Here is a 144,179-nt window from a genome sequence, read left to right on the forward strand (position 1 = left end):
GCAAACTCCACCTACCCGACTATTCAGACGTGTTCCTGTTCCAGCAGTAAAACTTTCTCCTTCAGGGTGAAACATCTGACCTGCAGAAAAAACGTTCCCCCTCAATATATTTTTTTCTGCCAATTACCTTTTGACACCAACACACCTTTATACCATGGATAAATAAATGTACGTTCTGCTCCGACAATCATCATGTATTTATTTTCCTCACGCTATGAAATGTGTATTATGTCTGTTTACCTCTGTTGTTCCCATATATATAATTGACAATAAGTTAATTAGGAGGCGGAGAATGATCTATTCTGATATCAAACGAAGGAGGTGCACTAACTGCTCATAATCTCTCCACATCATTTAACAAAAGATACTTTGCATAAAAAATAATGTGCATGATTATGTTGTGTTTTTTTGTTTTGTTTTTTTAAGGTTGAATGAGTCCAGTAAACAGAAAGCCTTGTTCACAAACGCGATCGGCGTTTGAGAGGAATCATATTTGGAATATATGCTGATGAGAACATCCATAATGTAATATGGAAATGATTTAGAGCTCATTAACGTTCTTGAAAGCAAAATGCATCTTAAAGCCAACGCCTCTGACATACGCACAGCAGGTCCTCACGTCTTGTTTTCAGGATCCAGCTATGATCGTAATACCTGATGATGGTTTTCACCCTCATAAAGGTTCACCGTCAAATTAATTTACCTCCTGATCTCAGACAAATCCAGCCAGTGAACCCGAAGGATTTACTTTACTGTGTCAGTCAGGATGTGGCCTTTAACACAAGATAGCATTTCTTTTCTCCCCTTTCTCTCTGTTGTTTTCAAAGAATAAGATCAAAGTTTGTTTGGTTTTGTGTTTTTTTCAGTCTAAAAAAGAACCTTAACCTCAGCCTGCCTTTTTATTTTTAGGCTCATGTGTGCCAGGTGTTATCGAGCCGTGAAAGGCTAATTTTATCTCACTGGAATTAAAGATAAATGGCCGTATGTTGTTTATGAAATGGTGGGAATCAGGCGCCGTGCCGCCGTGTTATCAGGTGACCAGAGGAACACGGCTGTCTGTGTGTTATCTAATAATATCACCTGCACTACCTGATTAAAATGTTCTCTTTTATTTGGAATGAAGACGAAGGGCACATCTGAAGCTCATCCAAAGAAGCAGTGACAATTTGGCTCTTTATTTTTAGAATTAACTTTGCAAATGACTTTTCATGAAAAATGCATTTTTTGAGTTTCCTTTTCGAGTTCTCAGGGAGAATGGAGATTCAGGTGAATCAAACGCACTTTTGTTCAGGGTCTTTAGTCATTTTGGTCCAGTTTTACAGACTTGTAAAATAATTCAATAATAACGATTACATTTAAACTTTGAAGCTTTTCTTTGGTGTGGCACACGTTTCTGTTTTCTCAAAATCAGCCAACTGAAGTGTAAAAATTACTCCAGTCTCAACATAAAATCAATTTTGATAAGACCTTCTGGTGCAAAATGAAGCGAACAAACTCCTGTTTTATTTTAAAAGTTTAAACTGAAGGACTACCTTCTGTACCTTCAATACTCTGAAGTCTTGATGCACTGACTCCTCAGTAATCCCATTACATTTTTTGTGTTTTAATACTGTACATAAATCACTGAAACAGTTCCAGTAGCTGCCAACATCAGTCACTGTTATAATCTCACTCTGCCTCGGCAGTCAGATCAATAAAGTCGGTCTTCATCTCCTCCTCAGCGCAAGGTCAAAGGTCAGGGTGTGTCAGCCAGCGGCTGGAAGCTTTTCAGGATAAACTGAGAACACAAAGGCTTCAGTATGACAAATTCCCTCCATTCAAAGCCAGTTTGTTCTTTAGTGATTCATTCTTGACATCCGCAGTGTAAGAAATATAAATCATGCATGGAAATGCTGTCTTTGCCGTCTGAGCTCCTCTGCTGTTTGTGCAGAGGAAAGACCGAATGATGATTATCAGAAAAGATACTCCCGACTGTTGTCTCAGTGTGTTCCTGTAACTGTCCACATTTGTGTCTCCAGGGCGTACCAGCTTTAATCAGAGCTGTGGGTGGAGGACGTCACAGCAGGGGTCAAACAACGCCCAGAACGTCAAGGAATCCATCCACATGTAACGATCAGGGAGCGATTTAAGACAAAAATATCAACCTAGACGTTGATTCTCTGTATGTGTGCTGTGAAATCCTCTTCACAGACCTCAGCAAGCAGGAAGCACACAGGACTGAGATACCATCCAGAGGATGAGAGCGGTACTGCAGGAGGAGAAAGCGGGGATGAGGGAGGCGGAATTTCTCTTTCTCTCGTTCATCTGCTGGAAAGCTCCCTGAATCACAGCAGTGGTCACCAGATGGTGCTGCAAAGGCAGGTTTGATCCATGTGTTGCTCGTCCAGGCAGGAGGGCTGAAGGAATGAGGAGGTAGAGGAGGTACAGGGTGCGCTGGCTCGCTCGCGCGTCAACCTAATCATCATAACTCTGGTGTCGGGCGCGTGGACAACCGACTGATGACGGCTGTAAATCCAGCTTGAGAGAAAAAGGGGCCATTATATATGCTGTGGAGGAGAGTGATGCTTTGCACTTTGGAAATTAGAGAGGTCTGAGCGTGGGAGAGGGGTGTGATCCTTATTTCTTAACGGCAATGCCACATCCTCCGAGCACACAACTCATGTTGTCATGTGCACCTCGTGCAGGAATGGAAAAGTTTATTAGGATTTTCAGCAGTTATTTATTTCAAGCTTTTGTGTGCATTCTACTTCCTGTTGAGGCCTCTGGAGGCTCAAGGATGACGAACAAGTTCAGTGTTTTGGCAAAAGACCTTATTACAGCGATCAGGCTTTTGTACTGTAAGTGTGCAGAGATGTATGTGTGTGTGTGTATGTATACTGTGTATCTGACTGTTTTTTTATATTTATTATATTTTACACAGTAGATTGCATTTGCATTTGGTCAGTAGTTGTCTGTAAGTTAACAATTATTATCATTATTATTATTATTATTATTATTATTATTATTATTATTATTATTATTATTATTATTATTATTATCATTGCTACATAAGCATTTGATAACGGGTCAGACTAGACAAGTTTGTCCTTCCTTTTTTGGGCTTCATTCAAAAAGCTCATTTAGAATCTTCATTGTCTCCATTGAAGTAAAATGCTTCTGGAAAGAAATACTCTGAACAAGTGACAATTCTCCCCTCTTGTCTTTATTCATATTTTTTAACTAAAGTAGCCTAAAGTAATCTGATATATTACATTCATTTTGTTACTGATTCCATTTTTCAACAAGTAGCTCGTGCAGCCAGATTTCTTGTGATGTTTTCAAACGTTTTCTTTCATTTTTTTTTTCCATATGCTTGTCAGCTTGAAAGGCTGAACTGGAGCCTCTTGGGTAACAGTTTTGGGTCAGGGACCTCATGTTTGACACCCCTGTTGTAGCTGCTTCCTCCTGCTGTGCGGCCTGAACGTGCACAGTCCAGACGCTGCTTGTTTTAAAGCGTAGAACTCAGGATGGGACTCGCCGTCCACGGCCAGTCTTCACAGATCTGATCCTTTGCCACTCGATTTCATGCACTACAAAGTTGCTGTGTCAAATGTTCATTTCATTGTGGACAGTTGGTGTAAATAATGTTATGATATAATGAGATGCCAAACAGCAGGGGAGCTCAGGACACTTTCCAGAAGCCCAGAGGTTGGCACGGGGATGGTGCGGTGGGCAGGAGAAGCGGAGCAGCAGATGGAGCGTCCCGTTCGCAGTTGTCCTGTTAGCCAGGGCCAGCTGCCTCTCTCTGGGTCTCTCTCTGGGCCCCTCTCATGTCCCCCGAGTCACCGCAGCAAACCTATTTTCCATTTCTCACGGTTTTCCTTCGTGTTCGTGGGATGCGGACATGATCAAAGCTGCACAAAAGAATCACATAAGCTTCTGGATCACATGCTCTGTGATCTTTACGGCTGATTTAATGCGTGCTTAAGGTGTGTAGTTGCGGCAAATACCAGAACACCGTGTGGTTTACACTGCAAGTGCATAGAAAGCAAGTTTAACCGGATAACAACTCGGAAGCATCATCTGCGTACAGATGCAAATGTTTATTTTCTCTTGACAGAGTTAAATGAAGAAAGCAGAGGACTGAGAGCTTAAAATGATATAGTTTTATTTTAGAGTTACAAAGACACAAATTTGCATAATTATGACTGATTAATATGACAGAATGTTCTATACGGAACATGTTTGACATTTGCATGTCCATATATAATTCAAGGCAAGTTTATTTATATTTTGCCATTTGAGGAAATCCACGGGGCTTTACAAGGAAACAACAGAAACACATTGAACCAAAACAAATTATACATGCAATCTACATCTATTTTTTATTAGAAAGATGGACAAACTGTTTTAAGGCCTGATTCAAATTACATTTAAATATTATGTTTAGTCCCATCTGCTGAAGAAGTTGCTTCTGTCTCTGTGATATTTTATCCCCACAATGTTGAAAAAAATCACATCCTGGAAATACAAAAAGTGTTTCCAACACAGTGATCCATCCATCTTCTGTGCAGCGACATCCAGTTCAGGGTCGCGGAGTGCAGGAGCTGATCGCAGCTGGCGATGGGCGAAGACAGGGTACATCCTGGACGGGCCGAAAGTCCTTCACAGGACACACACAGAGAGACAGATGATCACATTCATAGTTTTAAAGATACCAATTAGCCTCCCGTGCATTTCCCTGCACTATGAGGGGAAACTGGCTCAGAAAGAGAATAGTTGTCCGAGTTGTTCCATTAAGTTTATTGGACTTATTGGAAGATTCATAGATCATCAGTCCTGAGTGACGATTATTTTTAGCGCAGGATTCATGGAGATTCATTTGCATGAACTTGGGGATTTAAGGTTGATTTATTTTTGGTGAAAAGGGTGAAAGGTGAAACAGCTTCAAATCTTAAATCATGCTCAGTTCCCTTAATGAAGAAATTCGGTTTATTTTTGGTTTCGTGAGAATCAGAAACCAATTTTCTTTTAAGAGTTATAATCCTGTGTGCTGTTTATTAATTGTATACAGTATTAGCAGCGTTTGAACCATTTCAGAACGTAGATGAGGCATCATTTTACACATTAGTTGTCCCCAAAAAATATGCAAGTATAAACTCTACCATCAAACAAAAATCACAAAGACACATAAAATGTCTTTCTATTGTACTAAAGTTTCTCTTCATTTTATTTAGCACTCATGTTTTTAGTTTCACATCTGCAAGAATCACCACACCTCACTTTGTCTGTTTGTCTTTAGTTATTCCTTTCTTAGAATTAAATATTCAATTACATCTGAAGTTACTAGATGTTTTTGAAATATTTATTTTCTTCATTTTTGTTTAAAATGTCGACACACAACCAAAAAATACTGACAGTTTACATTGTCCTTCGTCACCTCACCCTCATGATGATGATAATAATTAATGTCCCTGATGTGATATTCTGTAGCTTTAATAATGACGGATGGTAATGATGGTATTCTCTTCAATCTATTACTCACTCTGCCGCTCCATTTGAAGGAAGCCTGGTCGCATGGTGGCCTCACATCATTTCATTCACCAATCAAAGACACTCACAGATAATAGAAAAACTCACATGTACCTCAATAACCCCCCCCCCCCCAAACACCACCACCACCACCACCACCCACAACCTTTCTTCTTCACTCATCTTTTTTTTTTTTTAATGGCTCTTTGTTCTCTGCCCATGTCTATTTTTATCCCAGCGTTCACGGGAGGAGTCAGAGAAATGACGAGGCTTGGGAGACTTGCTCATCTCCATGGCAACTATATTGCAAGCCATCATTGTCTAACGTCGCCTTTTCCCCTTCCGCGTTGTCTCCCTCTGTTGCGCTCGTCCCCTCATCAGATTCGTGCAGGTCTGTGTTTCAGAGCGTTTGCTGTGTGGAAGTCTTCCACCCCCCCCCTCCTTCTCCCTCTCCTGTCCATGCTTCCTCTCCTGGATCCTCATCTCTCCATGGTGTCCACCTCTCGACAGCCCCCTCCCCCCAAGGAGCGGATTGAGCTGTCTGTTCCTCTCTGAACCAATGGGCGTGCTGTTGTAGAGTAATTCGGATCTAACCCACGCCTCGCTCGCGAGGAGCGATGCCGTTCGTCTTGCCACCACTGTGAGGCCCACTTTCATGAGACCGAAAATCTCTGTGGGCTTTGTTTGGTTCGTGGGGGTTTCCCCATTTTTTTTTTCTTCCCCCCCTTTACCCCATTTCACTGGATGCTGCCTGAGAAATTTGAATTTACTGACATCTTCCTTCGTCAATAACTGCAGTATGGCACCCTCTTTTGAAACTCGGGCTGTACTACTGGCTTATGATTTGACTTCAATCACATTTATAAGCTTTTCACCCACAGAGACGCTCTGCTCCTGTTTTTTTTTTTTTTTTTCCACGATTCTCACCTCACAGCATTTCAAATCCTTGCATATGTTTCCAAAATTAACCCACATAAACAAACCAGCATCCATCGTGAATTTCCCAGCTATTAGTCATCTTCTCATCTTTTTTTTTTTTTTTTTTTTTTTTAACCATTGTTACTCAGTGTCTCTTTGCAAGAAAAGGAAAAAAAAAAAACACAGGAGTTGCGTTCAGCTCCACATGCGGGATTCCTCCTGGTCACGTGGGCCAGCCAGTGCAAACATATGCTGTCAGCGGAGGCTTCTGTGTTCAGAGGCTTTAGGTGCAGAAAAACACATACAGAGAGAAGTGGAGACAGTCATAGGAGCTATAATGGTACCAACATGAAAGAACGGGGGGAGTGGTTGGGGGGGGTTCTGAGGAGGCACTCCAATGAAACACAAGCTTGAGACAGAAATACACCACAGAGGCAAACAGCAGACGGATGCACACCCTCATCTTTAATACAGCCTGCACGCCGGTAAAGAATAGAAAAAAATATGCTCCCACCCTGACTCAGAATGCCAGGTGAGATAATGAAGGTAATTATGTGTTGCCTTTTGTGCCAGTCCACGAGCGCCGACAGATGCCAGCAGCCCCGAGGAACTAAGTGCTCACCCGCGGTCCTCCAGATTGCCCCCGAAATGACGCCCTTTTCCGCGGCCCGCCCGCTCCCCCCGAGGCAACAGTCGCCAGCCAGCGAGGGAGCAGGTGGACCCAGCGGGGCCAGGTGGGGGCTTCACCTGTCACGCTTCCAGGGCCGTGCCACACATGCCAGCACAAACGGGAAGACGCAAACGCTCCAACCCTGCGATGTTTCAGGCAGGTTTCACGACGCAAAACACACGGAACCAGCGGCACCCACACACGAAGACACACAGGCGTGTATAAATAGACATATTCACATGTGATCATAGAGCAATATATAACACAGACTATAGGTGCTGGATTAAAGGCTCTTTTCCATAGCTGTTTTTTTCATCCTCAGACTTTGAGGTTAGCTCAGCTGAACTTATTTTGATTTCTAATTTTATTTCATTGCACTGCATTTCAAGTGATAAAACCCAGTATTTTCAATTTCTAGTTCAGTATTTTGCCTTTATTTGTTGTTGCTGTCATGAAAATTAGAAATCCACGTCAGATCAAAAGGCATTTGCTGCATAGAGACTTTTAGTTTCAGATATTTCTTTCCAAGGGACTGAGATTCTTCCTGAGCCCTTCCTGAGAAACTTGAAGTCCTGGCATCATTTCACCAATCAGAATGATAAAGTAGAGAAAAGTATTGAGTATAAATGCACAAAGACAAATAAGCAAGGTCAGGGCGCAATGAATGCAATGGAAGTTACTGCAAACATGCAGGAGATCCAGCATTCTGCTGTCGTTGCTTTATGGCATTGTAAAGAGGTTCAACACTGGAAAGGAGATGAGCTATTCCAGCAAAGCAGATCCAGAACAGCAGAAATACTCAGCTCTTCCATTTGATCAGGACGCACTGCAGTTAAAACTGACAAATAGAAAAAAAAATATGGCAGACAGGTGCAGTTTTTTTTTTAATGCAGTGAATAACATTCAATATGACAAGTTCAGTCAAATATGTTCAGCGCTCCGGACTCTGCCAAAGTCCCAGAATCTTTTGAAAGCACCTGACCAGATATTCTCAGGGTGCAAAAAACATTAGACTTGCAGGTATAATGAGTGTTTCCAGGGTCTTGTCTTGATGATTGGAAACTTTGTGGATTTTGGTTTCAGATATTGTTTAGAAAATAGTCACACAGAAACACTGAAAATGCTTTACTTTGCATTTCAGGCAATTAGCTGGTACTCGTAAAAAAAAAAATAAATAAAAAAAAAACTCTCTTATGGATGAAAGTTAGCGACTCTACCGCCGTTTGAAGTGACCACTGAAAAAGCAGATGATACGGGTCATCTTTACGTTTCTCCTCTCAACTTATCTCACAATTATATAGAAATTTGTAGGAGACCAAGATTTCTTTTGCAAACCCTGACACCTGTTGAAGGTTTAAGTAAAGAGCAAGTAATGGATTGTACCACAAAAATGGCAAAACTTTTATCACATCAAATGAAGCATTCTCACGAGACTTTTTATGCTAGGAAAATTTAGCATGAAGTACTTTACATGCCAAAAACAGCCTTTATCATCCTCCAGCAAACCGTCCCTCAAGTAATGATAACAGGAAATAAATGAAAGCTAACAGTTTAAATTAATCATGTTAAACAGAGAAAAACTGTTTTAGTAACAGTATTGAAAACTTGTTTGATTTGTTGAGCAAGCTTTGTTATTCAGTGACTTTTAAACAAGTATAAAATTTAAAAAAATAATTGATATGTATGCACAAACTAGAGACAAACAACAAAAAAAGAACATAAAATCTGAGTGTATCCTGGTCAGAAAATGAGAAAGAAAAAAAATACACTTTAAAAAAATTCTACTCTTCTTCATTTCTTGACTAATTTATAGGCACAATATAACTGCTGACCTCTAACCCCTCTGCCAGCTCCCCAGAGTGCTGTAATGAGACCGCCCACCAATGAGTCAATTTATAAAAGAGGAATTTACTAAAGGATATTAATAAAGTATGATTATTTTAAATATATATCATAATAGAATCCATTGCAATTATCCTATACATGTTACATACATATGTATGTATATTTGAAAACACACACACACACACACACACACACACACACACACACACACACACACACACGAAAGGTACCAGATGAGTATGATTTAATTGTAGTGTTATATTAAATAAAACACACACACTGTAGTTGAATTGGTAATTTGTGATTTATCTTTGGACGTATCCATCAAAGCATCTCACCACTGGCAGAAGCAGAGTGGACCTCATGAACAACAGGAGGATTATAAAGTGGGAGAAGAGGTTGCGTGTGACCTTTGACATGAGGGGGGGGGGGGGGTCCAGTCTGACAGTCCAACACAGTATCTGAGGCCGCAGCCCCCCGACTCTGAAATATAGCCCGATCAATACGGACTATGAGTTGCAGTGTGACGAGTGGTCTATCGATACCCGGGGGGCAGATGGAGGTGAATTCATAAATCAATCCCGTCTCTTGTGCAGGAGCACAGACACCTCAGTACTTTACTCTTTTGTTTTCAATCCCTCTCTGAGCATAAGTGATCTTGAAAGTTTCTAATATGAACAGTTTTATTCACGGCTGTATTTCCGTAGCACCGGTTCATTTAAATAGATACACTTTTTAATTTTGCCTCTCTGCACATGCAGCCTTTTTTTTTTTTTTTTTTTTTTAAGAATTAAATGAGAATTGCTGAATGACGAAAACCCCACTTTAGAATGTGAGATTTTCATGCAGACTGACAAACAGATTGATTATTTCGAACAGAGAAACGACATTGATGGAATATGCCACGATATTAAACTACTGGTCCAATGAGCAGTACTTGATGTGGCGGCGCTGACAGCTGAAGTCAATTCCAGATGCCATTAAAATTATATGTTTTCTTCTTTCTTATTCCACAGCCTTGCTTGCCATCCCTCAGCGGTAAAGGCATGATAAATGTGCAGGGAGACAGTCGCACGCCACTTCTGGGCTGACAGTGTGGGCCGAATGATGTAGTAGCATCTAATTCCCTTTACCAGAAGAGAAACCAATAGCTTTTCTGAACCACTACAGACTAACCACGGGATGTCAGGGGTTACTTATTGGAATTGCATCCAGCGATCTATCAGTGTAGCCATCTATCTGGCTCTGAAATTCCTTCCTCGCTTTAAAAGCTCATTCTCTGTAAAAAAAAAAAGAAGGGCGGTGGACATATGTTGACATACGTAGACAGTGTTATACTTCACTTTAGCTTTCTGCTGCGGCTGTGTACATCCCATGTTACCAAAAAGGGAAATATCTGCACCGGGGCGCCGGGGTCTAACCTCTGGTTCCACTGTTACCCTCAGTTGGGAAATCAATGAAGCGCGTGTGCAGAGGGTCTCCCTTAGGACTGTTCACATCTGCACAAATCATCACTGTTTTGTCACCAACATTTTTTCTCAGCTCTGTCAGATGAGATCCGAACGGCACAAATGCGCCACGTTTTCTGCACCTACACTGGATCTTCACACACAAATAACCACGGGGATACCCAGGGGACAGGTACTGCTGGCCACGCTCAACGCATCTGAAAAATACTTCCACAAATGAGAGAAATGGGAAACAAAACTCCGTAAATACATTGTTTTGATGCGAAGTGTCCTCTTCTTCAACATGCTTAGTGTCACGGGTAAAGCATAAATTTCACCGAATGCATCAAACTGTTTTTGCGAAGGAGTTTCCAAAACATGTTGAATTGTTGAGGGATTTCCGTTTTTCAAGGCTTTGCAGACATGCACTGGAAAAATGTGCATGACTTTATCTTTTGTGAAATAGCCTCATAGTCAGAAATTTGTCTGTGCACGAAAGCGAAACTTGTCCAAAACAAAAATGAAAAAAACGGTGCGTTTCTACTTGAACTGTCGTCGAGTAAAAAAGGCCTCAAATCCTTCTCATTCTGTGAAATACAGAGAGTATATGAGATGAGCCCGCAACACGTTAGTCTGGTCCTTGTCCAAGTTAAGATCCTCACTAAGCTGCTTCTGCACTTTTTATGTAAGCTCCAAGTGAAAAAAAATTCCCAATGTAATCTATTTAATCTTGAGAAAATTTTGCAAATTATTTCTGCCAGATTCTGACACTATTTTTGCCTGGAGTTTGTAGAATGATCATGACACTTTCTTGCAACTTGCACAGTTGACTAATGCGGTCCTCAAACGCGTATCAAATAAACTGTAACTGGTATCAAAGATAACGAGATTTTATGTCTTTAAAAGGAAATGCATGCAGGGGTAATCACACCCGTCAGAAACACTTGATAATGATAAAACAAAATGTGATTTAGTCTTCAAATTTAAAATAATACAAAAATACGTAATATTAATTAATATTAATTTATTGGATTTTTTTTTAAAAATTGCAAATGGTTTTAATGGGAAGCATCAGTATTTTTTGTCAATCTGCTCATCAACTTATAGACTCTCTGCGATTTTAAATGAAAATTGTAGCTTACTTGCATATTTATGTCTCTAACCAGTCACAAGTTGTCACAATCCAGCGAAATTGGATCGCAGAATGAAATTATTAGATTCTCTTACCCCCCTCGCTCATGCTGCATATGCATTTTCTTTCCAGGCCCTTTAGTTTGCTCTGCTCGTGTCTTTGCTTGATACTGTACAGTATATGACTTTCTCCCCTCGGGTCTGTTAGACATGCAGAATACTGAGCTGTGCACATTTAGGTTGACAGATTAGTTTACATTTGGTTTGACACCACAAGAGAAGGGCTCGGCTTGCCTGCAGTGCAATGGCCGCTCCGTTCTGGGTTGGTTCAGTGTGAAAAGCATGGCCTGGCAGCAGAAATACGGAGGTCCAAACCCTGACCCTGTAGGACCTGCCTGTGAGTTCACAGCCCCCCTTTGCCTTTGGAAGAGGAGGTGAATCATCTATATGGGAATGTGTACGTATACCAAGCAAAGCAGAAAGAAGCCCTGGGGAAGATTGTGTTTCTAAATTAGCGGCCAGTGAAGGCCGCATTACGGAAGAATGCATAATCAGGCTTCAAGTGCGCTTAATTCAGCAGTGACCATCTCAGAGAGAGAGAGAGAGAGAGAGAAAGAGGGGAGGGGGAGAGAAAACAAGTCACTCAGTCATGTGGTTATTGTAATATTGACTGTGATTATAATATATGCATCATCTGCTCAATTATAGAATAAACCACTTAATAGCTGGCTGAGTCAGATGCTTGCTGTGTGAATTGATGATTTTAATCATTTTATAAATTTCGCTCTCGTTTTAAAAGAGATCTGTCATTTTTTCAGTTTTCAGACTATTGTGAACAGACGTATCGGACTAATATGTGCCGCTTATACCTGATTAATTTGTTCCCATCTACGTGGAACCACCTCTCTGAAAGAGAAGCGCAGCTGCTTTGAGATGGCTCAGGTCCCTTAGCTGGACACACACACACATAAACACACACACACGCACACGCACACATCCTTTCCCCTGGTGTGGGCTCCGCAGCTGTTCCTGTTGGGAGTGTGTGATTTGGATCACCAGGGCCAGAACAAAGTCGACACAAATGTATGAAAAGTAGGTGCCACTCGGAGGATTTGGTATGAATGAAGATGATATTCCAGACACACAAGAACACGCTGTTGGATTTGTACCTCTACACCGATGCTTTGGGGAAACGTCTTTCAAGCCACTGAGTGAGATGTGCCTGAGCGCAGCAGTAAACCTGGAGCTGCTCCAGCAGAGGTCCCTGGTGGTGTCGGAGTCGGGCTGTGCTCGGATGCTCCCCGCTGTGAATCTGAAACTCTGCATTTCTAAAACATCCCATCTCAGCTGACCCACGCTGGATAAGTGAGAGTAAACGAAGTAACTGTCTCTAATAGTAATGCTCAGTTGAGCACTGAGATGGGAACTCATGTTAAAGAGGCTTAGTAAAACTAGGGGTTGCTTACAGAGAGCATAAGGACATCAGATAAAAGATGGTAGGAATCCCAGAAGAAAGCTTTCCAGCCTTTTTCTTTGGTAGAATTATGTGATAAATGTGGCAATGCTCTCTGTCTTTAAATGGAAAACTACTATAGCAATCGCCAAGTACCATCCGCCAAATTATCTAATTGTCATTTATGGTTGTGGATTGCTTTAGAGAATTAAACCAAGCTTGACGACTTGGTGCTGAATTGTGTCAGTTTCACTTTTGATGAGGTAAAATGCTTGACTTGTTTGTAAGATGTGTTTTTCTTCACTTTTCTCATGTAGTAGCTTCGATCACTGGTAATTATGCTGGTTATGACACAAAAATAGAAAAATTGGGATTCGAGAATGAATTTCTTGAGACTAGCAACAGCAGTATGTAACAGAGCTTTGATCAAATCAATTAAAAAGCAGCAATCATGCCACGCCAGAACAACAAAATACAATTGATTGGATTAAGACTGGATAAAATAACTTCACCCAAAGTCATATATGTAATTGTGGAGTGCTTTACATATTTTTGCTGATTCTTTTTGCTTGCTTTCTATCATGAAACCAAGGTGACAGATAGGGCAGATAGAGCTCAACAAAAATTGTACGGATATGATTTTTCCTCGTGTCTGATGTGTTTCTATCTGAGCTTTTGAGGAAGAGTTTTTTTGCTGTTTCGAGACAGAAAGATTTTACATGTACTGAAGCAGACATGATGTACGCAGACATGCCCAAACAGAGAGCATATTGCAAGACTTTATTCCAAACTTTGCCAGACTTGCACAAAAAAACAAAAACCTTTGAAACTAAAGAACTGAGAGAAGAATCCATATCGCAGAAAGGAGCTCAGACCTACAACACCAACTTGATTGGTGTGTGAAGATGCATGAGATGAAACAAGTGCTATAGCATATTTCATGAGAGTTTTTTTGTGCTTAAACATGTAGCGTGTATCTGATTTGCGGCACAGATTTAAAAATTAACTAAAGGTAAATCTAATTATTTTAACTGGTAACAAAACTAAAAAGAATGACTAAATTAAAACAAATTATTCAGAAAAGATTTAAAATGTTTTGCCACTATGCAGACGACTCTCTGCTGTATCTTTCGTCATGTCATCTCCTTATTTTCATGGGAAACCCCCCTGGTAGACCCCTCATCATTCACCAAACCCCTGGTAAATTAGTTAACTGAGGGTGACAGAGTAAAATTTTTTGCAATATTTTTGTCACAGTTCATGTAAATATTGTAATTTCTGTCTTGTTCGGCAATATTTTTTTTCATATTTACTTTCATTAAAGTCATTTAATATCGGTGCATTTGCATCAATTTAGCAGCTGTTTGTTTCTACATAGATTTAAATTATATTTCAAATTTGCCAAGAATAACAGGAATGAAATGCATTACTAAGATTTGTATAGTAAAACTACATTTAAATGTCTCCACTGGAGGCGCATTGGCCGGAGAACTGACTAATGAAAACTGCACTGACTTGTTGAGTAATGGGAAGCAGCTGAATACTTTGTTTTTATGTAATAACAAACTACATATTTTTTTTAATCTAAGCTTTGCTAAAACAAATTATTGTAGGATTAGTTTATACCACAGTTAATACTAGTTTTTTTTTGAGTTTTTGAATAAAAAACACATCTAACATGTATTGATCTCACACAGATCAATGTGTCTAATAAATCATTATCAGAACAAGTGGTGCTGATTCTGTAAATTTTGGAAAAGTTGAATGAAATATTTCTAATCTTAGCTTGTAAAACTGTTACATTGAAAATGAAATGAACAGATGGGACTGCAGATTTTAAAGAGCTTTCCATTACAAAGTGTTTTAAATTACTCCACAGTTGGAAACAATGTCTTTGAAGTTCATTGTGAAATCTGTTTGGAGGGATAACATCTACGAAGAAATGACACTCTGTTCATTATTTAAGCAGACAAAGAGGGAGAGAGCAGAGGGCAGAAGAAATCTATGAATAAGTGTCAACAAGCAAATTGAAATTGCAATATGCCACTGTGACTATGTGTACGTTGTTGTCACACGTGGATGCTCTTGGCATTGTTCGCATGGTGGCAAATGAGCGGACGAAGCTGCCCTCGCTTGTTTCGGTGCACTCTCTGTCATTAGCTCATGCCAGGATAGATTTACTGGTGGGTCTGGATACTTGGATTGTGATTTGATGGGCCAGATGACACGCTTTAGTGGTTTGGCTGGTATAGTGATCTGAATCATATGGATGCCGGCCAGACAGTCACACTGCTCATCGGGCTTGCTTGAGTAATGCGAAGGTGGAGGCACTGAGTGGGAAAAGACATTTGAACCGTCTTTTTATACATATATTTTTATCCTTAAATTCAACCATTTCAACAGTTGACAATGTAAACAGTAAACACCCAGATACCTGAAATGAGAAGAAAATAGCCTTTTTATTTTAAAACTTCATCTGAAAATGCATTTATGTATTTGACCATTAGGATTAACAGTGCATTTGAACTAGGTGCAGACCATGTCCCGGAGAATAAATGATCAGGAGAATTTGCCAACAGCTACCAGACCACTGAGGAAATTCAGATTTCCTACCTCATCCTGCCAGAATCCCAGTTAGGGAGGACATCTGGTAATAAATATTTATTTCTGGGGCAACAGACAGTGTTTCCAGTAACATGCTATCAAATGATTTGTTCCTATTACACTCTAAATTTGGCGGTAACGTGATAGTAATTGATTACTTTGACGACATTTCTTTCAGTATGCCATTGGTCATTGCCTTGAAGATGAAAACAGTAAAGCTCAGACCCCGTTAGCACAGCAATGTTTCAAGTGAAATTGCATATTTTTTGCACTTTTGTTTCAGAAAAGTTTTGCGTTTGAACGGCAATGTTTTGAAAACAATGTCGTTTTCATTTTGGACCAGTAGTTGGTGCTGTTCTCGGTTTTTTTCATTGAAACCACACAGAAAAACAGTAATAGTGCTGAGTACACTGACGACAAAGTTGGATTGCTGTTACGGTGACTCTCAAGTGGGAGTCATGACTCTCTGGAGGCCGCCATTGTTGTTGTCCATTTATTTGCTCATGTGCACCTTGAAAGTTGTACAGTCCACAAGCACTGTTGTCTTGTAAACAGACATACAAAACACAATTAAAGTTTTGTGTTTTCACTTGAAAATGTTGTGTCAACAGAGCCTTAGTTTAGCATTCGCTGTAGTTTTAATGGTTACTTATCATTAAACTACAAATACTGAAAGAGTGCTTGTATTTTGTATTTGGAGTCATCACTTACACCTTAGCTTACCTGTGTAAGACCTGCTGCATCACTGACTTATTTTGTTTCAAAACTCGTGGCATCTTGATTTTAGAGCATCCTCTGTCAGTTGATATAGGTCCGAGGTAACTACTAACTACAGTAGCATTGCCTCAGTGGCTTGTTTCAAAACAGGAGCGCACAACGACACATGCTTTCTCATTCACGCTGTTAAATCTATCACAGATTTATATACACAACAGCCTGTGGTGGCCAGGTCATAAGCCTCTTCTTGTGGACAATAGTGAGGGTCTTCTAGATAATTCATCTGAAGTGAAACCGGCGTCTCCTGGCCGAAGCTATTCCCTGCTCATCCATGAATGCGCCATGTGGAGAAGGAAGCATCTTCAAGGTTATACCTCACATCAAAAGACTGAGGCTCTCCCTCTCTGTTTTGTATTTAAATATGAAGTTTCAGAGATCCACACACAATATTCTTTGGCAGTGAACGTTTTATTGATGCAGCACCAGTAGTGTATCTTTAACAGAGCCCTTCCTCCTGGATGGGGGTTTTCCTCTTCGAAAGTGACACATGTGATATTCCTGCTGCTGATGGAATCACAAGACAGAGATGCAGCAGATTGCGGTGCTTCACTACACCGTGTTCAGTGTTGGCATCCAGAGTGACTATTTCTTTTCAACACGGTTTATTAAGATCCCATTGGGACAAAGGTCTATTCTGATTCCTCGTATCCCTCATGATACATTTGAATTTGTTAATGAATGTCCGTGTTTCTAGTTTGAGACTTCTTCGAAAAGGATTTCATCAGAGTCTGAGAAGGAATATTAATTCCAAATCTGAACAAACCTGAAGTGGATAAAGCAGCATTTCACAACAGTGTGTCTGATAGAGATTGAACATTTCACAGTTAATTGCCAATAGCGTAATTTTGGCCATACTGTAATTTAGATGAATTAATACCAATAATAAATCATGTATTAACAGTGTAAGAAGGAATTTCAGCCAGTCAGCCAAATACAGAGGTGTGGAACTAATTTACACAAAGGGCCACATCGAAAATTAACTCCACTATTGAAGGCCAAGACATAAGTTGACTTCAGATTTGTTCAAAAAGAACTATTGCTAGATGAAAACGAAGTGTGCTTTTTTTCTTTCTTTTTCTTTTCTTTTTTTACACCTTTTTACATCAGCTGCTGTTGGTCTATGTCACTCTTTTTTCAGTTTTTCCCAGTCTTTGTCTGGAACGCATGATTTTTTTCAAAAGTTCTTACTACTTTTCAGTAAATGAGTAATTAGGAACAATATTTTTTAATTAACCGCCTTTTTCCCATTGTGAAAGATCAGTTTTCTTGAGGTAACATTTTGCTAGCTTTGCAACTAATAATGTAAATACGGCCAATGACATGAGAAATGTCACAATTTTACATGTAATAAAGCTAGTAATAACTAGCCGGCATTGCGTGCATCATTCACTGTAATTTTCATTTGATTTGGAATTTCCCAGTGTTCCCTGAGGGCCGGTCAAGCAGTCACATATGGCTCTCGGGCTTCATGATCTGGTCTGTCATGATACCATTTTGATATAATGCAACGAGTTATTACACTGTTGTCTGATTAGTGCAACGTTGAAACAGCATTAAAATTATTTTGTATCGTGAGGTGGTAGGACATGATGAGGGGATGAGTAAGATGTGTGAGAGGAGCCTCATTCTGGACCTTTCTATCACAAATTTACTCTCCCAGATTTGATACACATGCATTCAAAATGAGAAGAACGCATTTGTCTGATGAGTTCATTCAGGCTGATTATCCGGCTAAAAGCCGGCTTTTCAAATCAATTTTACAACTTACTGACTAGACCATTTAATGACTGAACAACCTATTGATCCAGTAGCAATCTGGTAACTAGTCATTCTTTGAGGTCAGAGGGTTAGGCAGCACAAATCCAATAAGTATGACAAACTCTCCTACAGTCGTGTGATTTCATTTAACGATCTTTGCAGCTCTTACTGTAAGCACCTGGTGAAAAAAGGTTCATATGATCAGGTTCATTTTACAGTGTTGTTTTGTGCGTGTGTCTCAGAGTCTCGGGCTCTGCCGCCGCGAAAGCATGTTTGTTGTAGTCAGGTTGGCAGAGATGCAAAGCAAGGAAAAGCCCAGAGGCTGCTCCAGTGAGGAACACATGCAGAGGCTGTCAGTGTGTGGACCGCGACAGCTGAGGACAGTCAAGTCCCTTTTTGATAGTGGTTCATTTAACAGTCAACCTGGACAGGCGGCCCCCGGGCTGTCATATTTATTTTGGACTTTTTCCACCGCTTGGCTGGATGGTCTCCTCGACTCCACTGCACTCCACAAGACAGGGCGGTAGTGGTTATTGTGGTATTTATGCCAGAGCCATCTGTCACTGTGGCTCACCGCTGGTTGTTAGCAGTCCCAAATCTATTAAAAATAGTAGAAGCATTAAGAAAGTTCTGGGTTTGAATAACCTTTCAGAGTTCGGTGTCGCTCTCCTGTGGCTGACCTTTGCTACGGGTCATGAAAAAATGAAATCCAGATTGCTATGCACATTGTTCCTTCTTGCTCTTTAGTGTGTGGGTACAGTAATAAAACTGTCCAGCTGAGTAGCCGAGGAGTTTCAAAGCAATTCCTCAGAAGCGTGTGCTCGCCTGCTACCGGGCGGTTGGCCTTTAGGGTGGAAAACACTGAGCCTGCGTGGTGGCTGCAAAGGACCTAGACCCCTCATCTCATCAGAATCTCAGCCAAGGAAGATTTAAGTGCATTCCTGGGAGTACCCAAGGATGGGTTTCGCTTCCTGGCAGAGATGAGATGGCTTGAAAAATTGTAATGTAGAAAGGGAAATGCTGGCATCTTCCATCTGTGGAGGCGCAGCGATGGAACAGCCAATCATGAGACTTGAAAGAGCACTTCGGATCGATACAGGGAATCACAGGAGGAGGCTTCTTCTGCACAAAACCTTGAAGCACCACTTGAGCTGCGCTCCCCTCGACGGGAAGGTACAGCTTGCTGCAGCTCTGAAGCGTGTGCTTCTTGACAGAAACTGGTAGGTGTGTCGACTGAAGTGGACGTGTTGACAGGAATGCGCATGTTGACGGATTAGCTGCGATTGGCTGCTTGGGTTTGGGCGAAGGTTTGAAGGTCAGGAAGCAGCTGTGACTGAAGACATGCCCCGGACGCGGGCACGTGCTGCACGTTACGAACGCCGCAGAGAGAAACACAAGTCCCGGAGTTTTCATTCATTAAAGTTATAGAATGAATGTCACAACTCCGAAAACTGGACAGTCGAGTTCAGTGTTTCCCAAACTTTTGGATTTTTGATTGCTTATAACATCTTTAGTTCTTCGTTTATAAATAAGTGTAGTGTATTTTTTCAGTTTTACAGGACATACTGTACATCTTATGAATAAGGAAAAAAACTGTTGTACACGAGGCAGATTTTCAAGGAATCATTTGCATCGCATGAGATGATAGAAGAGTGGACGAGAATGCACAGCTGTGTTCCCTGAATTAGCATTAAATAGAGCAGATTTATAAAGTCGCTTCTGCTCACAGAAGTGACCTGAAGATCTCCTTACAGTAAATGCACTGACTTCCTCAGTCCGGCCCACATTTAAAAACAAAAGGACAGCACTTTTTCCTCCAGATGCAACATAAAACTGAGCGGACAGCTTTTATACCTCCTGAAATATAACCCCTCACCTCCAGCCACACATCATTTTACTTTATCTCAGCCACCAGTTTATTTGCTTTCTCTGACTTTTCTTTTTGTTACGCTTTTTTTTTTTTTTTTAAATGTTGTTTTGTAAGTGTGAGAAAATAAAAATGTAGAATATTTCTTCTCTGCATGCAGATATTTATTGTAAAAGCTGTGTGGTCATAACACAGAGGTTCAAGGTGAGCTTCCTACTGGAGCGGATTCAAAGGCGAATATCAGGCTAAATAATGTGTGCCATAAATTACTGCTCCACATTACTGTAAAGGGGTAATAAGTAAGATTTTACTGCCCCCATCGCAGAAAATGACCATAATATATCTGGGGTTGGCTGATAGAATTATTGATCAATTCCAGCGAATCAACACAACTCACCACATGCAGAGATTTCCTCCCGCTTTTTGGAAATGAAGCTTTTTCTTCATTGGAACTTCAACACATTGGATTTCTTCTGCGCACTTCTATTTTTACCTGTTTGAAGCTTGAAGGCGTAAACCAGAAATGGCACCTTGTGATTTAACAGCTGTACAGTACGTTTCTCCCACTGTATGTTTTAGGTGTTTTCATGAGCGTCTGAAATAATTTCCTTTCCCTTCTGTAGAAAGACAGAGAAGTCACAGTATACGCTACAATATTCTCACATCCTGAAGCATCTTCTTTCCTGTGGGTATTTGACATATAAGCCACTAAAAGCTTAATCACAGCAATTGTTTCATGAGCGAACATGGCAAGTTTGGTAAGTGATCTTCATTTTTGATGAAGATGAATAAATAGAGTCTCTGATTGTTGCCACAGCGCTTGCATTTTAATCGAGAACATACATGTTTTATGCCTATTTTAAAAAGTTAAACACATTTCAGCAGAGAGAACAGTGTTCTCCGTGCGTCGGGCGTCTGTGCTGGGTGGGAGATTTGCTCAGGTTGTGGATCGGAAAACAACGCTCAAATCGTCAAATGGCTGCCGAGGCAAAATGTCTTTTTAATGTTTAAATTCACATTGTGATCATGTCTCAGCATGTGTGGAATAAGTAACGTTTCTTTATTCATGTGCTTTCGCCTGACATAACATACGTGTTAAATGAGGGCGATGTTAGCGTTTCATGACGAAATGTTAGGTTGTGTGTTTCTTCCTTTCAAACATTCTCGAGGCGGTTAATGCAGTTTAAATGATATGGCTGTGTTATCAGTGCTTAGATACTGTATGGACATATGCGACTATGTTTAAAAGTCATGATTTTTAGTCACTGTGATTATGTTCAGTAGATTTCTATTAGTCCTTTAAGCTTTAAACAATTTTTTTTTTTTAAGAAAACAAATTTCATATAAAATCAGCATCTAAATTGTTTTTATTTAACTGGGAAGGATTTCTCTGTGTGTTAGAGTTTGTAAACCACTGCATCCTTGAACATTTTGCACATCTTCTTATTTGTCCTGTTATATAAAGATAACTGCAGTTTCAAAAGTTGAATATTTAACAAATGAGACGTTATGGGAAAATTTATGAGTTTCAGAAATGTTACCCAGATAATATAATGCTTGGATACTTACTGGAATTATTAGAACTTAACCAAAATATCCACACAGTTATCTACACAGCCACAATTTACAATCCTTTAGTTCATCATAAAACCTTTAGTTCACACTGTAAACTTTTTCTCCTCAAAGTTTATTTTTCATGAAGGAAAGAATGAACTCACTGTCTCTTTTGAGTAAGTTTTATTCCCTCACAGATTTTAAACTGACAAGGCCTGAGAATACACCTTGACTGCTTGTCACTGGTGTGTAATGTCTGGCTATAAAAAAATGAAAGTGTCCATCCATGGCTCATTTAGCAAATAAGATAATATCTCTTCATGTACCTTCCTGACAAAGTCACACAGCCTCCCACTAATTTGCTTTATGACTTACTTCTCTGCGTCCGCGTGATAAGCTATGATACTCACCTAATCTTGTAACTTCTGGCAGCTGTGAGCTATCTCATCAATTACAAAATTCCCGAAGGAGGATCGGATCCCAAAAGGAATCACTGAAAAATTATTATCCAATTATGATCTGCTTACATCTGTGTAATCATACTTGACCACACTTCGTCCTGCGAGTGTAACGGGGGGGATTGCTGAAGTCCATCCTATTTTTAATTAACCTGGATTAATGTGGCTCAAAAAACTTAGCGGAATGGAGCCGTGAGAGTCGGCCGGGGCTCAGAAGATGAATCCCCAGGTGAGCGCTGACCTGTGTGACATTTCCCGCCTAATTATAGCTGGGGTTTGTCGATTTCCAAAAATAGCCGCGCTTCATTTTTGTTAAGCGAATGCGAACGAGCGCCATGATTGTGTCCATCTGCGCCCATTTGAATGCATTTCCACACTGGAACAAATGAAGGGGCCAACAGACGACCGCACTCATGTCGGATTTTGGGTGGTCTGACTTCTTTAAAAGTCTCCTACTGGAACATGGCTAAACGCCGACGAGTTCATCTAGAAAAGAGCTCAAAAATATCTGTTCCAACAGTATAGCCCAGAGGTCTGCAACTTTTAAAGGGTTGACTTTGGAACTTTCCACCAAAAAAACATGTCGTCTAGCAGAAAGAACAAAGCACACTAAAATAATGTATTTTAAAATCCAGGAAAGCGTGAAAGTCGCACAATATCTTTAAAATTACAGCATGGTTAATCTCATGTGATGTATAATTTCAGCTGATGTCAGTTTTTCACAGATGTGTCTTGACTGATCAGATATCAGTGATCATGTTTCACATGTGTGCTCACCAGATCACGGTTACATTCATTTTCTATACCCACAAATGTTTATTATAGCGAGCACATGTACAAGCCTCTATGTATAAGCCTGCAGCTGGCTCTCTTGGTACAGTTATGGTTATTCACAACGTTTCATGCTATATCGACAATTATGTTACAAGGAGCTCTAAAAACCTTTTTTTTCTTTTTTTTAATGAGACAAATCTGGGTTTTTATTGCCTGGTCGTAACAGATCTGCTTTAAATTTTGGCATCGGCATCCCTGCAGGCTGCAGCGAAGTCCTCACTCTCCCAGCACGCGTTGTTCTGGAGTCCCGCCCCTTTGTACAAAGTGCAGGACGGAAGGTGTTGGTCTGAGGTGTGAGATTGTAATAACATGCATACGAAAGACTGCAAAGTCCAACAGTTATTGGACCACCGGTCAAATGCATCCACAATTAGCTCTTTGTACTATCTATGTGAATTGGAAAAAAGCAGGAAAATCAGGAAAATCGTAACAAGCACACACACAGACCTGCTAAAACAACAGTTCATTATAAGGTGGAGCCTGAAAAAACATCTCCTTTGATTTAATTATCTTGAATAAATGTTTCCCTTCTTCTCGTGCTCTGTTGAATTATAACTCTGTAGTTATCCAGGTGAACTGTTCAAACACTGCATAGCTGCAGCTATGAAACAGATGGCAAATGATGTAAAGGACCGTATGATGCTGCTGGAACTTTAATAAAAAATTCAGCTAAAAACAGAAATAGCCTCCCACTCATATTCTTCTTAGCCCCATAAATGATTTTCCCCCACTCACTTCCTTACAGGAGTGCTACCTTTCATGGTGGGGCTGCTTTTAACGTGAAGCATGAAGAATGTTGTTTTTGCCATGTGATATAACCCTAACCCAGAAAAAGACGACACACTCCGCATCCAGCGTAATGGACAGCGCACATGCTTGATGGAATGTGGTTCATTTCCTGGGAGAGTTCCCTGCTCCTGTTTCTGATTGGAGGAGAACAAAACAACACAACAGGAGCGCAGCAGGACCTTCTCGTCCGGCCTGGCTGAGCCGTTAATTTTCTTCCTCGCTGTTTATTCATATTTTCCACTCGTTTGTTTGTTAGCTTGCTGACACACTCCGTGCCCCGTGCTCGCTGCTCCCACCCTGCCCTGCACTGCCATGCCAGCACCTCTCTCTAAGGACTTAAAAGCTTTTCAATGCATCTCAAAATATTTATGAATCTAAACACTTAGTTATTTTGCGCCGAGTGTCGGCGCTGAATGCTGCAGAAACCAACCTATAGAGTCGTATTTGCAGACTCAAGCATAAAAGTCCATTTGGACAGAAAACTATTGACTCGCTATTGGGAGGATGGCTAATGGCACTAAAAGAGCGTGTTTTTGTGTGCTCTGGATGGATAGATGAGGTTTTCCCACCAGCACACAGTGTGCCTTGCCACCTATTTTCAAAAACATGGGCAGGACTCGTAGAATCTTGAGGGACAAATCATTATTGCATGTACATGTGCACAATGTGTGTGTGTGTTGTTGTTGTTTTTTTTTTTTTTGTGCGCATGTGTGATTTTGATCGATTTCCAGTCTATTCCTTCTTTTTCAGGCACATTGCCTAAGGTCTGTTTCATATTGTAAATTAATTATTCTCCTGCTGAAATTGTTTGTGTGTGTATATATGTGCATGTGTGTGTGTGTGTGTGTTCTGCTATTGCACAGGAAATGACAGAGCAGAGTATTATTTTCCCATCTTCCACATCCAGACCTCATATTTTTGAATGCATTAACTCCATGGCTACTGCAAACGCATCTCCAATGTCAATCACATTTCTTTGAATTTGAAAGAGGGAGAGAAGGAGGGAGGCGAGGGGGCAAGGTGGCTACTCCTCACTCTTTGTGGCTCCGTGCTTGTTTAAGAGGGGAAACACAAAAAAAGAAAGAAAGAAAATCTTAAACGCAGCTATGTGCGCTGGAAAGCCTTTGCTCGCTGAATTTTAAAATACCTTTGGCACCATTGTTTTTTTTTTTTTTTTTTTCCCCTCCTGTGTGTATACAAGCTCCAAGCAGTCACGCAGCTGTTTCCATGGCAATATCTATCTGTGTGAGGAATTCATTAACCCTTTCTCGTAGGAGTTCCGTGTTGAAAATCCCACGTAGAATACAGATAGGAAAAGAGGAAGGGATGCTACCGTGCTATTTTTGACAAAACGCTACTATTTATGAGGCGCTCCACATATCGGGGCTGTATTGTGGAGAATCCGTGTTTGTTTTGGCGTTGACGTCCATTGTTTCATCAGGACAGCTGTGGAGCGTTTTGCGCCGGGCTCTGACATTTGAAATTTTTAAGAGAAAAAGCTGGAGTGGGGATACTTCGAATGCAAATGAGGCTGTTGCATGAGGTGCCCATTTTGGCTGGAGGAATAACAGAGCGGCCACACGATGCCCCCCCACTGTCCTCGCAGCTCTGAGCACACCCACTCAGGGAGGAATAGTAAGGCTGTATTTGATAAAAGATAAATCAATGCCTCGCTGGAATCAGTCTTGCTGAAAGACGGTGTAATATAAAAGATACATAGAGCATAAAGGCGAAGAGGAATATGTGGCGTACACATGCAAACAGCATGTACCTACTCACACATGCAAAGACAAACAAGCACGGTTACATACACTCTCTCTCTCAGGAGATACAAGGAGATAATGCTTGTTACCGACTAAAGACTCGACTGGACGACACGTGCATTGCAGATGTGCTGTTTGGATATTGATAAGCCATCGAGAAGATTAACCCAACGACACACCTTTAGTCACCCTTTATTATTAATTTCCATTGTATCAATGAAAGGCCACAAAAGCTGCAAGTCAGTATTCACCTCCCCAGATGTTCCCCTATAAGAAATGTAGCAGGAGCTGTGAGTCGGGCACATGGCTTACACATTCATATTAGCGTTAGTCCTCCATCAATAGCTATTTAGCATCAAGCGTTGTGTCTCACCCATGCTAATTTTGGAGCTGGCGAACCATGTGACTAAGATGTGCGCTCCACCGGTGTCGAGGACAGATGAGCATTTCAGGTCAGTTAGTCTGCGCGATGCCCGTGGGGTGGCGAGCCTTTAGTTTTCTCACGTCGAAGAATGAACAGGTAGGCTGTGTGATTAAGCTGCCGGCTCCCAATATACTCCGTGTTACATGAAACTGCTCAGAGAATTCATTTGCGAGGGGGAGGGGGGGTGACACGTCTAACCTTTGCTGGGTCTGATTAGTATTATTCCACCCTCCGTGAGGTTAAGCACCTCACGTCTCGAGTTTTGATCTCCTTAAAACACATTTCTCGCCGACTTCCTCCAAGCGCCGCCGTGGCTTTGTTGTTTATGGTCAATCAGGGCATGTTCATTAATTTCCAATTATGCGAGTACATTGGTATGAGTTAATTTAACATCAGGATGGAACAATGGTGCAAGAAAACAAGTGCACAAGCTGAATGCCTTGTCTTTTTTGGTATCCTGGATGTCATTCATTCCAGGTCATGAGTCACAAAAAAGGATTTCCATCTGCCCTCCTGTACTTTAAACTGTATGTGATCACCGGAGGATATTATTCATGTGCTGCATCATTCAGGTTTACATGATTTGCCGTCTTTCCCGTGTGCCATCCACGGTTCGAGTGTAAACAGCTCCTCACAAATATTAGGAACATTGTGGTGCAGTTCAGCCTCAATGAGCAACACACTGCACTTTGATTGGGCTTGCTGCGGTAGCATAGCAACAATTGCCTGGTAGCCCGTTTCAAGGTAGTGCTTCAGAGCCGTGCGCTGTGCGTTTTCAAAGCCTCCGATCTCATCACTGCGGTCAATGAGTGGCGTGATGTACATTGAAGTCGAAGCTTCGTTTTCTCAAAGCTTTAAAGGCGCTCTGTGGGGACGAGCTTTGACTCACCGGTGTAATCAAGGTGAAAGAAAAAAAAAAAATCATAGAAAAGTCATGCAGTGCAAGATAAACACACTGTACAGAACCTGGCGCTGTGCTCGCACAGACCACATGCTTGACTCAGACTCTACAGGGCTTTGGAAGGGTCGTCTGTGTCAGTCCTAATTAGGTCATGAGTCAGGAGGTCAGCTAAGCTCCACTTGCCTCTGAGTATCTCCTGTGTTAAGAGACCTGAAATCACCTGTGGATCTCTGACTTCCGCATCCTCTGCAGCACCCTGCCTCGCTTCTGTTGCTTTTATCAGCCCTGGTGAGGTGAGATCAGCTGCTAATCCATCATGCAGTACAGGTAAAATGCATGTCTTCAAGTTCAGGCTTGAATCAGGTCAATACCGCAGTCGCTCTCTGCTGGTTCAGTCGCCATCCGCAACAAGGACAAGAGCAGGAAATCTCTTTATTTAAAGAAGATAAGAACAGCCTGTGTTTGGAACAAGTGACCAAACATGAACCTGAACTGTCATTTCACCTCAGAAGTGAACTCTATTTTTAATTAAAGTGAGCTCCTTCGTGAGAAACCTTGATTGTGTTCTCTAATCAGAGGGAACACACAAAATCCCAGAACACATAAATATTAAATAAACTCCCATTAAGTCACCCCATTCCTCTTAAACACACATATTCACTCGTGCCACACTTGTAGGGCCGGAGCATGTCGAAACACGTAAGTTGCATGCTGTTCGTTGTGTGCTGCTCAGAGCTGATTGGGGTGTTCGACAGATATGAACAGCGAGAGGAAGAGCAAGTGACTGGAAGGCACCAATGCATTAACCATGTGATACTATTTATATCAGAGGAGCAAGGGTGACCCAGTAACTCACATGTGTTATGCAACATATGAATGAAGAGAAGAAATAACAGTATGGCGCACGCACAGTTCCGGGACCTGGATCTCCTTGACGTAGATGCCAATTGAAGCTAATTGCAGTAATCAGAGAACGTGAAGCTGGTCGTGGAGGCGGGCGCACTGCGCATGCCCAGAAATGGAAGCCATACGTCCCGCATGCTGTCACACAGCCTCCAAATCCACATTACAGTCTCCACATACCGCCACCGCTCTGCTGTGGGTCACCGTCGCAGCATCTGGAAGATGGACCATCCCTCAAGGAATACTTATAGGAGCAAGACCTGGTTTCCAGCAGCAGCTATCCAGCACTCAATTACAGTTGCCTTGCTATCTATGCATGAGCAGACTGATTAAAAACTCCAATTCATCAAGTCACAGTTTGTTCTCAGATTGCCTGGTGAATAATTTGCATTTAAATCACTAAATTGTATTTTAAATTTTGACTTAGTTGAATATATGCCACAGATTATTAGACAAAGGCCCAGCGGATGAGTAGATTTAAAACGCTGAGACAAATTCATTGTTTTCCTACATTTTGGAGCAGAGTGAAGAAAGCTGAAATGGAAGGCATTGAGTTTAATATTTTAATGCAGATTTTCTTTTTCTATAGCTTAAACATTACAGGACACTTTAAGTGGTTTGCAAACTTATGGAAAGTGTAACACAAATTCAGATTCAAACATTATTTTTGCTTTCTTATCAACACAAATAAATTACATATAGTCCAACTTTATGATATTGAATGTATTTGAAATACATCGATTGTAATCGAATAAATAAATAATACAATTCATATCAACAACAATTCAATTCAATTCAGCTTTATTCATATAGTGCCAAATACAACACCGTCATTTCTGAGCTCTTTTACAGATGTGAACAGGCAAAAGCGACTGTTTAGGAAGAAAACTTTGCAGAACCAAAAAATGTTTCTTAAAAATCTCAATGTTTCTACGACTTTACAAGCCCCGTCTTGCAGCTTTTTACTTGCTGTAATTTTCTATCACATGCTGTTTGCTGCCGCATTGACCAGTGCTCACTTGAATTTTTTTTTTTTCTGCAAGGAAGTCAACCATATTTTAGTTTAGGGGCCAATACTACCCAAATGTCCACTTTAGTGGGCCATACCAGTGACTTAGTGCCAAAATAACTGTTAATTTTAAACTTTGAAGATTTTCTTTGTTGTGGCACAGAGTATACATGATGGAAATATCTTCTTTTTTTTTTTTTTTTTTGCATAAACCAAACAATTACTACCAAAAATGACTACAGTCATAACATGAGGACAATTTTAATGAAAGCCTCTGGTGCAAAATATTGAAATGTTGAAAAAAACTTCCCCTACAGCTCTTTTATTATGTACTGTATGTTTTTACAAACTCGCCCTCACAGCATGGCTTTGAGGCTCGTTTGAAAGCAATGAGGTGGCTTTATTTCATGGCAGCATCACTGATATTTCAGTGTTTTTGCACTCATGGCATTAAAATGCATTTATACCGAATATTAATAATAACTTGATTTTAAACAGCAGCCGGAAAAATTTGAGAGTCTGGGGGAAGCTTTTTCCCAGTATGATTCTTTCCCCTTTTTCAGTCATCGGTAACTACAGGAGCAGCAATTATACAAAGACTTAACAAGTATTTCATAGTATTTAACCAGCAGGCGAAGAAGTTAAGAATTTTATTGTCTGTGGATCCCAGATACTGTAAAAAAAATATTGTTTAATGTCAAAAACATGGAAAAGTTGAAATCCATAAACCCAAAATTACAACTCTGTCCCAGATAAAATATGAAGTCCCATGAATGATAAGGACTGCAGACAAAGAGAAAAATAACAACAATGAAATAAACCAATTACCATAATATTTTTTAAAACCATTTCTTGTATGGGCTATATGCACAGCTCCATTACTTCCTGAAGTTCAGACAGCACCTTTATTTCCTGTGTTTCATGATAGAATGAACTAATTAAAGCAGGTGTGTCTGACCTCAGTAAATGGCCAGACACACCTGGATTAATCAGTTCATCCTATCATGAAAGACAGGAGATAAAGGTGCTGTCTGAACTTCCGGGAGTAATGGAGCTGTGCATATAGCCCATTGAGTTACAGTCAGTGACTTTCTCCCATGTTTATTCCATCAGAAAGTTGAAAACACTGAAAACCTACACCATAGTTTTTGTTTGTTTTTACAGTAGTTACAGTATAAATATCTGGAGCTAATGCCTTTTTTTCGTGAGCATGTTTACTACTATAACTTATTGTATTATTAGAGGTTCCTGCCCTCAAAGCCTTAAAATGTCCCACAATCCTTTGCTTCCTCAAATGACCGCCTGTTCCATTCTCCTCTGAGGTAGAGTTTTGATGTCAACAACTTTGGCAAATAGTTTGATGTCAGAAATGTAATGTGATTTGGTTATTTTTTTTTAATTTAAAGCAGCAGCAGAAGAGGAAAAGGCAGGTTAGCTCGAGCTGTGGCAGAAGAAACCTTTGCACTCCAGCTGTAGCGGAGCCAGAGTGGGGGCAAGGGGGCAGTCGCCCCAGGGCCCACAAGGTCATAGGGCCCCGTTTCATGTGATGTGTTCACATTTACTCGTAAATAAATTATTATAATAAAATGTGCAGTGTGTGCTAGAAGGTATACGCATATGAGTGTGGGCTCCAATTTGCCAATTCTTACATTACGACTGTCCATGAATGCATCAGAGCTGTGAGCCAGCGCTGATTGGCTGTGCGGCATGAGCGAGTTTTTTCTTTTGCACTTGATCTGAACTCTTTGGAGGGAAGTGAAACAGTATGCTAAACACTATGCTAGCCGCTAGCGGTACTACCCAAAACCTAACATCGGAGCCATTGGTGAGTCAGTGAAACCTTCAGAAATATTATCTTTATCAGAATGCCGTGGTCTTAAACACCTGCCTATTTGAATGTGCCTTGTGTTGCTTTCAACTATAAGAGACCGCCCAGTCTATTGTTTTTTTTTTTTTTTTATGTATTATACATGAATTCCAAAAGATATAGATAGCTGTGTCTATATCTATCTGAATAGATTGTGTAATTTTAGACCAGCTGTGTTCATTTTATGTTCAAGCTGTATCAAAGATGGTACAGATTTAGCCAGTAAGTTTTTAATCTGCATTTTCAGCACCATGGACAGCGGACGCTCTGAGTGACACCTGTCAGGCTGCATTTGTGAGTGTGTGTGCGTGCCTCTGTGTATTTGTTCTTCAGAACAAGTTTGTCAACTGGTTTGTGACTCTGTTCTCCTTTCTGAGGCATATAGGTTTGCTTGGCTCAATAAAAGTGAGCATTAGTGTGTTGTTTGACGGTAGCATGAGGTATTGTTTGAATGGTAAATTACTATCATAAGGGCCCGTCGAGAATGCTCCGCCCCCTCTGTACTGAGACCCACGCTCCGCCTCTGCACTCCAGTCAAAAACTGTTTATCAGACATCGAAAAATATCCAGCAACCTGTCCAGGCATGGTGCATCTGCATTTGCCCATAACTGAACTGGGATTGGCTCCGGTACAGGATTAAGTGGTAAATAAGATGAATGGATGGATGGATGGATTAAAAATATGAGCATAATAGTTTTCATCTTTTTCGAGAAGATACTTCACTGATAAGGTTCATCTAAGAAATCAAATATCAGAAAGGGGATACACATGTTTTTTTTTCTTTCAGTTTTATATTATTCTACAAGGTTTGTAGTTATAAAACACAATTTGAAAAAAAAAAGTGAGCTACTTCGACACTGGAGTGGCCCTCCAATGCCCCCATTTGACTCCACCGGCTTCAATGCATTGAAATAATTTCCCTAAGAGGCTCAATAAAGAAACTTCACTTCAAGTACCCTGGATCCAAACTACACGGTGTGCTGATGTGATCTCTGTCCATCAGTCTTCTGTGCTCCAGCTAACAATAGGTGAAGGTAGGGTACATCTGGACAGGCCGCCAGTCCAGCACAGGACAAACACAGTGAGACAGACAGCTACATTCACACCTCCATGCAGTTTAAACTGTTGCAGGAGGAAATCCTCACACGGAGAGAGCAAATCCCACACAGAAAAGACCTCGAACCCACAACATTGCTATTATGAGGATACCACTATGTGGCATACGGATGCACATATTACAAAGTTTAAGTTATAGAAACCAGTTCCAGTAAAGCAAAAACACACTTTTTTTTTAGTCTGACATTTAAGTGAGTTTGACGTACAGTATAATCACCGTAAAATCACTCTTAATAGCTGCTTTTCACCACTTCACATCCTCCTTATTCACTGCTGTGACACGAGTGAGGAGCGGCTGTCCTCAGCATGCAAGCAGAGGATATTCTAAAAGCAACAGATGTCTTTGGGGTATTAACATGTTTTGAAATGTGGAAAAGCTATAGGGCTGATTGACTCGCTTATTTGTCACAGCGCTTGTGGCCCTGACAATGATGAGGATGATGATGAAGAGGAGGACAATGATGATAAAGCAAAAGTGGAGTGGAACCCCCCCCCCCCCTCCACCCCTCCCCTCATCCACACCCTGACATGCCACATTTCTCGTCCATGCATTATTGTAAAATGCCCCCTCCACCCCCTCACTCCCCTCCCCCTCCTCCTCCTCCTCCTCCTCCTCCTCTTCCTCCTCACTGTAGCAGGAATGGCTCGGTGATACATCAGTGCGCTTTTGTCCCACTGACACCGGCGCAGCGGCGACAGCTCCGGCTCTGCTCCTTTAAATGAGCCTTTGCGCATAAAGCCTTCGAACCAGCGCCACAACTGCATCAGTGCTGGCTGGGGTTGCTTAGCAACTGGACAGCACAGAGATCCCTGAAGAAAACCTCCTCCTCTGTATGAAACACGAGTCTGTGTTTGCGAGAGAGAGAGAGAGAGAGAGAGAGAGAGAGAGAGAAAGAGAGAGAGAGAGAGAGAGAGAGAGAGAGAGAGAGAGAGAGAGAGAGTGTGTGTGTGTGTCTGTGTGTGTTGGCAGTTTCCAGTGAGGGTGTTTGTGTTTCCAAAAAGGAAGAGAGTCGTGGCCCGAGACATGCAATTAAATAAATACAACATCAATAAACAATATTCCAATTCGAATGTTCGAATGTTCGAGCGCATGGATGTGCGCGCCAGGACGCATGGCTCTGTGGATGCCTGCCTCTCTCTCTCTCTCTCTCTCTCTCTCTCTCTCGCTCTCTCTCTCTCTCGCTCTCTCTCTGCGTGTGAGAGTTTTTAAAAAAATGTGCCAAAGTGGAGGAAAAGCATGAAAACGCACCGGCACACACTGGCAGCACCCTAATGTGTTTCACAGAGGATAAACAGAAAATTCAGCGCAGGAATTCACCTTAGGTGTCCCCCCTTCTTCTACTTACACCCTCCATTTCTCCCCTCCTCCACCGGGGCATTATTTTAATTTCTACTAAAACGTCGAAAGAAAAAAAAAGAAGAAGAAGAAGAAGAGGGGACGAGAACCCCTCTCCTTCTCCTCCTCTTCCTCCTCCTCCTGTCGTCCTCCTCCTCTTCCTCCTCTCATCATGCCTCTTTGGACAGCGGTTCAGTGTTTCCAGGAGAAGGCGACCCGGACCACATTAACGTGTTGAAACGCCATTAAACGCCGGGCAGCGGAGGGAAGTGGACTTTTTTTTCACCCCCAAAGAGGTTCGCGTCTCTTGACATGTAATCCGACGCTGTGATACATGCATTGGCGTATCGGGGGGCCATCCATATTTCTCGGCATCTAATTTTTTTTTTTTTTTTCCACCAGAGGAGTGATATAGCCTGCTCTGACGTCTGCATCAGATATTACCCAGTGCTTTTTCAATGTGCATTTTCCCCTCAGTGACTTTGCGCTGATCTACATCATCATCAGCGGCAGCAACAGCAACAACAGGGGGTGAAAAAAAAAAAAAAAACGGAAAAGGGGGAATGAAGATTTCATTTTTCTTTTTGTTGAACCCACCGCTCCCAAATATCTGTGAGCAGCAGCAGCAGCATCACGTTGTGGAATAGTCTGGCGCCGGAGCATCGCTGGAACCATGCCTCTTCTGCAGATTTGGACTGGGAAATTTCATCCACCGATTTGATCCATCAAGAGGCTGCTGCTCAGTCATTCATGCCCGCGTCTGTTTTCTGAAGGGAACAAAACTTATCATCACTTTTGAAAGTATTGCGTGCGGGGTTTTTTTTTTCGTTTGCCTTTTTTCTTTCTTTCTTTCTTTTTTTGTTTGTTTGTTTGTTTGTTTGTTTATTTATTTTTACATTTTTAATTTGTGGAGCAAGATGTCTGATCTTGTGGTGTTGGTCGAGGGGCTATGTGACCTGCACGGATTTCCATAGCTGGGGAAAACAGCAGGGGCCAATTACCAGATTTTTTTTTATTTTTTATTTTTTTTTTCTAAAGAAAGAAAATCCAGAAGCCTTTATTAATGATGACATCGCATGCGTAGATGTAGTCTTGTTAATTCCACATTTTTTAAACAAGGCAGTTATTTATTTATTTTTTTGATTGCCCAGTTTTTACTTTGTGCGTTTTTTTTTTTCTGGAGGACCACTGGACTGGTTGGATTATAGATACTTTAAATAAGGATTTGTGGAGATGTTGGGTCGTCAAGAAGAAAAAATATGTGGAATTTTCTCTGCTCTGGCGGCTTTGTCCTTCGTATGCTTTGTTCAAAGGTAAGAAACACGTCGCGTTGAGAAATACATAAAATAAATAAATAACAGCCACTGCAACAGACGTGATCGCAGCTCAATAAAAGCTGGGATGTGGCAAATCGCATTACCGGGGAGCCCGGGCCTGCTTATTAGGGGCATTGCTGGCGATATATGCTCTATTAGACGCCGTTGTGGGCGCGCGCGAGCGTAAAAACATGCGCGTGCGCGCCATCAAGCCCATTGTGAGACGTAACCTACTCCCGATGTCAGAAAATGGGGAAACACATACGTGTGTATGTGCGTGCGCGCGTGAGACGGACGGATGGATGGATGGATGGATGGATGGATGGACAGGGGCGACTCTTGTTGCCATCCTGCCTCCAGCCGGCTACAGTTGGCTCCAGCCATGATCAGATCAATCAGCCCTTCATGCATCCATCACAGCTGTGGCCAAAAAAAAGTACTTATTTTTCAAGTGATGCTGCCACTCAAACAGCAATCCCTGCACATCCTGATTCAATCAGAAATATTCAACCAACCCCAGCAGGGGTTTTTTTTTTTTTCTGTCCAGACAGGAGGCAGGGTTTAAGTGTTAATAAATAAACTCCTGTCAAGCCCTTTTAATCTCTACAGCATACATTACTGCACAAGCTTTTTTGAACATCAGCACAGTCTGAAAATCCTGATAACTTCCTCCATTGTTTCAATGTTAAAGGAAGTGATAGAATCCCCTGTGGCCTCCTCCTGTTTCGTCTCTGCAGCAGCAGCAGCAGCCTACAGCTTCATTTCTAAGGTTTTGGGGCTCGCAGAGAACTGTGGTACTTTTGATTTTGTTATGAAAAGGGGGCGTTTAATCTCCAGGCGTTATTCAGATGGCCTGGTAATGATGCTCTCAGGTGTCAGCCCCACAAGTCCTGCGACTGGCCAGCTTGATGAACAGCTGCACTACCTATGAGCTAATTGAACAGTGCTTCCCCGACTGAGCCCAGGGCTAGAGCTCCTACCAAGGGAGCAATTCTAACCCACTTCTCCACCCCCCTCACCTCCTCCGCCTCTTCTTTCCTCTCTACACTCGTTCCTGCACCCTCCGCCGTAACGAGGAACCTCAGCTGGAGAGCCGTTCCCGGGCAGGTGATGCAGGTCATGGCACCGATGTTATAGGTGTCAGTCAAGAGCGGAGCAGAGAACACGCTCCTCCTGGGGACCGTCTGTCTCCAGGCTCACACCGACCAGGCCCGAGCCTCTGACGACGAGAGGCTGGGCTATAACCCTGCTCTTATTTAAATAAACTGGGGAAATGAAAAAGAGCCGAGCTTCTCGGCAGACCAGAGAAACTCAGATTTTGCCACTTTTAATGGCGTTGTCTCAAAGGACTGACATCGATAAAAAAGAAACTTGACAGGTGGATCATCCGCACACCTTCTTCACTGATGAGATGAAGATGCTGTAGGTGGGGCAATCAAGGGGAAACGCAGCTCATCTCAAAGCCTTCTCCCTGATAACATCGTGAAGGAGGCACCTGAACACAAACACACAACGCCATCATCAAGTTTTAGCTATGATTGTATTCCTACTGTCAAGAATTCATGAACAAAAATGATCAAGCTATGGCTGTCTGACGCTAACTTTGAAGGAAATAGGATGCATATTTGTGCAACCTAAGCACCCCCCCCCCACCACCACCACCAAACGATCCTCATGTTGACCCCCCCCCCCCCCCCCCATTCAAAAGTGGCACTTATCCCATTAATGCTGAGAACATACGTGCAGTCATAACTTTCAGGCTTGTTTGTACAGTAGGTGTGCTGTGGGGACACAAAATGTCTGTGACAAATGTATCAGACAGTGCTGTTTTTCTTTTGTGTGTGTGTGTGTGTGTGTGTGTGTGTGTGTGTGTGTGTGTGTATGAGTGTGTATGTGGTTTAAAAATGGCTCTCACGCTTTGTGGTTTCTGCCCTCAGCTCCACCACTGGAAGCACCGGAATGTCTGTGGCCAAGACCACTGTGGACAAGTTGCTGAAGGGATATGACATCCGTTTAAGGCCTGATTTTGGAGGTATGTGCTGTGGTTCCATCTGCCCCCCCCCCCCTTTTTTTTTTGTTTGTTTGTTTGAGGGTGCTTGCACCCTGCCGTCGGGGGCATTTACGAGTAGAGGTTTTGGACACTATGTTATTTACGAGTCATCCCCTCTGAAATCTGTCGAAGAGTTGGCCTGTGGCAAAAATATAGGAGAGAGCTTTGAAGTGACAGCTCTCATGTCATTACTATGCATCTGTTCACATATCGAAGATGGCTGCTACTCAATAAGTAGGACACACATGGCAAAAAGCATTCAAACCCTACGTTTTTTCAAATGTAGTAAAGAGAATGTATTCCTTTTTCATCATTTTCTGATTTCCGATGGTTTATGGCCTCCCTGTATTACAGTGCCTCATACATTTGCCCCATTAACTTTTATTGGAAATTGTACACCTGCTCATTAGAACAATGTGTATTTTGATAATTAGAGAACAAGTCATTTGTGTATGCCATTTGGGTTGATTGTTTTACGGAAGCTATTTAACCACAACAGACGTAAGAAGTGTAAAAATAGTCATTTGCTTCGACTTAGCTGCTTTATTCCCATTGATTTAACTATCTGCTTTCGACGGTTCGATGTAATATGAAAAACAGTCTGTAGATGCATCACGCAAGACATGAAGGAAAAAAAAAAAAACAAGGCTGCAGTTTGATTGCTTTGACATTAAAACATCAGGTCTGTTTTACACAAGGCCTCTAACTAATGACGTCATAACTCAAAGCTGACTGACAGCCAGGCTGAAGGCTCTATTTCACTACAGTACCCGGGATTGTGCACCTTTTCAGCGCCAGATTTATTGTTTCCGAGCTAAAGCCTTCCGCAGCTACTTGTTACTGTCTGGAAAACAAAGGCCAAAGACGGCACTCGGGGTGTTTTAACGGGGTGTCATATTAATATAACAAGAGCGAATGACACAACAGAACGCCTGTCATCAATTAGTTCTGAGAGCGCTGCATGGTTAAAATAATGGATGGTCGCCTGCATGCAGTTGCTTCAAGTCGTGCATCCAGTGTGCGATATCTGAGAAAACCAGAGGGGGAGAAACTGATGACCACGGAGGAGGTTTGAAGGTTTTCCCTCAACATGCCTTTTTTTTTGTAGTTTTTGAGAATAGAATAGACTTAGAATAGACTTTATTAACAGCGGAGAAATTTACAAAAGTGAAGCGATCACAAGTAATATAATTAGTGTAAATGTAACAAAAAAAAATCACTGTAAATATAGAAGAAGTCCCAGTAAAAACTTAAAGTTCAACAGCTGCAACAGCATACTTTATTTTAAAAAAACAGTCCAGCATTCATTAAAAAAAGACTACTAAGGGCCTAATTGACTAGGATCCTGTATAAAACTTGATGAAATGCATAGCCATTGAAATAGATTGTGCATTCAGTTTGCAGAGGTGATGAACTAAGAATAACATCATGAGTGAAATCATGCAGAAACGGAGATATTCAAATGAGGGTTTTGCATGCATTAGACCCTGTTTACATGAACTGAAAAAGGTATTGTTTCTGTCTTCATTTGCATTCGACATTTAGTAATTGAATGGAGCACTGAGACCCTGCCAGCACTGATTAAAATGTGATGCAACATGTCCTTCGAGGAAGTTGTCCAATATATTGGCATGTGATTGCAGATAGATCTGAATTTGATCCTCCCAAAAAATGACAATATCGAAGATGATTGGTCACAAAGTCAGTTTGAGGTGCAGCATATAAAATATCTCATACTAAAGTCCACAAATAAAAGGAAATGGATCACTATGAGGCGCTGCGCTAAAAGAAAGAAAACGCTGGTTGCGTCTTTCAGAAAGGTCGACTGATTTTCAGTGGGGTCAAATCATCTATATTTTTAAGTAAATCAACCACTAAAACACTAGACTACACGTACAGTTCGTCAAAGTCAGTTCAGTTCATGGAAATGATCATTTTTAACGATTTATAGGCAGAGACGATGTAGCTCCACTACAAAAAATGCAAATATGCTGTGTAACTAGGTTATGTTTACGACAGCTTGACTTGTATTGATTGGCTGATGTGTGAACTGCGCACACCCCGAATCGCTGTGGCAGCTTGTTTTTTTGTCTGTAATGCTAAAATATGTCCAGAACACAGTGTATTTGTCGGCTGAATCTTCAAAAAGCACGTACATTTACTGTTTTTTTCTGGCTTTATTTGGCTGACTTGCTTCCTTTCCAACACATGCTATCTAAATTGTGCTTATTAAGAGTACAGTATATTGTTTGCTAGTATCCTTTTTCAAGACGCTGCAGGCTGCAGCATGTCAGTCCTGAGACTACGCCACGCTTGACGGGAATGAGAGCAAGCAGTGAAAAACATATAGCAGGTGCGCCTCCTCACATAACCTTCCACTGGTGGGGTGCTCTGCCAAAAGCAGATGCTCTGATGAAGGTTTATGTGCCAAGATACGTTAGCCTGATGTTAGCCATTGTAAAAATATGTTATAGTTGAGGTTAAATCTCCGTTCTGTGTTTTGGAGCGCTGCCATTCCAGAGTCGCTTTGTAGACTCAGTGAAAGGGAATGACAGCAAGCAGCAAAGAAGTGCCATTTTCACTCGGTCTCCGACTGTCGAAACAAGGATATAATGTTCAGCAGTAACAGTAGCTTTGGATATTCTCGGGTGAATTCGCTTTTTCCTTTTTTTTGCCGCCAGTTTCAGTCAGGGAATCATCGGCCAGCAAAGAACAAGCCCTTTTTAAAAAATATTGAATATCACTGGAACGTCTCTGTTACATATTCACACATTCCTCTGCCCCATTTATGTGGCTCCATCGCTCTGTAGTTGGTGCCTGCACATGCCAAGTCATTGTGTTTCCTCTCTGGTGTTTCAATTAGTGGTTTTGTAACTGTTGGCAACCATTTCAACTGATCTGAAATAGTTTTTTTTTTTCAATTCATCTTTTTTCACCCCCTCCTCACCTGCAGCAGTGAACGAGCTCAATGGTTCCACAAAAGCTGGCTTGAGTTTTCTAACGTGACTATCATTAAAATGAAATTCATTTTCTCAAACCACCTTATCCAATTTAGGGTCATTCAAGGCAGCACATTTGCACATACAGGCAGTCTAAAGTGACCAGTTTTACCAGTACTCTGAGAAAACATGCAAACACAACACAAATTGACTTCAAGCTTTGGGTCGAACCAGAGATATTCTCAAAGTAAGGTGGCAGTGCTGACCACCACACCACAGTGCTGTGAGCCACCATCTGATCCATGCACAGAGGGGAACGTATATGTGGTGCATAAATGTTGTACATGGGGTGATGTAGCAGTATCACATTAATGAAACCATTATAGGTTAAATATGAGGAAATTAAAGATTGTTCTGGCTCTACATGAGATGAGCTGGGAACGGTTGTTGTCCTGCAGCCTGTGAACGTGCTACAGAGTGAGTATCCCAGGCAGGCACAGAGTCGCTGTGCTTTCCCCCTCCGGCCGGGGAGCTGTAGTCCATCACGTCTTGATATTTCCAACATCAGTCAGCTACTTCTGCCGTGACACAACTGCTGACGACCTTCAGCTCTGCGAGATTCAACAAAGAGAGTTTTAATTTGGCACAATGCAGGACACTGACTGTGGCTCCTAACAGCCTGGCCAACACCCATATTTGAAAAAAGAAAGTAGCCCAAAGGTGCATGCTGATGGAAAAAGCTTGTGGTCTAAGTGGCCAGAAAGAGTTTGCCAAGAGTGAAGCTGGACGGTTCCACTGATGTGAGGCGGCTTGCGTGTCCAGATGAAAAGCCTCACTCTGCAGTCGTCCCGGTCAGACACCCGACTCCTTTCCTCACTGATCTTTGAGCCAAACATGTTTCACTGGACGTCTTCTGAAATGGTCAGAGTACCCAAACAGCAGCCTTATCATCGTCAACCAGGAATTTTAAAGAGGAACTCAATAGTAATTTGCATGTTTTATTGAAAAAGATTTCTTTTAACTCAAGCACTAATTGTCAGAGACGTACGCATCTCGTCTCTGTGAAAAAAGGCCTTTGCTTGTACCATCGAAACAAACTGCCCATGGTTATAAAGCTGAATCATAGACTTTCACATCATCTCAATGATGCATTACGTAGGTTCCAACTCAACAAAGTAAAGCAGAATATTGCAGGCTTGGTTAAAAGGAAACTGTCTTCTCCCACGTTATCACCATTTTTTTTTTTTTTTTTTTGGTTCATCTTTTAATCACATTTACAGACGTCATCATTCAACTTCTATATGACATTAGGCTACACTGTGCTTATATTGTTAGGGAGTAATGAGATATGAGAGTGTAAAATTAAAACTGATGCGTCACGCTACTAAAATTACTACCGTTTAATCCAATACCTGCAATGAAAACCAGACTTCAAGAGGACAAAGGATTTGCTTGTTTGCAATTCACTCCACCTTTTTTGTCAGTGAAGTTTCTGTTTTCAGGGGGTTTTTTTTGTCGGAAGTTGAATATTTCATTCAGGGCATTAACAGAAAAACAAACAAAAAAAAGACTTAAGTAAATATCAAAAGTGCATTCCTGATCATGCCACCAGCGTCCTTATCGCTACAGTGTTGATGAGGTTTTCGTTTCTCCTTTTTAATACTGCGTTGTAATGAAATAAGGATGAAATTCATTCTGTTTCTCTCTCACAGTCAAACTCTTGCTTACAGTACAACTTTTATGCCAGCCTAGTTTGTTTATTCAATTGAATCGCCCATCCATCCATCCATCCATCCATCCACCATCCATCCATCCATCCAACACATGCATATAATGACCCTTTAGAAACACCAATTCACCTGATATAAATTCCATTGGAAAGTTAGAGGAACCTTGAGCACAGCCAAGCAGGCGCAGGGACAACATGCATAATCAGCTGACAACTGACTATCAAAGCTTTTATCCTTTTTGCTCTAGTATTTGTTGTGATGACAATATGCACGTCTCATTTATTAGGTATAACGGCAGGATCCTGAAATGTATTGTTCTCAGTACCGTCATCAGGCTCTTGGTTGTGTTGGTCGTGTCATCTGGTTCGGCAGATGATCCAAGTGAACGTGTGAGGATTGTTTTTGGATGAATGGAACGATGGAAATCACTGCAATATGGCCCAGTTAGAGAGTGTCAGGAAATCTGTGGAGGAAGCAAATAGAGAAGACAAAATGTAGAAAACGGAACTCGGTATTCTGTCTACAATGCAACAACAGGCCAGGGTTTGGAGTCCCCCGGGTACCTATAAAGGTTGCTGCTGTTGTTTGAAGAAAGGAAGGCTTTAATATGGAGTGATGTGACTTTTGTGTTGTGTTTGATGGCATGCTTTGAGACAGGCTGGCATGAAGGTTTAATGACAATGCTGTGCCTTCTGTTGGGAAGTCCCCACTCTGACCTTCAAAGAAGTGCTCCAGATTTCCAAGGGACTGACCAAGGACTGCAAAACATGCAGACATACAGATCTTCAAAGGAATTTTGGTCAACTATGAATAGTCTGACTCATCAAATCTGTAGCTCATTGACTATGTTTAAAATCATTTAAAATGGGACTGAAAGACCAATCCATGCTGGTTTCTTAGCCTCTCTCGGTACTGTGGTGCTATAATCAGTCCAAAGACTAAAAACAGATGAATTGTCATCCTCAAATTGACCATCGATGTGAAAAGCTGTCTGGTTATGTTGGACTGTTGACATGTCCGGAGCACAGCCTGCTCCAGTCCCCCTGTTCCCTACCCTGGATGAAGCAATTCAAGATGCATGTGAGCATAGTTCCTTAGTTCTGTACACCTCATGTTTACACAGATGTCCTCGATGGCAGAATAGCCAACAGCACAAATGGAAAAAAGATGGAATATTTGCACTGATTAATTGGGTTAATGCAACCATCCTGGAGTTTCAATCAGTTGGCAAAAAAATGAAAGGCTGCTTCGCCGACAGGCTGTCGTATCAAAGAAACTTTCCCACTGATTTGCACACAGGTAAAATCACCTGCTGAGGAAAACAGACTGTTGGCTCTCTCTGACACACGATTGGCTGCTTTCTGCTTTCGCGTTTGTGGCAGTCGGCCCCTTTTCCCAGTGAACAATAGACACTCCGCTGCAAGGTATTTCTCGTGAGCCGGTGCACCTTTACAACAGTCTGATTGCGAGGGGTGCAATAGCAGAGCCAACATGGATCAGGTGTTGGAGAGTCTTTCAAGATAAAGGGCAACACCTGAGAAGTGTGACAGGGGGAAAACACAATCATGGCAATGGGCTTGGACACACTGGAATATCACTCCCGCAAATCGATCAAAAGGAAGTCATCAAAGGAAGCTCCGGTTCCAAGACTGTACGATGCGGTCATGTTTGTGTAGGTGATAGTTGATCATGGGGAACTGCCGCCTCTTCAAAAATGTGAAGTAGAAATAAAGCCATGCTCCAAATGCATTCAAAGAACTACTAGTTGTGCATTCAAATCCAACATTTGATTATTCTATAACTGCATGCAGACATCATGATAACGGAGTGATGCCTCTTCCTGTGGCGTCACTGCAGCACTTTAGTATTGCAGAAAAATCCACTGGTCATAGTCTCTTTGGGTTATATCATCTACTATAAAATATTTCAGGAGTTTGACAGTCACAACAATTATTCGTACAGGATTACAGAGCACAGTTGCACCAGTACATTATGTACAGGGTTAGTGAAGGCGCTGGGAATGCAGTAAGCTGCTGTACGCTCAGTGTTTGTGCCCCTCGGCCGGTGTTTTTGAAAAGTTGTATGTGAGCTTGCGCAGCAGGTTAGACTCTGCATAGAGGATCACTTTTCTCTACACTTGTATGCTTAATGTTGATACAAACATCGTCAGAAAGCTGGATGCACCCCGTGGTGAACAGAAATACTTCTACCTCACACGTGAGAGAACACAAATTGTGGAGGGAACACAGAAGAATCGTCCGAATGCTTCTTGATCTGAAAATCATTTATCCGTCAGACGGGACTTGGCTGTTGGGCCCTGCACAAATAAAAGGGACAGGAGAACAAAGCGATATCCTGTCCGCAGCGTTCAGCAAATCAAAGAGTGGCTTCATTGCCTTACATGCCCGGGAGGGCCCCAAGTGTCCATTCATTAGGCAAATGTTCCTCATCTGTACCTGGAATTGTGGGTGATTGCTCAAAGTGAATTGAAGGCCCCATCACAGTGAGTTTTATAGTCCATAGCCTGCATGACACTGTGGTGACAGACAATGGGATAACATTCAACTGTGACCTTTATAATAAGAACAGGATGGCAATATGTTATGTGGGCACTGCTCCAATTCACCTTGCTCCTAATGGTTTAGAAGAATAAGCAGTTCAGGCAGTGATGGGAGGGGGACGTTGCTCATGACAATGATTGAGAGTCTCACGTGTTCACAACACGTCATGCAACAGATAATAACCCCAGACACCGATGCAAGCACAGTTGTGATGGTGAGCAAGAGGTATTTTAAATTCAGCAGCATTTTCTTTCTTTGAGGGAAGAAAAAAAACAGAGGCTGACATCTTTCCAAAGCTCGGAGAAGCACCAGTAGCAACATAAACGCTGGTACCAACAGGATAACTCGCACCGTCAGAGTAAGTACAGGGGGACTGAAGATCTACATCATGGATGATGACTGAATTTATCCCTCAAATGTAATTATGTAGCTCAAAATGCCCTTCGATTACCATGAATATCGGTAACACTGCAATTTCTGGTAGTTTCTGCTACGTTAGTCACTGATATTATTAATGCAACTGAATGAACATTTTGCCCCAGCTTCTGGAAAAAGAAAAAGCAGACAATCGTCACAAACATAACATCTTGGTATTGTGTACTCATGCTGCTAGAAGCATGTTCCTGCATCAAAACATTATTTCTGCGTCGAGCTGTCTGCCACTTCCATTGAATCTGGACCACCAGCCCGGCCTAGATGACGCAGGCCACCTTAATATCCCTTTGAAACACTCGGCGGGATTTCTCTGACACGTGGCCTCGACATTCTGTATGATGAAGTGGTTTTCATGAAAGTGATGACCCATAAAATGTATGTGAATACATTTATTAAGTGGAGCAATGAAATTCACAACCTAGCTAAATCAGATTTATAAGAGGCCTGTTTAATTATTAACCACACTCTTCGTACATTTACAAATATCTTGATAGCTTGTGATTGCCACGATATTTGAATACTTTAAACTTCTCGTTGCATAAATCAGATTGTACTGAACACAAACAGCACAGAAAGAGAAATGAATGGATGAGCGTGCAGTTTAACATTCGACCCGCCGGATGACAATGTTTACTGGAAATTTACAATAAGAGTAACTTCTGTCCACTCTGAGTCACACACAGACGTTTTCGTGAAAGTAGAGGACGTGACATAACGCTGACATCAAGAACTGAGCGGGAAATGAGAACAATGATCTGGTTGAGAGATTAGTAATCCGGCTACCTTAAAGTATTAGTGTCAAAGCTATACCATGGTTGTTCATTTGTGAAAGCTCACAGGCCATAGGCTGAAGAAATCTATGTCCTGAGAAGCTCTAGTCAAAATTGGAACAGGGTCATATCCACTAAATATTTGTTCAGACATAACGACCGCAGACAATGTGGAAGGTGGTCTAAAAAGGGACACACTGAGAATCTGACAGACAAGGAAAATATCACACACTGTCCGTTTAGCATGTTTACCATCTTAAATATGGAACATGAGGCATGTCTCAGTGATCACACAAAAAACTGGGATAAACATTTACTGTTACAGCGATTTACAGCATGTAATTTAATATTTTACATTTAAAAATCATCCATACCAACACATAACACACAGACACAATTTTTAAATGAGGAAACTTGGACAGTCGTTGGTTGAAATCATTGAGGTTTGGTGAAGGGAGGGCGCTGATCTGATGGCGCGCCTTTTTGGAGTCATGTTGAATTTTTTTGGCCATCCACACGCAGACTGGCTCAAAACTCCTGCGACACCGACTCGCTGTCCCAGGCTCGACATGGATGAAGACCATCGAAAACAAAGGAGCATCCAGTCAGTTGGGAGAGACGAGAGGAAGCAGCTTGGCTCTCACCTCTTCACATATTTACCCTTCTGGAGGACATATTTCAGATCAAGCTGTCATCATCACGGGAACGGGTTTTTACGGTCTCGGCTGCCACAATTAACAAAGCATGACGGGTGACATATCACAAATGCCATGAACATGCCATCTCTCTGGCCGAGCCCCTAACAAGTGCTGAGACATTTCTGCACTAAAAGATAAAACCCGAGGAGTTGAAACTGCAAATTCTATAGATAAACATGTAGCTGGATTCCTGAGTTTTCATTCATCGTGGATTGTGCGCTTGGCACAGGGCATTGCAGAGCGTGTGTTTGCATATGAGCGCAGATCACAAAGAGCACTGAGTGAAGCTGAAAACCCACCCACTAAATATAGTTGACAAATTACCAGGGGGTATTCTGAGGCAAGCATTTTTGAAATGGTGACTTTGGTATGAGCTTGTAATCACACAGAGAGAGGGTGTTTTTTCTTTCTTTATTTATTTTTTAAAGGGCTGGCCTTACGCAGACAACAGCATGTGAGACGAAATAACAGACATGAACGAAATATTATAATATACGTGCATTTTCAGGGACAGAGAGCCCCCTCATCACAGAGCCTGAACAACAACAAGGCCTTCATCATTGCCATACTGCTTCTAAGAGCATTTCCATAACAGATGATCAAATCTCAAATATCTGGTAAGAGTTAATGTGGTTTTGCAACTATAGTATAATTTGGGTTTTATTCCATTGTAAATGACTAGAGTCATGAAATACGTGTAATTTTAATTTTAAACAGTTTACCCTTTTTTTCTGTTTATGATTAAAAATCATGTTTTGACTGCAATATAATATAATATAATATAATATAATATAATATAATTTGAAGCCCAAGAGAATTTCCGATGGTTTTACATTTGCTGCACACAAAAATCATCTTGTCTGTGTAAAGTACACACCACGGTGTTTAATGTGATTCCATGAAAGCACAAGTTGCAGTACATGCAACTTTAAATGGGAAATCACTAAAGAGACAGTCTGATCCCTTTTCACTGATTAAAGCAACATTTATCTTTTACTTTAATATCCTGGATGCATCTGTTTGCTGTAGCCGTTATCTAATGAGTTGTACGAAGCACTTTCCTTTATTATTTTCATGTTAATTTACTAAATCAGGATGCTGCACACAACAGATGATGTGTAGAAAGTATGTTTATTGAAAGTTGGACAATTTATTCAAGTGTGGGAGATAAAAGCTGGCAGACATCTTTAGAAGGATCACTAACAGGAATCTTAATCATTAGAAATCTGTATAATTAAGCCACACAGCGGCCCTAAACAGGAGGCGCTCTGTTTGCCTTGTATGTGCTGTTAGCGTCTCGCTGTAGTTTCTGAGACTGTTTCATAATATTCAGCTTCTTTCTGGTGGTTGTTGATTATGTCAGCACTTACATTGTCCTCCCTTATACTGAACATGGAAAATAATTTAGATTATCAGCACAAACACAGCTCCGTGATGCTTTCTTAAACCACACTCTCCTTTTTTTTTTTTTTTATTTTGTCCTTGTCGGCTGTAATAAACACCGGTACCGGCTGGGCGTGTTAAAAAAAAAAAAAAACGAAAAGGTATTTTGTCACTTTGTGCAGCAGAGAGAAAATGGATATTAACCAGCATACGGTAGATGTGCATAAACATGGTGACAAAGAAAGTGGAGAGCCTGTAAATGTCTAGCAGGAGGCGCAGCGCTGGGGTAATTTATGGAGGGCCGTCCGCGGCTGTAGATGGCCCCCTGCAGATTTTAGAAAGCCACATGACTAATGTAAGTTGCATTGTTGAACATTTTCGGGGGAGCTTCAAATAGACTTCAAGTGGAAAATGTTTTTTCTGTTAATGAAAGTATATTTGTGTACCTTTTAGGAGGAGAGGACGGAAAAGGACACGTCCTGTCCGTGGACCGTAGTGTCACAGTAACATTAAGCTCCACCGAGAATAAAACAGAAAAAGCATTAAAGAGGTGACTGGGAGAGTCCCCCGGGGGCTCTCTGGGTCGGGGAGCATTTTCTGTTTCGCGGTGGTTATCAGCACCATGAAATGAAATTACTTTGGTTGAGAAACCTCATAGAATCTCTCCCCCACAAAGTCCTATGCATTGTTGGTTTAATGTTACTTTATTGTAGATGAAAACATCAAACGTCAGCATAAGTTCCATTCCGGGATAACTTCTTTAGATTGATTATTGTGTCCTTCAGACTTTTCTGGTTGCACTGTTTTTGCTTTTGCTGAGCTCTCAGGACCTTACATCAGCTTTTTGATATAACTCTATTACTTATGCTATGCTAACGTTAGCACAATACTTCTGAATCTTTTTTCCTTGGAGCCCCAGATCAGATTGCTTTTTGAAAAAGCTGTGGATCCTGTCACTGATCTCTCCTTTTCAGAATATTACAGTCAGGACAGGTAGTGGTGGACACTCTCACTGTCACCGCCTTCTTCGCCACCGTCTTTGACACATGCAAATCTAATTTCGACAGAACAAAAGCCAGGAGTCTACTTTACGATCTCTGGCACACCCCCATCAGAGTCCGAAACCCCAGCGTGAGAACTGCTACACCAAAAAGGCTTCAGGATTATTATGAAAGACCGGAGTTGCCTCGTTCTCTCTGACCCTTAGTTTGATAAAGCAGGTGTGATAGAGGAATGGATGGAGTTGAACCACCCGCAGTGAAAATCAACCCAGAAACAGCATTGCCTCTTCAACATGCTGGAGGTGGGTGATCGACCCAAGTCAGGATACCTTGGCCTCCCCACCACCCCCAAAGCCCGGCCGCAGTGATGGGTCCTGGTCGCCCTACTACCTGCCTCGTACACAGTCCAGATGTCATAGGTGTGCTGGGCAGGACCTACTGGTAAAAGCCCCCAATGGCAACCCAATACCAGCTGGAGAGAGTTTAGATCTTGATAAAGGAAGGTAAGGGAGACAGCTTCTTTACTCTCATGTGTGAGTAAAACCCAAGGTTTTTACAGATTATACTTTATTGGGAAATTATTTCGTTAGATTTTTTGGAAGATTTTCATAATTTAGCATATATTCTGAAATAAACTGTCCAAACTTCATAAGTTTGATCAAGTGAGATGAGTCAAAGTAAGTCAAAGTCAAAGACACTGTATATGTAACCTTAATATGAGACATTTTTATGAGGGCTGTGAGCTTTGGGTTTCTCTTCCATTCAAACACAGCTGTCTTTGAAAGCTGAAGAAGTAGTAGGTTGGATATTTATCATCAGCTTACATTTCACAGTTTAACAATCCAAACCAATGATAATCGCCGATCGGTGCCAGGACCACGGGGATGCGAGGACCCGACTCTTGTCTGCACGGCGGCTTTGCGGCACCTGATGTCTGGCTATAGGCGGTGTTCATCGACTCTCTAATGCAGCCTGGTGCCAGTTCAGCCTGTGGCCATGCCGTCAGAGTACACTCACCTGTCCCCGTCTGCCGTATGCAGCCGGCCTTTTACAGATCTCATTGACCCAAATGAGCCCCAGCTGCAGCTTGATCTTGTTTGCGATGGAAAAAGCCATAAATGCAGCCATGAAATGGAAGATCAGTTGCAGCAACACCGGTGAGCAGGATAGACACTTAATCGACCGAATGTGAAAGGGAATGCCAGGACATGTGAGTAACGGCAGGAGATGCGCCGCACTTTATATTCAGTTTGTAATGCACTATACAATCATGTGGGTGTAATTGATCTGAGGCTATCCTTTGTGTCCTATGAGATAAGAGACTAAACGCTGTTCACATATGTGCGCCATTTACAGAAATCGCTTCCCACGCCATTATTTCACCCTCTGTGAACATGACCGCTGATTGATGTGCGCAGGACATCACTAGCAACCTGCACCTTGGCAGCTGCAGCCATTAAATGATATATGGCAGCAGTTCTATCAAGGCCAGCGGACACTTTTGCAATACTGAGAACAATCTCTTAGTCTGTGTGCCGCCACGTGTCAAACGGCAGGCTGCTTTGCATACGGGCTGATAGCAGAGGCCATCGTAATTCAGTCTCAAAGTAATGCCTATTCAGCGCAAAACAGGAGTGTGTTGTCAGATCCCCAGGATGGATGCTGGGGCATGTACAAGTGATATCTATCCTGATGAAGAGAGAATGCCCAGTGATTTATTACAGAAGAAACATGGGGGAAACGCTCGGGCTGGGCGCTTTTTCCTTTTCCCTCCGCTTAGATTTCCTATTTGAATTAAATGAGGTGTGTATGTAGGCAGGCGGAGGGGGGCAAGGGTGGTGAGAGATAGCATGCAGGAGAAAGGACATACTTCATCTTCCCATTCAAAGTGTTGTTTTCAGCAACTTTGAAATGAAGGAGAAAAATGCTGATAGAATTGCACCAGAATGTATTGCAGTGGCCTGCAAAGTACAAAAAAAAAAAAAAAAAAAAAATCCTAGGTCAGGCATTGGTGAGGCATCCTGCACGCAGCGCATTTTTTCCAACCCTCTCTGTTTTTTAGATTCTCCTGTTAAGGTCCCCAGTGAGTCACTTTTTGAACCTGCGGTGATTGATGGGAGATGTGTCCTTGACAAGGCCAGGATATGCTGGCCAAGGGCAAGATGCAGCTTTCCAATTGTTTCACATAGATAAACAAGGGGCGGGGGGGGGGGGGGGGGGGGGGGGGGGGGGGGGAATGTCATTTACAGCATCTGGAGATAGATGTTGTCAGCCTCACTACCAGGAAGCACGCTTAAAAGCCCATCTCATTATTGAACTACAACAGCCAGCCATACGAAGCCGGTTTCAGCATTAAAATGATGTTTGCTTCCATGGAGGGGGGCAGAAAAGAAGGGAGTCTGTGTGATTGTAATAATAGTATGAGACCAACTTTATAAAGGCTGGTTTTTATTGTAAAACAAACTGAGATTCTGATCATTAAGGCCAGGCGACACAGTGGGGACGAAAGAAAAAGGAATGGCAGCATGACATGTATCAATGGAAATTGATATTCAGTATGAAGGAATTTTTCATTTACCTACCTACATTTACCTACTTTCTTACCACACCTGGAAGTGTGTAGGAATCAAAGTGGCAGATGTTCAGGAATACAAGTAGCCACTTTTATGCAAGTATTAAATTAAATTAAAGAAGTTTGCTCACTTTAAATAAAATAAATCAGATAAACACTTTAATTTCTCCTAATTTTTGTGATTTGACTTTTGGTTTTAGCAATATGTACGTTGCTATTGTTGTAATCTTGATTGCAATGATTAGAAAAGTGTTTGAGAACTGAACGCTTGACCCTCACAGTATAACAATTTTTGCATCTTCTTTTGAAGTACAACTCACAATTATTGATCTATTAACCGAAATACGTTTTGGTAGCACTTTATTCATGAAGCACATGTTGTACCTTCTACACACCTTTGAGGCGACAGATCGGATCTTCAGTCTTGTCATTAATGGTGAGATGAGCAGTTGACACAACTCGCAGCTTTCACCATGAGCTCTCAATTAGCCACGAACTGACGTTAAATCTGTTTCTGCCAGTCACCAGATTGATGGCGGGTTTGTCAAACTGCGAGAGTTTATTGCAAGTTAATGCCAGACTTCCTCGTGTCTTTCACATTGTTAGATTATTAAACGGCTGTTGGGATCCAAAGGCAGGAAAACCCCATTTTGTGCCAGATGAATGGTTTTGATTTGACGTATCTGCTAAGTCTTTATATGTAGGTTGCAGCTGTTGAGACTGCTAGTTGAAGATGTGTGTTTTGATAAAATAGCCTCTCAAAAACTACAAGTAAAAAGAAAAAAAAAATCTACCTGACCCTCAGATTTTCTCCTCCTGTTGCGACTCCCCACTGAAGCTCTTCTGCACCCTCCTGGGTAGATACTTTTGAGTGTTACCACCCCCATGTAAATGTTAAGAAAGCCTGTATTTATAACTTGTGATTGTTACTCCAGCAGAGTGAGGATACTGTGACTTGAATCCATTTTACAGCATATTACAATGACTAGCTGGACACAGTATGTTGTACATAATAGCTATTAGGTAGTATGCAGTAGGCAGTGTCTCAGAGCTGTTCCTTGAATATTATTATTCATTATACAATACATTTGCATAATTTTTATGACATGTTATTGTAGTTAACACGTTCCGACCGTTTAGATTTATGCACTATTTAATGCCTGGAAAATTCCTCCTCTGGTGGACTGACAAAGGCAGTGCGACAGTGTGTTTCTGCTCCACACCCGGCCATGTTTTACCGACGCTGAGACGAGTGGAGATGCATGACACAAAAAGCTGATGACTGCGATGATTGGGAAGATTCCAAAATCTCAATTTGCGGCTCGCTATCGGGTGTCCATTACACGGGGAGTGGTGAATGAATGAACGGCGGAGTGATTGAAGTCAACGCTACCGGTCTGAATCGCAATGTTTCTTGATCTGACAATCACCATGGCAACAGTACTTCTGCTTCATGCTGCATGGGCCATGATGTGGCTGTGATAATGCACTCTCAGGTGTTCTGATATAGAAAATCACCTCGGCATCATTACAACATGCAGCTGATTTACATTTTTAGTGGCTGGTTTGAATGTAATGATTATCTTAAGGTGGTATTTGTGTCTTCTCGATTGTCCGTGGAATCTGTTGGACTGGCACAGCATTAGCGATGCTCTCCTCGCAGTATATGGACCATATCCTGTTCGGTGCCCTGCAGTGATAGCAGTGTAAGGATTATGCAGACTGACTGAAAACAAGCGTGAAGCTCAAAATATTGAAATTAGTTGTCATGAGAAGTGACAATTGTGTGTAGATAGCTGCTGGGTGATGCTGTCTTTAAGTGCATGCTTTTAAAAAACAATCCATTATTCAAGATTTTTTTTTTTTTTTTTTTGTGGGTGCGTGTTGGGTGGAACCATTGTGGCTTTGAGTTAAAGGCATCCATCAAAGATCAACGTGAAGTTGTTGAAGGGTTTTTTTTTTCTTTTTTTTTTCTAGAAGCTGGAATATGGATTTCTGTGTCAGGCTCAGTGTTTTTTTAATTGTTACTTCATCAATCTCACATAATTATCCCTGTCTTATTGTGCACATCTACTAATATTACAATGCTTTTCCTGACACGTTAGCTGAGTATTCAGCAACATATGGATCGGTGTGACGACGATTCACTCAAGTTTATCTGAAGATAGTTTGAGGAAGTTGCTGTAATGACAATAAAGGAAAAATCAACGACAGATCGGGTGAGAAAAACTATCAACATGAATGTGTCACATATTAAGATTTATCAAGACCCTGTATGAAACATGCTGAAATGCGTTTTCGTGTAGAGATTTCACTTTTGCAACCCCAAGAATGACGTTACACTCAATCATTGTTTCCGAATGCATTGAGTCCTAAACCTCCACAATTACAAACTGAAACCTAAGAAGGAGCATAACACAGAAAATATGTGATTATAGAAAGTCCACAAATAAAATTTGTGGGGGGGTCAGCTGGAAAAATTCCTCTCGCTGCAATGACTCCTCCTATTCAAACAGACCAGATCATGAAACCTGCAAACATTTTCAGATGTTGGAAATCACGTTGCGAGTTGTATATTAATCTGACACATGTCAGTTTTCTATATTTGTAAAGGAAAATGGTCTGAATCTATACCGTGTTTTATTTTGTGCCTTCTGTTCGCAGATCAGCATCCACATACAGATTATTCTAGCAGCACTACAACTGCGAGGAACAAGATAACTGAATATAATTTCATAACAGTAACTATTTAATGTGGCGTTGCTCTCCAACGCATTTTTCCTAAAACCACCACCAGATTATTCACTTATCAACCAAAAGATACACACAAATGGCTTCATACTGAAAGGTGTCATTTGAAACAGGAATAAATAAATATATTATGTATAAGAATATCATGTCACTATTTTCATATCTAATAAAGTAAAAAATCTCATCTTCTTCATCTTTTTCCTGAGTTTAATACACCAACAACCTCTGTCACTTGTCTATTTGATACCAGTTTATTTTGTTTTCCTTCTTTACATTTAGCATTTCTAGTAGCGATTGCCTGTTTTTTTGGTTTTTTCTAAGTTTGCCTTGTAAAGTCTGTCTCCCAGCTCTCCTGACTTTAGTTTGTCACGCCGTCTTTTTCTCTGTTTTTGTGTTTGAGGTTAGATGTTTGTTGAAGTTTCTTTTTTTATCCCACCTGAACAATGTGACTTTCTCTGTTCCCTTTTGTTCTTCGTCATTTCGTATGCAAATAGATGAACTGTAAACTGTAGAGTCACAAGGGGTCAAAAAAAAAAACAAAAAAAAAAACAGATGAGAGTACACGCCCGATGAGTGAAACACACAAACGTGACTTTCTCATGACTTTAATATCTTCCCTCACTGTGACCTGTTATATTTTCGGGTTCTCCATCTTGTTTTCAATATGTCACACAAACCTTGGGCTTTTTTCTATAACTTTGGCACCGGCGCCATTCGGACTCAAGGACAAGCTGATCATGTTGTGACGGTCAAAGGTTAAATGCCACCGCGACCTCCGGAAAGTCCTCCTCTTGCGAGCGCAATATATTGCGCGTGCCTGAAGGGAATTTCATTACTCATGTGGTACAAACATTCACGTGCTCCCAAACATGAACTGATTAGATCCTACTGGTTAAAGGTCAAGGTCACTGTGGCCTTCACAACACTCAGTTTCCACCATAACACCATGACTATTACAACAGGATTAAATAATGATTAAAATATGGAAAGTTTTATTTGTAAATGGTCAAACGTCAGCCTTAGAGTGGCACGGATTGTTTATTAAGCCAGAACAGAAGAAATTCTAACTGTATTTGACTTGATTTCAAGCTGTAGTGTTGTAGTGGTTTCTGACTGTATGTTTGATCCCAGATCTTTCTGTGTGGACATTCTCCGTGGGTGTTTTGTTTGTTTTTGTTTTTTTTCCTCTTGGCTACGTGTGTGTGCCTTTGATGAACTGGGTACTTGTCTGTGGAGCACATTGTCTTTCAGCCATATTCAGCTGGGATCATCTCCAGTCTCCCATGGCCCAAAGACTATGATCTACTAAAGGGTGGTGACGATTAAAACAGGCATAAAACTAAAATCACCGTGGAATCTGATTTAATAACAAGGCGCTCTGTGGATCACATCTGACAGATGCACGGCATACTGGGATATATGGAGTACATTGTGTCTTTATTTACCGTGTTTGCCGACTCATCTTGTTGGCAGAGATGCTGCTGTTACTGTGGTAAGAAACATTTCCACAGCTGGCTCCCCACCACTTTTATTTGCAGACTTTATTATATGATATTTTTTGTGACCGGTCTTCACCTTGTTTTCCCTCAAAATGTCGATTTATTTTCTCTAAGGTTCCAACATGTTTGATATCGCTCTGCACCAACACGTCCAGCTGCACATTTTTGTGACCGTGGCGGCTCAGCGCTACATAGCAACAGAAGTCTCATTTAAATGCTCCTTTTTACACGTGATGTCAGGCCTGCTGTTAATTTTATCGTAATTCACCTGCAAAAAAAAGCACAAAAACGGAAAGCGTGTTTGATGCAAGATCTCAGGAAATCATGCCTTCAGTAGGATGAAGTCCTTTAGAAGACAGACGGATGAGCGGACAGAGACGAAATTATGAATTCATATTGAAAAGCCTTTTGAAACAGCATCTATTGGTTAATGTCTTTATATTTGGGCATAGATGGGCTGTTGATCAAGTCTTGCTGGCATGCTCAAGGGCTCACAGCAGTGGTGATCAGGGTAGGGATTTAAACTCATGACCTTTCTGCCAGCTGTCCAGGCATATTGGTTTCACACTGAAAAATGCTGTCATGCATTCTGTGAAGAGGCTTTTCTGTGAGTTTAGTTTTTGTGGGCTGTCCTCATGGTGCTTCGGCCTCCTCCTGCAATCCGAGCACATGCATGTTAGATCAGTTTATCTGGTGACTCTAAAGTGCCCGTAGGTGTGAACGTGTGTGTGGGTGATCGTCTGTCTCTCCGAGTTAGCCCCGTGATGGAGTGGCGACCTGTCCAGGGTCTGCCCTGCCTTATGTTTGATGTCAGCTAAGATTGGCTCCAGCCCACCCCCTCCCGCCCCCAGCCCCTCCACAGCTCTCACCTGGACAGAGCTGATATACGGTGGATGCTGGATGAACGCAGGAATGATTGAAAATTGGATTGTATATTTGCTTCATGTTAATATTTGAAAGAATGAAATTTATATTTTCATTTCGCTCGCCTTTTGCGGTGCTTCCACATTTTAGGGTGTGCGTTTCTTAATTCTCTGTCATTTCCACAGGAGTTTGAACTAAACTGCAAAAAGAAACCAGAGGAACTGTAAAAACCTATTAGTCAGATGGCTTATTCAGTGGCTTGCACGCCAGAGTTAGTGTAAGGGTCACAAATTAATATATTAATAAAGAACTAATTCATGAATCCTACTCTCTTGAGACATATTAGCCATGATCAGTGAGGAGGATCTACACATAATTACCGCAGGTTAATGTAATTACGCAGACAGCTTCAGCAGGACTTACCAATACATGGCATGCTACCGACGCAACTGGGATTTACTGTGCATGTAGGGTTACTCGGGAGATTAGCTCTGAGACATGGCATCAGCTGAAAGAGACAAAGACAGATGTCCACACAGAGGGGAGAAAAAAAAAAAAAAAGAAGATAGTGTGTTTAATTGCGTATGTATCGTAAGCCCGCTCGTGCTGCTCCATTCTCTTTTTAAAGTGCTCGGCTCACAGTTTGAAGGGAACTCGGAAATAATGGCATTGATTAAAACTGCCAATGTGTGACTTGCTGAATAAATTAGGCCTGTAAGTAAATAAATAATAAGCTGGACCACTGAGAACTGTTAAATGAATTATACACTTCTTTAGCCAATAGTTTGCTAATGGCTTCAGGAGAAAAATCCTGCAGTGGTCGCACTTTGTCCTCAACTGCCCGTACATGAGCAATGCCGGCTTTTCATTACGGACAAATGAAATTAACCTTTGAGAGGAGTTAGGATTACTTTTCTTTAACATGCTACTCACACGATCATGACTTTCAACCCCCCTTTGGTAGAGTTGCGGGCCTTTGTGTGTGGAGTTCATATGTTCTCTCTGTGCGTATGTGACTTTTCTCTAGGAACTCTGGTCATCACACTCATTGCTGAAACCGAAGCTAATGGAGAATTTAAATGAGTGTCAGTGTCTCTGTGTATACAGAACATGTCCTCTTACTTTGTGGCTTGTTCCTATTATGAATAAATTATCATGTTATAAAGATAATGGTAGGACAATACTCCTTTTCAGCAGATTTTATCCAGGAAAATAATGTATTCGTTTATTTCAGGCTAAATACAAAAATATATTTTATTTATAAATCCTCCTCTGTTGAAGAAATGTTGGGTTAGATGTAAACCGTACCCAAACATGTTAAACAATTACTTTTCTGTCAAGTTTCCTGGTTTGATAATAAACCAAGACCAAGGTCTCCTGCTGCGCTTCTCTTTGCTTCCAATTGCTTTAATACCGTTCCTCATGGGATTGCAATTTATGAGTTGGAAAGTGCGCTGGCGATACGTTCCACGTTTTATAATTCACTGACAAAATCTGAGTACGTAAGCAGGAGGCGTCGTTCATTTTGGGCTTTTTACTGTGGAATCTAAGTAGGTTTCATATATCAGGTCCAGGGGTTTGTGACAGGATAGGACGATAAGATGAGGCCACCTTTACTTATCCTCTGTCTCCCCGACTTCCTGTGATGTACTGCCTCTGCTCCCCTGTTTTACCTCATCGTTTTCTTTTGTCTTCTCATCTGTCCTCTCCCGGTCCCCGTGCCAGAGTCGCGCTAATGATCTCCTTTTATTCGCCCGAGATCACAGCGCCGTCTCTGTTTCCACAGTTTTCTTAACAGGGCGCCGTGTTGTCCAAGCTGTTTGGTAGCATGACTGCTTGCAAATTTTGCAGCGAGATTGTTATTGCCTGACAATGGAGGAAGCTGCTAAGGAGAGCAAATAACAGTGTTTTGATCAGGACAGAAGCTCTGTTAAGGAGCTTTATTTATTCGTTTATTTATTTATTTTATTACACAGCTTAAAGCTGAAGCAAGTATCCAGAACGCTGAAACAGGTGATGCACATTTGTTTTTGTATTGTTTTTCACGCAGGTATATAGAGCACGGCGAGATAAAGCTAAACAATTCCTGGTTTGATTAAGGTCTGTGTTGAGTTCGCATGTCTTACCACCAAAGTAAAATTTATTATATACACGATTGATTAGACATCACACAAAGAAGTGAACAGGACAGCAGATTGAATTGTTTCTTCTTGGACTGTTATGCAATTAAATGGCACTTGGGTCCATGATGCTGAGATGTCTGCTGCGTCGTTTCACTGTAATCATCAAGCAGCAAGAGCTCTATTCTGTTTAGTCGTTATCGAAGAGAGGACAACATAAGAATAGTATAAATGACCAGCTACTGTCAGCCCCATCAGTCATACTACATATGATGTAGAATTCACTTGCGACTTGATGTTTTAATCTTTCAGCATAACCAGTAAAAGATACAACCAGGCTTTATGTCCAACTCCACCTGCAGCCTCATTGATCTCAGTTTGGCCAGACCAGTTCAGAGACAGCATAAAATAACCTACAAATCCCAATGTTCTGCTTAAGTATAAAAAAGCACAAAGAGATTCTGAAAATCTTCCCTTTTAATGTATTTTATTCTAAAAACTGTCCGAAACAAATTCTAATGAATCTCACCTTCCTCAGATATTCTCTCCAGACTCACGGTGGAGGAAAGCTTCTCGGGCTGTGGGATTTCTGCAGCATGTTCTCTAAGTCTCCCTCACACCGTGCGAATTTAATGCGAATGCTATGTTGTTAGCAGCTGCAGCGTCTTTCTGCTGTTCACTTTTAATCTCTCTAAAAACAGTGCAACCCTCAGTGGACAACTAATGAATCACTGTTACTTAACTGGAAAAATGGCAAGTTATGTTCTACTTTGAATCCTTAATAGTAAGCAGGATCATCCTGTGGGCTGGATTGGACCCTGTGGCAAGATGGCCTTTGCCCCTGGGCTGAAGGTTTGACCCCTTTGCCTCACACAGTCACCTGATTAATATTCCTCTCTGTCTTGTGCTTTGCATAAAACACGTGAAGTTCATGGTTCACAGTTTAAGCCTGGCTTGACTGCAAAATGTTAAATCAATAGACGAGATCTGGAGCAATGCTTTTAAATCAGGCTCGGACTGTCGCTGCTACGGCCAGATATTCCGCCCGCTGTCTGGTTAGTGGGCAGATCCGATCCGCCTCTCCGTTTCTGTGTGGAGTTTCCACGTCTGTGCTGGTTTCCATTCCGGCGCTCCAGTTTTCCTCCCACAGTCCTGCAGCACGCAGCTTCAGTCGACTGGAAACTCCAAACCGCCCGTAGGTGTGTTTGTCAGCCGCCTTGCGATAGACCGGCGACCTGTCCGGGGCATACCCGTACGCCCACTGCATGCTGGGATGTTGACTTCAGCTCCTCGCAGGCATGAACCTTATGAAGAAAATGGACGATTGAATTATGAAATGTGCCGATGGAGGACGGTTTGTAGGAGCCTCGTTTTACAATAAGGCTCATTTGTCACTGTTTTGTTACCATCACACTGAGACAATGGAAGCAGAAACAGACGAGCTTGATGTTTGGAGCAAAAACACCCTGAAAAAACAGCTATTTACTGAATGCATGTGTAAAGGCGATAGCTGACATTCGCTGACATGATTTTAAGGTTTTATAATGAAAGCTATCAGCTAGCATAGCTCTCTGTGGTGGATTAATTAATAAAAACATCAAGGATCCATTAAAATTGCACAAAAACGTCGCTTTTCATGGTCTGAAGGCTGTAGGTCATCATCAACTTCAGTGTGTTAAAATCCGAAGTTGCTTCTGTGTTTGTCCTCAAATTGAATTATTGCTCAAACCATGTGTGATTCTGTTGCTGATAAGTTTATTTTTACACAGAAAAAAAATAATCCTACTTCGGTTGTACATTGTGTCATTTTTATTAATAATCGATTATCTTAGAAATGAGGTTTTAACAACAACGACGATGTAGCAAAAATGCAGTTAGGAACTAATTCATTATAAAACTAAAACTTCTAATATCTCATTTGCACTTTTACTTGAGTATTTTTACCAGTCAGTAGGAGTGTATTCCAGTGTGGTTATTCCCATGCAGGTATATCCTTTTGTTTTGTGTCGGGTGGAACAGACAGTCCTGAAACGGATCTAAATCAAAAGAGAAAATCCCGCTCATGCAATGATTTGTTGTGCACCTCATTAAAGAATCCTCTTGAGAAAGTTTTTCTTTTTATTGAACATCTAACCTCATCTTTATGACTTGTTTTACGCTCTCTGCTACTTTTTGAGCAAAACGTAATGCCTTATCGAGCAATTCCTGAAATTCGCTGAAGTTTGAAGTCGTAATTCAGTCGTCTAAATAGTTTTTTTTTCTTTTAGTTAATTGCATTAATAAAAAGAAACACCTCCTTATGTGTCACGATCTCACTGATAATACGACGACCAGAAGCGCTTCAATCGAGGTGGATTCAAATAACCTGAAAAATCACTGCAGAATAAATACATGTTGAGGTGTTATTGTCCCTGAGTAATCTCCTCGAGCGACGCCGATCCGTGACGCCCTTTAGGCGCCTTTTCTGCAGCTCCCGCTTTTGTTCTGGTTGATCTCGGCCGCTGTGGAAATAATTGAGGCCACCGTCAGAAAGAAATCCAGGCAAATGATGTGGCGCGGCGCAACATGTTGCTGTGTGTTCTTTTCCGAAGAAAAGAAGAGGGGTTTTTTTTTTTTTTCTTAAGCGGCAGCCATTGGAAAAAAAAAAAAAAAAAAAAAACGAGCGAGAGAGAAAAAGCAAACAAAGATTGGACTAAATCATCATGCGTCTCTTCTCTTGCAACACTGTAGGCAAAACGCTGCACAGTTGCTATGGAACCCACTGTTGCTAGGCAATGGGTTGATTATGTGAATATATATGTACGTGTGTATGTGTGTGTATACACACACAAACACACACACACACACACACACAGACGCGCATACACACCCATCACAAAATGGGATAACATGACACAGTTTATTTTATACAGTTACTCCGGTTTGAAATGTTGATACTTTGTTTATTCCTGTGAAGTCAATATCATATTTGCACACTCCATATTTATATGGTGTGTATAAAAGACTTCAGTGGTAAACGCTGATGTGAAAGGGAATCGATTTGTATGCATGTGTGCCATTGGAAGCATGCCTCTGACTCAGAAGTCTCCTCAAGGAGGCCGGCAGTCAGATTAGGGGGACTTTTCACTGAGATGGAAGCTCATCTTTTACGTTTTGCTTGTTTGTTTTAGCACAGTCAGCCCAGAAAATTGTTACCTCGGCTTCTAATCTCCGCACCTGTTTGCTGCTAATTCATTCTGCCTTCTTCATTAGAAATACCCATTTTATAACCAGCACTGATAAAGTGGGATTACTATCATGGAGCCCTCTTGTGGCTGCACTCAGTCTGCAGATCAGACTGGTGGAGGCTTTTTTGGGGGATTGTTGTGTCTTTACTAGACAATATATCAAAAACAATGCTTGTTTTTTTTTTTGTTTTTTTTATGCAAAGCATCACCCATTTAACAGACATAAGCAGATATCTCAGGCTGTGTTGTATCCTGTCACATGAACCGTTTCTTTCCATGGCATTCCCACCACTTGTCGTCCGATCTCGTAAACCTTTGTTTCCTCTGTGATCTTTCCCATCTGATGAAACCTGTGATCGTGCGCGTGGCAGCCATGCGTGATATTTCACTTGTTTAAGGTGAAACGGAGTCCGTTAACCTGACAAATGCGACAACAATCAAAGGCCTTTAACTGCACTTTGCACACAGAGCAAATGGTGCTTTTCTTGACAGGAAAATAAAATCCTAAACCATCGTAATCGGGTTTGTTGAATTTTTTTTTTCTAAAGTTTCATACTTCATATGACAAGTAAACTTTTTTTTATAATGCATTTGTTTGCTTTAAATATATGAATCAATTACAATAGAAGAAGGGGGCGCTGAAGAGCTAGAAAATCAGAAGTTCTGATGAAAAAATATGTGAAGGATAAAACAAAGGCAATTCCACATGATGTTCCAAATGAGAATATGTGGTTTTTGCCTTTTCGTTTTAGAGCATTTTTAAATGGAAACATTTCCAAAACAGAATCAGCAGAAATGCCGAAAACAAGCTGGTGCTGTTGGTTGTTTTTGGAATTGAACCACAGACACGCAGAGAACAATAAGCTATAAACATCGACGACGGTGAGAACACGGACAGACGACAAAGCTGGATGACTATACCAGGTGACTGTCAGCTAGAAATCGACCAATTCCCGCGAGAATCTGGACTGAGAGCCAAAACACTCTGGAGGAAAACATTGCTACGGCCGTGGTGCTCATGCACAGTGGCAGATTTCTCAAAAAGTTGTGTTTTCAGTGGCTCCGATCGCCGTTGTCGTGTAAACTGACACTCAAAATGTAGAAAAAGTTTTCCGTTTTCTCTTGAAAATTTTTTGAAAACAGACAATAATATCATCGAATGATGTGAAAACATGAGGAACTGAAGCATTTAATCAAAAACTACAACTTAGAGTGAGGGAAAACATGTGCTATGTTATTTATAAATGGTGTTAATTTAAGAAAAAAAAAAAAAAGGAAAGCGCAGTGAGTATCTGTCTTCAGGTGAGTCTGGAATAGTTTTCTTCTCACGATCACTCCCGAGCAGTGTAGTGGATTTGATATGAGCTGCCATTACGGTGGAAAACATTAAGTAGGACAGCCTCGCTGCCCACTGCATCGGCTCGTCTGCCCCGAGGCGAGATGAGACTGTCAGACTGGAAGCTGAACGTGGCAACACATTGTTGGAGATGAGAGAGCAGCGTACATAGATAACAAGCAAAGGATCGGGGGAAAAAAAAGGAAGAAAAAAAAACTACAGTCAACAAGGAGTCAAAACATTAGAAGCAAAGTCATGACTGCATGTTTTTTTTTTTCTTTTCCATTGAGGAGAATCTCCAGCTATTGACTGAAATACCAGAGTGTCCAGACAGCGGGAGACGGTCCGCCATCGATCAAAGCTGAATGACACTTTCTCATCAATTTCTGCTCTGCGGTGTAAACATTATCAGGAATACCTCGATGTCCACTCCAGAGTTACCCCATTTAACAACAGTTTGCATGGTCTGTAGCTGAAATTTTGGGAGCAACATGGTTCAAAAAACTCCTATTTATTGCACATTTTCTGACGATTCTAAAGAAATGAGATCAAAATAAATTTATGAAATGTGCTTTTTATTCATTTTTGATCATCTATCAACAAGGTGGACAAAAAAAGAAAACATTTTGCAGGTGAAGCAAGTGAATGTTGTTTAAATTTTAATGGAGAGATGCTTATTTAAAGATCCAGGGAGTGTCTATCTGCGTGTGTTGTTCTTTCTCCAACCTGTGAAGTGCAATAGCAGGTAACAGTTTTATTTTCAGAAAGCTGCGATGGCAAAGCCTCTGTTTCGCTGAAGCGGGGTCAAAATATGCAGAGAGAGAAAAAGAGGAAGAGAGGGAGCGAGATTCGGTGCTTTCTGTTTTCAACTCGTGAACGAATGTACTTTGACGTCTCGGGGGAAAACTGTTACTGGTTCCCTTCACAAAGTGCGATGGGAAAATGGCCCTACTTTTCTCCAGCTCCTCCAGTTTTTTTTTTTTTTTTCTTTTTTTCTAGAAAAAGATGGGTCAAGGAACATGACAAAGCTTTGGGGCATTTAGTGTAGTGGGACAATTCAGGGAAGGAAGAGAGGATTACAGGGTGTAAGAGAGAGGAGAGATGGCCTTTTCAGACAAGCTGTTAGCTGCTTAATATTTCAGTACGTCAAGGAAAACTGTTTAATAACAAATATATGCAGGATGGTCCCATCAAAAAATGATTTTTTTTTCATTAATTCAAAGAGGGATCATAATACACAACAGTGCATTTATATGATCATAGATTCAAAGCTGTTTGAGTGTTTTTTCTATCAATTGTTTGAAGATGATTAAATCAAAGTTTTACAGCAGATAGCTGACATGCCTCTAAAGTCGAGAATATCACAGATGAATACAATCACTTGGATTTTCTTGGAGCAATACCTCTCAAAAGGACACTTGTCTAATTTTTGGATCTTTGGTTTAGTTCAACTCCTTACTCCACACACCAAATGTTAGGTGAATCCCAAAAGTCCTATATTTCTAAAACCGTGTAATATCTGGTTATTGTGGCTTACTACACACGCATTAACAGCAGCATCCCTGCCTGTTCACATAAATAAAAGTGTGTTTTCATATGTACCAAAACAAATTACGTGTTCCACATTTATGTACTACCATAAACCACTCAAACACATGCAAGATATTCCATATTAATGACAGCAAACTACATTGATCGTGTGGTATTTTTTGAAAATCTTTAATAGATCAGGTCTATGATGGTTAATGGCCATAAGGCTCATGCTAGTAAATGGCTTTTAATTTAAAATATGGTAGATCTTTATATAAAGGCTGCGTGTGTTGTTACATTTATAGTTTTATAAGGATAAAATGTGTGGTTTAATGTATAACATAATAGGGGAATCCCGAAAAGCAGCTGACAACCAAACGGTTGTGCATTCTGCATTCATTACTTCTAATCAGCAGAAAAAACTGTGTGCCAATGCAACTACAAGCTGCGCCACAATAGAGACTTGCACAGAGTGGATTCGCATGCTGAAATAACGCAAGTATAGTTAGGGGTCGTTAGTATACGTTTGACAACGAGAGGCCCTTTTTCATTGGCGAAAGAGGCGCAGAATGATGTATTGGGAATGCTTTGGGTGCGAGACTCAGACGACACCACAACACCAGAGTCCTGGAGGATCCACGCTGGGTCTGGCGCTCGCGGAGAGCCCTGCAGGAGGCCGTCTGGGTCTGACCGAGCATGCAAACAACTGCGTGTTGAGCCATTTGTTTGAGCCATATTCAACAGTGGTCTCGGCCCCCTGATTGCTCCGGGTCAGTGAGCCTTCGGTTCTACGTCGCTCGGACCCTTTCAGCTCCACTCCAAAGTGCTGCGATACTCTTTAATGTCCTACCGCAGTGTGTAACTGCAGATTTAATAAACTGGACAAGTGGACCTTAAACCATGTGATGAAAAAAAATGAATCCAGTGAATTTGTTCCATAAATACAAGTCAAAACAGCTGTTTGCAGTAAATACTAATACTCACACTGTGAGAGTCAGACTCCAAAGTAATTGTAGGCGGACATACGATTTAAGCTATTATTATTTCCATGCTATAGTTAGTGAGGGTAAAGAGCAAACTGAGTATTTTTAGCCATATCCAGTAATCAGAAATATAGTCATATGACCTTTTCCTGCACCGACTGTCTTGATTTCAGGTTGATGATTATATTTGGACAGATTAGGGTTATATTTGTGATTTTTATACATTGTCAAAAATCCTTATGGGCTCTGAACTGTGCAAGTCTGCAACCTATAAACATCCTGACGACTCCTGCTGTCTGCAGCAGCTGTCAGGGTTTTTTTTTTTTCCTCCCTTTCTCTTTGCATTTCAAAGTGTTGTATTTTAAGAGAGTCAGAGGAGGAGTTGTAGATCTCTTCTGGTCAAAGAAGAGGAGGGGAAAAAAAAGAGGCTATTTTGTGAACTTGCGCAGCACATCCATCAGCGGGACCTAGAAATGAATCACCCCATCCTCTATGAGTCACGGCGGCCCATAACTGTCTGTATCTTACCCTGAAATGTGCAATTTTTATCACATTATTAGCAAGAAATTTTCAAGAAACCTACTTAGTGATGAGGCTTTGGTGCTACTAGAACTTTAAAAATAGCTTTCAGGTATCATTATATGAAGTATATTCTTTCTTGAAATTGGTCACAAATGTCCTTAATCTAGCTATAATTTCCACATCTCTGCACTGGGCAGTAATTGGAGTTTTACGTTTAATTCCCAGTCAAACACACAGGGGTGACAGGATCATGGAACTTTCCATCAAATATTGCTGAATGTACACAAACTACTCATCTCTTGGTTGTGTTCATTCTTCTATTGGAAATGGTGGAGCGTGCAAAATAATGATGGTTAGAAACGACTGATCCAGGTCAGTGTTGCTTCATCCACTGTTGATCCAACCTGTAATCAGACTCCAACCTGGTTAAACGCATTCATGATCAAATCAGTAATCACAACAGTCCAGATAAGATAGGGAATCGATTGGGACAGTGTCAATGCTGTTTGTCACTTTTTATTCAATTTATCATAAATTTATATGGTGAGTCACTAAAATGGATGTAAATCTGAAGTCACATGGAGAAGCGAGGTCTAGGAAGACAGAGATATTGTAATATTCATGAATATCAATGCCATTATGCACCGGGTGCTCTCTTTCATGTGAGCAGAAAGTCGTAGCTTTGCTCCTTTTTTCCAGCGCGATGATAGATGTGGTAAAGTACACTGTAATAGAGCCGCTCCAGTGTTGTTTATGATTCCTATGCAAATTCCATTTCCACTATAAAACCACAGAACATTATCAGAATATACTGATTCAGCTCTCCCCCGTGAACCAATCACTGCGGCGTCCCTGTTTTCTGTGTCAGCAATTCATATTTCGTGGCCCGATCAAGCAAAGTAAAAGTGACACAGTTTGAAGACGGAGGGAATTGGAAAGCGTGTTCAGGTGTACGTATAGGGAAAGGGAGAGAATTTGTATTAATAAAACATCGGGAAATAGTGGCAACAAATCTGCTCGCTCCCAAAGGCCACTGCCCGGGGTAACAGCTTCTCAAGTGGTGGGTTGCCAGGCATCAAGGGGGAGGGAAAGAGGAAAAACAAGTAAAACCTGGAGTGAGCGGACCTCATTGCAGTTCTGTGTTGACCCTTTTTTTTAAAGTGACGTGTTTGTAGAACGATGCCGAAATCGAAACGGCATTACTGACACCAGCAAAACAAACAGAAGTCATCGGCTGTTACTCCCAACGACCGTGCCTGCATAGCAACCGTGAATGGATAATCCATGTAGAGTTGAAGTTGTCTGAATATTAAAGTACGCCAAGTGTTTATTGCATATGTACTGAAGCCGTGGTGCATGGCTGTTTACATGTCTGCATCATGTCCTGTAATCATGTAAATGAGACGCGGTTTGCTCTTCCTGTTCCTGAACATGAGTTGCTAGCCTAGAAATTAGTATGGATGAGTGCGTTTTGTTGTGAGCTTTACATTGTGTTTTGCATTTGTGACTTTTCTCTTATATGAACTAGACCTATAGATTGAAGGTGCAGTTTTGCTTTGGTGTCCTTTTTCATCAGTGCAGCTGAACCAGTGCAAAAATCTATAATGTTCTTGTTTTATTCATGCCAACGCGAGGTATCGATAAGATAAGTGAGTTCGTGAAGTGAAAGCTCCAGTTTTATGGTTTTGTATTTGCAAGTATAAAAATTATCTGTGAAAATGTACACATCTTAATTTTTTTAGTTGGATGAGGTCAAAATTAATGCTCAGAAATAGAAATATTAATCTTTAGAGGAGAATAGAAGTAGTAGTATTAGTTTGAATGCCTGGTTTTTCTTAAATAAATTATGGGATAATAATTATGATCCTTGTTAATGATGAACAGAAGATTTTAGTGCACAGCTCAGATTTGGGGATCAGATTTAAAATGTTTGGACAGCACAACCTCTTAAATTAAAAAGAAAAAAAAATGAAGACAATTGTTAGAATTTGTACATCTCTGACATTGAAAGCCAATTTCAATCAATCAATTAAAACAAAAGACAGCATAAAATTCATTGCTTGACCTCTACATTTTTCCCACCTCACACTTCAAAAACCACAGGCCGAGAGGAAATCCTGCCAGTTTAATACCATAACTACTGCATCAATTCCCCGAAGCCCAACTGCAGAATAATGTTTCTGTTTTGATCCCTTTTCTTTTCTTCCTTTCTTTCTTTTTTTTTTTTTTTTTTTGCTGATGTTCAGTTTCTCTTTGCTCCCTCAGGTGCTCCAGTCATCGTAGGAATGAGCATCAACATAGCAAGCATCGACTCCATCTCAGAAGTAAACATGGTGAGTTCAAATCTCTCTGGATGTTTGCTTTTTCCGCTTTTTTTTTTTTTAGCCTATGACATATTCCGGTTCCACTGCGTGTTGCAGTCTTTGCAAGTGTGAAATTTACAGCGATGTCCTTGGAGGAGCCGCACAGGAGGAGCACCTTCACCCCGCTGCTTCATTGGAGAGCATTAAGGTTGGATTACCACGGCGTCAGGCACCGTGGGACATGTCAGCCTTTCAAATAGGTGCACCGCGTGAAGCGTAGGAAGACAAGGGTGGAAAAAAAAAAAAAGCACAGAATAATCTTATTTAACCATCTGCAGTGTCGAATAATCGTTTAAACCTCGTTACAGTCCTTCGGGGGGGCACAATATGTCAAAAATTATTGCAATATCAACATTGGCAATATGCATATCACAAAAGATCAGCTGAACTGCGATGCATTATGTCTCCGTGCACTGTGCCTTCATGTTCTGCACATTCAAAATAATCTGGAAAAAAAAGTGCCATCAGTCGTGAGAAATCTACAGGAAAGACAAAAGTCAACCAGAAAAACCTAATTCAACAACCTGAAGATGCTGATGAGATGGAAAAACCAGATGTAGACGTCATCTGTCTCAAAGTTTTTGTATTTTAGTGCAGATTCTTTCATTATTTCAATGTTCAACGTTGCATATTGAGATGGGAGTACTGTAAACTAGCACTATAGTACAACTATAGTTAGAATTCTTTAGATGTACTGAATCAAAGTAAAAGTTTTAAAAGTACTTTATAAAAATTCGTAATATATGTTACTTTTGATGCATCTTGTATTAAGTGCAAATAAAGAAAAAGGTGAAAAGACTGCAGAAAACAGAAAGAAGTAATCATAATTAACAGTAAAATTAAGTAATTAAAACATTTTAATCGATTCTCTGCTCTAATTATTATTGTGGCTAAAGGTCAGAAATCGGAACCACGAGATTAAGTTAAAATGAGAAAATGAAACTGGACAAATCTTGCAGGAAATAGAAGGAGCACTGTTATACGACGGAACGACATGATATATTTTCACTTGAAACGTTGTCATGTAAACAAAGCCTCAGTTAAGAGCTTCCAGCAAGTTGTCTCTGATATTGATCAGTGTCTGCCCTCACGAGGCGCTCGCTTTCCTCTGGAGGCCTTTGGACACTGAGTATAAAGTCATCAACGCTGTCAATTGGTCAGAATGTTTCAATTAACCACAGAGTCTTTGTAAATCGTGATTTATCACACTCGTCTTGTATATTTCATATTTAAGATTGAGTTTGCAGGACATGGATGTGTATTTTTAGGAATGTACTGTATCACAGCTTAAACAGACACATATATTGTACATGTTATTATTACAATAACAGTGATTTTGCGATATTTTGTGAGTCCAGAGTGACAGTGGGAACCACACCTGTCACTGCGCACGGAGCATTTCACGTGCTCTCCTTTGTATTGAGCTGCTGACAATTAAATAGGAGTGAAAAGGCTCCCTCCGCTCTGCAGGTCCTGCATTGTTTTGCACCGACGGGGACTTGAGGGCAGCCGGGAAATGCAGGGCCGGGTGGTGAAGAAGGCAATATGGCCGCTGTCTGAGGCATGACGTCAGCCTCTCGTCTCTCGGCGCTCGCTTTCTTTCACTCAGCGTGACTCCGTCACTCAGACAGCCGCTCACTCCTCCCACATGGTGCGGCGGCAGCTTTCCTGTTTTTTTATGCCCTCTGCTTCACTTCTTTCTCTGTTTGTCTTCTTTTTGCTGTTTTTTTTCTTTTCGTTTTCCACCTCGGAGCTGCTGCTGACTGTTTGTGACTCACACATTTATTTCATGTCTTTATATTGAAACTCCCAAAAAAGAATGTGCCGTTTTGATGCTTCTCTATTTGTGTTCAGTAGAAACTAATGTACAAAGCCTTTTCTCGAATTTGCATGTGAGATTGTTGGTTTAATGTGACAAATTCGATTAGGAGGATTAAAATTGTGTATCAGTAGTAAAGCTGGGTGCTTGTTAAGTGATTTTATGTGACCGTGCATTTGTTTTTCTTTCATGAATAATAAATCCAAAACGTAGCTTATTACCAGGTATCTTAATATGCATCATGCTTGGATGAAGCGTGACTAAATGTGTTATTTAACTGCGCAGATGTGATTTTTTTTTTTTTTTTATTAATGTGTGGTTTTTACATGCTTGTGTGTGTTTTTCATGACGCAGCACAGCGCAGGCCTCCGTCTACAGGGGCGGTGATGCATTAGCTGACAGACATTATATCTCCACTTGAGCGCTTTTCCATTTAGATACAGTATTGTGCAGAAGTACTGCTACAGCTCTATTTGTTGAGGGTTTTTTTTTTTTTTTTTTTTTCGCCTGTGTCCCAATCCTGTTCTCTCCGGTTTTACAAATGCTGAGCCACGCACCTTTTTCCCCCTCCACACGATCTGACACATTAAACAATTTCCCTGATCTGATCATCATTTATGTATTTATTTTCTCTCTCGTAGTGAGCCTTTCTTCTTCATTTCTTTAATTTCTCTCGTTTGATTCTGTAGGAAAACATCAAATAAAGGAGAGAGTGAGAGTTTTTTTCTCAGTTCTGTTGGTATGCGCCACTTTGTTCTTCAGCTATAACTTCTAAAGGGATCTTGATTGTGAAAGTACTGAAGAGTTTTACCAAACGCACTTCATCAGCGGAGATCCATGTCTGTGATCATACTTATTTTTATCAATTATAGACACTTTGATTGCTCATATTCTGAATTACCTAGCAACATGAGGAAGGGCTTTTCTATTCTATTCTGTTCTATTCTATTCTATTTCTGTTTTGTTTATAGTCAGCATAGCGGATTTTGCCCATTTCTTGTCAAGTAGAATTTTAAATAAAACCTGTTCACCTTTTTTTTAGCATAAAATTAGGATAACTTGGATTTCAGATTTGAACATAGTAGTTCTCCTAGTTCTGTAAATTTGTTTTTTATGTTTCATTTGTACAATTTACGAACGTCACTTCAAAACAGTGATGTTTTATTAGTTTTACCTTTTTTTCATAATTTTTTTTAGCTCATTTAATGCAGTTTGATCAATTTTAGCTACTGCCTTTCCTTGTTTTAGCAGTCATTGAGGTTTAAGTTATTTTAGTTGGGTTCACAGTTTCAGCTGTTCAGTGATTTCAGCATTACCTTTTGTTCTTGGGAATTTTTCTCCACATATCAAACAAACAGATAATCCAGTGTCTCTGGCAATGAACACAAATGTCTGAGTTGCGTGAAGGTTTCTACTTTCTCTCTGAAACTTTTCCTTGTCTTGGTGCACTGTCCATGGATAACCAAAGGAGTGAGGTTAAAAACTCAATGTCTCCTACAAAAGGAAAGTAACATTTATGTTATCCTGTCTTCTCTTCCAGGACTACACCATCACAATGTATTTCCAGCAGAGTTGGCGAGACAAACGTTTGGCTTATGGCGAGCTGAACCTCAACCTGACTCTGGACAACCGTGTAGCAGACCAGCTCTGGCTCCCGGACACCTACTTCCTTAATGACAAGAAGTCCTTTCTTCATGGTGTGACAGTCAAAAACCGGATGATCCGACTGCACCCTGACGGCACCGTTTTATATGGGCTGAGGTAAGTTTGAAGTCCCGAAACCGTCCAATTTCTGTCTCTTTATTATGCATTTGACGTTTTTTTTGTCTCATGACAGTCGCTGATTTAGGTTCTTGCATTTCTCTAAATCTCCAAAGTTGGCCCAATCTGGCAGAAATGATGAAACCTGGCCGACTCCGCCTTGCTCTTCAAGTCTGAATATCAGAACAAGTCAGATGAACTGGACACTTTTCTCTACTCTGGACTGCGTAGTGCTGTACATGGAAAGCAGCTGGATGGATTTTTGTTGTCTTTATGAATTTTACTTTTTCAGGGCTTTAATAATGCAAGACTTGGAAGTCTCAGAAATAATATGCGTATAGCTCCAGCAGCGATATTTCATGCATGCTGGGATAGCCTTCACCTCCCTGTGACCCAGGGCAGGCATTGCATACAGAATTAGAGGCTTGATGTAACTTCGGTATTTAGAAATCTCAATCTGAATCCCCCTTAAAAACCATGCTGCACGACAGCTGATCAGGTTTCAGTAAGGCATCAAGGTGAAGACTGGATCAACGCTATTAAGACATGTGACTTGTCCCTGTGTGGAAAGCTGAGGTGAGATATATTTTTAGCAAGAATAAATAAACTTTAAAGTTTTATTTACGAATGAGAATTAAAGCTCGGGGTTATTGACCCAGAGAGGCTAAAAAAAGGTATGAAATGCACATCACCTGCATGTGACAAAGCAGACAGTTCAGTCAACAGTTACCGTGCACAGAGGGACCCGTCGAACAATCCCAGGAGGACTGCAGAAAGTGAGAATGTTTGTTCAGTCTCAGCTTGGATTGCTGCTTTTCTTAACTTAAGTTATTAAAATAAAGTGGTTTGATGGAAGAGAGAGAGGAAAAAAAAGGAGGGGAAACTGTTTTGTTCTATGAATAAAAGAAAATGGCTGTGACAAGGTTTAGATCATATGAGACAATGAATTATTAATGAAATAATCAGTATTCAGAAAGTCTGGATTACCGAATTGGTGCTGACACTAAAGGACTTCTGACGGCAGAAGTTTTTTTTTTTTTTTTTTTTTTAATTTTTCTATTTTCACGACTCTTCACAGGAATGTCTCCACTCTGACGGAGATGCGGCCTCACTGATGTGCAAGTGGCAAACAAATATCTGTGTGAACGTTGATTTGCTTATTATCTCGTGTGACAATCACTCGCAGACAAACTAATTTTAGCCGGTGACCAGACAGGTGCGGCCCGTCCCCGTCCTGCCCGTCAGCTCTGAAGACGTCATCATGGCAATATGTTGCAGATAGATAGATAGATAGATAGATAGATAGATAGATAGACAGATAGATAGGACAAAGCAAAGGAGGCACTGTTCTGGGTGGTCACTGTCATAGAAAAGCAGGCGGTGTGATTTCAGCACTGGACAGCGCCACAGCAGCCCAGACCGGTAAATGCAAACCGGACTTCAGTCTCATTAAAAATGTAGCTCTGATAGTTTTCAAATGTGGACAAGAAGAAGAACTTTGTGCTGCCGCCAATTAAAGCAGGTGGAGACACAGGAGAATTTCATGCCAAAATGCTACCAAAATTACCCCGCGCCATCTGATCTGAATAAACATCCCCAGCTGCTGCTGCGCTCAGCACACCTCAGCACTCGCAGGATCCTCCGGAGCCAGAGAAGCACCAACAAAAAAAAAAAAAAGGCAACGGCGTTGCAAACGAAATGGACCCGTGCCAGAGGAATATGACATTACACCTTGCATTTGCACCTCTGCTGGCTTTATGCATGCCGGAAGACAGATCCGGTTTCTATAGGGACACCAGCCATTTCTCCAGCATCTCGCCTCCAAGTACAAAAGGCTTCACTGTTACCATTTTATCCACTGCAGTAACGGTGTGTGGCAGATGGCGTCAAGCCCTTGGATCTGTCCTCCACGCCACTTTCTTTTTTTTTTTTTTTTTTTTTTTTTGTTCTGCAGCGTACAATAATTAAAAGCAGCGCACAATCCACATGCAGTGGTGATTGCAGGATGTTCACAGGCTTCCTGTGAGCATGTAATTAAAACGCTTTGTTGAGATGTTTGACTTTGCCGAAGGCCTGCGTGGACAAAAGATGCAACTTTAACAATGGATGTTTGTTTTCTCAGCTCAGTTCATTTGATTGTCGTGGCTCTCGCGTCTGACTGAGGCTGAGGTTTTTGTTGTCTTAAATGCATTTCCATGTAGAGGCCGCCCGCTTGAATCAACGCTGCTCTCGAGCACAGTCGAATACAAACTGCGGACAATCACATTACACACACTGCTGCACTGTGTGCTGTGCTCCATCCACTCACTGTGAAATGTGCTGGTGTTGGTGTTTGTCCTTTTTTCCCTGCCTTTATTTGCCTCCGTTCCTCTTCGCCGTGATTTTAATCTGAGTGGTTCTGATCAACCGCTGCTATATTTATCATCTTTTTAAGCATAAGCTGACAGTCTCTCAGCGACGTAACTGCACCTTCTTGTCTTTTTTTACCCATTGATCTGGTACAATGTTGTATTCTCTGTACTTGCAGCCTTTATTCTGTCAGATTATTAGCCAGATTTCAGGAGCTTTTTTTTTTTCTTTACTGCGTCAGTTTTCAAACAGATTATTTTAATTCCTTCAAGAACAAAGTGACAATATTTCCAAGGATATTGGAATCACTGCTACAGCTAAATCCAATTAAAATTAGGAATTTTTGAGCTGAAGTGACCATCCTATTTTAGTTGCTTTTCTTTCGTCAGTTTTGTCATATTTCTAAGTTTGACTCCAGCATGTGATTCATCAGAAGGGACTGTTTGGGATCAACCCCTCCAGGATATTTGATGTAAGAGTATATGTGGTGGATACCTATCGTCACAATGAGTAGTTAATGCCACACTCCGTCAGGAAATTTACACGAAAAGGCCCAACATTAGGGCTAATATCCTAACAGAATCGCTTTTAATGGGCATGGAAAATAACACTAACTTTAGATTTGTCTCTCAAAAAGGTAGGAGAAGTAAATGCTCATAGATTAATGTAGAAAATCCAGTGTAGCAACCACAACATTTGTTGTATGATTGCTTCATATTTGGAAAAACGCTGCAAATTGACTCCAGATGCTGCTGTTATTGTGGGGTCAGCTGGCCCTCCATGACTTTTATTTGCGGACACTATTTCATATTGGATTTTTACCCTTCTTAAGTTCTTACGTGTAATCCTAAAAACACAAAACAAAGACATGAAACATTTTACCCGTGAACAAGGTGTTGGAATTTAACTTTATTTTCTTTTTATCTCTCTGTTAATGCAAGGCACGACTCTTTATTAGTGCATGATCTAATGTTATCAAGCACATCCCTACAGTCATCGATTTTTCTGTATTTGCAGAGCTTGTGGATTCTAAGCATTGCACAAATGCCCTTTCTGCTCACCTACATTTCACATCCACGTATCCAAAAGCAGAGAAATGATGGTGGATGCATAGGTTCAGATTTTCTATACATTTCCAAATAAACATTTTCCACCCATCGGTATAAAATGTTGCTCAACTGCTGTTGAATTGCTGCATATTTCCGAGTCCTTCTGTAGCTTGATTTTAAAGTTTATGCGGAGCGAGCGGGCTGAGTGTGAAGAGCGGTGCAGGAGGTGCAGGAGAGCCTTTGGATGTTGCAAACAAAGTCATTCTCAACATCAATAAAAAGGAGCCGGAGTCAGGAGAAAATGTGGAGCAGGTTTTTCTAACTTGCCAGCGAGTTGAGAGGCTGAATCATCGTTAGCACACTGACAAGCCAGTTTGATAGTGCGCTGAGTCCTGAGAGCATTGGGGGCTTTGTTGAGCTAAGCTCTCGCCAGATTGTGTTTTCTCTCTCTTCCCATTCCTGTGAATCTGCTCTCTTATGTTCCTCTGTTTATTAAGCCAAGCCTTGTGATAGTACAGTGATCTCCTTTGGTAAGCAAGCTACCACACAGAGATGGAGACAGGAGTAGACTGCGTAGGCGTCAAAACTATTGCTCACATATCTAAGAGCTTCCCTGTCTGTAGCGCCGGGCCTCTGGGATCCACCTCCAGATTGCTTTTAGTTGTTGTGTTGGCATGATAGTTGGTCAGAAATGCCAAGAGCGGTCTGTAAAAATGAGTTGAATTCCCCTTTATTTAATTTATTTATTTACTTTTACTACCGTGGCTACTACCGCGCCGTGTTTGTCAGCTCTCCGTTTGGCCCGAGAATCGCTTCAAAGAAGTTCCATTTCCAACGCAGTGATTTTCCACATCGCTTCATCTTCAGATCCTTTTATGCGTAGTTTGCTTTGTGACTCTTTCGAACATGCATCTTCGGATATCCTGAGGAATGTAGTCTTGCAGATCATGTAGAAATCCTTCCCAGCATGCAGAGTGCTGAGTGCTGAGCTGCAGTGCCGGCTCAGGTCTGAGGCTGCTGACCGTCTCTGGTGGGACTGCAAGTTGCTGACCTACATCTGCTGACATTTCCAAATCCCCGGCCCTCGCGGTGAGGCATCCCGGCTCGTGCCTGCTACATGATGATTCTCCCCCGACTTGTTAACTGTCACATATAAAGTCAATTTTATTTCTAGAGCCTGCTTTTGTTCCCTCCGCCCTTTTTTTTTTTTTTTTTCTTGCCGAGGGGTAAAGAATTCATTTCTGTCCATTACTCCGAGCAGCTGCTGCTGCTGCTGCCTGCATTTCACCGCTTCCCTGTGCTGCTGCACCAGGGGTATTGTCTTTTAAGAACAGCAGCAGTGTCTTTGACAGGATCTGTCTTCCTGTTTATGATCACAGCGGACACAGAACTTAACTTCAGCTCCAAGGTTTCAGGCAGCACATTGTAGGGTTTTTTTTTTTTTTTTAGTTTTTTTGTTTTGTTTCTCCTTTTACTTTTAGCACTTGCAACTTTGGTGTTATGTTTATTTTGCGGTGGTGGGATGATCTGTTAACTTCCTTCTGCTTTACTTTTTGAGGACACAGTATCCTCTTTAAAGGCAGAGATGATATTTTGAGGTATCAACATTGACATGGCCATCAGTCTGATTTTTGTTGCTTTTTTCTCATACCACTTTCAATTTTGCCCATATTGAATTAAGTAACTCCAACTTTGAATGCCTTCTTTGTTAAATATCAAATGCAGTACCACAAAATGGGCTCATTCAACATGTAAAATGTTGCTTAAATGGATTTTTAGAAACAAAATTTGTTAAAGGCTTCAGTTGGCCTCTATCAGCTGCTTATTTCTGGTAAATTACAACCTTAAAAATAATACTAGGACCATATTTTTAACAGATAGCTTTAGTGTTATGTCTCTAGTAAAGCACTATGAATGGATCATATCCATCCATCCTTTTCTTGCCGCTTCTTATTGTCATTATCTGTTTAATAATCACTGACCTTAAAAAACACCGAATAACTCAAACAGGCCAAAATAACATCCGTGCTCCAGCACTTGGCATTAAAGTAACTGATGTAACTTCAGCGGAACTTAAGTGAGTGAATCAGTCATTAGACTGACACACATGCTGCTGGGAACTCAGCTAATGTGTCGCGGCAGTGCAACCACATGTACACTGTCAAGACATCCTCAGAAAGAGAGACGATTAAAGGCCGCGCACGTGTTACTTTTCCAAGTAACTTGCTATTTGCTGCAAAGACGCTGTTTTAAGCAGGGAGAGTCTGGGTGGATGGATGGATCCACATGAAAACAACAGCACTAAGCATTTTGATTCCAAAGAAGACAATGTTTTCTTGCCATGCGAAGGAATCGTTTGTTGTCTGTATTTATAGGTTATCATATCGTCAATTTACAGGCCTGTTGGGATTAAACTGGGCCGTATAGGTCCCCTGAACTAGAATGAGAATCTCCTGACATCCCCTATATGGCCACTCGCATTGGAACACACACACACACACACACACACACACACACGCACACACACACCAACTGTACAGAACGCTACGTTATTTATAGAAACTTTGCTTTTTTTTTGAACTTTTGCCCTTGAATCACGATTGCCAAGTGACCTTTCCTGTAAATGTAATTAGCCATGATGTTATCTCCTCGCAGTGTGTAACGGTAGTAGTGCTGCTCCAGCGGCTCGGCGGAGGAGCGCCGTGAGGCAGCAGGCAGATGCAGTACAGTAGAGCACAACACAATGCAGTTTGAGCTGATTAATGCTTGTGCAGCAGAATGCAGCTCAGTGTCATTGTGAATAATAAACACGTACCTGTCACACATTTTGTTTATGTAAAAAATTATCTTTACCCTTCATGGTGTCTTCTGCCATCATGGACACAGAATCCCCACACGGCCGCATGCTAATCTGGCCAAATCTGCTTCAGCATCACATATTTTGTTTTCCAATTACCTGCTGACAGAACTCTGTTCACGGCACCGTGACCAATTTCCAAACTCTGTGTTAGGGCAATATATATCCACCACAAACAACTTATTATCTACTATGTTGGCAATTCTGAGGATTGTAGATGGTTGTGTACATTTGCTTCCTGCATCAGTGTGAGATTGCAGGCCGTGGCAGCATTCGCGGCTCCCAGAGATTAATGTATCGAAATTGTGTCGCACCCTCTAAAGGGTGAAAACTTCGCATCACTCTCATCATGTTCTAACATGCTCTCGGAGATGAACACTGTGCGCATCAAACTTACTCTGTGAACGTGCTGCTGGCTTCTGACACAAAGATGATGAGCTGAAAATTAATTTTTCTATTTCATTTTCACAGGAGGGCAGTAAGCGAATGAAAGCTGGTATGATGAACACATAGCAGCTTGTATGAACAGCAGAAATGTAATTACTAAAATGTGCTGCACCGGTAAATATCTCAGTTAAATGCCAAAGACCCCTACATGTGTAATTTGTAGCCAGAGCTGTTTTCCTGGGCTACTGGATTTATTGACATTAATAAACTGCTATGCATACATCATTTCTAAAGCTACCTGGCAGAAATGCACATCTTGGAACCTGCAATAAATAACATGCATCGACCGAATCCCATACAGGGGGCTGAGCAGTTAGTGATCCACATAAAAAGAAATAACATCGCCAGTCCACTCACAGAAACACAGAGAAATCTATCATATTTAGGAGCGCCTTGGAAAAGTTGGAAAAACAGCGAAAATTCCCCTGAAGACAACTTTTAATACAACAGGGAAAACAATCTCTCTACCTGCCTTCCAACGCATAATACCCCGGCGCAGACTCCATATCTGATGACCCTTAAAAGGTTTAAGAGGTTAAGGGAAATGGCCGACATGCGAAGATGCATTCAGACCTATTAAGACAAATGCGGTATCGGCAAAATGTCTTCATAATAACATAAGCTTAAAAGCTCACCATGAATCATTGAACTGCTGCAGGGCTCTCATGTTTTCAACAAACAACCACAAAATAATTACCTTTGAAGTGCTACTTGACTATGGAGTAGGCACACTGGTGGTTCATCGTTCTGCACAGCTGAACCATGACCTCTCTGTTAACCTTTTCCAGTATCCTGAGGAAAACAATGACATAATGGTTTATACTGCTGAACGGCGTTGGGAATGCGGGAGTGCTTTAGCAAGCAGCCGAGGCTGAAAACAGTTGTGGAGCTGCTGTCTCTCTCTGTCCTGCTTTTTGAAGATTGACAGATTGATCGCTGTGTTGAAATGCTGAAAAGAGTGCAGTTTGCATGCCAGGCCAAGAGTTGGCGCTGTTGGTATTTTTTGGATTGAAACCCCACACACGTGCACTGAGAACTATGCGCTGTAAACATTTACAATGGAAAGTCCTGGGAGAACCTGGACCCGGAGTCATGACGCTCTGGAGGCCGCCATCGTTGTTACTGTCCAGCAGCGTCTCACAAAACCTTTCGTGTTGACGAGTTTCCATGGAGACGGAGTCAGAATGTTTTGAAAAACTTCCCCCTTAGGAGCTGCTTTTAAAAAGTTGCATTTTCAGCAGCTGTCATGTAAATGGAGTCCCAAAATGCAAGAAAAATGTTCCATTTTCACTTGAATGTGTTGACATTTAAACGGGTCCCGAGTGCTTGAAAGGAGGAAAGGCCTGATGAGATCCAGGTGGAAAAACTGAAGGGGGGATCCGGGAGGGAGCACAGCGGATCGCAGGATGCAGGAAGCACAAGTGACAAGAGATATCGAGAGAGAGAAAGCACATCTGGAAAAAAAGTGATTGACAAGAACCTCAATATAAATACATAGAATGTGGAGAAAAAAACTTTGACTGTCAGACTGCACAAGAACCAGAGAACAAAACCAGAACCGTCAACAATGAATATGACACCAGAGATACGAGAAGCCATGAGACAGTGACATAAAGTGGATCCTGAAAATGTCTATTTAAGTTGTGACGGTGCTGAACTGCCTCGTATGAAAGTAACCCTGCAGTTGATCGCCGTGGTCTTCATGCCCCTCGTCTCGTTCTCCCTGTTCCTCAGAATAACCACGACTGCTGCCTGCATGATGGACTTGAGGAGGTACCCTCTGGATGAGCAGAACTGCACCCTGGAAATTGAAAGCTGTGAGTAATACAGACACACACACACACACACACACACACACACACACACACACACACACACACACACACACACACACACAAATGACTCTTTTGTCCCCCGCTGAACCTGCACCAACCTTCAAAAGCTTACAGTGTGATCACCAGGAAGCTGTTTTTACTGATGAAGCAAAACCTGAAAGTCGGTGCAGGTTGCGCCTATTTTGTGTGTGTGTGTGAGTGGTAATATATTTGTGTTAGGTGTTTTAGAGGAGACATTAGTGAAATATCGGCCGTTTTTTTTCTTGCTAACGTGTGCTATTTATCAGATGTTTTGCCCCTTGAGGTGATCCGTCCTTTATGGAACAGGAAAACAAATCGCGGTGAGCAGTGATATGAATTGATTCTCATCCCCACGATGTGAGGGAAGGACAGGACCACCTCTGGATCCTTCAATAGCGAAGTCAGTCTAATAATATTAATACCTGGAATGATCCTCAATCAATATGTCATCTCTGAACAGATATATAAATACACAGTTATCCACATCGTGTGTGTTGAGGAATTATTTGCACACTGATCACGTGATGCATGTTTACCGGGAGTCAAAGTAATGATCAGTTGATGGGGTGCTAATGAAGCACCTTGTTCAAAGTTTAATGGGAGTGATTCACTTACTGTAGATGTCAGCGCCCAGATGTCTGAATAGTTGATTAAGTGATAGTCGAATGCCTGAAATGTAAATAAAAACACGAAACAACAGTTTACTGTTATCACAAACCCATGAAGGAGTTCTGATATCTAATGATTAAAAACCAGACTATGGAAAATATGTGATTCCAATAAGTTAAAGTTTTAAAATTGTAAAAGCTTGCGATGGGGTCGCAGAAGGGTTTCTCCTCATTGTAAAAAGAAGCATGGATTCTCGTGAAAAATGTTATTACTCAGGGTAAAACTGTAAAACATTAAATGAAAGACTTTGCAAATCCAACCAGCTACAATTTATGATATCAAAGAAATACCTTTTATCGAAGGTCAGTATAGGATGTTGATCATTTCTAAGCCTAATGATAACACTTTAGTAAAACAGGCCCTGGAAACCACTGCATGGACTCACAGACACTTCCAGATGATATCCTTACTATCATAAAAGCTGCACCTTGTTTCATTCTCACATTTTACCCATCTCCTCAACTTTTTGGAGTTGTAGTTGTGAATCAAGTTAAGCGGAGTAAAGAGTTTGACCTACTTTGACCTGAGTTCGCCACCCAGTGCTCCAGTGCTCACAGAAGCATGAACGAACGGGTGAACTCCTCCCAAAGGCTCCAGTCCACAGGCCTGGCCTCGATCCACAGAATGACCACAGCGAGACTCGAACCAGCGAAAAGGACACTCAACGTGCACACTGACAGGCACAGTGACACAGTGGCAGGCAACGCAAAGGGTCCTGAAAAACATCCATTAGCAAACTCATCTGGAACAATCACAAAACATTAAAAACAAAACAGACACAAAGCGATGCAAAGCACCTCCGAAATAGTGCGTATTGTTTGCTGATTCATACCCATTAAAAAAAAAAAAAAACGAAACATCTGCTTTCAAGAGTGCAATCAGTGATGTCTACAATCAATGCGTGTTAGCGCGAACATTAATCACAAAGCTAAACTTTCATGCTCTGATGAAGTTGCTGTATCTGTAAAAAGTTGCTGCTGTGTGATGTTACCTGCGCTCACCTCATTAACTCCAGCCCCTGTGCGTTGGCTCAGCCGGCCGTGGTCCGTGCCAGCGCTCAGAAACATGTGTGGAGCAACGCCAGCAGCAGAATCACCGGTGACCCCACAAACTTTATCCTCCGAAACAAAGGAAACTGCAGACCGACTTGAGAGAAAATCCCAGGATCAGGAGGCTGCCTTTTCCCAGAATGAGGAAAAGAAAGAAGTCACGAGTCAAAGTTATTAACTAAACCAAATATTATTGCAGTTACTGAAGTTGTATGTAAACTATAGATAAAGACTTATTAATTCAAAGCATATATACAAGTGCAGGAAGAGTTACTGTATGTTTCTTTTTATTAGCTGTGGATTCCGAGAGCCAAATATCAGAATATCTTATAAAGTGGAAAACATTGTGAAGTCTGGCATTCAACCAGAAATTACTATTAGACGTGAGACAAAGCATGTGTGGTGTGAAAACTGAGGCTCAAGCTGTTCCTCCCACTCTGTAAAAACAGCTGCGGTCCACTTTTTTTTGTTTTTGTTTGTTTTGTTTTTTTTTTATCCTTGCTGTGACGGTCCGCCTCCTCCTTTGACTCTACATCTGTTCTCATGTTTTTACGAATATTTTTGAAGTTGCACTTTTTGACTTTCCTGCTGTTCCCTTTTTTGTAATCCATAAAATTCTTCTAGAATCAAAATTTGACATTTGTTCACGCTTATTAACTGCAAAGATTTACATTGGAATGTAATTTTCTGAAAATAAATCAGATAATACTTGTTTCTGCCAGTGATCAATAGTTTTTATGAACGTTGTTCTGGAAAGGTTGCTGTTTAAACACAAAACTTCCTCCAAAAATCATAAAAAAACGATGCACTTTTGTTGAAATAAAAGCCATTTGTCTTTAAGACAGGGCCTGACATTAATCAACAATCATAACAAGCAACTACCTAATCTCTAATTCACAAATCTGTATAATCTGCAACTCAAAAATAAAAGAGAAAACAAATCATTGTAGTTTCTTAAGCTCTCTCTTTAAAATTAGTTTAGTTTAGTTTAGTTTAGTTTGTTTAGTTTGGTTTATTTGTTTCTTTCGTTTAAAACAACAACACAAAAACAAAAAAATGATGAAAATACAACAACGTCAGTTTGGGCACAAAACAAACGAAAGAATTGTCAGAACAATGCAGACACAGCGGTAAGTCACTGTTGCATGTAATGTGGTGACTTATGTTAAAAAGTTTGGGTTTTTTTTTTTTAGAAACAATTTATCATATTAATATGGTTTTGATCACATGCACAGCTCTCTTCACACATACAAACATAAATGAAAAAGCGATAAAGGGAAATCCAAATATAGTATTAAAGATAAGTAAAATACATAAAGGTTGACTGATGAAATAATAACTTTTTATTTGACTGTTGTTTCAGTTGTTGTGTTTTGTTTTTTTTTCTCCCCTCAAATGCATTCATTTAGATAAATCATTATCCGGCAGAGAAATGTGCTTGTGGTGTAATTAAAAATTGTATTTGCTTGATCATTTTCATTGACCGCTCCATCAATCAAACCCACTTGCTCAATACAGCAGACACTGTGTGGTTCTTGTTGTTGGAGATAAAGCTGCAGAGTGTTTACCCTCAGGGGCTTCACCAAGCAATGAAATATGGATAGGCCGTGAATTAAAAAGTCACGGGAATGTCTGCTGTTTATGCCAGTTGAAATGCTATGCGCTGGTGAGCCGTGCACATTAACCATCACTTTGATTGATTAGGCAGGCAGTTGTTTCAATTTCATGGACAATGTCACATTTCCTTCCCCTGTAACCTCAGAGAGAGATTTAATGGTAATGAATCCTGGTTTCTTAGTGAGTTTAATGCCGTCCAGGTCTGGATGTGCGGTAGTAGAATGTGAAATGTCGTAACACTTCCCGGACTGAGAAATTGCTCTGCAGCGAGTGCATGCTAACCTATTGACATAAATCTGCTGCCGTGGTCACCGCGGATCAGGCTGTGTGGGACCGGGCGACGCGTGGGAATGAGTACTCACACAATTTTAGGTAATCCATGCAGCGATACGGCTCCAGAGGAGTCTGGACGCTGCAGCGTGTAAATTTCTCTCAAACAGAGAAATGTCTCCCACTGATGCAGCTTTTGTTTTTCTTTATTTGCACATTTTTTTTCTGCTCTCACTCCCTGAGAATGGTGTGACTATAATCAGTCGACAGAATTAGTATATTACTCGATATAGTGGTGGCTTAAAATTGTGGTTGTATTGCCATATGTGATAGATTTTTTTTTTTTTTTTTAAACTGAAGGATTATCTGTCCTATAGCTCTGAGGTAGGAATCAGTTGTTATTGGCATATCAGAAGATTGAGTGGTTGATAGAATTACCCCCAACAGCTTGATTATATTTCTGATTTTAAAGACATGGACAGTAACATACCAACTAAACCAAATTCTTTCACACACATATTTTCTGTCGGAACTGCTCCCTCAGTGAACCGTGATTCAAAGTTACCTGGGATTTATGAAAGTTACCAATTTCCCATTTTCTCTTTCAGAACATTGACATGAAAACAAGACGATAATGATACAGACTACATCACATGCTCATGCAGATAAATTGCCCTTTTTGATGCATTGTGGGAGACGATCTTTCAGAAAGTCAAAGTGTTCGGGGAAAAGAGGAGGTCTATAAATAGAGGTCAAGGAAATGCCTTTTACTACAGCGGAGATTAGGCTGAACTGATTTACACATGTTAGAGGATGAATCAGTTTTCATTTTCTCCTTCCAGTATTGTTTGATCGTTATAATCTCTAGTACCTCCGACATGTAATATCAAGATGGTGTCAGCATTTATACCCATCTGACTAAATCTATTTCAATCTTCATTGCTGAACTAACTCCCTTTAACTGCAATAAGAACTATTTATTTTAACGTGAAGTTCTTTTTTAATGCATTTCCTCCCAGTAAGAGCAGAGGTGAGCACTCCTGATCCCAGAGGGCCACAGTCCTGCATGTTTCCTACGTCTTCCTGCTCCAACACAACTTATTGTAATAAATGAACATCATAAAGCTCTGCAGAAAGCCTGGTAATGAGCCACTTGTTGCAATCAAGTCTTATGAAGCAGAGACAGTGTTGAAAGTGTGCAGGACGTGTTAAGTGTTTTTAAGACATGGTCATGTGTGAATTAATCTCAAATAGTTATTTTGTTTGACTCTGCAAGACATTAAAAACAAAAAAGGTCGAATCAAGTGTTAGGTTTGACAAAGTGACCTTCACTTGTAACCTGGTGCAATGTACTTTAAATAGAAACACGGTTAACCGTAATGGTTGTTTCTTCATTACATTAACTCCCCACATTTCATCCCCCTCCTCTCTCCGCTCTGATCCCGACACAGATGGATATACCACAGATGACATTGTGTTCTTCTGGCAAGGAGGCGACAGCGCAGTGACGGGCGTGGACAAGTTAGAGTTACCTCAGTTCTCCATCGTGGACATCCGCCTGGTGTCCAGAGAGGTCAGGTTCACCACAGGTGAGACGCCCCAGAGGCCCGCAAATACCTCAAACACCGCCGCACGCGAGACAGCCGTCCTCACATACTTCCACGACGTGTTTGTATTCGAGTCAGATCAAAATAAGTAGTAATTTCACAGCCATGTTATTACATTCATACTGACTTATTATAATTTCAGGTGTGCTTCCGTCACTGATAGATAACTGAACTTTAGCATCCTTAAGTATAAAATACATTCTGGTGCTTTGTCAGATATCTTCTTAATGTTGTAGATTCTTCTGTTTTTCTTTTTTTTACTCTTGTACCATGTCAATCAAGCTCATTATTCCTGTATTTAAACTTGATGTCAGGGTAACACTGTCTTAGCACCGCGCTTCACATTCAACACACAGATGTGTCACATCTGTCAGCAGGAAACTGCAAAGCATCACTTTTTTTAACCACACAGAGACGAAAGTCTGGCTTCAGTTTGCCTTCAAGGGATAAAATGTTTAAGTTTGAGCTTGAAAATGTGTTAAAAATTTAATATCTTTGAGTAAATGTAGCAGTAATCCTTTTTCTAGCCGAGCTACTCTAAAAAGGAAGACAAAAGCCAAATTCACATATAATTCCCATGTTTGAGTTTAATGAAATCTGAGAACATTTGTTGGCACCATTAATCTGGCATATATGTGGGCGATGCAGGGCGTTTGTCTCTGACTTGATGAAGTATGTTTGCTAAGGTATTGATTCATTAAAAGATTTACAGGAACCTGGAGATGATGGGGTCATTCATCACTGTGCGTTCGCCCATAGCAAATAGCTTTTTAGATTAAAACCATCAGCCTCATCTCGGGCTGTTTGAAATAAAACTGTTGTTAGAACACATTGAGGAGAATTTAACTCTATTTCGAGCAATTTGTATAGTTTGTACCCCCATAAATATCTAGATACAGATAGCAGCGGGCTGTGAGGTCCTGCCTTGGTGTTTGGATTGTTGTGGTAGTTTGAATTAAAGTGCAATCAAAAGGCCAATTCATGTCTTGGCACCACCAGCTGACGTTCTCCTGCAGGTTTTCACACTGGATGACATGCAGCTTCACAACAACTTATATTTCCATCCTCTCTCGGTGTACGGGCACGCATTGAAATTATCCACCTTTTTTTTTTTTTAAATAAAAAAAGCCCTTTTGGTAATGTTTAGAGGACAGAGAGAGTGTGAAAGAAAAGCAGAGCAGCTCACTGTGACAATTCTCAGAGGGATGCTGGAGCTGCCTGCTGAGATAGGGGGTTGCAGAAAAATGTGCCGTGTTTGCGACTTTCTGCCATGTTTAATTGGAATCGAACTTGTCCCTGGAAAGGAATCCATCGCTTTGGGGAAATTAAGTGCTCCATCTGAACAAATGGAGAAATGACTACCGTGCGCGTTGTCAAAGTGCAGACTTTGGAACTCTTAAGTTGTGCCAATGTTTCCCCACTTCTTCCCTTTTTCACTGATGTGTTTGCCACTGTTTTTTTTTTTGTCTTCCTCTCTCTCCGAACGATCACTCCATCCATCCTCCTCGCAGGTTCATATCCAAGGCTTTCGCTGAGTTTCAGGATTAAGAGGAACATTGGATATTTCATCCTGCAGACGTACATGCCCTCCATCTTGATCACCATCCTCTCCTGGGTCTCTTTCTGGATCAATTATGATGCCTCTGCAGCTCGGGTGGCCCTGGGTGAGACACTGCTACAGTTGTTGCATTATTAAACTTGCGACTGTTCTCCGGTAGGATCCATTTATTATCGCCGCAACACAACAACACGCCGCTGTCTCGCGTGTTAAATGCTCCTGTGTAAATCGCCGGCATGTGCTGGCGCACAATTACCAACAAACACACAACCTCCAGGCTACGTTTGGTCTTACTGCTCCTATCGAGATTTCTCATTCAGTGTCCTCATACATTAGTTTTCTGTTGTGTAAACACCCCAAACAGAAGCGGGGTTATGTTAATGTGAGAGCAGCGAATGAACATAGTGAATAATAACCCCATAATATTAACGAGGTGACAATGAGATAAAAAGATATTATATTCAAATAGCATTGCGTCAGGATTATTTGAATTTTATGGCTTCAGAACTGTCAAAAAAAGTGCAATTATTATGTAAATCTCCCTTTTCCAAGACATGTTCAACTTTCCATATCTGCCAGTTATTGGATCTGTTCTGTGTCAGTTTTGTTCATACTGTTTCTGAAAGGTTTGATATGATTTATTCTAATTTGTCTATGAGAGAAACTAACGTACCGAGCATGAAGAATGAAGACATGGTGACCAGACAGCGCGGTTTTGCCAAATTTACCTATAACACATGTCTTCCTCTAAAAAAAATCTTAGTTTATGGGTATTATCACAATTTGGAGAACCCCAAAATTATTGAGTTGGAAATGTTAACAGAATAACAGCAGATTTCACCGGTTCAGTTCATGTATTCTGTTTTTCTCTTTTTATCTATGTCAATTGTTGAAGGTGGGTGCTGCAGCAATCATTCCTCCAAAACTTTTGAAAACTGGCTAACATTGGGCCAACTTTTCTTTTTTTTCTCTCAACACTGAGAATCTACATGCAAACTTGCAGCGCTGGTCTGTTTTCACAGACAGTGATTCTCAGAAGTTTGTTTTGTTTTGAATGTCTGAAGATCCAATCATCTCTATCATTCAATATTATTTTTTTTGGCTCTGACCAGAATCTATTAATGGCATTCTGTGTTATGGTGTTCCATTTGAGAAATGACTTGAGGTTGGTGCTCTTCATGTGTTGCAAAGTAAAGAACGGCTCCTTGTCTTAACTTGTGAGGGAGCCGCCTCTCTGTGGCACAATATGATCCCAGTTAGTTGCTGCATCACTTAAATAATATTTTATAACAAAGAAAAGAACAAACTACTCTCCTGAAATAGGATTTCGGGTTTTACTTTCTGTAATGTGTTATAAATAGCAGGTAATCCAGGTGTTTATCTGTCAAAAATATCTATTTTTACTTAAACAATATATCAAAAATATTCTTTTGCATTTTATTAAGAAATAATTAAAAGTTTGATACATAAACTTTATGGCTTAAAAAGTGTAAATTGTGGGCTTACTTATGACTTTAAAAGTTGCAAAATAGACAATGTTGCGCAAGTCATAGTGAAGCATACCCAAAATATACAGTTTAGTAATGTGAGTAACTGTAAAGAACATCTCACGTATCGCCACACATTCCCTTAAAATACAACAAACTCTTTCACTTTCAACTTGTTCTGAAAAAGGATTTCATGATGATTAAGTTCTTTCGTTCTCTTTGTGTTTTTGTTTTACTGTGCTTTGGAAAGTAATATGAAAGTAATTGCAAGGTGTGAGTGTGTGAAGAAGCCTGTTTTCTTGTGTGTGTGTGACGCTGACCGCTGTGCTTCTCTGTGTGTACTCAGGTGTGACTACGGTGCTTACCATGACCACGATTAACACCCACCTTAGGGAGACTCTCCCAAAGATTCCGTATGTGAAAGCCATCGACGTCTACCTCATGGGCTGTTTTGTGTTTGTGTTCCTGGCCCTGCTTGAATATGCCTTTGTAAATTACGTGTTCTTTGGCCGGGGCCCTGCGCAACAGAAGAAAATCAATGAGCGGCTGAACAAAGCCAACAACGAGCGCACAAGATACGAGGAGAAGCGCCTGAGGGAACAGGTTTGCATCTTCATCCACTGCCTCCTTCTTTCTTTCTTTCTTTCTTTCTTTTTTTTTTACTCCTTTTCTCCGTGTCAGTCAGAGTTCAAGTGCAATACAACTATGTTCCGCTCGTAAGATTCTTCCAGCCGTCGCGGCTTTATCCGAAAACACAAGTACAGCAGTCCCTGAAGTAATCTTGCAGAAGCATACCGATGCCACCACAGCCGGATACGCATTCACCCACCATCATCCATCGCTTCTCCCTCAAGCACTGACTGCTTTTTATCGAGCATAGCCCTTTTTTTTTTCATTGAGATACCGATTCATCGAGCTCAACAGTGGTGTAAACATCCTCATTTCTTATTTAGGTTGTTGTCTATGTTTATGCTGTAGGCTTTATTCACTCTCACTCAGCTACCTTATGTTTTAACATGTGTTTTCCAACCAAATGTGACAAAGCCGTCAAAATCCAGGACATTTCACCATTGGCAATGCGACACTTGATCAACGGTCGGAGTGAATAAAGCCCCCCCCCCCCCCCCCACTGTTCTTTGTGTGAAGTACTAAATGCTATGCTGACTCAGAAGTTGTTCCTGTTAACTTTATGTCTTATGCATTGTTATTTTTGAAAGAAGAAATGTGCTTATTTGCCAGTATTTTATAGCCGTTTTAATGTTCTCTTCATTTTTCTTTCACATTGCAAGGACTCCATTTCCGTGCCGTTTCAAACCAACACCTTCAGGCCATTTACACAGCGAAGAAATCTGTATCTCGAGGAACAAAGAAAAGTTGGGGTACATTTATTTAGCAATCATATCAGCAGTGGGCCAGCCCTCACCATAAAGTCAGACTTGTTTCACTAATAGATGTCTCTTTAAGTAACCTCTTGTTAACTATTTCTGTTGCATGCCAGAAATGACATTCCATATCATCCCTGCATTTTGCTTAAAGCCTGGAGGGTGGGAGGAGGGGCTTAACTTAGGTGATAGTTTTAGGGGGACTTGGGGCAGCTTCGCCGCTCGGCCCCGGCTAAAGCGCCGTGTCTCCTCCGTCTCCTCGCAGGTGGACGCCTACGGAAACATCCTCCTCACCACGCTGGAGATGAACAACGAGGTGATGCCGTCGGACGTGGGGAGCAGCGTCAGTGACTCTCGGAATTCCGTCATGTCCTTCGACAGCTCCGGGGTCCAATTCAGGAAGCCCATGGCGCCCCGAGACGGCTTCAGCCACCACTCGCTGGACCGCAGCGCCATGCGGAGCCGCGCCAACTGCCGGCTACGACGACGCTCCTCCAAGCTCAAGTTGAAAATCCCAAACCTGTCAGATGTTAGCACCATTGACAAATGGTCCCGGGTCATTTTCCCCATCACCTTTGGATTTTTCAACCTAATCTACTGGTTGTACTATGTGAATTGATGTGCATCCCACTAGGAATCATGGGCCATATTTTGAGAGCACATTAAATTGGCTTTGATACAGTTCCAAAATATGTATACACATATACAAGTTGAACATATGTATATGCATATTTCTATATATTATATTTATATATACACGTGTGAAATCTGAAGGACCTTTCTGCTGTACAAAGTATTAATAGGATGACTTGAATGTTTAAGAAATAATTGTGAGAGAAGAATTTCAAGGCTTTGAGTTTCTTTTTCCTCCTGAAACAAACAAACAAACAAACAAGCAAACGAACAAAGACGAGATCCCACCAGGGGTTTTTGGAACTAAAGACTGCATGATATTTTTGCTACAAAAAACAACAAAAAAAAGGAACAAAAAAGAAAAAAAAAACACAAGAAAAAAAGAGGAAGTGAAAGCTCTTGAGAGAGAAAAGATGTCTCAGAGTCCCATTGACTTTTTATTGATACTTATTGTAATCAGAAATCCTCTACTGCAGCTCATGAAATCAGTGGTGGCTTGTCTGTTCAGGCATCAGCTGAGTGAGATCCTTGACACCCCCGCCTCCCCGCCCCTTCCTCAACCACCTCCTCCACCACCCACAATCCCTTTCCAGTCCCCCCCCCCCCCCCCAAGTCCTCTCCTGCCCCACAGTCCCGGCCATTTACCCACGGATAACATGCACGGAAATCTCCGGTTCTACTATGTACAGCAACCTTGTTTGGATTATGTGTTGTTCCTTGGGTTTTTTGAAGTGGTATCGTTCTCTTTATCAGACGTCGGCTCCGGCACGGCGGTCTCCGCCAGCGGGCCACTTGGACAGGATGTCCGACCGCCGCCTTCCCGCCCAGCGTCAACGCAAACTTGTATTCCTTTTTCTTCTCATTGCTATTTTTAGAATCACATCCTCGGGATTTGGGGGGACGGGGAGAGGGAGGGGGTCTTTTTAATTATGGTTACAAACAAATACTGATTATTGTAGATATGATTTTGTCTTGAAAAATACTGTGATTTCAGAGAGTGTCGGAAACATGTTCTAGAGCTAGGGCATTATGAGATAAAAAGAGTCAAAGGTATGCATTACTCATTTTGATTGTTTGGAGAAGAAAAAAAATACATATTCTGTACATTTTATCATTCAGTATTCTCATGAAAGTATACTTGTGCTGTTTCTTTCCTCTAATGATCGAGTCACATGCTCTTTTAGATGCAGCGTTCATTGACGTCATATCCTGCTTTGTGTTTTTGCTAAAAAAAAAAAAAAGGAAAACGGGAGTGTTGCTTTTGTGATTTGTTCAAAGTTATTCCACATGTGAAGATGTGAGAACATGTATATTTCAAAAAAGAGTCAACATATCTGCCCACAGTTTGACCAGTTGTCATTCAGTACTGTATACAGTATTTCTTTGTTTGTCGAGCATTTCTTCACTTGTCGGGAGTTTCTGAAGGCGAGACTTTTTTTGATTGGCATAATAATGAGCAGCTCGGGCTGAAGAGGCGGGGAGGAAGGTTTTCACATTTCACACTCGAACTCAGCATAAGCAGGAGCGACAGGGCAATTCTTGGGGAGAAAACTTTCTCGTAAATAGCCATGAACTGAACAATGTCACGACCGAAAGGCCTATAATTCACATGTGTCATTTTTGTTTTGGCTCTGCATTTCCAGTGCACAGTACGGCAGGACTTTGATATCTCATTAATCACAGTCATGTTTTTGGAGAAATGTGATTTTCCAAACCAAGTCAAGGTAGATTTAAACCCCTCCCCTTAATAAAGATCTAAATATATAAATATATATATATATATATAAATAGAATATTTTATTTGAATGTCAGATGAGAAAATTAGAGACGTTTAGAAAAAAGATACATTGAGATGCCTTTATACCATATCCTCCAGATTGTAAGTCACATGTGACTTATAGAAGAAGGGACTGACATATATATCAAAATATACTGCTACATGGGAGCCAGGACCACGAGTTGGCAACAGAATACAGCTAAAGTACGACTGAAAACCTCCATTACGACTGCGTAAAGGAGAAACAGAGCAGCAGAAAAAGTTCACTGTGTGAGAAACTTAGGAGGAACTGGAGCAAAGCGGAGAAACTCTTATCGTCCAGAGCTGATTTCTGGGCATTATACCAGTACAAATATTCATGTGTGACCTCTAGTCTGGAAAATACGGTAATGTGGGACTAGTCATGTATACGGAGTTTATGACTGTTTTTATGAAAGGGGATCATATTTTTTTTTTCATGTTTCATATCTACAATGTTAGAAGTGTCCACTCCTCAACAGGAATGTAAAGTCTATGTGTAAGAAAGCTCAGGTATTAGAGAATCTTCAGAACTAGACGTGGTGATAGCGTTTCACAGATTTCTTTATAGAATCGTCTGCTCCAGGCTTATCAGCAGCTCACAGGACAAGGAGGCTGGTGTCTAATTACATCCAGAAAAGTCAGGCTGAGAAGCGATGAGACGGAATCTGTCTTTCCACAAGCAGATAATCAACCAGACAGAGTCCAAAATAGAAAACTGAGAACCAAGTGAAGATGAGTAAGAATAAGAGTTTTGTCATTTTTTAAAAAAGCTCTAAAACATCTTAAAAATCATACTTAAGTATCAGTTTAGTCACTTTCAAGGGAAATTTCAGCACTGATATTTTTTGAGACATGTTGTCAGCATAATCTGGAGTTCAGATTTAACTAACCCAAACAGCGTTGTGGATCATTTGAATGACTCTTAATATCAACAGTCATAAACCTCCAACAAAGGCATGAAGTCTGTCCTATGCACATCCCTTTAAGCGAAGTGTTACCAAGCTTTCCTCAGCTTTGACTAAAGGAGCATTTTCCTCTTCTTTCAGACACAAGGAGCAAAACCGTACCTAAAAGGAGATCTGTCCACGCTCACACTGCAGTCCCAAAGAAATGCACTGAATTGTCTCATCCACAAACGTGATAGGGTTGAGGAGCAAATGGAAGAGCTGCCGAGTAACAAGATAAGGATGGAGTAGCAGGAGTATCAATTTATCATCAGAAATTTCCACTCCCCTCTGAAGCGCTGGGTGTAGTATGCATAAGATGCCTTCCGGAAGGGAATACAGATCAGAAACCAATTTGTCTTCTTGAGTCACAGTGAAGTTTGTACAGTGATGTGGCCCGAGCTGTATTCTCCAGAAACAATAAGAAGGAAAAATCCCCTCTGAACATACAGTTCTGCGTTGAAAAAAAAAAAACAGCGGATCTGCTTAAGACAATGAAAACAAGAGTTTTACGTTTGTGTCTGCTGCTGAAAAATCTGTCGTCTGACGAATCTGAGTCCAAATATGTGGCCAAAATGTAGTGACCTACTCTTAAATGTGAAGAAAATAAAACTTGATGTTATTTAAGTGGAAGGTGACGCTTAATAAAAAGAAAAAAATCTAAAAAAAAAAGAAAAAAAAAACCCTTAAAAAAATAAAGGTATTGTACTGTAGCAAGCGTGACCGCTGAAATACGAAGTTCAGAGTTCTCCAGAAGTTGCCAAATGCACCAATTTAGCATTACACTCCGATAACACTGTCAGACTCTCGATGGGCAGTTGAGAACAAAAACGAAGAAAGAAGCAGAGATATGGGTTTTTTTTTTTGCTGTTTTCTTTTTTTCATTATGATGCCTACATTATTACCCCGCAGTGAAACGCCATGACTTTGGGGCACCAAGGCTTTTCGCCACATGCTTCGTAGCACTCTCTTGCACCTGTGATCCGACGTGTGAAGCGGTTGGCGTTCCCCTTCTTAACTCACTGTAAGCGTCCCTGTGACACTTATGCTGCAATTTTCACTTGGAAGGAAGTCTCCATGTGAGAGTAGATTCTGTTTTTTATTTTATTTATTTATTTTTTTTTTGTTGCAATCAGATGTGGAGCAAAACCGCTGACTGTGCTCTCGCAGCGAAGACCTGTAGATTAAATTGATTAGATTATGGATATTACCCTCTGAGTTCAGGGTATTGTTGAGCAAGTGCACGTTCACTTTTTTTGTCACAGGTATCTGAGCAAATCACGGTTAAAGGAAGTAATGGTCACGAGTTCACATGAATAGCACACTTTACTTTTTTTTTTTAAGATATTGTGTTTTTTGCATCATTTCATACTGTTCTGCTCACAAGCAGCTTGTCGAACTTGTTCAAATGGAATACGATGGGTGCGAGTTGAGGCCGGAGAGTAGTTATATTTACAGTGCCAAACAAGCACATGTTGTTGTTGTTGTTTTTTTTTAAGAGGAAAAAAAATATATATGGGCAACCATAAGTGGTATTATTCCCATTTTTCTGTTATTTGTCGGAACGTGTTTGACTTAAAAGAAGCCTAACTCATCCGCCATGTCGTCTCAGTGAGATGCAGCCGCAGTACGTTTTGTAACTGGCAGTTTCAGATTCCCATTCAGGTCGGTCTATTCCCAGAAATGGATACAAACATGCCTATTCAGGTATTTTCTTTTCTTTTCTTTTTTTTTTTTCTTGATGCATATCTTTACCGAACTCCAAACGGAGGTGAAGCGTTAGCAGCCCTTTGCATGCTCGCATTAAAAACCTGTCCACCACTCATTTCAGTCGGAACATGTATGACCTGCTTTCGAGACATGAAATCAGCACATTCATCCCAAAAGCTGTGAGGATCCTCTGTTCTATGTTTTTACTTTTTGGATATTTGCTTCTATACGAGAGAAACTATGTTTTATTTTGGGGTTTTTTTGACACATATGTTCAAGGAGTAGAGGAGAAGAAGAAGTGTTGAACTGATTTCAATGTGAATTTTCTTGCCTCTAGTGTATATGTGTAATTACATGTGAATTGTACTGTAAATATGATATCTTTCACTTAATAGTTCTTAATGCATGAACAAAAACATGGCAGTTCGTAATACCAGCTAGCCTCACTGCTAATGGCATGGACAGCTTCTCTAGCATTGGCATACTTCTGCAAACGAAACCTAAAAAGAAAAGAAGAAAAAAAAAAAAAAAGAAACACAAGAAATACACGGTGTGGACAAAATAATGGAGCAATCAACGCAGAGTCCTCTCACAGTGACGGAGTTTCTGGTGGCTCTGAGCTTGCATCCGGTTCACCTGTTTCCCTCCAGGGCAAGGCTAATGCTAATGCTGTCAAAAAATAAAAATGCCTGCAAATTACAGTATGCCTTGGTGCACTCTCAGCGAATGGGAATGTGAAATTCTGTAGCTTCGCTTTCCCATGTACCACGTCTGATCTGGCCTTAGGGGTCCGCGGGGGGGGATTTCGGCACAGGACGCCTGCTGCGTTTACCTCAGCTGTCAACTAAGCACTCAGTTGTTCACGAGTCTGCTCAGAAAAATTAAGGGCACGGTCGGCTAGCTGGCTTATAGAGGCTAGAGGAGCAGGGTTGCCTTAAGAAGGCGAGTGGGATGTTCTTTCCTGTTCCTCAATAAGACAGTCACGTGTGCCCTTGAGCAAGGCACTTAGCCAACTGCCCAAGTGCAGCTGCTCAGTTGCAGAAGTCTGTGCAGGACGGTAGCAAATCTTCTCGTCTGTGTGAGGGTACTGATGTGGAGAGACAGGTTCGTAAATGTCCTTTCTTTATGTAGAAGTCATTTCAACCTCTCCTGTAGTCTGACTCAACTGTTCCGCTTTGCTAAAGTGCCCCCTTTCGATGTCTGTTAGACGCCATCCCATGTTTTTTTGTCATAATTAATGAGCGGAGTTATAAATCTTGTCCTTCTTTGTTGATTGGTGTCTTTGGACTGACCTCTGTAGAAAGAGTGAACCACAGCCATGCAAACGAATCTCATCCACCGAAGCACCGCAGTGCTGCTGACGGGCTCCTCACTGTTGGAAGATCTTCTGTTGGTGCACTCATTATTTTGTATGTACCTTGTAGGTTTTGTTTTGCATGACCTGAGTTTTGAAAAGGTTTTTATTTTCCTATATTTTTTACTCCGCACACATCCGATTCATCTCCACAAGCCAGGAAAAAGAAAGATCCAGTGTTTACATGCTCCAATTGCACTTGTTTTACAGCCAGCTCTACAAACCTTGTGAAAACAAACTGTTCATGAAACTGGAGGACAAACGGAACCCGTGCACGTTTCGATTCCCGCGAGTCACGACGTTGCGCTCCTGCTAAATGTATTTACTGTAAATCACTGCAATTTGGAATAGATGCACCAGGTGCATGCTGTAGTTTTATCAGGTTCGGCATAAGCATTAACATCAAAACGCCCTTCAACTACAACGGATGTAGAGGATGCTCGCCGGTAGCATCTGAACGTAAGCCATGCGATTGCACACCGAGTGGGTGTTTCCTGCATTTTTTTTCTTTTTTCTTTTTTTCCTCTCCAATAAGTTGCCTCTGGTTCCGGTCCGTTGTCGATAAGTGTACGAGGAAACCTGCGAGAGGCTGCGCTGACTCCCAGTCACACATCAGTACGCTGTAGCTCCCTCTTTCAAAGAGCCCAGCAGGGAGACGACTCCACGTTCGACCAGGAGGTGAACCGACTTCTTCTTTTTTTTTTCTTTTTTTTTTTTTTAACCAACGCTTTATACGATTTGGCAAAAAAGAAAATAAAGAATCCTACAACAAGCCCATTTATTTTTCAGTATGAATTAGTAAAAGTTGAGTTTCCTCATTTCTGTGTTCATTTCTGATTTATTGTATTTGTTGCATTTGTTATGGATTGTTATTCTTACTGTTGTTGTTGTTTTATCATAAGAAGGAAATGTACTTCATCTGATATACTGGCACTGGAAGAAAAACTGCATTTGGTTTTTGTACTGTAATTGTTTTGTTCACATTGGGCGCTTATTTGATTCAGTTGTTTAATAAGGTGTTTGATTTCACTCATGGAATCAACATTTGTGTAGTATGAAGTTGTATTTTTTTTGTCAGTGCAAATTAATGTTATAGTGTCAATCAGCTTTTTTAGGTGTTTGAACAAAATGTGTTTTTTACAAATACAAGGTGTTCAAGTATGTGGTATAAAAAGGGTTATCATTCAAACAACCGACTTTTTACAAATAAAGGCTTATACAGTAAAGAAAGTTAATGTCTTTTCATTTGCCCTTTGTGGACTAATATGCAGCACCGTTTAGTTTATTTTTATTATTTTTTTTTTTTTCAATATTAGTCCCCAAAAGGTAAATTGCACACAATGTTGCAAAATGAGAGGATAAAATCAGGTATTTATCATTGCTTTTCCAGGTTGTTGTCAGAGCTCCCACCTCTTAGTTGGTGTCTTGCTTTTGATGGGGACTGTTCAAAATGAAAGCAGTCCCAAAACTAAACACAAAAAAAAAAAAAAATCAGAAAAAAAATCAAGTGTTTTCTTTTAATTTGATTATAAAAACATTGCGCGTTTATGAGAATATACCTCCTTTCATACCCTATTTCCTGAATAAAGACGCAAAGTGACTCCTGCTGACAAGTGTAATATTTGCCCCCTCTTTCAATTTACTGGACAAAAAAAGTTTGATTCAATTGATATACTTTTATTTCCTTTTATGAACTGTTGCACAGTCGTGCAGGCAGACATATCAGGGGCATCTTCAGAATGCTAGATGATTAATTTAGGCCCCATTTACAAAGTAAAAACGCATCGTTTTCAATTGAGAAAACTTTCACTTTTATGTGAAAACATTCTGACGTCCATTCACACCAGGTTTGGGGTTTTTTCACCGAGGGCGTCGGTGATGAAGGTGAAGGGAACGACCTCTGAAGGTGACTGGCCCTGGAGCACAGAGCACGGCAATGATCCTGCAAGACTTTTGAAGTGTAGTGCTCCATCCACGCCTCCAAGCTTCAGGAAGCAATAAATCAGGTTATTGATTTTATGGATCAGGGGGCGGCAGAGCAGGGGGTGGTTCGGGAAAGCCTTTGGGTGCAATAGTTTCTGGGTCCCATGCGAAGCGAAAAGCTGAATAAATGCAGTCTAAATATACATATGGAGAGCATTAACGCAGCATGCTCTTAAATAGGAAAATTACTAAGTTTCCAATAGTAAGTTTCACTGTTTCAAACTCTGCACCATGCTTTAGCAGGTTTTGATTGAAAGCTGCAACAACGAATGTTTTTTACACTATAAGATATAAATGTTCTATTCTGCTCCTGTTTAGATGCTTTTAACTCATCAGCATTCCACCAGATTCAGTGTTTTATCAAAAGTAACTCACTGTTTCACCTTTTGCTGTCCTCTTGCTGATTGGATAAAGCATCCCCCAGACCCCCCGCAGGCTCTCCATGCCTCCCTCGCTTTAAAACCTGCTGCATTACTGCTGTGTGAATTCCAATGAAGCAGAAAGCCCATATTTCATAGGCAGGAATCCGTCTGTTCGCTCTCAGCGTCGCATCCATCCTCTCTGTCTGTGTGGATGTCGGAGTTTCCTCCTGCAGTTCGAATCCACAGGAGATCCTCAGTCACTCTGTAGGTGTGAACGTGTCTGTTTACATGGGTGTTAGCCATGTGAAACATTGGAAACACGTCCAAGGTGAGCTCCCACTACTTTCCCAGTGCATGTTGGGATAGACTCCAGCCTCCCCCCTACCTTCTGTGATCTTGGACAGGACGAGCAGTTTGTAAAGTGGATGCGCGGACATACTTCATACGGCAAACTTTTTGATCATATGCAAGAATCGATGCACTTCTAATTTATACGATCAGAAAAAATATTGATCTCCCTTCTAATTGTGCAGTGACGGCTTCAACCAGTCATCAGTTCAGGGCCTCATTAATGGTTTTTGAACAGCGAAATCCCCCAGACACTTATACTTCAATGCTGGCAGGAGCAGGTTTTCATACAAATGACACAGCTTGGAAGGAAACGAAGCACAGGACAGCACAGCCTGCTGCGGGCGGGGAAAATGCAGTGTAGGATACTTTCCTAATGGTCTATTGACGCGTTTTTACTGGGCTGACTCGGGCCAAAAGGAGGCCTAAAGAAGACCAAGTCCACCCCGGTTAACAATTCAACATTAAAAAAAAAAAAAAAGAAAAAAAAAACTGAAATGAAATAAGTATTTGTGCTGACAGAATCGACAACATAATGAACTTCTTGCAGCAGCTGTCTTCCATCAAAGCTATGAAAGTAAAACTAAGAAACCAAGACTGATCTGAGGTAATGATACTGAGCTTTAGCATCAAAACCAGTTCATGTAAACATGATAAAGACTTCAGAAAAGTTTGAGCACGATGACCTGAAGTCAAAAAACAGTGTCAAGTTTAGGGTATCCACAATGGATTTGTACAAAACTGCATTGAATGGGAACTTTTTCAGAACGTATTTGTAATTATTTGCCCAAAAACTGAAGGAAAACTCAGGAGGTTTTGGTTTTTCTTAGTTGTTATTCTCATAAATCAGTTTCCCATTCCAGCCCCACAGAGATCACAATGTGCGACACTGGCTCTGAAGAAAAAAAGCAGAGCTGAGAGATGACTCATATCGAAGAAAACAGACGCTTTGCAGTCGATTTGAATGTTATTGTTTTTTAAGAGTTGGGTAGTTTTGGAGTGGTGGGGGAGATCTGTACTATAAGCAAAGATGCGCGGCTTAAGTTAACCTCCGATGATCAAAACAGTCATGATAGAAGGAATATTGAAAGTATTACATGAAAGTAAAGAAGCATAATGCAGCGATCAGAGCCTTGAGTCTCGACAGACTGGTTTAGTGGTGAAACAGGAGCTGTGCACTCGCATCAGTGTCATCTACAGAGGACTTTTACACTTGTTTGAGCAGGAAAAGTCCAGGTGTTACTCAAATCTTTTTGTTGTAGTAATAACAGTTAAGATTTCTTACAACATAAAATGTGTCTGGAACATATTTCAGCTTTCCAACTGATGAGAATTAACGTAAATATGCAAAACGAATTATAGTTTGTTAACCTTTATAGTAGTTTTAGATATTTGTGAATTTAACGATTTCAGATTTTCCGGGTGTCCTAGTCCTAGTTTACCTTTAATAAATATATTAGTATAAATCAGTATAAATATATTAGTCTTTTGAATTTTTTTACCTGTTGTAGCTATTTTAATATTTTTTTGTGCTTTAGAATATACATCAAATCTAGTAGTTTTAGCTTTTATCTGCACATTTGAGCCATTTTACTTGAAGTAGGTGTTCGAACTGATTCAGTAAATTTTATTTTTATAACACATTTTGGAATTTTACCTTGTTTTAGTGATTTTTATCTGTTTTAGCATTTTTGGATTTCCAACATTACTGTTTTGGTGTTTGCTAATCTCTCCCCCACAAATGAAACTTACAAGTAAGCCATTATTTTCGGCATGAATAAAACTTACTAAATGGGCCTATACAATGAGTCAGGACGGCTTAAACGATCTTATATGTTTATACTGCACATTCATGTGTGGATTCATTATGAAACTGTTCGTTTTAAGAGATCAGAACATTTAAAAATTTGTTGACAGAAAAATAATTTAATAATAAACTGGGCGTCAGCATTTTTAATGTCTCTTGAAAGTTTTATTCACTGTGCAACCAATTGAAAATAAGATGAAATGTTAATATTGTCATTACAGAGGAGCTCCAGGGGTGCATGCCTCTGATCTAAAACAACTGATCGAGTTTGAAATTAAAATCTTTTGGTGTCTTGACATGAATAATAGCCTGAACACATTCCACAAAGTTCAACCATCATAATTTGCTTTTTAAATAGTTAACATGACACTAAATTTACATCTAATTCATGCATTAATGCTAAAGTTTCCTTTAATATCCGTCTTTGTCTCTCCAAGTCTGATACAGAAGTAAAAGCTAATGGTTTCCTGGTGAATATTTCAAAGTATTCCAAAACGAGGTTTCAACAAGCTGCCGGGCTTTAGCTCATTCACCTGTACACAGTTTTTTTTTTTTAACTTTCAAACTTCAGAGGAAGTAAAACAAAGGGTTTGTTCCGCCACAGAGTTGGACAGCAGCTGTAAGCTGAACCTCAAACATGCAAAACAGCCTCCTACCCCCATTAAAAGAATAGCTACAGCCCCACCTCACTCTTCTCTCACTCCTTTTCTGCTCCATATCAGTTCTTTTTTGAGACATAGCTATTTTACTATAAATAATGCATCGCTGCAAGAAAAGGCAGGCAGCAGTGCGGTTAAGAGGGGAGAGAATTATCCTCTAAATATCTAGTATATACAGTACATGTTATATACTGATACACAGAATATTTAATCACATGTTATTCCTCTGTGTGTGTGTGTGTGTGTGTGTGTGTGTGTGTGTGTGTGTGTGTGTGTGTGTGTGTGTGTGTGTGTGTGTGTTTTAGTGCCATTAGAGTTGATGCATGATTCAGTCCTGCTGCGTTTAAATGCCATGGGATTTTACACAACAGAAATCCTTTAATATGGAGGGAAACAGTATTATTTAATGATGCTTTATCATGCCAGTGGGCTCAATATGTAGCTGCATAATGTTAGGGATTGTAATAATTAAACAATCATCATAAGATGAGCTTAAACTGGCTTCCAAATGTAATTGTTATAAATTAGAAAGTTGCATAAGTTACATACCTGAATTTGTATTTAACAATAAAGGGAATCAAATAATAAATGCCTTTAATTGGTGATCAGGTTGTGAAAAGTTGTGGCAAACAGCTTCTAGTATTTTTTTTTTTTAACACAACCTGATTTTGCTCCATCTTCTATAAATTGTGCAGGAAAGCCGCTCGGATTCACCCGTTTTCGTGATTTATTTCCGTTGTTTGCTCCCTCCTACCTGCGCTTTCCCACAATTCTGTGCCACTGACAGCTTTTATTTCACCCTCTGAGAAGAGATTTACATCTGACTACATATCATTCAGCATGAGGCCAAAGTGCAAGAAGCACTGACCTTCAACTTTTATACTCAGAATTGATTTGATCACCGGCCGGATGGACTTTGTGTGTCTCCGCGTGCGTGTTTGTGGTATTTCATCATGCCTGGCCTCCTCCTGTGATCATGTCCTCTTCTAATGACTCTCTGCTGACGTGTCCTCTCTCAGATACGATGTAGATTTAATGCACAGGTTTGTCTCCCCCCCCCCCCCCCCCCTAATTGATTTCTTTTAATTTACTCGCAGTGGAGTCCAGCAGGCACTTCACCAGCTGATTACGCTGCTAAGTGAGTTCACCTTGAGAGGAGCTGAGGTATATAAATAATATGTTCAACATGCAAAGTGATGGAGAAGTTCCTTTTTGTCGAGGAATCAGATAGAAACAATGGTTCGAGCCCAGCACTGAGATTTTGCGTGAACATCCTGTGCTGGATTGCCGTCTCTGGCTTGTGTATTTCCTCCTTCCGCTCTGGAGTGCACAAGCACGGCTGAGGAGATGGATGCAGGAGCCGGCGGAGTAGCTCAGCAAAATGTGCCCTCCATTTCCGTGTTCTATTGTCAGCACTCCATATAAAAACATAAAATATTGAAAGGGTGCATTAACATGGGTCAGGAATTGATGGCTGTTCTTCAGATGGGGGAGAAAAGAGGGAAGCTGGCATGTTTCTGCTCTCTGGTTTGAGAATGCAGGTTTATCACTTCTGTCAAATGCTTGCTATCAACGCCTGATATTAAAAGTGTGAGAATAGTGACACAATTCAGTGTTTAATTAGCAGCGAAATAATAATTTAAGTAATATTAGTAACCGAGACATGCTGAATTGATACTAACCTGGACATTAAGGTTCAAATGGATTTCAAAAGGAGATATTATTCATAATTTTATCCCCTACAAATCAGTTTGTTTGGTTTAAAAAGGTGCAGAATATTGAAGTTATGCCAGCTTTGTGCATTAGGCAGCAGTAGTGAGTCCCTGCGGAATAGCTGCGTTGCTCCCATCCTGTAAATACTGAAATTTCTGGATTGCACAGCATGGTTTGCTTGCTAACTTCAACACCCATCTTCATAATCTGCATATTCTCCTGGGATTTTGTAGTTTTAAAGCTGAGAGTTACTCGCCATATAGCACCCTCTAGTGGCCCTTAATGAAAAATACATTTTCAAAACATCGCATAAACAAAGTTGTTTTTTTTTTTTTCTTCTTATGTAGCGTTTTATGTTTCAGGCCATCATGCAATGGTATAAGTAGATAAACATTTCGTGGAAAGCTAACGCTAACAAAGGTGAACCAAAACGTAAGTCTTAAGTAGTTTCAGTTTTGTTTGTCTGTTGGTGGGAGTGAACCGTGTTTACCAGTCAAGCTGCAGTTAATGTGTCTGGGACGAGGATTTACTCGATGCTGGCTTTACAAGACGGCACATGATTGCTGGTTAGTTTGCTAACTTCAAAACCCAAACCTTCATCCCCACACACAGATATTCCTTTTTACCATTTTTCAATACAAATATATAATGCATTTTCATTTCAAACTTTTTATTAAAACCAATCTAAACAAAGTGAAAGTTGCAGTGTGTAGAATAAAATTTTTGCCACATTTGTACATTAGGGGGCAGGAGGGAGCCACTGTTATTTGCCATCAGTCTAACTCATTTACATTTCTGTCCATGTTTTGGTGTGTGCTTTCCAGATAGTAATTATAAAGGGCGATAGTAACTGTGTTTAATATTTATCTTTTATTTTCTCATTGGACTGAGGACAGACTAGATGCCAACAGGTTACCTTTCTCATGTCGGTGCCCAATAGCTACAGTACAAAACACGGTGATCAGTCCAATGACATCTTACATTTAATTTTTTTTTTCATGGCATATTGAATTAGAAAACGATTAACTACTGTACCTTTAATGGAGATTCTCTTTTGTAGTTTTCTGTTTAGGGTCACGCAGAGGTTTAATTAGCACAACCGTGCATTAGTGAAGAATTTAACAACACGCTGCTGATGGAGGGCAAAGAGAAGAGGGGATCTGCTGTCACGTTTTCCTTTTTCTTCACTTGGATTGGCAGGACAGATAATGTCCACCACTGAGCTCATCAATTATTCAGTCAATAAACCGATACATCTGTCAGCAGATGAGGAGCACAAATTCTTTAAGTATCATCCCCGACATGATGAAATGTCAAGCCTTGCTTCTCCTGCAGCGAGCGAGCGAGCGAGCGAGCCGCGTCCGTCGCTCTCCTCCTCTTACCGCAGGTTCATCGGTGTTGCCATGGAGTTCTTGTTTGGGGCTTGAAAATAGAGTGAGGAGATGAAGAAGAGTGGAAACATAATGTGACTAATAAAATATTAAGACCTATCTCTTTTATGCAGTGTGACCACGGCTGAACCACTAAATCCAACCCCTCCAGGGGCATCATTTAGAAAATCCCAGCATATAGCTTAAAAAAAAAAAAGAGGGCGAGAGAGATGAAGGAAAAGAAATAAAGGGAAGAGTGTGGTGTGAGGGAGAGGCTATTGGAGGTAAGATTACGGTTACGTGTGGGCAGGAAGAAAATGCAAACAATGTGTATTGTGTGGTGAAGACACATGGGGAGGTGTGCACACATGTCAGCAATGCCAAAGTCAATTATCGCCATTAGCTGATACTGTGTGGCTAACATCGGCCCTGTTTGAGCTTCTAACATTTGCACGATCCCATGAATAATAAGCCCCCGATCTCACTTTAAGACGCTGAAATCTGACAGTAAGGCCTGTGAACACACACACACGTGGGTGCTGATCTACTAACTTGCTAAAGATCGTATCTGACAGACAGACAGATAGTAAATCACAGTACTGATTTAACATTTGAACATTGGAAGTGTGTTTCAGATTTAAATCAACTAAAACCGTGACCATTGTTGACCATTCTTTTAAACATGAGTGATATGGAGGTGCATATCAGCTCAACATTTAGTAAAAGTGTTATAGTGGTGAATGGCATTTCTTCATCTGGCCCCCCACGGCTTTTATTTGTTAACGTTAAAATAACATATTTTATGTGTTGAACTCTTTCTTGCATTTTACTTACGACCTTTTCTGATGCCCCATTTACACAATATTGTTTTGGCTCTGTCTCTGTGGAAACAGCAGCTTTATGCTATGCTGCTACTACGCAGCACAGCCGTTGTAAATAGTTCTTTTTGCACATGCACGTGTAGACGGACAAAAACAACAATGGCTGCCTCCAGTGTAATGCTAATCCATGTTCTCCTCGGACTTCACAGTTTCAGAGATGAAAGTCACCGATCACAGCAATCTGACTTTGTCATCTGCCCATACAAATATCGGTATAATTATTCATATCTGTAGTGTTTTATTATCTGTGTGTGTGTGTGGCTGTGTTACAAAAACAAACAGCAGCACCCACTAGTGGTCTAACATCAAAACTGCTTCTTTCTAATTGTGTCATATATGAAAGTGGACTTCATTTTCAAAATTTTGCAGCTTAAGCACAAAACTTTTCTGGTACAGAAATGCAAAAATGATGCATTTTCACTTGAAACATTAGCATGACAATGAAGACTGAGTCATTTCTGTTGTCACTTTGCTACGATTTTCTTTTCTCTGTTTCTTGGAACACATTGATATAACACACCGTACTAATGCATACAATACGATCCTATTTCCAAATGACTGTTCTCATACAAAATGACTGAAAATCCTCATTTAAACACTGCTATTTGCTTTAGGCTCTTAGTAAATCAGGCCCATAGAGAGTAAAACATCCCCGCACCATGTGGAAAACACAAACCTCCTCTTGCCATGTGAGATCTTGTGAGGATCGGAAGTGAAATTCCACTTTCCTGGCAAATTTCCTGGCATTCTGCTTCTCAATTTATTTTGGCATTTCCCCCTGTTGCAAAAGGACAGATTTCAAATGATCAAAAATGCCATTAGACAAAATGGATACGGACGTAATGTGTCTCAGAAAAAGCATAATGTTTCTCTGCGCCAGTGAGGGTCATCTGGGTGACTGCTGCCTCTTTTTTTTTTTTTATTGCCAGCACTTTATGAAAGTTATAGCCTAAATGCAGGCCTGACAGGCTGTCGATGTGACTGTTTGCTGATGTAAACGCTCTCCCGCTCCTCTGCCCCTGCTTCCTCCTCCTGTTGGGTCACCTTCTCTCCAATGACTTTCAGAGATGCACAAACGGATCCGGAGAAACCCCCCTTTGATTCCCCGTGTCCTGCTTCTTTTAGATCTGTTTGCACAACTGTGTCAATCTTTGAGGAAGCATGCGAGTGTGTTGATGGTGATGGGAGGTGATAGTTCAGTGCCACTGACCCAGTGCAAAGGAGACCTTTTGTACTTTTGTGACGCTTATCCTCGCTTGTGTGTTCTTGCTCTCACATATATTTTAAGAGACGTGATCGCTTGGTGGCTGTAGGAACATTTAGTGCAGTCGTCTTAAATGCTTGGCCTATATATATATATATATTTTTTTTTTTTTCCAAGTGGAAGAGGAGGGACAGGAGGAGCACTGCCTGCTGGGGCCGGAGTGTGGCGCTCTCTGCTCTGTTGCCATCGGCTACGTGAAGCTTCCTGCATTCAAACGTACACGCACACAGAAGCAGCATCTAACAGGCTGGCCTGCCATCTGCTGGTCAACAGCTGAACTGCAGCCAAGCAGAAAGAACTGGATCTCATTCAAACTGCACAGCCATCAAATAAAGTCGTTAAACACACGCATTGCTGCAGAGTAAAAGTGTAGTGTAAAAGCTGCCTTTCAGATGGAAAATCAATATATCGCCTTCGTGAGGTCTGACTCACGCCTCCTCAGAGTCTGCAGACAGGGAAACACCAGGCGCGGTGGGTGGATGAATAAGTGTGTGTGTGTGGAGGTATTGCACCAGGCCTGCTAGAAGTTTGAGTGGGAAGCAGCTCTGCAGCCCTGCAGCCTCCTCTTCACTCTGGGAGACAGAGTTCCATTTTAGTCACATTTCCTTCTGTGCACATTCACAGTAACTGCAGATTTATTAATGTGGATAGAAAGTTGAATTATAGCATGAAAAAATAGGGCTTTTTTTCAGACTGTAAAACTTGATTCAGATTTGAATCACAGTAATCACACTTACAGGCAATTCAGAGTCACTAACAAACTTAGAATGCATGTTTTTGTACTGTGAGAGGAGAGAACATGCAAACTCCACATTGACTCAAACCAACAAACCCCTCACTGTGAGGAGAGTGCGATCCACTACTCCACTGTGCACCCACAGAACGTATTTAACCATTAAAACTATGAGAACGTGATCTTTAAACACAATTTTTGAGAATAAAGACATGATGATATTTAATTGCTGTTTTTATGTGTTACAACAAAAATTTCTAAAATCTAATGAAATGCAAATAATGATGTTTTGAATGAAGAATAAATATACTGGCATGTGTGGCTTTGCTTTCTCTCTGGGATACATTTAATTTGCAGATTTAAAGCTTAAAAAGACCAAACTGGAATAGATTTCCCTTTATCCTTAACTACATTCCCTCAAATACAAATAATAATAACTTTATTTACATGTGGAAATCTCCAGGAGGCCACCACAGAGAGGCTGAAGAGCTGCAGGGGACACATCCCAGGTATAAACATTCAAGGTCTCCAGAGGCTCAATCAAACCCAGTTTTCCACAAGTCTTTTACCCGAGGGGAACAATTCTGGAATAATTATGCCTCAAATATTCTAAATATGGCAAATGTGAGCAATGATATTCTGAAACAGTGTGCTCACGTGGCTGCTTTTTATGCTTTCTTCCAAACTAGCAATGGTAAATTGAAGGAAAATATGAGAATATAGGAAAAGACAGTAGACATTAATGTTTCTCATAATAGCAAAGACACCATCCTGCACCTCATTAATGCATTGATACAGCTGTATTAACTGCATTTCTATTGTAAATTAAAATGTAACTGTATTGCCTTTTCATAGAATAATCACACTAAAAAAGTAAATCAGGTTGAATAATTAGTATGTAATGGTATACATTTAAACAGTCTTTAAAGTGTTGAGGAAATACCTTTCAACAATACTTGAGGCTTTGTTCCCTCATAAAGGGTTATTATAGAGTTCCAGTTTGATGTGATGCACTTTGATAATCAAGGGGGAAAAAAAGCTCAAAAACTAGCATGCCAACAAAATGAAGATGTGTAAGTAATTCTGCACGTAACATTTTGTTTTATGCATGTTGCAGTGTAAATCTCAGCGTCTTAGTTCTCGCGGCTGCACACTTTTTGTAATTCTTGGTCGCTCATGTAACATGCAAACTCCACACTCTCTCAGAATCGAACCGTGTGATGGCTTGCTGTGAGGCAAGAATGCAAACCGCTATACATAATGCACCCAGAATTACTGAGAAAACGCTTGTGTTTTGTACAAAGACTGTTGTGCTTCTAATGTAAAATAGCAGTGACAGCACCTACAGCTACATCCGTTTGCTACACCGGCGTCCCGCTGAACGGTGTTTAGTTCAATCTGCCTCCTGTTGAACCTAATTGCTGACTCATGGTTACAGTCACATTGCTCCAGCGAAGCTCGTCCTCTGCTCTGTGCACCTCACATGCTTCAGATTTACTCATCTGACGATTTTTCTTTTTTACTGTGGCCTCACAGTGCTTCACAAAATGTGCACTGAGATTATCAAAGCTGTTGTTTAAATGGTTCTGGAGTGTAATGAGACACTGGTGGGCGCCCACTCTTTAAAAAACTGCTGAATCATTTGAACTTTTTGTAAAAAGATATTTTCAATTTTGTGTTGCTGCATACTAATAAGGTTCTGCAAGGCCTTGTTTTCTTAAAAAAAAAAAAAAAAATACACAAATCATCTGTAATCCTCTGTTGTTAGGTCTGAAACTGATGAAGATTCTATTTTTCACAACTTATGTTAAAGAAAATTTTGAGGAGGCTAAAATTTGTCATGGAAGTCATCAAAAACCTTTCTCGATTGTGTTTCATGCTTATCAGAGCATGGCTCGAGTGTTTTGCCAAAAAAATGGTTAGAAATGTCACGTGTTATATAACTGTTATTAACTGAAAATGGTTTGTTTATTGTAACTGAAGTGACCATGTCGGGTAATCTGCCCCACAATTATTTCAAATGACTACAGTTCAACAAAACTATTGCTGTTTGCCTCTCAAAGCAAAAACTGTTGATGAATAAGTTCTTGTCCTGAATATATGCTTCTTGTTAAGGTGCAGTGAATAATGCAGTGCAGCATTGTTAGGTCAATCTTCGGTCAAACCGAGGATTCGTCGAAACGTCTTCCAGGTTGTTTGAAGATCATGAAGCACTCCATCGAATCCCAGCTGACACCAGGCCACGAGTAACTGACAATCATCATAACAGATATAATGTGCCAAGATCTAAAATGCTTTTTTCTTGTTCAAATATTCCAAATGGAGCTGAATGTGTCTTTAAAGTCGCTAAAAGAGAGCCGGAGAAGGTTTTATTTGCCCCTCAGTGGTTTTCCCCCCCTCTCCTTCATAAGTTTATTATAAACTGACCTTTCTCACTGCAGCTCTGCCCCGACGTGCAGCTGCCAACATCTGTTGTTCTGTGCAGAAGACTCCCACATCGTCCCACTTCCCGTCCTACGTGCACGCGTTTTCGGGATAATGAGCTCAACAACGCCTTCCTCCACCTCCACCGTGAACCCGCCGCCTCCCACCCTCACCCCCGCCGTCACCCTTCATCAACATTTGTCACATAGTTAATCACTTATGTCAGCTTCTGGTAATTACAGACGATTAATCATGTGTGATTCTGCGCGTCTCTCTGTCAGCGGCGGTCTCTCCACTGTGCGAGAGCAAACGACAAAGGTGAAACTACCTTTATTAAGTGCGAGGCCGCGCCGGGGAGCAACCTCCCCAATGATGAGCGGCATGCTGCAGCGCTTTGGCTTACACTTCCTCCGGGCGAGCGATAAAGGCCAGGTGGAGATTAAATTACATTAATTCCTTTGCCAGGAGCCCTGACCCAGAATGACTTACAAGACAAGGAGGATGAGCTGTAGTGAGACTACTGCCAAAGTACTGAAAAATGAATTAAGCATCAGTGTCGCAACACAACGCGGTCCTAACCCGCCGTGTACAGTCAACAAACACACGGAGGAGACGGCGCTGCCTCTGCTGTCGTTTCCAACTTTTCAGGGTCGTAATCACAGCTGAGGGCTTCATTTCACCTCCGTCCAAGAGTATTGGCGGCTAAATCACAGAAACCTCTTCCACGCCTAATCTACATGCCCAATCTGGCCAACACAGATATGCAGCCATTATCAAAGACACTTTAACCTTGTCTTCAGGTGACTGTAATGCATGTATATTCAGTTTAGTGCCGGACAGGAAGCTGCTTGTTCTTGCTTCTTGCTGCTTATCAGTCTGACAGGCGAGTACATTTCTACCTTTACTTGATAAATGAGGTTTATCTTGCATAGAATTCACCTATTATTTGATAAAGTTCTTGTTTTTTTCAGGATGTTTGTGTTGTGGCAGCTGCTCCCTGACTTGAGCCAGAACCTGTCAAACTAAACTATCAAGATGTTCAGAAGGAGTAGCACACTGGATCGCAGCAGGATCTAATGAAGCAGAGTTTCTTCAAACCATCCGCCTGCTCTGGACTCTGGCATGCTCACGATTTTCCATTGAGTATATATTTTAAAAACTCAGTGCAATTTCAGCATGGAGCCCAGGTCAGGATGACCTGCAGTAACCCACTCACAAGGACAATTTAGTTTTCCAGATGATGAGTCAACTATTACTCCAAGAACACCAAACACACTGCGGTGTGAAAAACATCCCTTGGTACAAACCACTCTACAGCAGCCGACACTTTAGGACATGGTGTGTTAATATGCTGATACATTCTGGTGGATTATGGCACATGTTAGTCTCGTCACAGTCACAGCCTGTCACTGTCAGCCGGAGAACCAATACATTGTTCCAGTGTTACTACTGAGGAGGAATCCACAAGCCTCAGCGGAGTTTGACGCATCTGCTGCTCTGACTCGCAGCAGGTAGACGTACTGTCCGAACAGAGCAGATTCCACATGCATAAGTACAACTTATCTGCAGTATTAGGCACAGAGATTGCAATATATCAATTTTTGGGACTGAAAAAAATGCTAGAGTGCAAGGATAACGCTGAAATACCTCTATAAATAACATTAATATTTTAACCAATCCATTTCAACTGGCTTCATGCTTAGATCTCACACACAGAGTATTGAATCACAGTATGACTTTATGGTTATTTTATTCGAGATCTGCTATAAGCAGTCGGGAAAGATTGCCATCAGGCAGAATTCAGCCTCCATCTGCTCATGAGACCACCAGAATGCTCTGAGGCAAACAGCATCGTAGACGTCCTCAGAGCGTCCTGCGAGCTCAGTTTAGCTCCTTAGACTGACGGCCATTAAATTAAGGTCAAGTTCATTGTAAAAATCAGTCACACACACATCGCTGATCTTGGCTGAAGTGAAGTTGACATATTAGGCCAGACGGACGAAGAACAACTGCTCCTGTGATGATCAATCAAAGGTGTGCGCGCACACACACACACACACACACACACACACACACACACACACACACACACACACACACACACACACAGGCTGCAGTAAACAAGGCATGAAGGAGCCTTGGGGCTACGTGACTGAGGCCACTTCCTCTACATCCCGGTCGTTTGTACCAGTGACTGGTTCTGTTTTCTGAAAAGTACTGAAATCAGTTGATCACAATTGTTTGGAAAGACGGGACATCTTTTTTTTTTTATACAGCCCCATTCAGCCATTAAGCAATTCACAGGAACTTGGAAATGCACAAATATAAAAAATTAAAAGAGCATTTTAGTTTATCTTGACATCAGAAAAAAAAAAAAAAGCTAAATGTAAGGCAGTAGATAAAAGACAATGTGGTCGAGGTGACTTTTTAATGGCTTTAGTTAGATTTGTTGTGCAGAAGCAGGAAGGGTGGTCTGCGTACAGAAGCTCTCTGAACACTAGTTCCTGCCATCTTAGCAGCTTGAAGTCAGTTAAAAAGAACATTAATTAAGTTCATATGAAAGGAGAGCAAGATGACAGGTGTTTAAAAGCAGAATATATTCTAAAATAGATTACTAAACATAATGGAAATAATATTGTAAAAGCAAATAAAGCAACAGTAGACCAAGGTACAAGCGATAAATACAGAGTACCTTCGGAATAAGTCACAGTAAATAACCAGACAGTTTCAGTTGACCTCAAACTTGTTGAATTACTTAGACCTATACTAAAAAATAAAAAAAAATAAAAACAGGCATGGTTATGATCTATCTGTATGTGGTTGTCTTATTGTGCTTTTGCTGATTTGCCAGGTCTGTGTGGATCAGGCTGATTCATTCTTTAAGTTGATTTAAAGTTACATCATTAAATACAGGGGAAGATGCTCCATATTTTGTACTTTTTTTCCAATTATTAGTATTTTTCTCTCCGTAACTGAGCTCACCTCAACCTCAGTACAAATGTGTGAAACAGTTCATCTGCATTATAGCCATGGGTTGCCTTAAAATCAGACATCCTCACTCTTGACTGTGACGAAAAGAAGTGAAAAGAAGCACACAGTTTAATCCTGGAGTTGAAGCTTCAGCCATTTTTCTTCTAGTGAGAAAGGGGGTGACTTTAAAAAGTTTCTGCCGTCTGACAAGAGGAATAAATAACCTTTTATTCTGGTGAAATATGTAAGTGATCTTTCTCCAGGTGAGATTTCTGCTTCTCTCATCATTAACAAGCCCATTAAAATAGTGTCCGTGAATGTCGTGAATGGAGAATCACATTCTGCAAGTTACCAGGACAACCTCGCAGGCCTCAGTTTCCATGGTTACGGCAGCAGTCTCCACATTGTCAGCGCTGGAAATTAGAGGACTGTGACTGCATCCTTGTACTGCATACAAAATATATGTATCAGCATCTGCTGCGTGCTAAACGCACGTGTCGAGTCGCCGAACCTCGGCCTGGGCGACACCGTTCGGTTTCCACGCGCTGACCGTGATCAGCGCCGTGAATATGCATGGCCGCTCTCACGCTGATTAACACGGGATCAAGGATGATTCCCATCATTTACTGATGCACAGTTATGATAATTTTCCACAAATTGCTTGAATATGTATGGACTCTTCGCTCCTGCTGTGCCACCACTGTGTTTTGATACAGAAGCACAATTGCGTGCTAATGTGGAGTGTGCATGAAAATTTAAAGACATTTTATCAATTCCTGATAGCAAGCTTTGATTAGGATTTCATATGTCAACAAACTCTGTTCTTCACAGCTTCTGTGGTGATTTACATGTTTTATTTTCTTTCTTTTGTCTACTTTTAGTGAACTACTGCTAAAAAAAAAGTTCTTATCTCCTCCTCACTTCATTGAGCCTTTACATTGACAAAAAGTTGCCTGAATGCACAGGATGTACCAGCTCACACTCTGACAGCAGCTCTTAGATCAGAGGGGACCCTTCCATTCCTGCTCTTTTGTCCTCGTCTCCGGTGATGATTTGCTCGCTAGGACTATAATCCACCAATGAGAGGCCGCAGTGTCTGCCACTGTGTGGTGGAAACCGATGATGGACATCACCTGGAGAGAAAAAGAAAAGACGCACCGCCGCCTCTCATGGCCGTGGAACAGCTCTCAGTAGATCTCAAGGCAGAGATGACACATTTTTAAGATGTCTGCGTTCTTCACGTGAATAAATCTTCAAGAAGCTTCGTCGTGAAGCCTCATCTTGCTTCACAAGTTTTATCAGGAAATACAGAAAAGTATACATATTTTCAACTGAAATTATTTTAAGTGAGCAAGCATAAAGTAAGCTTTGAGTTTCAACAATTTGGCCCAACCTATAAGTTTGCATTGCACATGTTAAAATGCTGGATGCTCCATAGTGTCCCTTCCTGAATGTGGAGCGCTAGTTATTGACAATGTCTGAAAACGTTGTGCCACTTCTTTATATGTTTGAAAAGTAGATATAAATCAACTTCGAGATGCTGCTGTTATAATTCACAAGTAAAAAAAAAAAAAATCATTGTTTTTCAGTCACATGATGACAGCTAGTTATGTTTTAGATATTCTTTAAAGAGACTTTTTAATCGTCTCTCCATGTTTGTCCTATCCTGTCCGAGCTGTGTCCACCTTCACCTCATGGACCTTTTTCCTGTCTTGAACTCTTCAGTTAACAACTTCAGTTTGAAGTCATTTTTTGAAAAATCACAGTGAAGTAGTGCATGAAGCTATGCTTCACACTACTGTCAAAACAATAAGGATTCAGTGGCAATAAATCCTGCCTCTTTCCTCAGTTTCTCACTGGTCTGTCCACCTTGACATAGAGTCGGGTCACCTGATCACTGACTGTGTTTCTCTGAGCAAGGCCCTTCGAGCCCCACCAGCTCCGTAGCTCAAGAATAGAACGGGATTAGTGGATTAGTAATTTTCTGAAGGGGTTCATTCATGTATGTTTTCCTCCTAAGTGCAACTCTGTGGACTCTGAAACATGAAAGCCTCCTACAATTTACCGATATAATATGATTTTAATGATTAACATGTGACTTTATGACTCAGGTCGATATTAGAGTCAGGGATAAACACTCAGGTGTGATGGATTAGGCTGCAGAATATGCATTACATGTGCATTTTGGATTCACCAGCAGTCAATCATTAACATACCAGAGGTTCAGTTTGAAAACATGAGTGCAACACTGCAAATCTTATGAGTTTTTGCACGTGCACTGCAGAGCTGATATGTCTGTGTTGATATTTCTTTTGAAGATGTGCATCAAGTGAGAAAACCTCACTGTGGAAATTAAACATAAATACATATATGTGAAAGCAACAGATAGAATGAGGTGCAGTCTGATCTTTTTTGAAAAGAATTATTCATTCAACATTTTAACATGTGGTTTATCATGCAAATCAAACGTCAACTCTCTCCTTGTCCACTAGGAGGAGCTCTCCTCAGACCCAGAAGGAAAAGACAGCGTTGCCATGGCAACCAGAGCTGGCAGCATCCATGCTGAGGCAGATGAGAGACAAGGACAAAATAAACCTGAATGCACACCAAAAACCGCAAGGCTGCAATAGTATGATCAGCAGTTTGTCAAAGTAATGATTAATATGACAGATTGACGATCAGCAAGGACTGATGAGTGTCAGCTTGTCAATAGCTACGACTCAGATGGTAAATAATGTGTCTGTACTTTGGTTCTAAATGCCATTTTCACTGAAACAAATGATTAAAATTGAAGTGCGCCTGATAGAGTGAGAAGTGACAGGAGGCTGCAGGGAGCAGCCTCATTTTTTCTGCCAGTCTTTATCAAGAAGGAATCAAAAAAACTTAACTGTATTAAAACACATATTTTAAAATTACTTGGTTAAAGCGTAATAGAAATATTAAATAAATGCAAAGTGAACGTCAGTGCCTGCCAAACCATAAATCTGTTATCTTTAAAAGTCTAGATATTTCTAAATAAAACATAACTTATGTCCAGTTGTTGACTCTCAATATGAGGTGGAGATCATGAAGAAGTGCTTCTGTGTAAACAGACTGACTGGATGGAATAAACTAGATTTTCCTGAGGTCAGATATTAGAAATTAAACAAACACAATTTTAGTTTGATAAAGCATTTTTTTCCCCCACTGATGAACAAGTCAAATAAATGTCACAAAAACAGATTAAAACAACAATTTCCAGTGGTTACCTTTTTTTATTTCAAGACTATAAAAAGCAACATATGTAGTCCAGGGGAATTTCTGTCATGAATAAAAAGCTTTGATGGAGGTTTCATAATCAAGAAAAAAAAAGTCCTGTTTGCATGTCAGTACACAGAGTTTGGAAATGTCCCATCTGGATCATCAATACTACAGGAGGCTTAAAACTAGCATCACTGTTTCCTACCGAATGGAAATGTTCAACAGCTACAAAAGTTCAGTCACAGCTCTGAAGTCTAAAAAACAAAAATCATCGATGGTTCAGGTATTAAATAAACCCCAATCAACCCCGTCGTCGTGAGCTCTACTCCTGGTGAAAAGTCATTTAGCGTTTTAACATTTTCACCATGAGCAAGTTTAATAAGGCAGCATGAAGCTATTAGATCTGCAGCGGGCTTGAAATTAAATCTGAACCACGTGATCGTACAGATATTAAAAATACATCTGCTATCAAGTTTAACAGCCTGGGATATTGTCCAAATACACTGTCTGAGGAATATTATGTGTGGAGGATAATTCCATTGCTTTCTGTTGAATCTTGTGTATTGCTGAAAGGGGATGAATAAAAAAATCTCCAACTAAAACTACTTCATTCTTCATTCATCAGTTAGAAAGTAAAATTGACACGATAACAGCTGATTCACAGTCAGTAAATGACTTGTTGACTGGGATTGGACTGGATTAAATCTCACTATGAGACACTTCTGTAACCTCTCTCATGCTTTTAGATTTTAAATTGCCAGCATAACATCACTGTCAACGTCACATTTTAAAGCTTTGCACTGAATAATTATTGCTTGTATGTGCAGTCTACTCTCATTAATGCCCCTCACTCCTAACATTTGTTTCATTATTTCAAGTGACGGTCACAATTCAGCCCTACAGTGATTGAAGGAAATGCTAAAAAAAAAAAAAGAAAAAAAAAAAGGAAATTCTAACATTTTCCACCAGTGGAAAAAAAGAAGGAACTTTGATTAAACTTCACAAAGTGACGAGTCAGTGAGGTGAACTCAGGACAAGCCCTCCAGGCCCAGACAGCGTGCGGTGCTGAGGACGTCATCTCTGGTCAGGTAGCATCCGCAGAGCTGCCTCAAGCCGGTGAAGGACTCCCGTCCATGCAAGACTCGCCAGTTGTCTATGAAAATCACCTGGAGAGAATAGTGAATTCCATTCAGACTCTGCTGACATCTTTTGTTGTCATATCGACATGGGAACGCTTGAATGCATCGTCTCACTTTGCCTGGAGTGAGTTTGACCCACAGCTCGTTCTCCGGCCGCCTCAGCTCTGCGGTCAGCTCTCGATGGGCCACGTACCACCTCTGCACAGCGTCCGGAGGGACTGTGTTCATCACCGATCGGTCATAATTGTTATATCTGGAAAAGATTAAAAGAAATTCTGTTGTTGATCTTAAAAACAACTGAAATAAAGAAGGAAATGCCAACTTCAGTAACGGACAAAAGGTTTCATTCACCGCATCATGTACACTTCGTTGTTCCAGGGGTACGCCTGGAGCACGGGTCCGATCGCCGTTATGTGGTTCTTGTGGCTGTCGGTGTTTTCGATGTACTCGTGTCGGATGGGCACACGAGCGAGCAGCTCGAAGTTTTCCGGCGACTTCTGGCGCAGCTGTTCTGCGGCGTAGAATCCATCCACCAGGAGCGTCCGTCCACCGGTGCCCTCGTGCTTCAGGCAGTGGAAAACCTGGATTCTGGAACAGCGGTCAGCCTCATCTAACTACAGTATATTTTCTGTCAGTCTACCCACACTTCCTAAAAATCTTCATCTGCCGGTTGCTAAATGCTACTAATTCCTTTACAGCGTCAAATCGAAAGTCTGAAAATGTAATAAATGTTAACAAAGAGCATAAACTGATTGACACTTTGTGTCAAGTTTCAGGCGACATCAGTGTCGATATTTGCTCCAGCTAAAATGTATTCCACCAGGGTTGGCACAGTGAGATAATAACACAGTAAGATAACACCGATATACAGTGTGTAGAAGATAACCAAACCGACTGGTAATGGCTGTTGGTTGGTTTTGATGTTGGCAGAATTAAATGAACTCTTGAACTGGTGAAACTGGATTTTACAGTTAGATGGACTTGTGGTCCATCCTGCTCTCACTCACAGTTGGGCGGGATCGTCTCCAGCACGACGCTACTCTGTGCTGGATTAAGCAGTATAGAAGATGGATGGAATTAGTTTTACGATCAAGGATCTGGATTTGTAATCTTGCAGGCTGGATTAGCACACAGCACTTGATCCACTTGCTGGAGGTTGGCCAATAAATATTTCTAAAACTTATTTAGATCTGCAATGTTCGTGTGTGAGCTAAGCTGAGATCTGAATGTGATCGGCATCGTGTTGGTAACATGTTGTAGGTTGCTTGTGATTTATTCTTCAAAAAAAGTGAACCTAATCTTTTCTGGCAGCCTAAATGTTTATTACTTTATGTCTTTTCAAAGATAAAAGAAGACTGATTTTATGTACGGTCACTTTTTTCTTCTCTGCTTGACAGCTGGTGTGGAGTTGATAAGCTTCGGACGCTTCAGACACATATCTACACCCATAAAAGTGCAACTGCTGATAGCATCACTCATCCTCTGTTTGGCATTTGTGTGGACTGTGCACAATGACATAATGAAACCTTACAAGTACGTGTACAGTGAACATTTCAAGAGAAGATTAATGTACCTGTACTGTCGTGTTCCTGTGCAAGCAGCAACAAATATGACAAATAAACAACAAATATTTATATGAACCATATTTTGGCATTGTCTTGTGCTTCATGCACACCAATTCTTTCAGTTTTATTGTAAAGAGCCAGTTCTGAGATCTCAGATAAGCATGTGTGTGCTGCACCTACCCACATGGTTCATGGAAGTAAGAAGTGTCGGTGTGACGGTCCAGGGCCAGCTGGCTGTAGGCAGTGTCTCCTCGGGAGAAGTCCGAAGTAAAGCACCACATTTTCCCATATGTAGTCTCTCTGGTGAGTGATACAAAGAAGAAGAGGAAAAAGAAAATGCCAACACATTTGAATGTATTCAATATGGATTTGTCCTGCATGAGCACAGTGCAGCTGTTTTAAGCTCCAACATAGAGCAATGATCATACAGCATGAATGCAAACAGGTGAATTTTTACAGTAAGTACTAATTCAGTATGAGTACAAGTAAAAATTGGTGTTATTTCACCTTTTTTTTCATCACCAATAATGTGTACGCATGCAGTGAGCTTTGTGATACCTGATGAGGCTGGCGCGTTGAGTCACGGCCTCCGTGGCCTCCACAGTGTTGGGAACTTCGTCGACAAACGCGATACCGTAGAGAAGATAGTTTCGCAAAAACTTCTTCAGCTCGTCGTCGGTCTCCATGAACTTTTCCCACTTGGCTGGCTGTACGTGTGCCTTGTTGTAGACGTCTGCGTTCCAGAGGATGCGGCGCTGCACCGGCGTCTGCTTCTGTTTCTCATAGCTGTTCTCAAACAGCCAGGCCAGGCTGTACTCTGTCGTGTGGCCGTCAGGCCCTGAAACACACGGAGGCTTGAGTTAGCGTTATCAGTGAGAGCAAAGATTATTTTGTGAGAAACTGTATTTGTTACTTAATTTCAGCTTTTGATTTGTCGGAAATTTGAAGATGGATTTGACAAAGGCTCCAGCTTCAATATTTATCTTCCATTAGTAGAGCTTAACTGAGTACATTTTTAGTCATGAAAATTTCAAAAATGAATCTGTAATTTCTATTTTTTTTCTCAAAATAAATGTATGCTTCAGTACAAAGCTTAAACAATATGATAATAATCCTACAGAACAAGTAAAAAAAAAAAAAACAGGCACAGTGCAGTAACATTAAGATGACTATGGTATCAGAAGAAAGGGTTAAAAATTGTACTTCAGTGTCTTACTTTTGCAAAACACTTTAACAACTCACTTATAACAACCTCTGTTACCAATTACATTGTGGTTCAGTAACTCAGTAATGTGAAGCCGCCGCAGCGTGTATGAAAAAAAATATAAACAAGCCTCTGATGAGAATAAAAGACGACAGAACTGATTAAATGTTTTCATTTGCATGTAGCACATGTGGAACTGGGATTCACATCTGTAGCGGGATTCTGCATCTGCCAAGCCAAGTCTATGAGTAGTGTTCATGGACAGAGAATCCTCTGCCAGCCTCAGTCGACCTTGAATATCCTCAACTAACCGGGAGAGACACGCTTGCCAGTGCGCCTGCAGGAGCATGTGCATCATCATCATCACCATCATGTCCCGCGGCTGGCAGATCCCCATTTGTCACTTCGTGTAAGATACAGTGCCACTCTCGCGTGTGCATAAAAACACAGTGACAGGCCATCCCTCTGCACAGAAACCCGAACCCGGCGGGCCGCGGTGCGACGCATCAGTCAGTCTTTAGGACGGAGCTGTGGCATGTAATCCAGACAGACACCTGAAGAGCCAAAACACGGATGTCGCAAACACTAACCGTCTCACTGAGCTGCCGCGATATTAAACCTGTGATTGACGATGTCTCCTCGTCCATTTTGTGCTTTTCGCTTAAAGAAAACTGAGGGACCCGGGGCTAGAAGTACTTTCTTACAGCAGGGTGAGCCCAGGGGTCTCTGTGAGTAAGACTGTGGGTCAAACAACACAGAGACACAGAGTCAAGGCGAACGCGGCAGGAAATGCAGAGGCTTGCTTTCCTCTTCCAGACCTTCAGTCCTGTTCAATAAACTTAAACATCTGTGGAACTAAAACCAAGGCTTTCCCACTCTACTCTCAGTGATTGTAGTGGTCATCATGACCCACAATTAGCTGCAGAGCTCCTGTTTTTTTTACATTTTGTCAGTGTCTCAGGTCCACAACAACACAGCACTGTTCCTAATGAAAAACCAGGTATGAAAACTAACTGTCAGCATGTCAAAGTGTCTGATAAAATGTGTATGACCTCGCTCTCACCCACGTCTCAGGTGACTGATTGCACCTTGAAGATTACCTGCCACACCTACTACACACCAGACACCTCTGCAAATATCATTTACAGTGACGGACATGTAAAAGTATGTTTTCTCATCTGAAGAATCACGATGACGACGTGCTGTGCCTTGACACTGAAGGACACAGACTTCTGCCTCTTGCAGAAAGAGTTTGAAGTGAGCCTCTCCAGTAGACCAGTCTTCAGCTGTACTGTGCACAAAAGCCCTCGCTTGTCTCACCGAGTCTGTGTCATGACTCCTAAAGTCTGGGATCTAAAAACAGCGGTTTGATCCACCACAGCAGGTGCATGCTCTGCTACACTGGGTCTGACGTTTCCTTTCAAGCTTACATGTTTTGTTTTTTTTCCCCCAGTTAACTAACAAAGTCCAAAGATGTGCAATATGTGAATTAGTGACTAAATTGCATCGAGACGGAAATGTGGCTCTCTTAACCTGGAAACCACTGGCTCAGTGTCAGCTCCAACACTTGTGAGCCTAAATCGAATGAACGGGTACAGAGGATGGTCAAAATGGTGTCAAGATCTGAAGCTGATTGTATAGTATTCATGTGATTTGCAGCGTATCTCTCATTTAAGACCACTGTTTTCCTGCAGCGATGCATGTTATGAGTGGACTATAAAGGGGGTTTTTCCTCACTTTTTTTCCCCTTTTTCTTGAATGGGAGCTCTTAATCTTACATAAAATTTCCTCTAATTGATTTAAAGTAGAAATTCAACAGAACAGCATTGAAGTTGAAAAAGCAAAAACAGTTACCACCTATAAAATACAGTGGAGAGAGAGAAGGGACACTTCCTCCATCACAGCTCATGTCAAACATTGTGAGTCTTCCTTTTGTGATGTACTAGTCTGTCATTTCTTCACCATCTAACAATTGAAGACACTCTTTTACAACAAGACCGTGTCTTGACAGAGGGGCCAAAGGTCACTACACCAGATATGATGCAACAAGTTCAGACTTGGCTGAGAACAATGTACACAAAAATAATACACAAAGTACATGAGTTGTCATAATAATGTTTTTTTTGTTTTTTTGGTTTTTTTTTTTTTTGGGGGGGGGGGATCCAATGAAAGATCTGGCTGATTTTTCATGAATGTAACATACACACTGTGCTCTGCTGCTCATCCCACAAATGCATATCACATTCAAAGGGGGATTTATTATACTTTCCAATAACTCAGAACTGTGTTTTGAAATCATATTTTCTTTGAAGTTAACTACTTTCATCCAACCAGATCTCTAGCATACAAACAAGGTGCAAATGCATATTTCATTGAAGGATGAGGAGATCGTGAACTTTTTCTGCATAATGATGCATTATAAATATGCAGAGATACACTCGGCGGTGTTTCGATTAGAGGAGGTGCGCCTCAGAAGCCCTTCAGTTTAGAGCACTTTTACGCATTTGGTTTGACGCACAGATCACTGACTCACATGTGAGGATGAGGTTGTCGCCCTGCAGATTCGTGCGCACGGGACGGATGGAGAGGTCGATACTCCCGGTGTCCACGTTCCTCTGGTTGGTGGCGGTGTTGAAGGAGGACGCGCTGCGGCAGTGGTCGCGCAGCCACACGTAGTTGAAAAGCATCGGAGCCCCCCGGTAGTTGAGCTCTGGCGATTTCAGACGGGTGGAGTTTCATCAAGAGGTCAGATACAGTTTATTTTCTTTCAAAGCATCTGCCTTCAAACTCACCGAGACTGTCTTCAAGTAAGCGTAAAGTTGGAGACGTGGAGGAGGAACAGGCGCGGATCTGCGCGTTCCTGAGAGCCGACAGCCGCTCAGCATGTCTGAGAGCAGGTCCGAGTTTCCGAAACATCCTCCCCGAAAACATCCTGATCGAATAAAAGAAAATGTTCAAAATATTAAACTTCAATTGACACAGTCGTCAAACAAACCAAGGGGACAATAATCTGGTGTTTCTTGCTCTTGGAATAGTCCATCCCCTCAAGATGATACATTGTAAGCTGGATGAGATTAATGATTGACGCCTGACAGTCATGTCAATTTGACCCTCCGTGTCTATAAAAACGTCCACATTGAGGGAAACCGTTTCATCTGCATCCATCCCAATAGGGTGGAAATAGTGTGACGTAAAAAATCCCTTAAAATCAGACACATCGATCCATACACTGACTGAAGACAGCCACAGTTCCCCACGAAAGCACGTTGTCAATCATCCAGTATGTTCCAGGTAAACCAAGTCTGGCATCGGATATGTGGGTAATAGGTGAAGGATGAGCAGCGTGTAAGCAGAGACCCAGCTGATGCAAAGTTACGCAGGAAAATGTCCTTTTGCTACGCGCGCAAACTCCAAAACCAAAGTGTGCGCTTCCACCCGGAGAGATCTGCAGGGTAAGGTGGAAAAACATAAAAAAAACAAACAAACAAACAAAAAAAGTGTGACATAGATTACAGCAAGTTTAAGGTGTCAGTAGATGTCCTCAACTTAAACAAGTTCACCAGAACCTGCGGATGACCAGCGTTTTAAAACTTGACCAAGCGGGTATTAACGCACATTTTATTTACCGTGGCAGCGCAAAGGAGGAGATAACTCGACGTCACTTCCCTCTACGGCTGTGTTCGGACCTTCACAGCGGCGATCACAAGCAGGTCAAACAGACAGAGCCGCAAAAAACGCCTGTTTCTCATCACTGCATCGGTCTGATGATGAATTAAACAACAAACTCCTTCCATGCAGGTTTACACACCGTGTGCTGATCTTACTCCAGGTTGCCAGATCAGAATAAAATCCATACATTTCAATAAAAACCCGACAAAAACACAGCCTTGTTGTGAAACTAATGTTGCAATCGTATAATCTTTGATAAAGCACATCAAAAACAAGAAAAAGCTTCACAGCCGTAAAAATAATGCTCAATGATTTACAAAATTCCCTTTTTCTAATTGTTCTGTATTTATTTTCTTTTCATTTTTTTTTCATGTTGCAAATTTTGCATATTTTCGTGTCCACTGCTGTTGAACATATTCCTTTAAAGTTTATTGAAAACGTAACATGACTAATAGCAGGTCAGAATGACACTTTAGAGCTAATAACTGTGGGGCTGATTTTCTTCCATTTCCAAATAAATCAACTATTTATATGAGTGAGAAGTCACTGCAGTCCTTTGAAATGTTTTCCTTTTCTTCCCCCATATGAGGGCAACTATTTTATTCATGTTTTTCCTTTACAAACCTGCTCAATGGGTTCATTTTTCCAAGTCAACGTGATTGAAACAAGTAATTTTCCGCCCAATCTGGCAACGTTGACCTTGTCGCACATGCGTGCTTCGTCCGTCCACAGACAGTACCCGGATGTATAGAAACACATTCTGTACCTTCAACCAGTGAGGGGGCGTTTCACTGCACACTTCTCCTTACTGTGGACACACCATGCAGTGTTTTGGTCAGTAATGACATTTTAAAGCAAGCCTAAAGATTTACATAGTTAAAAACTGACTTAAATGTTATATACATCTAAAAAAAAAAAACAGACTGGGGGGAGAAAAATAGAGCTTTATCATACATTAAAAACTGAAACTACATAAAAATACAAGTGCATAAATGCACAAAGGATTTTATTTAGTTTTTACAAAGGCTTTAAAGAGAGAAAAGGCTCATTAAGACACAATCTATAAATTCAAAATATTTTGATTTCATCAGAAGTTATGGAAATATCATTTTGTTTTGTTTTTCGTTTGTTTGTTTTTTGTCTCTATAAAAGTATCCTGGCATAACAGTTTTGTATTTGGCATAATATAAATTAAAATTGTATCAAAATTTTGGATTAAAAACATTGAAAAATGTGATATATTTAACGTTCAATTCTGGCCTGAATCCGTTGAGCTAGATTTCAGATAAAGTTGAGGAAAGTGGTGTAATGTTTAGATATCCGGTGTAAAAGAGTGTCTTTAAGTCATAGTTTTGGAAAACATGGTGTTCTTGGTCTGTAAAAGCCTCACTTGGGATTTATCATTAATTTATTGATGTTACACTGGCTGTATTTAAAAGATGTGTTACAAGTATTAAAAACATGTTTGTTCCAGGGAAGCTTTCAAGTATCAAACTGTCAAAGTGATTATACGTCTTCAGCACCACTTTCTCCAGCTGAGGTCTGAATGATGCGCGAGCTGATCTGGGCTAAAAACTAGTGAAAGAGAGACACACAGCTGCCTTCACATTTCGAGGTATCCATTAAACACACATGCACCTCTTTTGAATCATGCACGCACGGGGACAACATGTCATTTCCTCACAAAGACGTGCACTACAACACCGTGTGTGTCCCTTCAGAGTTTTGACCAAAACTACAATGTCTATTTCCTGAAACATTGTCACTAGGAATATGATTCACCCTCAATCAAATTCTTTGTAACAGTATTAACTTTTGTTTTATGTTGTAAGGAAGGAAATGTGCTGTGTCAATGAATTAGATTAGATTCAAACTTTATCATAAAATTTGGTACTATAAGAGCAATCTCTGTCCGCTTGTTTGTCTTGAAGGTGAGATATCAAATGTGGAAAAGTATGAGACAGTCTCCGTTTCCAGATTAAAGGAACCTGCAATAGCTACACCATGTGGATAAAGAAAGGGAAATACATCAGAACAACATCAAGAAAACAGGACAAAACTATCACTGCAAGGCCCTACTGTCCCATTTTCTGTTCACAATAAGAATAAGAGTGACTCCAGTGTTGTGCATTGCAGACCCTTTTCCAAGTCTTTAGTATATATATATTAATATACTGTATATGTTGTGTATAGGATAGGTTCAGGTCTGATCACTATGTGCTTTACAGACAGAGGTCATAGAGTCATGATCGGCTTGGACACCTTCACAACAATGGATGTTAAAAGATTTAGTCAAAACAGCTGAGGATAGAGGATTCAAATCTGGTTGTTCATTTGGCAGCTAATCTTTGATTTTTCACTTATGAGCACATTTAAAATATTTTGTTCTCTTGGTTTGAGAGGCTCAGCTTCTTGAAGTAAAGTCTGTGTCTTATTTGCATGGAAACATAAAAAAGTGTAATGTAAAAAAAAAAAATAGAGTCGATATCAGTTGTAGAAACCTGAAGAGAAAAAAGATATCAATAAATTTGAAGCAGCATGTTGTTTGGTGATAGGATACAGAACAGAGGATGAAAACTTTTTAGAATCTCTTTTTTTAATTACCATGACTTTACAACATACAGATTTGGTCATATAAAATATTGTTGCACTTTTAACATCACATATAAGTGGTCATTGAGTCCCACTGATCGGGGGCCACACTCAGCCTCAGAGTCTCTTCAGTGACCTAACTGCTGCATGTTATATTTATAAACTGCAATCTACAACCTTGGCACTTGTTGTGTGACTTATGGTGTGACCGTGCAAATGCGGGTCCTGCAGGACCACCGCCTGCAGGACCTCCTCGTGTCGCTTCATGATAGCGCAGCTATGCTGCGGTGTTGCGACGTTCAATATCGTCGGACATTTCAAGATCGATGAAGGGTCGCTGTGAACTGGTAGAGTGTGATATGTAAAATTGGGTAATTTATCAGATGTATTAATTGAAAATAGACATATGAATAATTTTGGTCAATTTTGAAATTGCTCTGCTTCTGTTTTTGCCAGCATACACATCCAGTCAGCTCAGACGATGTTCACAAGCAATAATAAAGTTATTTCCATAAATTTCAAGAACTCCGTCCGTGTCACCCTCTTCATTTTGCTCTGATCAAACTGAAATGTTTAGAAGGTAAAGTTGGAGGACCGGTTTTTTTTTCCGATATGCCAAGTCATCCATCCATTCACACTGTTTTCTTCCATAGATTCATGCATACTCGTGCATGAAAACAATAAGATTTTTTTTGTATTTTTTATTTTATTATTCTTTTTATACATCTTTCATAAAAAAATCTTGACATGTTTGTGTAAAAATGAGAGAGTGAATTAAACAGCGTGTGCCGGCTTGTGAGTGGTGAGATGTCGTGTTTTCCTGCCGGGTCCCTGAACGCCGCAGCGCCCGCCCCTGCTTGAGTCCGCCCGCTGCGTGTTTACTTGCTTTGTCAGCGGTGTTCCCCGCAGCACTTATCTCACGCTTCTCACCTGCTGCTGAGACAAACCTTGGACTTTTGTCTCTAGGAGTGAACTGTCACGTCGTCAGGACTCATTATCAGCAGGCGTTGAGGAGGGAGGGGGCGAATCGGATTCATAGTTATTGTGTGCGTGTGTGTGTTTTCCTTCCCCCCCTCTCTCTCTTATCTCACAAAAAGATGACGTTAAAATCCAATAAAAACGAACCTGCGGTCATTCTGGAGCCGGTGAGCAGCGTCCGGACAGCTCTGTCCGATCTGTACCTGGAGCAGCTGCTGCAAAGCAAACCAAAGTCTGACAAGGTAATGCGTCTCTTATTATTCTCGATATTATTATTATATATATTTTTTTTTACTCCGCTATGACTCCGCTGTTTGCTTCCGGGGAAGCAGTCACACTATGGGCCATATGACCGTCGTTTTCAGCTGCTCTCTATAAATAGATGTTGTTGTTTTTTTTCATTGTGCGGCTTAAAGCGGCCTTCTGTGCTCATCTGTCGGATGTATGTCAGATATGTTCTGCGTGCAGCCTCTGCATTGCTCACTATTACTGGACCCAGCAGACGCTGCATTGGCAGTTTCACTTCTGCAAAATCCACAGCGTTTAAACTCATGGGAGTCATTTTGACAACTTGTCGGAAACAGTTGAATCACGTGAAAGAAGATCTATAGTTCAGATGGTGTTCAGATCCTGCTTCCCTGGAGTTTAGCTGAAGTTGTAAAGTCCTTTTAAAAAGACATTTGGGATATTTTTAAGCTGTTTGTTGACCCTCCTCTTAGGAAATACATTCATTTGAGGGCAGACAGATTAGATTGTTTACTTCACACTGTACCAGGCTTTGCTGTGAAGCTGTTTTTCCTTGAGACTGGAACATGTTGTGAAACCACCCTGATATAACCCCAGAAACATTTGGATCTGGAACTCTGGGACACTCCAGGCTTCAGTCCTTCGTCTCAGGGACCCGTGGATTTGGTAGGGGGGGGGGGGGGGCTCCCTTTGTGCTGAATGTCTTCTCTGAATGTGAAAAGTCAGCACAGAGTTACTGAGTGAAATGGGGAAGAGAGGAAACTTCTGTCCTGACATCAGCAGTTTGCAGCCCTCTGGCTTTCGGTTCCAATCTGTCTTCTGCTGAGTGCTGATCTGTGACATCGGTGCCTTGGAGTGGGGTCACGTGGACCTTTATCTCACGGCTTGGTGTCATGTTTGTCATGGGCGTTTACTATGTTCCTGTTTTCTTTCTTTTTTCTTTAAATCTCAGTCAGTGCTCCATGTTCCTCTTCAAACCCCTGGAGGTACTTCAGACTTGAAGAGCCGTGCTGTAACAAACACTCTGCTCTGTCTCAGTTTCAGCTCTGAAACTGTACAAAAACTGAAAACACTCCCACAAGTCGGGGCAGGACGGGCCTCGGGCTCGTGAAGCAGACCCTCAACACCCTTCTGGCTCTTTTCTGTACAATCTGTCTAAATTCCCCACAGACAGCACTTCTTGATGGAGTTGTTTTTTTGTGCATTGGCGATAAGGCACACTGTGTCCCATTGTAGCTGAAATATTGATCTCCTGCCGTGTTCCTTCAAGCGCTCAATAGGAGATAAAGGATTTTCCACCATAGATCCAACGACAGGGAGGAGTGGTTATATTTTGGAACTTAGAAGTGCAAATCATGCCCGAAGAGAGAGATGGATTGTATAATATTCTCTAGTTTCAGATCTAGACTGTATGTAACAAGGCAAGAACTACAGATAGCAGTGTGAAATGCACTGGTTGATCAATCTTATCTGCGTCAGCGGAAGCCACGCCCACCACAAGCAGACCCTGCCTGGATGCCCCCCCTTATTTCCTCAACGTTTTCCCCCGTTTCTTCTCCAAACTGAGGCCGCCTGCCGATAATCTCAGAAAGGACCTCGTCACCACACTCGCTGCAGTACGAATCAAATGCCCTTTAATCACCTGCTAATCTCTTTATGACGGCCAGCACCCTGACAAGACACTTTCTTACGTATAAGGACTTTTATCGCTGATCTAATCTTAAGAATGCACAGAGTTTCGAACTTAAGGGTAATTTAATCATCAATTCTTGAAAAAGGGGTTAGAAGGTAATCATACCTGCAGTGAACTCACAAAACAACTATTTTAAGTTCAGTAGAAACTTGAAATACCAGAAGACTATCACATTTAGTTCAACTGACTTCATTTGAGCTTAAAAAAGTGTTTTCTGTGTATCTGGCACATTAATTGAGAAGAAATCTTAAAAAAAAATAGAAAAAAGTGGAAGTTAAAACTTTCCTCATTTTATCAAAACACTTAAAGCTGATACTTTTTAAGCAAATATTTAAATATAGTCCAAAATATCCGTTACGATCATTGCAGACCTTTTATAAAGACTGTCCTAATATTTCAAATAAACTCAGAATAAAAGTTGTATTTGTGTTGATTTCCAGGAGCTACAATATCTTCTGTTTTCCAAAAAAAACAATGATATTCAACCAAAATTGTCTTCTTCTCATCAGAGTCGGGGGGGTGTTAGTGGAGGAGGACTGTGAAGTGGGGGCCTTATCTCCCCACACTTCAAGTTATTACATTTCAAGAAATATTATCTCAGAAGTAAGAAATCAATTCAGAGTTGTTGTTGCTGTCCGGATTTCTCTTCTCAGTGTGTGTAATTTCATCTGTTCATCACTCGACCTCATCCGCAGATCTGCCCTCTGGGAGGGGGAGGGGGTGGGGGGGGGGGGCGGCTGCACGCTTCTGACATGCAACAGACTGGTAAATAGCTATCGAGTTGCACACAAAAACAAGTGGTGGGGAGCTGTGACGCCCTCATCCTGCCCTCCCCTGACTCGCCCACACAGAAATAGAAACATTGTTTTGTCTGCTTCAGGTTTCTGTGCGTGGATCTGAGCCAGAATAATACTGCGAACTTCCTCGATAGGGAATGATCTGTTGCCAAAAATGCAGTTTTCCAACCTGTTCCTGGAGCAGAAAACTGAGGTTGTAAATGAGAAGGGGGGGGGGGGGGGGGGATAATGATATTTATTGGTTTATTGCAGTGCTGATGCTGGGAAATAGATGATATAGTTCTGCTGAAGCAGTGCTGATGTGTCACTTTCATAAAGAAACTTTGTGCTGATGCAGAAAATGAGCTCTCCTGTGGCTGTTGTACTTTGCTTACTGATCTGATCTGTACCCCCCCCCCCCCCACCCCCAACCCCCAACCCCCAACCCCCAACCTCTAGCTGCGTTCATTTTAACTTTGTTGGTGGGGATGAACTGTACCTGCATTCATAGTGACTGAAACGACTTCACCTGCAGTCTGAACCAAAAAACTTCAAATTAATGACTTTTTAAAACCAAAGTAAAGCATTGAATTAACTCTAAACTGAAACAATTAACACTGTTGTTGGTCTTTTATGAGACGAGTGACCAGAGTTGGTAACTTATACTTCTTTTAATGTTTTCTTCAAAACAAACAAGTTTGATTGAAAAAAAAATATGATGGGGGAAAAAATTTTGGAATTACAGAGATGGGTGGGGTTTTTGATAAAACTTATAAAAGTAACATAAACATACATGTAACGCATCCAGTAAGTTATATTTTGATAACAAATTGTATTGTAGGACAGTAATACTCAATAATGTTCAGGCACTTTTTTAAGGAAGATTTTTTTTCTCTCAACTGGAAACTGTGAAATATGTGTGACTGTAGACAGTTTGTGTGTGATTGCCGTCAGTTTTACACCAGTTTGCAGGATTTTTTCTTGTATAATGTGTATCTTTCCACCAAATTTAGAGTCTCCAATCATAAAACCATTTTGAACATTTTTAGTTAACTGGCCTACAAGGGGTTAAGTGACTGAATATTGAATTGCTTGCATGTTCACATAACATTTGTTGTAAAAAGCTACTTGGACTGAAGGAAGAAGTGAAATCCACTTATTTCCTTGTTTCTTTTTCCCTGGGCATTCTGGGAAAAAGTTAAATAACTTTGTATGCATGTTATCAGATGTTTTCTCGTTTCTCTGATGGCTGCAGCAGATGTTAGGATCTGCAGGAGCAGCATGGAGCGGGGTGATGGAGGTGTAAAAGTGCAATATGTGGTTTCTGTCATCTGAAAGCTCGGCCAGGCTGCAGGAGGAGGATGCTGCCTCCGATTAGTGACCACTGCTGGTATCCATGACCACATGAGCCCGGTGGGCCAGATGACGGGTCGAGGTTAATGAGCTGTTATAACGCCGGGTTAATTTTCAACCCCGAACATATGTTGAAACTTGCAAATGAAACGGAGCTGTCGGCGCACACCGGCAGAAAGTGTTTACTTCGCTTTCCAGAGATAGAGATGCGATCTGCGCCGACCAACTAAACAGGAAATCCAATTACTCGCAAATTAGTCAGCCGAAATTCAATTAGGTTCATTTTCAGCGGAGTCGATTTCATTATGTTTCCGATAAAGCTATAAATGTGTTTGCTTCCTTGCAGGCGGCCATGCAAAGCTACGAGAATAAAGGGGCCGATGTTTACACCAACGGCAGCGCTGGACACATGAACGGCGCCGAGCTGACCAGGATGAAGGAAGTGGCGTTTGAGAAGAATGCCTCTGAGCCGCTGGTAAACTGTCTGCCGTGGATTCATTAAAACTCCATCAAAATGAAGGAAATGCGAGCTGGATCCAACCCCAGACACTGAGTGAAGGCTGTAATACTGAAGCTCCTTTCGAAAGCAGGAATAAGCCGTTAATGTCTTTCAAGTCCGACTTTGCCAAAATGCAGCAGCTCAGCTCCTCACTTGTTTTTATCAGACGTCACAGCCCCCAGTTTGAGCTTCTCTCCACTGGCTTCGTGGATTTCAGGATTCCGCAGATCACTTTTAGAGCTTGCTGCTGTGTTTGAACATCTTTAGATGTTTTTGGAAAAAAGTTTTTTGTTACTCAAAACAAAGGTGACCCAGTTTTACTGTCAGGTCCTGATGAAATAAGGCTCACAGAGGATACTTTGGTCAAATCACTTTGTAAGAAGTTAAGGTCACCTCTGTGGGTCCCTGAGCAAGACCTTTAACATCCCCCTCATCATTTACTTTCAATACATTTTGTGGTTCTGTCCTCTTTTTTCCCATTATAAAAAAGGAAATAATTCTAATTTATGTATCCTCATGTAACTTGTTTGTCCAAACTCTCTGTTTTTAAATGTGCTGACAGTAATGTGTTGTCCTCTGTTCTCTGCAGGGGGTCACTCTGAAAGTGAACGACAAACAGCGATGCATGGTGGCCAGAATATTGCACGGTGGGATGATCCACAGACAAGGTGATCACCGACAAATCATTGAAATATTCACGTTTATCGACTGATTTCTTGATCTTGAAGAAATTGCGAAGCCGTCTCCTGCAGCAACGTGTGCTCGTTTTTCCAGGCTCTTTGAACGAAGGGGATGAAATAACAGAAATCAATGGAAAAAGTGTGACGAACCAAACCGTAGATCAGCTACAAAAGATCCTTGTAAGCGAATCCTTCACCGCTCAATAGTCATTTTTCTCACATAATGCAGGAATGTGTTAAAGTGGTGTGATCTTCACGTGCAGAGAGAAACGAACGGAGTCGTCACAATGAAGATCATCCCCAAGATGCCGAATCGATCCCGAGTCTGTGAGGTAAAAAACACGCCCGGCATCGACTCCCTGCTGCTTTGGTTTGGAGTGAATTTTGTGTTTTATGTTTTCTTCTGCGAACAAACTAAGACAATCTGCTTTGAGTGAATTCAGAGACGAGCCTTGATTTCTTTCCTTCCATTCTTTTCCTCCACGACTCACTTGTTTGAACGTGATTTTGTTCAGGTGAATCTTCTGTTAGTCAATGAACAACTCAGGTGACTATGTGACTAGTTCAAACTGAAACTAACACAACTCATTAGTCTTGCTAGTTGAGTTTGAAACGCTGCAGTAGTGAGTGTTTCGTCCTGCCATCTGCTGGTCACAGCAAGTCTCTCCAGCACACTCTCCTGCCTGTGTGCTCGGTGAAAAATGGCTGCTCAGGATTTAACCGCAGATTTAATCCTGCAATGGAAACATGGACTTGGTAGAAGAAAAAAAAAAAAGAGATTGAATAATGATTCTGGTGTTCCATAAGCTCCGCCCCTGCTGTGGCCAGTGATGGCAAACCATTTTAAAGCTTCTAGTTCATAATATATGTAGGATTAGTTGATGTGCTTTGCTGACATTAACCAGTCCCTCCAGGATCTTGTGACTCTGTTAAATCATTTTTCTGCTTAAAACAGCCATAATTTGTGCCCAGTAATAGTACTAACTTCAAATTATCTGCATTTTTTTTCCTTTTTATTTATGTGTGAAAATGTCTAGACTTGTCAAAAATTTCTAGTTTGGAGTAAAAACTGCATATTACAGAATAATGAGCAAATATTTCAAATGTCTTTTTTTTTTTTTTGGTGTTAATTGCTTACCTTAAGACACATTTTTATAGAAACTTCTGTATGATTCTTACAGAAGTTGAACTCAACATTTTGGCAAAGAGAGAACATCCAGGCTAGGAATGTTAGAAATGTAAAACGACACGGCTTCTGTAACAGTTATGTGTCACTATTTTTATGCTTTTTATTGAGGAACAGTTTATGTTGCCATGTAAAAGCATTTTTCCATACTGTTGTATCATCGGGAGACTCTCACTTATCTTTGTGTGATTACTGGAAACAAAACATGAAATTCTATAAAGTTCCACCCGAATCTTTCATATTTGTGCTGAAATATCATTATTAATTGCAGTCCTGTCCTCACAATTCTCTGGAGGGGATGTTTAATGCTTATTAAACGTCATTTGTGACGATCCAGGCTTCTGCAGTACATTGAATTTTTACACAGATTGTGCACAGAGGAAAGTCTTGGGAAGCCACAAATTTCTAAAATGAACTAATAATGATTACGAAACAATCACCCTGAAGAGAATTATCATGTGGTCCTGCTGTGATCTTCTACAATTCGGTGAATATTTGTGCATACGGAGTTCAGATTTTAGTCAATAATAATTTAGACATTAGAACCCTCGAGATCAACTGCTCTGTGTGGGAATATGTGAATCGATTTTCTGCCATTGAGATTTCTAAGATCAAATAGTCCACTAATTATTCTGCTTCAGGGTGAATTTCTCGATACACACAAGTAGAATTAAAATGTTGAAGACTTGATATTTTTCCTTGAAGATGCTTTTTCTTTTTCATGTTTAGAGATCTGTATTAGAATTTAGCATTTGCTAATACATACACTGCCACAGCTTGTAGTTTCTCCAGCTAACGACTAACAGCTTTTTTTTCCCACTTAACTGTTTAAAGTAAAACAAAATGTGGAATATTTTCGTTCAAGGTTCGTAATTGAAATATTTCTGCCATCTTAAAAAAAAATCCTAGTTATGCTTTAGGCAGCTGGCGTAAAAGGGTCATTTCTTCCAACAAATTGAAAAGGGGGGAAAAAAATGGCAAAAATGTCTTTATGTATAATTGAGAAAGTTTCTAAATTCCTTTCTTTCATTCATGTTTCAAAGTTAGCCGAAGTGATGTGAAAGCGTATTTAGAGAAAACCTTCAGTAGCTGATGGGAACCTATAAAGGAGAAATCAGGTGTTTTCAAAGTGTGGAGCGACTTGAATCTGAACCATGAGGGAAGCGTGATTTGCTCTCTTCAGTTCATAAGATACAGGAGAATTTGAAACAAAAGAAATCTTGTTAGAATATAAGAAATCTGGAGTTGATTTTGGTTTTACTTGTAATGAGAAAGTTAGAAGTCTTCAGTCACTGCAGCTGTATTGCAGACGTTATATAAAGACTTGAAAATGAGAAATTACTGCTTAGTGTGAGAAAACGTTCTGGCCAGTGTGGTTCGACCTGATGCTGATCCTCCCACGCTCTGAAAACCGCTGTTTCGGCATTTCTTAACATCTATTTTCATGTTTTATAACCAAGACCTGGTTGGAGAATTGACCTGATTTGCTGTCAATCCGTCAGATGTACATGAGGGCCCAGTTCGACTACGAGCCCACCAAAGACGACCTGATCCCGTGCAAGGAGGCCGGCCTGAAGTTTGAGACCGGAGACATCATTCAGATCATCAACAAGCAGGATCCCAACTGGTGGCAGGGCCGAGTGGAGAGCAGCGCCGCCCACTCCGCCGGGCTCATCCCGTCACCGGAGCTCCAGGAATGGTGAACAGCTCCCCCCGTATGAACCAAACGCTTCAAGTCTTCAGTGGAACCGTTTGATCATTTCATGTCCTCGCAGGAGAGTGGCCAGTAAAAGTAAGGCTGGAGAGGGCAGCCAGTCCTGCAGCCCGTTTGGAAAGAAAAAGAAGTGCAAAGACAAGTACCTGGCCAAACACAGCTCCAGTAAGTCGAGCACAGACACAGTGCGTCACACTCTGGTGTCCTGCTCTCTGAAACAAAGGCCGCTCTTCTCTTCTTTGTTGTTGTTGCAGTTTTTGACCAGCTGGATGTGATTTCCTATGAGGAAGTTGTTCAGCTGCCTGCTTTCAAAAGGAAAACACTGGTGCTTATTGGTAAGCTTCTTCGCTCAGATGCAGCATTATTTTAGCATTATTTCTTATCTATGTGGAGATTTTGTTGGAACTCTTTTTCAAATCTAATAGATACAAAACTGTTGAGCAAACTGTTGTCCTCATATTTAAACACAGTGAAGCTGCTTATTTAAATAAAAAGAGGCCTTAGTTAGATAAGCTGAGGAAAAAGGACAGAGGATGAGGACTGGGAATCAGGGACTGTGAACTGTCTCTAATTATTTTATGAAACAAAAAAACGGGTGTCTCATGAAGACGAAACAAAAATCCAAATTCTTCCGCACAGCGTATGTACAGTGAGCCACAGCTGACAACAATCAAGGGTCATTAGGGGAGGAGGGGGAGCGGCGAGGACGACGTGAGGGCGGAGAAATAAGACACGAGTGATGATTACACAAGGACAATGAAATCAGGCATGAACTATACTGAGAGCCCACAAGCCAGAAGAGCGCCAAGAACCTGGAGGCATGACGAAACAGGAAAACAGAAATGTTTAAAACAAGCAAAACGCGCGCTAACTGGACACAGCCGTTTTCAAAACAAAGCTCCACATCCATGAAGGAGATCAGTTCTTATTAATACTTCTGTAGCTGGGAAACACCAGAAACGGCCCAGACTCCTGGGTTCTGAGGCAGCTGGAAAGCAGCACGGCTTCATTTCAAGTGGATTGTAATAATAATCAGTGTTTGTTCTGCAGTGTAGAGGCGTGATTAGGTTTCCAGTTAGCAGAGGCAGTGACAGTCCGCTCGGTGAGCAGCACGGTGTGTTTCAAACACTCGCTGGAGAGCGGCTTCAGAAAATGAGGTTTAAAGGAAGTGTATGTCCTTGGTGGCTTTCAAGGAACAAAAGAGCAAAGTCAGCCTTCCTGCAAGAGGTAATGGTGTGTTTTACATTATGTATACACTCTTAACTGCCTCCCAGTGTGCGTGAAAACAAATGTTTAGTTGGCGTCTCGGTCCAGTAGCTTTGGTTCCTTATTGATCAAACTGTCAGCTTCTTCATATTAAAGACATGCTAACACCGATCTATTAAACACTTAATGTAATCTTTTCTGTGATTTTGATTAAAATGTAGTAATAATCTGTAAATTCTGCTCTTTTCAGGTGCGCCTGGTGTCGGCAGGAGCCATATCAAAAGTGCACTTCTGACTAAATACACTGATAAATTCTCCTACCCTTCACCACGTGAGTAGAAACACGAGGTCTGTCTTCACGCTGCAGCTCGGTTCACTGCGCTCCACTCAGACTCTCTTCACCCTCTGCGCAGACACCACCAGGCCCCAGCGGAAGGATGAGGAGAACGGCCTTCACTACTTTTTCATCTCCAACGAAGCCATGACCAAGTGCATCTCTGGGAACGAGCTGCTGGAGTACGGCAGCTTCCAGGGATTCATGTTTGGCACCAAAATCGAGACCATCCACAAGATCCACGAGCAGGGCAAAATCGCCCTGCTGGACGTGGAGCCGCAGGTCGGTACAAACAGGAAACGGCTCTAACTGAAAGGGAAATCATTTGTTAGGATTGTTTAAATTCAATTTATGAAGTGGAATCTATTCTAAAGTAAGATGATGAAATTGTTGTTGAGTCTCTCGCTCCCTCTCCTCTCAGACCTTGAAGCTCCTGAGGACTGCTGACTTTGCACCGCTGGTGGTTTTCATCGCTCCGACCACCACAGCGCCCCAGGTACTCCGTCTTCATCTGTAAACACTCTCAACCGTTTAAACCCCCCCACACTCCCTCGGCTCCGATCTGCTAATCCTCTGTTTCCCCCCCCCCCCTCCCCCAGACGGAGAACCTGCAGATGATCCAGAAAGAGTCGGACGCCATTTTCAAGACATATAGACACTTCTTCGATGTGGTGCTCGTCAACAACGACGTGGATGAGAGCGTGAAAGGCGTGGAGGAGGCCATCGAGCGGGCCACCTCCACCCCTCAGTGGGTGCCTGTGTCCTGGGTGTACTGAAATGTGTGTGTGTGTGTGTGTGTGTGTGCCCAGCAAGAAGAGCAGTGCAATATCACTCCTTAGACGAAAACCTCCCAGGTGTGTGTGGGTTTACCTTTCAGTTAATGAGAGTTGTCACTGAGATTTACTTTGCACAAACGCATTTGAAAATGAGCAATATGTAGAAAGGTTGCAGTCTAGATCCTCACCCGGGATGCTTTTGTGTGTTTGCGGTTGTTTAGACGTGTGCTTCAGGCTTTCTGAGGGGGCGATGGGTCGAGCTGTTTGTGTCGCGCACCTTTGTGATTGTCGGAATGTTAGAAGATGCAAAACAGGACCACAACTGTGAACGGAATCCTCATTTTAAAAGTGACAGGATTTCATCATGTAAACCAGTGATTTTTGGATTTATTACCTTTTTTTTTTTCCTCCTGTCGTCATTGGGTTATACCATGAAATTGAGATTCTGAAACTGTTTGCTTGTGCAGTCTGTGTAAGTCCATTATACTGTATGTCCTCTACACATAAACCCTTTCAGCCAATCATTAACATCCTCACTTTGTCTCGTCCTATCAAAATTGTATACCTCATGGGGTACTGTAAAGGCACTTTTAAACCGAAAAAAATAAAAATAAAATAAAATTGCTAGCTCTGTTGCTGCTGCTTCTTCGACTGTGTTTGAGGTGGAAATCTGCTCCTGGGAGACTTTATGGGAGAAACTCCAGCAGTTCCTGTCAGCAGAAAAGCTTAAATGGAACAAAATGACTTCTAGGGCTGCACCGAGAGACGTAGGAGTGCAAAACATCTGCCATTAGATGCAGGAATAATTTCTCCTTTGTGCAAGTAAACCAGAGTTTTATAGTGTGGAGTTTGCATGTTCTACCTGTGGGTATATGAGTTTTCTCTTTTAATTATTCCATGGATGTTAATGTGGGAAGCCTCTTCGAATCAGCAAACCACCTGATTGTTGAGATGAGCATAGAAGATAAATGGATGGTTTGATTCACATCAACCAGAAAAACCCTGAATACTGAAAGTTATTTCGTCTTCTACGATGAGATCAGAGAGTATTCCATGACGCACCAACATCTCTGATGATGTTGAGAAGCATAGCGGTTCGTGTCCGTCTGAATTTTTCAGCAGACATCATGGTTCAACGCTGTGATCAATAATAGATCAAGAGACTTGTGCGATACAAGTAATGCACCTGTGTGTCTGGCATTGCCATTCTCTCCTCATCCTCGGTGCGAGGGAACGAGCTGCGGTTATACATGACAATGAATTTCATCACAGCTCCCATCCGGCACTGTACAGCTCCGCTCTGCTTCCTGGTGGCATCGCTGTTAATGGATGGCTTAATGCAATCAGAAGCCTGCATACTAGTTTGAAAATGGGTGGAAGTGTTTTACATACAAATGAGATTATTGGGCTGCTGCTTGCTTGAGTGAGTCAGTAGCAGCGGGGCGGGCACACGGTGTACCCACCGGGAGAAATGACTTCTCAGAACAACTGTGTACTTCAAGTTTAGATTTAGTGAGCATATAGAAAAGCATGACGATCAAGGAACATAAAGCTCACTTTGCATGAACAAATATTTAAAAAAATAGTTACTTTAGCTGTCATCACAATGATCAGCGGCACGTAACGTTTGCTTCTTTAGTTTCAACGGTTTTACAAAAACAAACACAAAAATGAGCCGGAGGCTTAGAGGAGTCTGTGATCTGTGATGTGCAAAGCTGCATGACATCCTAGAAAGTGAAGACTGAGGTCAACCGAGTGGAAAGGAAACCTCAGACTGGCTTTCCTGCTGGAGTCAAGGGAACAGCTGCCTTTTGGTGCCACCAAGTGGTTAAACGTGGAACGACAAGAGTCTCTTTAAACTGACTTTGGTAAGACAGTTTTATAGATTGAAATACACAGTGAGCAAGGACAGTGAAGTGTTTTATTATCAGGGTTGTATAACCTAGAAAATATGGAAGCAATTAAAGAGGATAAAGATGACAAAAATTTGAATTTGATAGGTGTTATTCCCATCCCTAAAATATAAAACTAGATAAATCAGCCTGTTTAAGAAGAAATGGCAGGCTTTATCGCAGCAGTATTTTTAGTATAGATTAAGCATTTTACATAACAACTTGAAAAAAATTGAAATTCAAGGCCACTAAAATCAATTTTAAAGCTGTACACCAGAGATGGATAACTTTGATCACCCCATTGCCACAGCCAGAGAGCTCCTCTTCCACAAAGCAATACTAGAATCATGACCAACAATGATATTCATGTTCTATTTCATTTGAAACTTCTTATGTATTTACAGAGCTTTTTCAAGAGAAATGAGTTTCAAAATGTGGCTAACATGACTTCATTCTCTTTATATTTGGTGAAACCAGTAATTCATTATTTTTGGCTCACGGGCTGGAACCACAAAGTGATGTATAAGATGAAGCAGTGTATAATAGATTAAATGAATAATGGAATTTAAAAAAGCTGTCTGATCTGTATTGGACCTCCAAACTGAACATTGAGTTTATAAACAGGCACAAATGGTGTCAGGAAATAACAAATATTCTTGAGCTGGACACATGTTGCTGAAAACAGATGCATATTTGTTTTGTTTTTCATTAGAAGTTCTTCAAGTCTGCTTTGCTTTTTCAAATCCCAATGTGGGATTTTTATCATCTTCACATTTGTATTCAGAACTAAATTAATCTCTACTAACCACCTCTGGCTCAGTCGTGGAACAGTAATACAAGCAAAGGAAAAACAAATATATGACAAAGTAGAATACAGTTATGAATAAACATGCTAAAACAACATCAGCTTTCTTAAAAAAAACAATCATTTTTGATTCACTGATGGCACTATTTGCTTAAGAAGAGATTAAGCAAATCAAGAATTTTTATGCATAAGTCATACGCCATTTGCAGTCGTGCAGTTGAAATAAAAATCAGCAATATCAGCTTTAAAGCATTGCTCCAGACAGAATAATCAGAAAAGAAGTCCATGTCCACCCCTCCAACATCACTGGCAGCTCTTCAGCCCTTTAGACAGAAAACAAACTACAGTCTAGAGCAGTGAAACCCAGCCCCTCCACAGATCAAAGAGGAACAAGAAGGACCGGCACTTCTGGAGTTTATGGAGGAACAGGAGGAACCAGAGCCTTCGCAGACTGAGGAGCACGAGGAACTGGTCAAGAGAACAAAATCAGGAGAAACACACCCTGAAGTGATGTGATGTGCCACTCTGTTTTTTTTTTTTTTTTTTTTTTTTTTTTTGGTGAACAGAAATAATTTTTTTTAATAGGTCAAGAAATGTGATCGTGACACCTGATGGTTTTGTAAATAATTCTGTTTCCTCTTTTTCAATAAAGATGCTATTGGGGAAATTTGCAGCTGATGTTTAATTCACAGTTTAACCACATAAATCAACCTACCATATTATATAAAAAGCCATCAAGAAAATGTAGAATGATACAAGTGACTGCAGATAAGCATCAGGTGTACGTGTGGAGTACAAAACCACATTCTGTTAATGGACGTTAATGCAAAGAACAAAAGACAGAGAGCTTTCTTTCCACTCATAAGAAGCCACCCAAGGAAACATCCAATATTTATATTTAGTCTTGCAGGAGAGTTCAGTCAGTGCAGTTTATTGACGCCATGGGACTCATCCGAGAGCCAATTGATGTGTCAAGTGGAGTAAATATAGGTTTAGTGGGCTTGATTGGGGTCGGGTCGTCACATTTGACCTCACGGGGTATTCCTCCAGTGAGAACTGACAACATACATGGAGATCCAAAGGAAATCAGACATCCTGTTCACATTTAATAGGCTTATTAGAGTGTAGGCAATCAATAAATGATCAATAAAATCCATGGTGAATATATGTGATATTGGAAAAACATTGGTATGAAAACTTTTCATTCATTCGAACATGTGGTTAAAAATTCAGACAAGAGATCAAGTGAGATGAGCTGCTTTGATCATCATGAGGGCTGCATGATCAACATCTTCAATACAAGAGGCTAAATTCATCGAGTTAAAGGACTTGTAAGAATCATGGCAGCTAAATTAGCAAAAATATTTTGTGTCTCTAATACTGATCAACATCCTGCGAGTTTCTGTACCTTGAAATAAACTCCGTAATTACAGCAAACTGGAGAAATTTTAAATGATGCCTGCTTCAAAATGGCTTAAAATGAGATCTGACGTGAAACCAGTGATCCCAAAAAGTTACTATATTTTCCTGTAATCACATGTGATGGCATTGATGCATGAGTGGACAATAATGATAATCTGTTTTGTTTTGGAAATCATTTCAAAGGCCAAATTGTGGCAAGAAAAAAATACGCCCCACAGAATCAGTTGCTGCTTCAACCATCGAGGCGAGATGGAGCCATGCTTTCATATTGTTTACAGCAAATTCTGACTCTGGCAACTGAACACAGCACAAATCAAAACCGACAGAGCGGACAACATTTGATCAATTTTTTATTGCCCAAATTTGGTGAGCCTATGTGGACTGTTGACTCAGTTTCCTGCCCTTAGAGGGCACATTCTATTTATCAGGGCTTTTCAAGACACCTAAGGTCACTGAACACAATAAACATGTTAAAAGAAAGTAAAGAAAAAAAAAACAAGTAAAAGACATTGTAATAATATTCGAAAATGTTCAGAGATTTGCAATCACAGACGATCTTCTGCATGCATCAGAATATCAGTTACTACTGTCTTTTTCTGTTATGTGAAAGTAATGTGGTCATCTGACCTCTGATCTCAAAGAAGGAACACGAAAAGCTGGAGAAATACCAAGGGCTGAAAGAGCAGCTGGAGAAGATGCTGGGCGTGAAGGCAACAGCGGTGCCAGTAGTGCACTTATAGGGGCAGTAACCCCCCAAGCTGGATGCATGGCTCCAGGAAATACCGGGAACAGACTAAGAATCTGCACATGACATACCACCCAGGAAGGGCAAGAACACAGTTTATATATATATATATATATATATATATATATATATATATATATATATATATATATATATATATATATATATATATATATACACACACACATACAAATGAGGGCCCCTGAGGCTCCAAGGGGCCACCACACTGAGAAATAAGAAAGCGTGCCTCTCTGTAGGATCATTACTCCAACATTAGCAGTATAATACAGATTAATGAATTAAAGACACCCTGTTCCTCAGACTGCAGCTCAGTAAATAGCTATCAGGTGGCTTCTTCTCTCTTCTCTCCGTCCACATCCGCGTTTCCTGTGGACGATAACAGGCCCCTAATAACGCCACACCCCCTTTCCAGGAACGCCATTTTGTTGACACACAGTCTTGCCATCAAAATAAGCTTCTTTGGAGGAGCTTTGGCGGACCGTGACATGTAATGAATTAAACACGAGCAGGCCCCCACGGTTACAGCGTCCTCCGCGTTTAGAGGAGAAAGCAGAAAAGAAAAGGGAAGCGTTGAACGAGTCGGCGCGTTTGAAGTGTTCGACCACCCATTTCAACATGAAACTCGCCGCGATTGACGTCACCGAGCCATCTTTGTGCGCCTAATCCAGGCGGCTGTTTATTACACGTTCATTACCGCACCGGGCTCCGCTTCCAGCCTGCAGCTGCCGCTCGGAAAGGAAGGGGGGGAAAAGAATCAGGAGAGGGAGAAAAACTGCTCTTTGGTGTCGAGGGGGACACGTTTCGGCGGCGGGCAGAGAGAAAGCAAGCGCTCCTCCTAGGCTATATAGGCAGGGAAACGCCACAATAACCAACCAAAGGCTACCAGAGGGGAGAGAGGAGCGCACAAGGCAATCCACATCCATCTGCCAGCCACTTAGTCCGCGCTAACATTTCCAGTCCGGATTTCAGCACAGCTGCCCAGCTAATACCGCCAGGAACATGTAAGTACTACATCGTGTATTATCCGCTTATTGTCACTATTATTAAAAAAAAAAAAAAAAAAAAAAAAAAAATCATGAATGAATTTCCTGCTCACGACTGACAGGCTGTGTGTTTTCTGAGCGCCCCTTTCTATTTCCTGGCTGTCACACACTGTGTCTCTTTTACTGTTGTTATATTCATGATTGAAAAAATATGTTTAGATTGTTGCTGGATTTAATTCCTAAGCCGCCTCGCGGGTAATGTGACCCAAACGTGAGGCTAACGCGTCGGCCTAACCTTGGAAGCAGACGGGAGGCATCGTGTTTACGTTATTAAACCCCGTTATTAGCCTTATTTTTTGGGTAATTACACGGTAAAACGAGCTCGCGGGATTTTCACCCGCTCCAGTCCGGTGCGTCTCGGTCGAGCCGTTACGCACGCATTTATTTCCAGTTTGGACTGGTTCGATGTGAAAAGGACACCGTCTGTGTGATTACCCACAGGCTACTCAAACCCACATCCAATAAATAAACCCGACGTGAGCCGGTTTCCCAATCCCCACACTTTGCGAATCGTTATCACGGGTTGATTTTTTTCGCGGCTGTGCGCCGCAGGTGACGGTTCTTCGGCTCTTTCCAGAAAGAGCAAGGGCAAAACGCTGAAGGAGCCGCACGGCGCGTTTCAGCCGCTGTCAGCGCCTCCGAAAAGCCTGTTGAACGTGTTTGCTTCGACGATATTCGACGAATATCCTGCAATGTTGAGCATATATGTCGATATTATTAGCTGGGGATGAGGCTTAGGCCTAGTTTAGGTGATATTTGCAACCTCCAGCGGGGGGTGGGGATAGCCTAGCCTTCTACTGTATGTCGTCGATTGTCGTGCGAGGGCGGACGGCAGTATATCTCCCCTCATTTCACACCGTTGCAGTCTCTGGCTACGAATAAACCACGTCAAAAGCTGCCATTTGTGCATTTCATTTAGGATTTCGTGTTTTCTCCGGTGTAAAGAAAAGGTAGACTTCAAAAAACGCTGGAATAGCTCGGTGCCAGCGCACGTCGTGCCATTCAACAGAGGCATGCGCTCTGTGTACTATAACTTACCTTTGTCACCACATTTTATCACCACGGTGTATTAAATTGTTTTAAA

At 41.1% G+C, this 144,179-nt stretch overlaps 4 protein-coding genes across 5 annotated transcripts in view; 3 read left to right on the forward strand and 1 right to left on the reverse strand.

The window, feature by feature from the left end:
• The first annotated feature begins 33,777 nt into the window (after positions 1-33,777).
• Positions 33,778-90,265, forward strand: gabrb4 (gamma-aminobutyric acid type A receptor subunit beta4). 2 transcript variants are annotated; one of them, XM_030100277.1, is made up of 10 exons: positions 33,778-34,250; positions 36,191-36,285; positions 67,490-67,557; positions 70,947-71,167; positions 79,604-79,686; positions 84,782-84,919; positions 86,449-86,601; positions 88,329-88,585; positions 89,272-89,361; positions 89,630-90,265. In XM_030100277.1, exons 1-10 carry the CDS (start codon positions 34,171-34,173, stop codon positions 89,981-89,983), a joined length of 1,539 nt encoding a protein of 512 aa, XP_029956137.1. In that variant the 5' UTR covers positions 33,778-34,170; the 3' UTR covers positions 89,984-90,265. The 2 variants fall into 2 exon arrangements, with proteins under 2 accessions (XP_029956137.1, XP_029956138.1); XM_030100278.1 differs by lacking the exon at positions 89,272-89,361.
• Positions 90,266-116,549: 26,284 nt separating this feature from the next.
• On the reverse strand, positions 116,550-123,205 carry tmlhe (trimethyllysine hydroxylase, epsilon). Its single transcript, XM_030101096.1, has 8 exons — positions 123,081-123,205; positions 122,258-122,397; positions 121,999-122,175; positions 118,820-119,099; positions 118,442-118,561; positions 117,048-117,284; positions 116,811-116,949; positions 116,550-116,723 (listed from the first exon to the last, which is right to left on the reverse strand). Coding segments are annotated over exons 1-8 (1,233 nt in total). The 5' UTR covers positions 123,083-123,205; the 3' UTR covers positions 116,550-116,585.
• Positions 123,206-126,599: 3,394 nt separating this feature from the next.
• mpp1 (MAGUK p55 scaffold protein 1) lies at positions 126,600-137,802 on the forward strand. Its single transcript, XM_030101827.1, has 12 exons — positions 126,600-126,946; positions 131,119-131,247; positions 131,861-131,939; positions 132,046-132,131; positions 132,215-132,283; positions 134,640-134,836; positions 134,913-135,016; positions 135,106-135,186; positions 136,308-136,388; positions 136,471-136,673; positions 136,813-136,887; positions 136,991-137,802. The coding sequence occupies exons 1-12, from the start codon at positions 126,824-126,826 to the stop codon at positions 137,165-137,167; spliced, it is 1,404 nt and encodes a 467-aa protein (XP_029957687.1). The 5' UTR covers positions 126,600-126,823; the 3' UTR covers positions 137,168-137,802.
• A 4,989-nt stretch (positions 137,803-142,791) lies between these two features.
• Positions 142,792-144,179, forward strand: part of vamp2 (vesicle-associated membrane protein 2) — a 6,196-nt gene continuing 4,808 nt past the window's right edge. Inside the window, exon 1 of the mRNA XM_030101830.1 lies at positions 142,792-143,053. Coding sequence (XP_029957690.1) covers positions 143,052-143,053 — 2 coding nt within the window. The 5' untranslated portion in view covers positions 142,792-143,051. The remainder of the gene's footprint in view (positions 143,054-144,179) is intronic.

The sequence above is a fragment of the Salarias fasciatus genome, chromosome 10 (assembly GCF_902148845.1).
Source record: "Salarias fasciatus chromosome 10, fSalaFa1.1, whole genome shotgun sequence".
Taxonomy (NCBI): domain Eukaryota; kingdom Metazoa; phylum Chordata; class Actinopteri; order Blenniiformes; family Blenniidae; genus Salarias; species Salarias fasciatus.

What these genes read in the sequence shown, in the direction of transcription:
- gabrb4 (XM_030100277.1), top strand. Translation starts at nt 34,171, where the DNA reads ATGTTGGGTCGTCAAGAAGAAAAAATATGTGGAATTTTCTCTGCTCTG. An exon ending in ACCGTTTTATATGGGCTGAG is followed by an intron (nt 71,168 to 79,603) that starts GTAAGTTTGAAG and finishes CCTGTTCCTCAG; the next exon opens with AATAACCACGACTGCTGCCT. An exon ending in TGCAGCTCGGGTGGCCCTGG is followed by an intron (nt 86,602 to 88,328) that starts GTGAGACACTGC and finishes GTGTGTACTCAG; the next exon opens with GTGTGACTACGGTGCTTACC.
- tmlhe (XM_030101096.1), bottom strand. An exon ending in CTTACTTGAAGACAGTCTCG is followed by an intron (nt 122,176 to 122,257) that starts GTGAGTTTGAAG and finishes TGAAATCGCCAG; the next exon opens with AGCTCAACTACCGGGGGGCT. An exon ending in AACGAAGTGTACATGATGCG is followed by an intron (nt 116,950 to 117,047) that starts GTGAATGAAACC and finishes AATCTTTTCCAG; the next exon opens with ATATAACAATTATGACCGAT.
- mpp1 (XM_030101827.1), top strand. Translation starts at nt 126,824, where the DNA reads ATGACGTTAAAATCCAATAAAAACGAACCTGCGGTCATTCTGGAGCCG. An exon ending in ATCAGCTACAAAAGATCCTT is followed by an intron (nt 132,132 to 132,214) that starts GTAAGCGAATCC and finishes CTTCACGTGCAG; the next exon opens with AGAGAAACGAACGGAGTCGT. An exon ending in ATCGATCCCGAGTCTGTGAG is followed by an intron (nt 132,284 to 134,639) that starts GTAAAAAACACG and finishes TCAATCCGTCAG; the next exon opens with ATGTACATGAGGGCCCAGTT.